Here is a 144,179-nt window from a genome sequence, read left to right as displayed (position 1 = left end):
TTTCTGCAAAAAATCAATTGTTCTTTTCCGGAAGCGTTTTTACAGATCCTGAGAGCAACATCTGAAACATGATGGGCATGTAGATGGTACTAAATTTTCATTCCCATTCCCTGAGGGAGCATTTGGCATCTCTAGCTAAGGTCTAGATCAAAAGTCTTGTGGAGTGGCATTCATAGACTGTAAGATGCCAGCATACCTTTCCACCTTGAACAGCTTTTCAAGTTCCCTACTTCTTGAGCTCTTCTTATTTATGATGGTGGGCATGAGATTTGGAAAAGAAATAGTGGAGGAACTCCAGAAGTGCTTCTGCGGTGACTACTGAAGTGGAGAAAATGATACATTTGTGGCCATAGTGATGGCTATATAGCACATATGCGAAGTGTGCAAAGGTTTACAAGTGTCTCACTATTCTACTCATAACTGAAGCACCATTGATGAGCTATGTATGGTTTTAGCCCATGCTTTCAAATTGCTTCTCTGTGCTGTCTGAGTATTAAATGCTTGGAGCTTGCAGAAAGTATGAAGAGCCTTCGACCATTTCTATCTTTTTAATGATAGAAATTGCTCTTGAAGTAAAAACACGTGTGCTTTGAAGTTTTTTGTTTGTTTGTTTTTTGAAAGGTAAGCTACCTGTTATGAAGGTTTGCATGCTAGCAGAAAAGGTTCAAAATTCTTAGTAACTTGCCAGCTGGGACAATTGTTGTCCTGTGTCCTGGTCTTTCTCATTTTTATTGCCATTTTGTTTCTGCTTTGTTATCATCCTTAAATAAATAAAAAAATAAATTTTTTATTTATTGTAAGACTCATTGCCAGCATGTGCTAGTCTTCTGGGTCACAATCAGTCTAACAAATCCTTTGTTAGACTGCTTAATAGTTCAATCACACTAGAGTAAAAGTTGAATGTCAACCTTCCTGTGGCTACAAAAAAGGGGGGGAAATGGTTGCTTGCCCAGATTTTTTTTTCCTGATTGCAAGTAGTTGCTGCAAAGCCTTTCAATTGCATAGAGACCACTAAGCACTTTGAGGTGAATACTGTCATGTGCTTCTGTATAAATAAAACTGAATTTTAATGAACTGAATTGGGTATAAACTGATTGTATTCTGGTTATTTTCCTGTATAGTAACATCTGCTGCAGACAGTAGCAAATTTGCGATTTTTGCAGATTTATCACAGTTAATCACCATATCATTGCTTTATCATACACAAGACTTAGTCATTGTAAAGCTGTCCAGAGCTTTGGTTGCAAGGTGGTTGGTATGTGTCATTATAGTAATCTCCAAACCAGATGGTAGACACCTGCGGTGAAGGGGATCATCAAGCTGGAGTCCCACGGACTTGGTTGCCCATAAGACTGGCAGCTCACGAGTACCAGGTGGCCAACTGGAATGTAGCTCTTACTGTAGCAGAAGCAAAATGTTGGGATTGGGGGAGTTTAGTGAAGCCATTAACAAAACAAGACGTTTGGTCAGCCACAAAGCGACTCTGGCAAAGATGACTCAGGAGGGGAAAGCAGTGCTCTACTCACAGGTTATATAGTGATGCTGATTTCAATGATGATATAGACCAGGGGTGGTGGTGGGTTCAGGTCACTGAGGATCTCCTCAATTCCACTGCCATGTCAACATGCCACAAGCAGATGAGGTAGACAACTCGCCAATCACTAGGAGAGAAATGCTGGAGTATTGTTCACTGGGGTAAATAACTTACTGCAAAATCACTTAAATAAGTGGCAAGACCCCTGGAGTGGCTAAGATTCATCCTGAGTTCCTTAAGGCTCTTGATGTTATGAGGTTGTCTTGGTTGACCCACCAACACTGCATGAATATCAGGGACTGGACTGTGCTTCTGGATTGGCAGTCTGGGATTGTGGTTCCCATCTTCAACTATAGGGTTTCCTGTCCAACCACAGCGAGAGGTTGATCAGTATTCCCAGCAATTAGACATGTTCCCAGTGCATGTTGGACTCTGCCAGGGGTGCCCTGTGTCACTGATTCTATTCATCTCTTTTTTTTTCTTTTTTCTTTTTTTTTGGAGATGATGTAGTTCTGTTGGCTTCATCAGGTGATAACCTCCATCTCTCTTGTTGTGGTTAAGAGAGGGCTGATTGTAAAAGTAAAGCTGTTTATTTAACAGCTGATCTACATCCATATCCTCACCTATGGTCACGAGCTCTGAGTAGTGACCCAGAAAATTAGACACAAGCAACGAGGTTTCTCCAGAGGGTAGCTTAAGTCATGCAAGAAGGACTCTTGGGTGCCTCCTGGATAAGGTGTCCTACTGGAGGGAAGCCACAGAGTAGATCATGCAAACATTAAGTTAGTCTGTTTGTGACCATAGCAATCAGAAGGAGGTTTTCAGTGCAGCATCTTCTTTTTCATCAGTTTTACCTGTTGATGGCCAGCAACTTCCAGAAACCACTCACCAACAGGTTTTGAGTACATATTTTTTTACTAATGACCTGAGGTTGCCAGGGTTGGCCAACCAGTCTCTAGTCTACAGGCCATCACTGAATATTAAGGAACAACGCGTTGCTGAAACTGCTCCAACACAGTATTCACTGTGTTTTGTATTTAAAGAGGATATCACAGCGACTTTAAATATAAAAAAAAAAACATTTAAAAGAATTTTCATTATGCAAAATAATACATGTTAAGTGACTATAGCATGATATAAGGAACAATGTAAAGTTAGCTAAAATATTCTCACACTTCACTCTTTTGTCATTTTGAATTGTTACGGCAGCCTTGGAAGAGAATCTGCCTTCCCCCATTGACTGGCACTGCAGTCATTTTAAATTGAGCAATTCTGAATCATCCATGGCCCAGTGGAGTGTTAAACATGTATTTTGCAATTAAGCGATGATAACAAATGCGGCATTAAAACTCTGGGGCATATTCTGTCAGTCCCTGATAAATAATATATTTAGATTGACTGAAGGGGATGCTTAGTGACTGTGTTTTCAACAAAAGCATAAACAGGCAATTTCAACAAGAAAAATGCCACTGCCTGTGACTGACAGAGCCATGTGTTAATGTGATTCTAATGCACTGCAGAGACATAGAAAAAATAACTAGATGGAATGAATTCATTTCAGGGAATGCTAAAAGAAAAATATCTACATCACAAATGTCAAACATGATATTGAAAGAAGATGGGGTGTCAAAAGCAGCCTGACTCGTTCAACTACATCAAGGTACCTTGAGTGTGGTGGCCGTTAATGTATTCCAAACACCAAGACAGTTTCTTAGAGACCAGCTGTCCCTGGCTGGAGCCCAACCGCCAATCATCTCGCAGAGACAGACTCATTCCAAAGTTGAGCCCAAGGCGGGGTTGAAGCAGAGTACAAACAGGAACCCATATGGGAAAGAAACGAAGGGCATAAAAACAGAGAAATAAAATGTTGATTCCGGGAAATGAAATACAGCCCCTGGTGAAGTTAAAGCTGTGTGTAAAATACCTCTGGCTTTCACCGTCTTTGATTTATTTGTTGACCTTAAAAACATAGTAGGAACAAATGAGTACATGAAGGATGCTCCAAGAATGTCAAGGCACGTGTGAAATCACCATTTTTTTCTTACAAGGTTCAGCACAATAAAAATGAATTAATCGAGTTAAAATCTTTCAAGTAGAATCAAATTTACGCACACACACACACTCTGTTAGCACTGCATTTGAAAAACTACACAAATGCTTTGGCATTGGCACTGACACTTGAAACACTTGAAAAGAAATTGGCTTATGCCACATTCATATCATGTGGCAGAGAAGGTAATCATGCCTTTGGTTTACAGCTACAGACAATATAAAAAGATAAAGGAAGTGCGAAAGCAACTTAAACCTGCATTCTTTCTACCTCATCTGCCTATCCATCCATCCATCCATCCATCCATCCATCCATCCTCTTAGGCTTAACCAATATCTCTGGTTTAAAAACAGACGGTGGAGCTACCATGATGTCACCCATTGTTTTGTGGGGGGTTTTTGAAGTCCCATTTTAAAGTTTCAATATGAGGAAAATTGAATCTGCTTTGTTGAATGTTTCTCACTCGTGAAAAATGATGGACTTCATATTATTTGGAAATATCCTTATAACCCTCAGATGAACAGCAACTATTGCATCTCTAAGATAACTGCTAATGTCTTTCCTCCTTGACATAAATGCTCCAGAACAGCAAACTGCCAAAGCTTCAGCATTTATAGAGGTGCTTACATTTGCTGATGATCATTTAATCAAATGCATTTTATTAGCAGCAGCTGGCTGCTACTTAGCCTCTTAATTCCTGTGGAAGCAGTAAAGGTGTACGTAGTTTTCCACAGGACTGAAGAGACGTGTGAAAACTTTTTTTTTCTTCACACGACTGGATCATTTAATCCAGTTTTTTTCCTTACTTTGGAAAGCTAAGAAAGCAGGACACAAACCTCCCGGGTTTTTTTAGTATAGAGAGCATTATATCCTACGCGGCCCTCTTTGGGATGTGTAGTTCTGCAGCACCTTGTCACAATAACTCAGCTATGAATGGGCAACCAGCATTACGAGAAGGTGTTTAGTAATGTGTCATTTAATAATAAAGAATATAAGAGTAGTTAGCAGAACATCTGGTAAAGGTCTTAACTGCATTTTATACAATTAGAGAAGGCGTAGTGACAGAACGGTGTCACAGTGTTTACTGCTCCTTCTCCTATGGGATCCACTCTAGCGTTTGTGTTCTGAGACTTCTGTTTAAATGATAGTGACCCCCCCCCCCCCCCCCCCCCCCCCCCCCCCCCCCACCACCACCACCACCACCACAGGAACAGCAGAAGAGTGAAGGAGGGGTGGCATCGATGGGGGTGGGTGAACTGTCCTTGAAACAAGAAACAATGGCTTCAAGTGGAATGTGACATGTATCTCCAGGGTCTGACAGTATTAATCTATCTGCCAATCACCACAGGCACCCAGTCCAGTCCAACACCCCCAGAGTGTGTATTAATTAAGATGCTGTCACACTAAACGAAGAAGTATTTCGTGCACAACAAGACAGTATCTCTAAAGTCATTATCCAGGCACTATGTGCACAGCTGACTGCTTTCATGACATTATTCAAGTGACATTTTTTTCGCATAATTCTTCGGTGACATTTATATGCAGGATAGTTTTAAGAAATGATGCACTGCAAGTGTACCTGTCAACACTAGTCTGTGTGCTGTTGTATATGTACAAGGCTGTAGTAAAATCATTTTCTTTTATATAAATTTGTCGTTGTGTAGCATACTTTTTTACTTTGTCAAAGAGTTTGTAGGGAACAATTAGTATTCAACATTTTTATCAAACCAAGTCTTTAATCTTTAGGGAGATGGAATTGAGGGACATTGTGAGCCAGCTGACCGTGTTTCCACAGCTCAGCTATATAAAGAATGTGGTAATGTGACTCAATGACAGCGACTTGGCAAAAATGAGGCTACCTTCCTCAAGGGTCCCTGTCCATTTCAGATGATAATTGAAATAATGTAAAAATAGTCCTGTGCTGCGGACATGGGTTAACTCTCACAGGACAAGGTCGAACCCTCTCCTTTTACTTTAATTTCCACATGATTAATTACACACCCTGAGTTATTTTTGTGCAACGTGTTTTACAAGTCATTTCAGATGTTCTACGTTTATTCCTTGAGCTAATTTGATGAAATAACACAGGGGAACTGGTTTAAATAATAAACGTAATGAGACGTCCATGTGTTACACAAGATAAATGCGAACACAGATGCCTTGTTCACATAATGCGGCGTGGCTGTTTCATTTCTCCCTTTCCGACCTCCGTCTTGACAAATCGACATGATGGCTCTAAATCTGATCATCTCTAAGCTGATTGTTCTCCAGAGATGCATAATAGACAGACATTCTCAGACTGTGAAATCAAAATGTTCACACCAATCAGCTGTCAGAGTTCAAGTATATCACATGTACGGTTTTGTTGCTATGGACACAGCTTCTATAAAGAGCACTGGTGTCATAAATCCTGACACAGGCCTACGGCTTGATTTCAGATAACTGCTCTGACTCTTGACTCCGAGACATTTTTCACCCAGCAAAGTACATTTTTATCAAAAATCAATCAGGAAATGAATTATTCTTCGATTAGAATGACTGTTTCAGCCCCTAATCTTCTTAGAAATCCATGATACGGCTAAAGGAATCCCACTTTGATTTTTTGACTGATCAGAGGAACATGATTCTAATCTTGTGGTCCAATAGGATTACTTAAATAATGAGCATGATTACACATCAACACTAAACTCTTACTGTTACTTAATTGAATCATTACATGTAAAACCTGACATATTTGCCCTCAGTAAAGATTTTAATTCAACATTGTGAAGAGTTTTGCATAAAATGATACTACTATGCCTAAAATTGTGATGCTTTTATTGTTTCAGGCTACGTAATTAAACCACAGAGCCAGATAACGGCACTCATGTTGTACTGATGACATAATTTGTCTGTAATATTACCAAGCTCTTGCAGAGTTCCCACTATGAATGAAGAAACTGCACATTTAAAAAAAGATTTGCAAAAGACATCATATAAAGCTGGGCAAAAGTCTTGAGCCACCCCTTGTTTCTTCACATTTTCTTCCAAGGAGCCAGACTTTCTCGCTGTTTTTAAAGTGGTCTTGAGCAATAGTTCTCCAGGCTCTCAGAAGCTCTTTCAAATTTTTTTGTTTGACAGTGGCTGCTTTATCATGATGAATCTAAAATTGAATCCTTTGTTTAATTGCCATGAATACATATAGAGGAGGTCAGAAGAGAGGACAGAGAAACACACAGTGAAACACTGTCAGTCATGGATTGGTCTCCCCGAAGCACAGATCTCAACATTACTGAACTATTTTGGGATTGTCTTGACAGAAAACAAAACAGTCACTGTGAACCCCGGTTGGAGATGATACTAACCCCAAGTTGCTCTCTCTGATGCATTCATAAGAGTATGAATATGTGTGAATGTAGTTAGAAAGCACTACATATAGAGAAAGTGCTTGTGAGAATGGTGAATGTGGCATGTTGTATACAGCACTTTGAGTACTCCAGGAGAGTAGAAAAGCACTATATAAGAATCAGTCCATTTACCATTTATATATCAAAAGCCTCATAAGTCATGTTTTCATAAAAAAAATTAAAATTAACAAACACTAAAACTAGGGATAACTCCTCTTTATTTTGTATTTCAAAATCATTGTTTAGTTTTAGTTAACTAAAGGAGAAATCTTGCTGAGCCAATCCTGCTACTACTGTTACTACTACTACAGCTACAAGCATTTCACCCCCATGTCATACTGTGTATGGTTGTGTGTGTGTGACAAATAAAATTTGAATTTGAATTTGAATTTGAAATTTGAATTTACTACTACTACTACTACTACTACTACGGCTACCATTAAAGAAATTACAAGAAAGGTTGCTTATGAGAGTTCAGGCTGTGTTGAAGAATAAAGGAGGTCATAGCAAATATTTACTTGCAAGCTTGTTAGAGTTGTAGAACCTCTATTCTCATTTTATATACTGTATTTTAGTCATAGTACATATGAACTTCAGTAAATCGCTGCACCTATTTCTGATTTTTGAGGCAAAATTTAAAGAAATGAGTGATGACTTGGAACTTTTGTATTTGTAAAAGAGTACAAAATATTTCAAAGATCAGTTCAATTTAAAGTCAAATTTATCTTTTTATCTGGCCTGTGATGCTGTTATTCTAGTGAGCTCCTCAGTCTCTAAACTTCTGGCTGTAGATGTTTGCTTCTCTTGAATGCAAATTCAAATTCAAATTTTTATTTGTCACGTACACAGTCATACACAGTACGATATGTAGTGAAATGCTTGGACAACTGCTCGTGACCTAAAGAAAACAAAAAAGGAAAAGGCTATGAATAAGATAGGAAATAAATATGAAAAATTAAAAAGGGTAAATTTAACTAGGAAGGAATAAAATATAAATTAAGGTTAAAAATGAAATAACTGTACAACACAAATTAGAATGAAGGGTAAATTTAACTGGGAAGAATAAGATAAAATATATAAATTAAAGTTGAAAATAAAATAACTGTACAACAAAATACACAATATAGAACTATATAAGAATGTATGAAGAAATCTAAATATAAATAAATATATACACAATAACAGCAGCTGTACAAGTATTAACCGGAAATGAAGAATATAGTGACGGAAATGAAGAATATAGTGACTTTCTATAGAATATAGTGAGTTTCTCTAATGTGCAACGGCACATTAGAGAAACTCAGTAATGTCTTGTTCTGTAAATCATGGCCCAGTTACTCCAAACAAACAAAAAAATGAAATCCGTAAACCTGTTTGTCAGCAGTTTCATATAGGAAGTATGTTCTTTCCACTAAGCTGCACTGTATAGCAGGTTAGCTCACATTACCGCTAACCCAGGTAGGATGCCATTAATGTTTACATCCACTCACAAGCATGATTTTGGGGCGAAATCCCCTTTAATACAAAGTAAAACTATCTATAAGTATGGATTTAGCCTATGATTGACATGAGGTGGTATTCATGCCCTTTCCAGATCTCCTAAGCATTTATTCAGCAACACTTCAAAGCTTCCACAACACACTGAGTGGGTGCATGATTAATGTAATTTACTGCTAACCACCCTTACTTACTAATGTACGCACTGTAATGCACTCTAACGCTCATCTCTCTTGGGCTTTAAAAGGCTTTCAAGTTGCTGTATTTGATTTCAACAGAACTTTTAATGTGTCTTCTTTCCAGTGGCAACTCGCAAATGCCTTTAGCCCCCGCTGCCTCGCATTAATGTTCGCTCTAAAGCTGATGTGATTGAGCAGTCCATCTTGTTACAACTTCTTCAGCATATTCCAGGCTTAGTTCATGCCGGCAAGGGATATTCAGATGAGCACAGCTCGTGATTTTTCATGCAGTCATATGTTAAAACCCCAGTATACTGGAAGCTGCCATATGTACTGCGCGTGTGTGGACAGAGGTAAAGGGAAGATGGGGGAGGGGGAAAGAAAGTAATAATAAAAGTTTTAAGTGGCTCAGTCCCTTACTGCAAGCAAGATCAGTCAAACTTTGAAGTTGGAAAAGAAACATCCGAAAATCAACAGCCCCTGTAATCTACAAACACAACAGAGACAGAGAGTTGCTAGCGGGAGCCAGTGCCAAGGGGAGATCCAAGGCAACTTCAGATTGTCGGTTCACACACAAATAGGCACAGGCACTCACTCCTACTCTCCCAATCCTCCTAAGAAACATTCTCACAAACAGTGAGGCGCTCACACACACACACACACACACAAAGACATCACTTTTCAGGCACAAATGTGTGCCTTCACATATACGCAGGCAAACTACAGAGTACAGACCAGTGGGGTTTGTTGTCAAAATATCATAAAGACAAAGAGCCAGCTCCCACCGGGAAGACTGAATTTGATCAAAGCAAAGCTTTGTTCCAAGTCAGGATCACTTTTCAACTTCTTAAGCTAATGAACAGTTTATACTTGCTAATGAAGCCATCAGTGGCTAATAAGGATGACAGTGTTTTTGTGTTGTTCACAGCACATTCTAAGAATAACATTGTTAAAGCGCTGCTGTACAAACCTGAAGCAGCAAGAAGTAAAAAAAAAAAAAAAAACAGGAAGATGATTTTACAGTCTATTTCCCATCCCACTACAAGAACAAGCATGTCGAGGATAATCAATGCTCGCATATTTTTGGATCATTTTATTTCTCCCATATGCCTATTAGTTGTGAGATACGTCAGCTGTAGAACTGTACAGAAAATCTGTCGCCCACATGCTGCGGCTGAGCATCGAAACTGCCAACCTACCACCCCCAGCAGTCCACTTGGCCATATTGTTGATGTGCTATAAAAATACAACTGTAATTGTCCATTAATCTAACATTGATCAGCATTCATTACAGTGCATGTAAGAGGGGCCATTGAATCACTGCATGCATTATATTACATCATTTTACACAGAAGCTTGATTGCTTGGTTTATAAGAATCCTGCATCTATAATGTTGGTGTAATTCTTGTTCAGGGAGAGTGAATAATTTTCCAGTCTGTTTGAAAATTAGCTTCAAGACTAAGAAAATATGGTACGTATGAGAAAGCTGTTATATGCTGCACATGAATAAAATCAGAAATCTATTTAAATATTAGAAGTGCATTTTGTGGCTTTCATTCAGTGGACTCTGTTCATTTTCAGGGTCTACAATATGTGTTAGGATGCCTATCAAGAAAGTCTAAATTAAGGTTGCCTTTCAGTGTTTAGGTCACATGATCAGACTATGTTCTTTTACATTTCAATTTAAGTTCTCAGTAAATGTAGGAAGCAACACTCACCGCTTGCACAAGGAAAAACAAATACACTGGCACACTTTCACTGCATCTGTGAGCTTGCAAGCTTTTTTCAGTAAGGTCTCAGTGTAGCATACTTTTACTTTGTCAAAAAATCATGGTCCGACTCTGACGACAATCATTCTCAGGCAGGTTGGCAAAGCTTCGCAAATAATTGTCATCTAATTTATAAATGCAGACAGATTGCCAACATGTTGGCAATCAATCTGAGCCAGTTTGCCAACTGGTTGTATACTGATCATATTCCCAGATAAAAGCAAGGTTGCTGAGAGCCTGTGTCATTTTGTGGTTTGATCGTAGTCCTACAATAACTACGTATGTCACTGTTTCAATAAGCAGAGATCATTAGAAGGAACTGAACATGATTTATTGATAGACAGAATACAGTTAAGTTATCTGGCGAGTCTGGAGACTCTCATAGCCCATCAGAGCAAAACCCAACCCCAGCAGTGATAGAAATTATGGTAGCACCTCGCAGAGTCTAGATGCTGGTAGTGAAGATAAAGATGGAGGCTTGGGTGGAGCTTGAGTAACATGGGAGAAGCAACAATGTGGAGGACCTGGTAAAAAAATAAAATAAAAAATACAAATATTCCAAAGGCAACAAGTACACAAAGGTCGGTTTTTTTGATCATGCTGTCGTCTCCAACCACAGTTTTTCTAGTCTTTCTAGTGTGATTGTACCATAAGAATGTTGGGGTGATGAGAATTTCTTCACAATGTGTATTACTGTAATATATATACTGTAATATGGGCAGGAAAAAATATTGGGGATTCATCATAATATAGTATTATATTGCAGGGCCACCAGTTTGGACATGGCACTGCTCAGAGGAAAAAGAGGGCTACAATGTAATTAATGTAATGCAGATCCTTGTTGTGCTTATTTTCTTTCATATATGCTGAGCTTTCTTGTGGGTTTTATTACTTTACTGAGATACTTTTCATTAATTTGCTTTAATTTTATCAAACTGATTATTATCTTGTCTGCTTATGTGATATTTAACTGCCATCAGCTTCAAAGTTGAGATAGTTCAGGCCGACCAAAGGACAGCTGCAAATGACTCCAAATAATATTTCTGGTTTGTAACTTACAACTTACTCATGCAAACTGATGAGAGGAAAATGTGGATATTAGACAACAACATAACAGGATGTGAATGTAAATATGCACAGCTCGGGGGGGATTTTGTGGTGATATAACACCCCTGTAAACTGCTCAACTTACATTCATTCTGGAAAAAGAAAAAATATATACATACAGAAAATACAGAGTTTCTTGGAATGCATTAAACAAGTTTTTTTCAGAGTGAGTGAGAACTGCACTGTCCTTTGGATAAGCACGGTTATACTGTAAGTTAGATCCTGCACCACCTGCCAATCTCTTCTCGGTAATAAAAGTGTGTTTGCTCAAACAAAAGACGGCGCGTGCCTTTCCTCTACGTCGACATAGCAAAAGAGAGGGAAGTCACAAATCACTTATGGCCGAGAGACAGTTTTACTGCGGCAGTAACTCTCCTTCTCCACGGAAAACACACACACTAACACTGCGGACCGATCGCAGCGGCATGGTTGCTAGGAAACACCTTGGGGCCAGCTCCCTTAGTATCTGACCTGATTAGTTAATTGCAAAAAGTGAGCAAGTTGCAAAATTGCTCCGACTGTCATTGACTCACTCAGGCTGTAGCTCTCCAGTGTTTAGTAGGAGATTGCCCTATAAAATCACCTGCTTTGTTTGCATGTTTTAACCCATTAAGACAGGTAAATAAATTGTCTGCCGTTGCACAGTACCTTCAACGTACCAAGCTGACAGCAGTCAAGATAAAATGGAAAAGTTCTCGTAATATACCTGCTCTAAATACCTGATCTAAATGGGACAGGATAGTGTCACTTTGATCAGACACCAAAGTTTAGATTTGATAACATATATTACAAATAGAAAAGGAAGTGCACTAATGTAGAGTTATCTAACTAGTGTATTCTCTAATCTCAGCATCCATCAGGTGGTTGAAGTTGCCTTGAACCAGAAAATGACCTTCGCCTCAGAAAGGAGTCATTGGTAAACCAATTAAAAGGAAATGTCATGCTGGTAATTGCATCTTACAATGTGAATCATCCACACATGGTGCATTGCACTGAATCCAATGACGGGGTGATACAGCATGTGGCATTGAAGTCTCTGTCCTTTCATGTCCTCCTTCTCACGCACTCTTTTGATCTACGCATTTCTATTTTTTTCCCATCCTATTTGAAGTTATTGGTTGTTTAACATCGTAGCGAGGAATCTTTCTTTTACATTTTTCTCCATTCCATCCATTTTCTGCCATTTACTCGGGTCCAGGTTGAGGGAGAAGCAGTCGAAAGACAGATGCCTAGACTCACCTCTCGCTTCCTGTACACTGCCTCCCGCTTTCTAGAGGGAAACCGTGGCATTCACCAGAAAGCTGTGAAACACGATCAAGTTATAGAACTGCTTTTATCTGCGTTTAGGCAATTAGTACTACTGCACCCATCTGCAAAAACTATCTCCATACCTTTTGAAATGTTTGCTTCAAAGATGGGGACCACGTCTGAGACAACTCACAGTCAGTTGTTGTCTTCATAGCGATTTTGGTACATAAAGACAATGATAAAAATAGGGAAAAACAGTTGGTCTTGTTGAAGTCAGCATATATGTACAATCTGTTTACAATATTAAAAAAATGAACTATGATAAATCTCCAGTATCTTGACATCTACATCAAACGTGTATTGTTGTACCAGAGCCAGGGATGAGCTTGCCATAGGCTAACTGTGTGGAATTTTATGTCTGTGAAGGTTCTCAGTCATCCAGGTCATCGTAGTCAAAGGAGCTTGCAAAGAAAAGCGTCTGTCTTCTTTAAGTTGCTTGAAGACGTTTCACCTCTCATCCGAGAAGCTTCTTCAGTTCTAAAGTCAAATGGTGGAGAGTCCCAGATATAAACCTAGTGGGAGTTTCCCCCCACAGAGGGACAAAAGGACCCCCTGATGATCCTCTAATCGCCTGAGCCAAGGTGTGAAACTGGGCGTGGGTCTCAATCAGCCAGAGTTTCGGGTGAGTTCATTGTGAAACCTGGCCCCACCTTATCATGCGAATTCCTGAGATCAGATGGCCCAGGATGTGAGTGGGCGTTAAGGCGTCTGGGAAGGGATCTCAAAACTGGATTATAGATGGCAGAGAGTTGGTGTCGTAAACCCCCGCCTCTGTTCAAAGATGGTCGCTCACAGTGGACATAGATGGCTTCTTTCACTCCTCTTTCAAACCATCTGTCCTCTCTGTCCAAAATGTGAACATTGGCATCCTCGAAAGAGTGTCCTTTATCCTTAAGATGCAGATGGACTGCTGAGTCTTGTCCTGTGGAGGTGGCTCTTCTGTGTTGTGCCATGCGCTTGTGAAGTGGCTGTTTGGTCTCTCCAATGTAGAGGTCTGAGCATTCCTCGCTGCACTGTACAGCATACACCACATTGTTAAGTTTGTGTTTAGTGCAGCGAGGAATGCGAGTCTCCACTGGCCTGTAGGTGTAAATAGACTGCAAAGTCCTGGCCTGACCAGGTAGCTCTTCTGTGTTGTGCCACACAAAATAATATTCCACACACACAACCAAAAAACATCTAGTGTATCTCTTTTACCATCTGCCTATTCTGCAATATTTGTGCATTTTCTCACACTTTACACGAAAGGTTAGATTCCCTTTATTAAATATTTACTCAGTACGCTTATAAGGGATCAAAGAAAAACCAAAATAGAACTTTTCTGTTAAACTTTTCTATCTGTCTTATCCATCTGCCTCAGTGCTTCTTTGTCCTTATGAAATTCAAGACAGAATCTAAGAGTGATGTCTGGCAGGTGTTCAAATATGAGACATTTGTCATAGAGCCAAGGTCCAGTGGAGGAGACTGAAAAGACGTGATTAGATTTTCTTTTTTTTAAGCAGCATCCTGACATTTGATTCTCAGGAAATGATTTCAAATCTGAAATGGCACTGACTTTTGCAAATAAAAAAGGCTAATAATGTTAATATTTGAAATAAATGGGCTGGTATTGTGAACATGGTCATCATGGTGAAATAGCCTGCACTACATTTATTGTGAAATAATGTCACATAGAGAGTAAGTTGAGCACTGAGAATGAAAAATGAAATTACTTCTTCCCTCTGACAGGTTTTCCCATGCCTAGAGTATGTACTGTAAGTTGTGTATTAAGTTATAGTATGCCTGTGATAGCAGATTGTATAATCTTCGGCTTGTTATCTAGATTGTCTATTTTTCCCCACTAAATGTAAAATTTAAAACAGATTTCAGCACAGATGGCTGCTCTGCCTCTGTCCTACAGCACAGCAGATGGGAGGTCTCAGCTTCACAGCCTCACATTCATTTTGCTCTCCATTCCAGTTGTAAATCAAAGTTAAAAAAAAAATTTTGTCTTCCTATCTTTTTCTCTACAACTCGTTTGTTAAACCTCGCTTCTTTTATCGTTAGTTGGCGCTGCACAATCAGCAGCTTCATAAATTACGTGAAAAACACAATGCAATCCCATACTGCACGCTTAGTTGATATTTTATTGTCTTCGCATTACACAGTGTTGATAGAAAACTGAAAATGGATTGTGAGTGAGTTTGGCCTGAGCACTGCGCTGAGACAATAGACTGTATGTAAAAGATGAATGTAGCCTCAGGTCTGAAAAGTGAAGCCCGTGCAGAAAACAATCTAGTCTATTCACTATTGCTTGCTCTTACAACTTGAATGGATATCTGCTACCTACACTGAAAACTTGAAAAGTTTTTTTTTTTTGAAGGTAGCAGATACTGGAGGAAATGTCCTGTTCTGTCCAGCAGTCACTGTTTAGAAAGGCAGATCATTATTTTTTAGAAATTAGTAAAATGGTATTTTCTCTTCCTTGGTGCCAGGCTGAGTAGAAGCTAGTTACATCAGCTCAATAACGTCAATAACTATATTTTTTTTCTGCAGTGAAACCTGTAATTTTAGATGAGGTAGGGAGAAGAGGACAAAGTTTTAGTGCTGAAGCTAAGAGGAAAGCTAAGGGGAGCCAATATAAATCTTCTGTTCCATCTATCATCGTGTGGAATGTAAAATTCTTGGACAATAAGACGAGTGAGCCTGGAGTGTTAATTATGACCCAGAGGGAATACTGTGAGTTGTGTTGGATGTGTTTCTTGGAGACTTTGCCACTTCCAACCAGAAAACATGGTGATTGTACCTGACTTTTTGGGCAGATGGCTATTAATCTGAGCAATAAGTGAAAATGAGGAGGGATTGCATTCATTATAAAATAAAACAATACTGTAATGGAACATATCTGTGGCCCAGATATTGAATTGCTAGCTTAACAATGCATCCGAGCAAATTCTCATCCGTCATTTCTGTTGCTTGAGAAAACCTCAGTTTAGATTCCTCCATCAGCTGACACGCAATAATTTGGATGATCTCTGCGTCAGCTGATGAAGGACTCCAGACTCTAATCCATCAGATGACCAAACGGCTGTGTATATGGGGAATGGCTAGGAATAGTAAATTGCTCTGGACCACCCCCGCACTACCTAATGAACAGGTACCAGAGAAAGTTTCTCTAAAATTTGTTTCAGCTTCACTTGCGCAGAAATCTTTCCTGCCTTATACCACAATAAATGTATGCATTTATTAGAAATGAATTAATCGAGGATCTTCTTTAATGTGTTTTATGCCTTTGTGAGCTATTTTGTTCAGTGATATTTACTTAATTTTTTGAACTCTGTTGTTTTTCATGTTTTTCAATCGATTGGGTTTAACTATAATACATCTTATCTTTATCTTAATTGTCATAAAAACAATAACCAATGGTTATAAGACGGACCTCAAACATTAGTCAACAGCATTCATATTAAAGGTGAACTACAGATGGAAACCTGAAAGCTTCTAGTACCACAAATCTTGTCCCATGCCCACAGATTCTGCATATTTATGCACAGACTGTTTATACCCTAAACCTCCATTCATTCTCATTTAAAGGATTTCAATTGTCAGCTTTAAAACAGAACTTTACAAATCAATTGGTGGCCTCATTAGATAGTGGCTACGCTTTGTATATAGTCTGTGGCTGAGATGAGGTTGTCAAAGAAATGTCAACAGAAGATATCAAGAGCTTCAAACTAAACATCTCTGGCTAAAGCAACTGCATTGATTTAACAACTGCAAATTCATTTAGAGATAATAAAAATGCATGGCTGGTACTTGACTTAACATGTCTTCTGTCTGCCGTGAATGCAGCAGAGAAAAGGCAGTTTGCTTGTTGCCAGTTTGAGGGCATGACCTCAGAAATGTTAGAGCGTTTCACTTTTGATAGGATTATCGCCTCCATTATTGAGAAAGAAGCGAGTCTCGCAATGTGGCAATGGCCCTCATTCATGTATTGTTCCAAACTATAATTGCTTCTTTTCATGAATTTTGTAGCGAAAGGTTAGCTTGCTAAATCTTGCAGTTGCTTCACTCTGTGCTAAATTATCAGCTAAACCGAGAAGAAGGCATTAGATTGATAGTGGACGTTTGAACAAATTTGTTGAAGCGTTCTCTGCTCGTCTGGTGTTCTGCTGCTTTCATTCAGAAAGTGATTGCACTTTCAGAACATAACTTTTTCAAAACAACATTTTGTGCCATGATGTGTTTAATGAAAAACACTTGGCATTAAAAGTAACACTTGGTTGACTGATTAGTACAAAATGATTCGGCACCCTGGGCAACAATTATTCACTAGATTTACTTTTTAGAGCCGAAGCATGTTTAAAATAATGAATTCAATAATTTAGAAAGCTTGACTGTTTCGGTTGGGAGGAGATTATAAAGTAGGCAAGCATAGTTTTACTGGTGAATTTAATGACATGTTGTCATATGCAATGCTGGCAGATGTTTGTTAAAATTGATTAGAATGCAGGATATCTCAAGCCCCTCTCTGTTTTAATTAACCAATACCTCTGATAAATATTTAAAACCTTGGCAATGACATTGCCACAGAAGGAGGCACCCCAGGGTAGATTAAGCTGAGTATTCAGGGGGTTGTACTTTTTGACTACTCAATGGCTTGGCAAAACACTGGATCAGAGTGTGAGACTTTGGGCTTATGTGCATAAAACTTACTTGAACTTGAGTGTGAGAATGAGTTTGGAGTGATGATCACAATACAATGTGACTACAGAGTGTAGCGATAGATGAAAATTTGGAATACACAACATATCCCAATAAGTGCAGCTAGTGTCCACTATAATACACTGGCTGAAAATAGTGCTTAATATCAGTGTGTATCAGGCAGACTTTGTTTAAAGTTGTTTAAAATGCCATATAGCCAATGATGGTAGCATCCTGTGGATCTGCTAATGTCTCGTTTGAAAGCTAATTTACTGATTAGCCCAGTTTGAAGTGAGAAATGAGTCTTGTCGTGTCACGCTTGCCTGGCTGCCAACTGTCATCTCTTCACTGTGCAAGCAATGAAGGGAAACAGGGATGATACATTTCATTTACATTATTTAACAGTATGGAGGGTGAATAACCACTTTCTTCCCCAGTAGGCTTTGATACCAGCTAACAGTCCAATTATTCTATGTGGCGTCGATACTAATAAATCTTTAACTTTATCAACGAGCAGGATTAAAAGGTATCCTTCAAACAATTAAATCGTGAAGGACCTCAGCCATCCCAACAACAGACTGTTCTCTCTGTTGAGGTCAGGAAAGCGATTCCGCTCCCTGAAGACCAACACAGAGAGACTGAGGAGGAGCTTCTTCCCGCAGGCGATACGGTCTCTCAATCACACCACCGCATAGTACTGACCCACACATATGGTTCTTACACACACACTGAACATTCTGGACATTGTTTTCACTTCATCACTTATATCACTTTAAGCATATTTGCACTGCACAAGTCACTTACAAACGTGGATTGCACAACACTGGACATTATATTTCTTCATTTCCATTTAATACTTGTACAGCTGCTGTTATTGTGTGTGTATATATATATATATATATATATATATATATATATATATATAGTTCCCTTGCCACTGAGAGTACACCTTCGCTGGTTCTGTGGAGAACAGCTGGTTTATTCTCCTGCCTTCTATCTCTCTGGTGTACCTCCTCAAGCGGCTGGCCAAGGCTGTGAGTCTTTGCTTGGCAGTTTCCAAGGCCTCAGGTATGGACAGCTTGCTGTATTTCTTATGCGCCTTCTTTGTCACACCTTTCTGCAACTCCGTTAGTTGGCTAACCTCCCTCCGTGCTACTTTGATCTTGCCCTCTAGCCTCCTTCTCCATGGAGGGTACTGCCCCTTGTGGCTGTTCAACTTGTAGCCAAGCATCTCACTGATCACTGCTGCCGTATTGTAGATCAGATTGTTAGTGTCGGTAATCGTGGTTGTAGGTATTGTCCGTAATGCTGCATTAACATCATCTAGCAGACCTTCTGAGGGTACTTCACGTAATCTTGGTAACCGGCTACGGGGGATCCAGGTTTCAAGCTTGGCCATGATCCTATTTTTCAGGTCAGTTCCTCTCGCACTCAACGATCCTTCTCCTATCGCACTTGGGGCTATGTACCCAATCTCGGGTGGGGGTGATGATATCTCCCCCCTGACCTGGCGTCCTGACTCCTCCTTGCCGTAGCATTTGTGTTGTACCTCGTCAATCTCTAGCTGTGAGAGCAGTCCCTTCTTTCGAATGTTGGAACACTGAGCTACTAGTTGTTTCGCCGTCATTGTGGATGTTGGGTATCGAAGAATCCATAGGTCCGTCATCCTATTCATGTAGCCCCTTCCGCCGGGGTTACTTGCATAGTAGCATTCCAACAACGCCCTGTTTTCATCTCTCAGAAAACAGCACCACCAAGGCTGGAGAAAACAGCACCACCAAGGCTGGAGACGGAGCAATACTGGAAGAGCATATGGGAGAAGGACGCAACCCATAACGGCAATGCTCAGTGGCTAGTGGATCTGAGGGCAGACCACAGCGACCTCCCTGAACAGGGTCCAGTAACCATCACAGTGGCAGATATCCAAGAAAGGGTCTCCAGTATGAAGAGTTGGACAGCACCAGGGCCCGACATGGTTCACGCCTACTGGCTAAAGAAGCTGACTGCACTCCACGAGCGTCTGGCAGCACAAATGAACCAGCTGCTAGTTAACGAGAGACACCCAGAATGGCTAACCGAAGGTCGGACGGTCCTGATCCCCAAGGACCCCAAGAAGGGACCGGTTCCCTCCAACTACCGACCAATAACCTGCCTCAGTACTACATGGAAGCTCCTGTCAGGCATCATATCGGCTAAGATGAACAGGCACATGGGTCAATACATGAGCGGGACACAGAAAGGAATTGGCAAAAATACCAGAGGCGCAAAACACCAGCTACTGGTAGACAGAACAGTCAGCCGAGACTGCAAGACCAGACTGACCAACCTGTGCACTGCCTGGATTGATTACAAGAAGGCCTATGACTCAATGCCCCACAGCTGGATACTGGAATGCCTAGAATTGTACAAGATCAATGGGACCCTAAGAGCCTTCATCAGGAACTCAATGGGGATGTGGTGTACAACACTAGAGGCCAACTCCAAGCCCATAGCACAAGTCACCATCAAGTGCGGGATCTACCAAGGAGATGCTCTGTCCCCACTGCTGTTCTGCATAGGCCTGAACCCCCTCAGTGAGATCATTAACAAGACTGGCTACGGATACCGACTACGGAACGGAGCAGTTGTCAGCCACCTCCTGTACATGGATGACATCAAGCTGTATGCCAAGAGTGAACGAGACATCGATTCACTGATCCACACTACCAGGCTATACAGCAATGACGTTCGGACTGGAGAAGTGTAGTCGGATGGTAACAAAGAGAGGGAAGGTAGTCAGAACTGAGGGGATTGAACTACCAGAAGGCAACATTGCAGACATAGAGGACAGTTACAAGTACCAGGCAAATGGGAACCATGAAGAGGCCGCTAGAAAGGCTGCAACCACCAAGTACCTGCAGAGGGTCAGGCAAGTCCTGAGGAGTCAGCTGAATGGTAAGAACAAGATCCGGGCCATCAACACGTACGCCCTGCCCGTGATCAGGTACCCTGCTGGGGTAATAGGCTGGCCAAAGGAGGAGATAGAAGCCACTGACATAAAGACAAGAAAGCTCCTTACCATGCATGGAGGGTTTCACCCCAAGTCCAGCACCCTGAGGCTGTACGCTAAGCGGAAGGAAGGGGGCCGGGGACTGGTGAGTGTCAGCACCACAGTCCAGGATGAGACAACGAACATCCCAGAATACATTGGGAAGATGGCCCCAACTGACCGAGTGCTCAGTGAATACCTCAGGCAGCAGAAACCCAAGAAAGAGGAGGGAGACGAGGAACCATCATGGAAGGACAGGCCCCTGCACGGTATGTACCACCGGCAGATAGAGGAGGTGGCTGATATCCAGAAATCCTACCAGTGGCTGGACAAAGCTGGACTGAAAGACAGCACAGAGGCACTAATCATGGCAGCACAAGAACAAGCTCTGAGTACAAGATCCATAGAGGCTGGGGTCTATCACACCAGGCAAGACCCCAGGTGCAGGCTGTGTAAAGATGCCCCAGAGACAATCCAGCATATAACAGCAGGGTGCAAGATGCTAGCAGGCAAGGCATACATCGAACGCCATAACCAGGTGGCTGGCATAGTGTACAGGAACATCTGTGCCGAGTATAACCTGGAAGTCCCGAGGTCAAAATGGGAGATGCCCCAAGGGTGGTGGAGAATGACCGAGCTAAGATCCTGTGGGACTTCCAGATACAGACGGACAAAATGGTGGTGGCTAACCAACCGGACATAGTGGTGGTAGACAAACAGAAGAAGACGGCCGTAGTGATCGATGTAGCGGTTCCGAATGACAGCAATATCAGGAAGAAGGAACACGAGAAGCTGGAGAAATACCAAGGGCTCAGAGAAGAGCTCGAGAGGATGTGGAGGGTGAAGGTAACGGTGGTCCCCGTGGTAATCGGAGCACTAGGTGCGGTGACTCCCAAGCTAGGCGAGTGGCTCCAGCAGATCCCGGGAATAACATCGGAGATCTCTGTCCAGAAGAGCGCAGTCCTGGGAACAGCTAAGATACTGCGCAGGACCCTCAAGCTCCCAGGCCTCTGGTAGAGGACCCGAGCTTGAAGGATAAACCGCCCGCAGGGGCGTGCTGGGTGTTATTATTATTATATATATATATATTAGGGGTGCAACGATACACAAAATTCACGGTTCGGTTCGGTTCGATACTTTGGTGTCACGGTTCGATATTTTTTCGATACAAAAAAAATGTTCATGCCTTTTTAATTTGTCATTTATTAAAATTATAAATATATATTTTAACTCAAAAGTACAGTTTTTAAATTTAACCCTAACCCTTGTGCGCGTTTTTTATTTTGACAGCGAATGCGCACCTGCGGACCACTTATGTGCAGCCCTGGTTATTTAGCTCGTCATATTGCAGCCACAGAAATTCTTTTGTCCATGAAACCATGAAGCTGCACTTTCTTTTTGCCTTATAGTCTGATTTGTCATAACTTCTCCGTTTTGTGGTAAGCTTTTCTTTGGCTGTCACTTCTTCACCCTGACCTGTCTTATTTGGCTCAGAAGAAATGAAATATATATCCTCCTGCTTTTACACACGCACTCACATAAGCTCAGCGATTCTCTGCGCGATCAACCTCTCACATGTTTAAGCTTGCTGCGGGAGATTTCACTTGTCATGTTTGCATAGTGAGCTAACGATTAATAAGACGATGTCAGAGGAATTGGTGCACAAATTTTCATCACTCACAGATCAGTGCTGTCGCTCTCTATACACAGTTCGCGCGATTGCAAAGTGAAAGCAAAAAAACAAGCGCAAATTCAAACGCGATTTCAATATGTCACATATTGACAGTGGCTCACCGATGCCAATGACATAATTACCCAGCTACATTTCTGAAAGAATGCAAAAGCATTGACATATATTTTTCTTCCTACAATAGCCCGACGGGCAGGGAAGAGATAGATTTTGGTATCCCGACTGAAAAAAATCGCTAGCCCCAGGACGTCGGGCTAGCGATATTGCAAGCCCTGTATCTGATTGAGGAATCACTCATCTTTGGAAAAGAGAGTTTATTACAGAGAAATGTCTCTTTCCAAAATAAAAGCTATACTATCCGCTTCTTCTGGGCTATATTCTCAGCAGCATAAGGAGAATCATGTGCTAACAGCTGTCTAAATGACTCAGCTAAAGTTAGTAGCATGCTTGTTGTTTTTGTCTTTGCACTAGGATGATGTCGGCGTAAATGTGCAGTCATATTCGTTGTGTTCCCACTAGTGATTTCAGGTTAATCTCGTTGAAATGACCTTAACGCCACAACACGGCAAATCTCCGTTAACGAGCTACCGCCGATCGCCCCGTGCATGGGGCTAGACGGCCAACACGTTAACGAGCTAACTGCGCTAACACACTAGCTCCCACCCATGTAATTGAGCATTGCACGGCACATCCAACATACTGTTTTACTTTAGTCCATGACTCGCTTACCTTCAGGGTCATACGTCACATGAAAACCAAAATAATTCCAAACGCCAGATCTGGAGAGCTTAACTTCTGTCTTGCTAGCTTGCCCTGCGCTCTTCCTTCTGACTATGCTGTCTGTGTTGAGCACTCAGTGGATCTGCGCTCGACAGTGCAGCCTAGGCGGAGTAGTCGAACGCAGATCCACTGAGCGCTCAACACAGACAGCATCGTCAGAAGGAAAGTTGATAAAATAAATTACAAATGTTGTATTGTTCGATACATATGCGTACCGAACCGAAAGCACTGTATCGAACGGTTCAATATCGATACGAATATCGTTGCACCCCTAATATATATATATATATATATATATATATATATATATATATATATATATATATATATTCTTCATACATTCTTATATATTTCTATACTGTGTATTGTGTATTTTGTTGTACAGTTATTTTATTTTCAACTTTAATTTATATATTTTATCTTATTCTTTCCCAGTTAAATTTACCCTTCATTCTAATTTGTGTTGTACAGTTATTTCATTTTTAATTTTAATTTTTATATTTTATTTTATTTTATTCCTTCCTAGTTAATTTTACCCTTTTTAATTTTCATATTTATTTCCTATCTTATTCATAGCCTTTTCTTTTTTTCTTTAGGTCGCGAGCAGTTGTGTAAGCATTTCACTGCATATCGTACTGTGTATGACTGTGTATGTGACAAATAACATTTGAATTTGAATTTGAAATGTGCTACGGTCACAGACGTTTCTGACTTGTTACTTCTACTAGCAGCGTTTGGCTGTGTATAACAACACAATATGTTTTTGGTTTCAATTAATAATATAGATGTAAATACTGATGGCACAGCATAGTCCTTACATGATAATGACACCCATAATTTTTGTTGCTTATAAGTCTTGTTTTCACTATGTATTGCTGTCGGGCACTAGGTGCAAAATCACCCAGGAAAATAACTGCACAGCCCAGAAGCTTCTAATATATACAGTAGCTGAAATGGACAGCAGTGAAGCTTTTGGTTTGGGGTTAAGCTTAAAAACATAAACACAATTTAAAGCAGATAATGTTGGATATTATTATAAAATTCTACAAAGCCAACTGATTTTTAATGACTTGGTCACACTAGAATAAAAGTAAAGAGGCAACTTTTTTTTGACCATGCAACAACCTCAACTGCTTGGCAACCACTTTGATCACAAGGTTGCCTGGTGGGAGGCAACCTTTCTCCAAACAGACGTGACCCAACACAAACTGCGCTTACCAATAAGTGCTATCGAAATCTATTTTATAAATGTAAATAGACTGATTGCCAACTAGGTGCAGTCTGAGTTAGTCTGCACCAGTGATTGCAATCCAACGACAACGTCTCTCTTTGGGGATTAGGGGATGCAACTCACCTGTTTGCCAGCTGTGTGTATTCTTATAATATTCATATATGAAATCAAGGTTACTGAGAAGCTTCATCATTTTGCATTACAATCAGCAACTAAATCAGTATTTGTAGACAAATTTCTAAATTTCATTTCAGTTCAGTTTTATTTACATAGAGCCAGTCAGCAACAACAGTCTTTACAATGCTGTAATCTACAACAGTCTGCATGGACTGAATGTAAGCAGTTATTGTGAATTTGTATGGATGTAGACGGCAACAGGTTTGTAATTTTCACCAATTCATCTCAGTGGATTGCTGAATTATCACAAAAAAAATTCATGTAATTGACAACTTTACCTCAATCGCAAACCAATAGACTCATTATCATTTTATCACCATCTTGATCCACCAAAGCTGTTCTGAACACGGGAACTGACTGTAAATGGTTGCAGGATGGTCCCTGTCATCGAAGTAACCAAAGGCCAAGAGGTTGCACAAGATTGCAGTGGTCGTCCTGTAGTCTCCAACCACTGTTTTCCCTAGAGTGACTTTGGTTCAGGCAACTGCTTAAAGTCAGTGAAGGTTTAAATGATGGAGCTGATTATCTGCGCTCCTTTGAGGTGTTTTGTTCCAGGCTTTCTTGATACAAGCTCAGAGTTCATTCAAGTTCATTAATTCAAGATATTTTCAAGTGTACAAGTGTACCAGGTACTGCTGATACTAGTTTCAATTGTTTTTCAGTTTTTCAATGAGCTTCCTGCTAAGGGCAAAGACAAGATTTATGGGGTGTTGAGGTTGAATATGTGGACCATAAACCAAAACAATGAGCTTAAGGACACAAAAAAACTAGAAAACGTCCACATTAAGCAAGAACTGTCTGTGGGTTTGTTTCTAAGTGTGTAACCTTTCAAATTGAACAGGCATCTAAGCCTCTGTTAATAGCAAAACATCAATTATTGCAGCCTCAAGTGAGAACAAGTTTAGTTATCTGGAAAAAAATAAATATGAAATAAAGGGAGAAAGCATATACAACAGTCTGCCACAACATATGACCACTCACATGTGAGGTGAATAATATTGATCATCTCATTACAATGCAATATTCCGGGAAATCTTGGTTCCCTACTTGCGCGTGGAGGTTGCTGTGAAATGCACCACTCGACTAACCATTCCTGCAGACCAATTACACTCCCTAATAGCAGAGGCCATAATGTTCTCTACCACAAAAATGGCTCAGAAACAAGATAAGGAGACAGAGACCTTAACTGGACCTCCAAATTCCCTAAATTGCCAATCTGAGCACGCATCCATGTGAGCCACAGAGGCCCTATCCCGCATCCAAAGCATCCCCTTGCCAGTCTCCCAATACCACAAGGCACCCCCAGAGGCACCATGTCCAGTTGGTTTAGAACCATTTTGCTGGCAGGGAGATTTTAATGTTGTGGCTGATTGGTGTGCCAAATTAAACTTTAGACATTACAGAAAATGTTGTTCAGTGATAAAAGCTGGTTTTATATGAGTCGGTTTATTATAATTTAATGGTCTGAAATGGAACATAGTACAATTGCTCAATTAAACATATATTGTTTTAAAAACAAAAGATATGGGGGTTTTTTAATCTTCTTGTCTTGTTGCTTTAAACAAGTGTGTACACCATGAGTGGGACACTAACATTAACCAGCTATCTATGTTCACTTGACTCAGTTCTTTAGTCACAGTTACTCACCTTCTACGGGTCACAGAGGAGATGAAGCAGCAGATACAGGCTCTTAATTTATCCGAGAAATTAAACGCTATTTATTCTGGCTTAGACTCGAACAGAATATTTGTCCTGTGCTGCTCATTAGCATTGGCAATTTCCTCTGTACAGATGAGTAAAGCAAGCTGATTGAAATCTAAATTAAAAATTAAAAGACCATAAGTGTTAAGGAAATAAACAGTCACTTTTGCCTCCTCTGATAAGGTGTGAAGTTATGAATAACGAAAGGGAGGAGGCGTTTGTGAATTGGGGGGGGGGGGGGGGGATGAGAAGGGAAAAACAATCGCCTCTCTCCGCTGCACAATGTGAAACATCACAACAGCAGGGGAGGGCAGAAGCTGAAGTTTTATTTTTTGCTTGCCACTGTTATCAAGATTTAGTGTTGGTTCACTTCCTTACATTAAGGCAATGATAATCTTTCTGACAACTCCGGCATTAGTCAGAGCTTCTGGCAAGGAAACACTCTGCAAAATGAAGTGGTTGCTGTGAGAGAAAAGCTATCTTCAGAATGGCTTTGAAAGGTGTAAATCCATCAACCAGACCCATGCCATTCTCTCATCTAATCCCTTATCATGCTGAAAAATGAGAAGGCTGCGTATCAGTTTGGGAATACGCAAGACATTTATCAGTTTAAGTGCGGATGATTCTGATTAGTTTCTCGGAAAGAAGCAGAATTTGACTTTATCAGAGAGCGGTATGGCCACTTTACCGTTTAGTAATCTGGAGGAAGTCAGTCAAACTCATGTCCTTCGGTGTTTAAACTACCGCACAGTATTTCATATTATGCAGCAGCTATAATTTCAAGTAGACAGAAAAATATTTCAAATACACATCTTTTCTGCTTAATGTAAATGTACCGAGTGTACACTCTTTTACTGAGCTACACACTCTTTTACCTCCTGTGAGCTGGTGCCGACCACAGATCCACTGCCGGGACTCATAAGGTTTCTTTAAAATCCGGGTTTGCAACTACAAGAGCCCAGGCCACCAATATATTGATGCTTCTTTACAGCAATTTACGTACAAGCTTCAATATTTGGTTTATGTAACATTTACACTGCCTATTTTTGGAATGTGCTTTCTTGAGATTGCTAACAATGCATCAAGAGAACCCCTTTTTATGTATGAAAATGTACATTTTTCACAATAATTCACACAGGATCTTGTTATGGCGCTTTCTGTGTCAGAACAGAAGGACCGGCATTGTTAAACAAGAATCTGCGCTCATTATGACAAGAAACTTGTTTTAAAGAGATTTGCCGATCCGTTCATCATGAGACTTTATTTATAATGAAACCCAGCAAACTAGACTTACTGCCGGAAATTACACAGAAAACTATAATAACTGAGCAAGATGTTCCATCAGAACCAAAAATGTCTGCATGTAATCAGCAGTTCATTTGGAGAGACGAGTGAAGTCTGAGTTTTACTTTGTGATAAAGCACAAACCTCAAAATGTCAAATCTTTTCACATTCAAACTGTTCCTCCTCATCACATCAAAGAGCTGCCAATGATGTATTTGTGTTTCTTTGCAACATTCTGAGGAAATATTTGTAACCAAAAAACATTCAAGACTTGTTACATTGTGTCATGACTTTGTAAGAAATTATAACCTGCATTTTATAGGTTGGCTCACTGTAATTCAGTGGAAACAGTCAGAGCTAAAAATTCAAGCCAATGCTGAAGTCCTCAGCCTTAAGTGGCCTGCAGAAGTGAGTCAGTCCCCACAGACACCCATATTAAAATGCCCCCAACTTTACAGCAATAAAAAGCCCATGCACAGCCTGGTACAAAAAGGTTTTTGTCTTTTTTAAATTATCCATCTGGTGGCAGGTTTATGACAATAGGGGCCTTCAGATACTTAAAACATCTCCTTGGCACCACATTTACATGCAGTGAATATCATTTGTCAGCATGCAGGGTCAAACTAATTTTTATCTAGACCATAATCTTTTCTCAGCAGCCTAAAAATTAAAGCGACGTGAGTAAAATGTACAGCAACGCAGCTCTGGGTGTCTAAGACTCTGCTAATATTGCCCGAGTCACTTTATCATGTCACCTTGAGCATATCCCTGCAGTAACAGCAGAATCTGAAAAAAACGGTATCTTCTGATTCCTATTGGTGACAACAGTGGCTGCTGTTCATTATGTTTTCAGAAAGCCACATACGCATGATGCTAAAAATTAATTTAGCTTCTTAACACAAAATGAAGTAGACCAAATCTGAGTGTGCTAATTGTTTTACCTGAGCTTCTGTTTTTACTGGTTTTGCAGAGAAAGGTCGTTAGCGTGACCTGAAACTCAAACCACTGTCGACTCCTCAAGTGTCACAGCAAGTGCTTTAGTGATGGCACTGAGAGGGGAAGGCCAATTACATACTGGAAAGCAGAAGACTCATTACCTTCAGGTAAATTTACATGTGATGAAAAGGAAATACTCTCTCTATAAGTCACACATGCATAACACTGCTGTGGACTCGGAATTAATAATTACATTTTGAAGAGAAAAATGTGAAGATATTCAGGGGGACTGTGTGCTTTGTCGTTGGTAGCTGCAGTGCAAATGATTAATGTGAGTCATGTCTGTCCACACTGTATGAGTTATGTGTTTGCATAGTGCTAATCACTCTTAGTTCAGAGAAAGGTCAAACACCATGTTCAAAGGCGAAAGTGAACCACACGTCAAACACCAACTCTCATTTTACCTCTGCTGCACAGCTTGATGAAGATATATTGGAGATGTGGTTAATTCGTTTTTAGCATAGCCGCCAGTCCTTTGAATTCAATCAGAATAGGTCCTAAAGATAACGCACAAATCCAGGCAGATCTAGAGGCTCAAGTACAGGAGAGGAGGAATTTAGAGGTGGATGTTTTATTTCCAAATTCAAAGTGGCAGCACCCGCACTCCACTGCCTGGCACACCTATCATAGGAAATTGTATAATAGGTATCCATTTGTCAAATTAGATCAGAAGCTGATATTGAGCTAAGACTGTTCATATCTCCGATGGGATTTCATCCTGCAGCACAGATATTTTCAATAGGCATTAATGCGTTTTGCAGTCTCTCACTGCACAGATTTGATAGCAGGCAGGCAAATACGCTGTGCTGGAACTAGTAGGCTGTCTCTTCCTCTATCTTGCTCCTTTCTTCTACTTTTGACATCTGTCATTTGCCTTCCCCCATTAAAAAAAGAAAAGCTTTGCTCTTTGTCCGCATACTAATCCCGGACCATCAGAAATTAGGTTCTTAAACAGGAGCTTTCAGTGCATACAAGTCCTTTATTGTCACATATAAAAGAAATATTACAATTCCCATCACCTAGAGCTTCTTTCAAAGTGTGGAAACTGTTTGCTTTGTGATACATTATCATTTATACCAAACACCACAACATCGTGAATGCTACAGCAGACACAGACGCAGATTTTCAAGTCTAATGCCTCTCATTTGATGGTCGTTCAGTAGCAAGTTGTTTAATTTATCTAGATATACAGCAGTCAGTGTGATGCTGAGAAACTAGTTCATGCTTTTATTACTTCTAAGCTGGACTGTTGTAATTCATTATTATCATATTAGCTTTTATGATCTACAAGCTCCCTGAAAATCCAACGGTTGATCCAGAACATTGCAGCCAGAGTACTGATGGGGACTCGAAAGAGAGCATACAGTATTTCTCCCACATTACCTTCTCCTCATTGGCTCCCTGTTAAAGTCAGAATCAAATTTAAAATGTTTCTCCTCACATACAAAGTCATCATCCAAATGGAGCACTTTGCCCAGACTGCTTACTTGTGGTATCTGAAAAGTAGAATGGGAGGCCAAGCCTTCAGCTTTCCAGTCTGGATTTGAGAGACTCTCTACTTTTTTTTTAGGCTTAACACTTTCCTTTTGGAAGGCTATGGTTAGGGCTGGATCATGTGACCCTGCCTTAGTTATGCTCCACGCTCTTGTCCAATCTCCTTCCCCTTACCCCCAACATGCTGGCCCTCCCTGAACCCCCTGGTTCTGTTGGTGGTTTCTTTCTGTTAAGAGGGAGCTTTTCCTTCCCACTGTTGCCAAAGTGACTGTTTTTCTTTCTATTATTGTAGGGTCTTTACCTTACAATAGTGATTCCCAAAATATGGATCAGGGCCCACTGGTGAAAGTGAAGGTACTGCAGGTGGGCCGCAGTAATAACAGAAATTCAGTTTGAAATTACTCACTCAAGTATCTACAGTTACATATTTGTTCAAATATATTTATAGAAAAAGTAAACTGAAACTGTGATTTCAGTTTATGGCAGATGGTTAGTTTTTTAATAATACTCATTACTCTGATGTAAATCTACTGCTATCTTATTGAAGTTTGTGTCCCAGTGGCAGGTGGGTCACATATTGGCTTCAAGACTTTGCATATGACTGGGTAACATTAGGAATTTACAGCCAACAGTCTGTGAGGCTTATGGGTTTTTAAAATATAGGTTTTGAAGGAAATACATCACTTTCTTTTGTTTTTGATTAGAGTGAAGATTTAAGATTGGGTAGACCCCATGGGGTTTTCTGGTTTTAAGGAGGCCGCGTCACTCTTGACCTTTGGATTGTACTGAGTGTTTAGGAGTGCAAAGTCTGAGTCTGAGTCCAGGTGGCTTCTATAGGGAATCGAATTGCCAATGCTGTTTCCTGTGTGAGCATTACAACATACCCTACAGCTACTGATATGGGGTGCCTAAGCAAACAAATAAAACTTTGCAGACTCTGTCTTTGGGCTGTTTGGGGTTTTTAGAGCAGTTCATTTCAAACACACTGGCACATTTTACTTACCTCGGGTTGATTTGTTTTGGCAGGGATATATAATGCCATTCAAACCACAGTGGCAACAAATAGCTTCAGTGAAAGGCCTGGTCCTGGTCCCATTCCAAGTGAACAATTCCTTCACATACCCGCAGGGTCTAGCATGAGGTATTTTTCACCACCAGCACCAAAGTCACTAAAATCTTTAAACTTGTAGTAATTTAGTAACTGATCATTGTCTAATAGTAATTACTACATGAGATAAATGTTCTGTTTCTAGCTTTTTCATGTTTATTTGTTTTGTTTTGTGTGAACATACATAAAGTAACCCTTCACTGGTTCTTTTGGCTTTCTCTAACAGCATGCACACTCACCATCCACTTTATTAGGTGCACCTGTTCAACTCAGCCAATCACATGGCAGCAACTCAGTACATTTAGGCATGTATTAGAATGGGGAAGAAAGGTGATATAAGTGACTTTAAGCATTGCATCATTGTTGGTACCAGACTAAGTGGTCTGAGTATCTCATAAACTGCTGATCGGCTGAGGTTTTCCACAGAACCACCTCTAGGGTTTACAGAGCATGGTCCAAAAAAAAGAGAAAATATCCAGTGAGCGGTGAAAATGCCTTTTTGATGGCAGAGGTCAGAAGAGAATGGCCATGTCCCTTCCTTTATGACCATGGAGTAGCCACCCTCTGACTGCTGCTTCCAGCAATATTATGCTGGAACTGTTTTTGTTTTGTTTTTTTCAATACAGCTGTGCTCAAATGGCCTCAACACTCACCATATCTCAATTCAACAGGGTACCTTTGGAATAAGGTGAAACGGGAGATTCACGTCATGGATGTCCAACTACATGAAACTATCATGTTAATATGGACCAAAATCTCCCATGGTTTCCATGACCTTGCTGAATCTGTGCCATTAAGAATCAAGGCAGTTGTGAAGGCAAAGGAGTGTCCACCCTGGTAATATTAAGATATTCCGTATAAAAAGGCTGGTGAGAAATGCAACAATATTGCAATATAACAGTGCATGACAATCTCATTAACTTTTTGGCCAGTGCTAGCTTTTGAGCTAAAAGATGTTGGCTGCATTGTACGTATTCATAACAACACTGTTCTGGATGCTGTACAGGTGATATTAAAATGTTTGATAGATTTCATTACGGTTAGTCTGTTTGGGTCTAATAAAACCTTTATTGTGGCTTTAGTATGCCACATAGTTTTTGTTTATTTGAGTTTTATGCAATAATCATAACAGTATATTATCATGTAAAGTGAAGGTCCATGTGTCACTGGGTGGATTTATTTGTTTGCTGTCCCCTGAGCACTCTCCCCACTGGATATGTATATCTTAGCACTGACTTTTATAACCTGTGGCAAGCAACCTTTGTTGAATTGTTTCATTTCACCTAAATGGCTTTAATTGGCTTTCATTTAATTGGCAGTGGAAGCTGAAGCCTTGGGCAAGGTTCTTTCATCCCAGAGTTGAACAACTTTCTATCAATTAACAAATTAGACTGAGGCATAGCTCTGATGAAGGCCATGTAACAGTCTGCACACCAGAAGCTGAGCAAAACCGGCACCCGGTGGTGAAAGGAGATGTGCTGAGGGTGGGTAAAACGTACATTTTCATTGTTGACAGTTTCATGGAGACAAGTCATTTGTGAGCATTTTTATCAGGAGCTGTCACATCTGACACACAGCTCAGTTTATCTGCATGCAATCACATATCACACAGAGACCTAAGTGTGATAAGGGAGTGGGCTGTTTCAGCTCTCATCTTTACTAACATCATCTCAAAGTGCCGAACAGACTTTCTAGAAGACTTACCCATGCTTATTATCAGCATAAAGTAAAAAATAAAAATGTGCAGAGCCACCATCAATGTTTACACACAGATGCCATTCTAATGACAGAGGGGGAAAATTCCACACAGTCTGACCTCTCTGCAGTGCCACCGGTCCTCTGTGCAGCCATTACCAAGCAGACTTAGAAAATTGAACTAATCATCTTTAATTAAGTAAAGACTTCAGGCTTGTGAAGCAGCAATGACAAAGGTCATTCTTCATAATGTGATATGACATTGCAGCCCGAGTCGCCGAGGCAGTGTGCTGTCGCAGAGCCCGTGCACGCACATAGCACGGGGTTACGGGGCCAGGCCCAGTAATTGCACATCGTTCATGTGGACAGATCAGAATGCGACATGACTGTAATGTGAGCGCTTACTGGAAAGTTACCCCCATATTATCAGGGTAAACGTGCTTAGATATTTGGGAGGTTGTTTTTTTTTTTGTTTTTTGTTTTTTGTTTTTTGTTTTTTGTTTTTTTTAGGCCAGAGCACGACAGTTGTGTACTTTGGGCCTGAGTGAGCCATTATCTGGGTGAATGGATTTATTGTATGAGGATATGAAACATTGGGGGTTCAGCTAAAGTTAGCATCTGTGGGAAAAAAAAACACAATGAATCATGCATAAAACTTTATCTTTATTTTGGTTGCAAAAACAGGTGAAAATCCTCAAAAGACTCCTGTGATTTCTCGGCACCATTAATATTCAATGGGTTTGTTTTTGTCTTTAAAACAGGGAGGGGGAACTCCACCTCATTAAAGCAATTCCTGTCTCTCAGGTGTGCTGAGGTGATGTGGCATTTCATTTTCATCACCAGCCAGCATGAAAATGAAATGCCTGGAAATAATATCTTTCGACCTGAGGAAGTGAGACAGATACGTGGCTGACAGTGAGAATGTTTTGCAGCCCCATATTGTGGGCCAGCATCTTACTACTATGGACTGTGTTTGCAGCGAGGTGTCAGGGCTTTGTAGCTTCATCATCAGGTGTAGTTTTGCATGAATATGCAAAGCGTCGGGACTGCCAAGCTGCCAAAAAAAAAAGCTGGAGAGGAGGAGAATTGGTACAGCGCAGCCCTTTGCTATTGTGGAGATCTAAGCTTCTTTCAGGCAAAGTACACGTGATTTATTTTTTATAGAGAGGCGAGTGCTCAGCAGCCTACAAATGGAGCAATCAAAGAAAGTCTTCTATTTACTGCTCCTACACTGCTGTGATTTTCATCTGTCTTCAACTTTGACAACCCATTTGCTAACGAGGACCATATTCTGTTTGTTTGTTTTTTGTTTGTTTGTTTTTTAGCAAAAATGGTTTAACACGTTAACATTTTTTTTTAAAACCATGTTTAGAAATGATCAAAGCAGATTTGACAGAATAAATTTTATGGTCGATCACAGATTCAGGAGGAATTTCTTTCCCTTTCTCTAACAATAACGAAGCAGTTTACTCGAGTTAATTTCAGATTACAAAAACAATTACCACATTTGTTTTCCACAATATTGTTAAACGACTTAATATCCATTTATGTCTTTGGGTATTCATTTCACAAACAAGAAGTAGCTCATTCAAGCTTCAATTTGTGCGCTTCTAGACCCAAATGTTTGCAAAGCTACTTACCAGCACTTCTCTGCAGGGAATGCAAAGCTTGCCTTGTTTATAAGAGAGGGAGAAATATAATTTGAATAAGCTTTTAATCTGCGGAGAGATGATCCAAAAGACTCAGCTGCCGCTGCTTCCCATTTCAGGACACAATCTCCTTACAATGATGGCACTCTATTATCATTCTGTGGCGCATACACCAGCGAACAAGAGCAAAGACATCTAACAAGAAGAATGAAGACAGCAGGAGAGATGACGAACCTACTGTAATGCTCACTTTTTGTAGCGTTTCACCGAGATGGGATGTTACAGAGCTTTCAAAATGAGAAAACAATAAATATCTCAGTTTTAGCGCTTGTCCCACATCATCTAACAGATCTCAAAGACACCAATAGGTGGAAATAACCAATTAACATTGGGTTTTTTTTCACATAAAGTGAGGTGTGATGAGTAAGTTCCATAACTCCATGCATAAAAAGGAAGAGATTTACCTAATCACCCCTGCTGCTTGTTTTTCTCTTTTTCTTTATTTCTGCACCACTTCTACCACTCCTGCTACTCTCTTGCTTTCTTGGTGCAGAGATGCCCAAGAAGATGACTTTAAGAATAACACGTTGACCAAATTCAGATGAGGTAAATGGGTTAGGGCAATGTGATTGCACTTTGTATAATGAAAATTTATTTGCATCCATTCATTAGTGACAAAAGGCATGGTCCAACACTCACCTGAAATGAGTCTGACTTACTGCCAGCAATTCAGACCAAGTCCGCAGCGTGGTTGCACAAAGACTGAGTGGTAGGGATGGGTATCGTTCAGGTTTTATCCGATACCAGTACCAAACCGGTACTTTTGAAACGGTGTCTGTGCTTAAACGGTGCTCAAACTGGTGCTCAAACTGGTGCTTAAAGAATGGAGAACACAAAGTTGGTCCAAAAACCTCTCATGTTCAGCTGTTTTTTGTAAAAAGATAACAATGTTAGCCTTTTCTGCAGCTATAGGGCATATATGGTATCACTCTTGGCTGGAAGCAGTGCTTAAACAATGGGAAAAACACAAACTTTGTCCAAAAACCTCTCACATTTAACTATTTTCCACTTTTTCTTTGGTCATTTTAGCCTTTTTGGCCAGGGTGAAGGGAGTATCTGCCATCAAACAACAAGACAGCCGCATGTAACTACAACGGTGTTTGCTAGTTCACCTTATGTGCATTAATTTAATAACGTGGTTAACGTACTCAACGTAAATTACACACAAACGGCTGCTGCTGCCATCATCATCCTCATCATTTCTGCTACACTGGCAGGGCTAGGGGCCAGGACGCTCCTCTTCGGGTTTTTGGGGGATGTTGCTAACTCCAGGTCCGATAACAGGCACCGGTGTGGTGCTGGTGCCTGTTATCTAACACGTTATCGTGCACATCTACTGCGGGTGTCGCAGTAGATGTGTACGGTGTGAGGTCTCGCAGCAAGCTATCAAATACGGTGCATTTCTCGGCTTTTAACAAAATGCTATGCGTCGCCAGGTGTTTCATCAGATTCGAGGTGTTACTTCCTTTGCACAGTATCACCTTAAAGCACTTGTTGCAGGCTGCTGAGTTTGTATATTTTGCTATGAAGTACAGCCAGACTTTTGACCGCTTCGCCTTGGGCATTTTTAATCTGTAACTCTGCACTAAAAGAACATACGTACCTGGGCCTGCCTACTATCCTCGGAAACGTAAAATTTAAAAAAGCACCGAAATAAATGTGCACTGTTTTTAGGTCTGGTTACTACCATTTATAATAATGGATTGGATTTATATAGTGCTTTTCAAGGCACCCAAAGCGCTTTACAATGCCACTATCCATATACTCTCACATTCACACACTGGTGGAGGCAAGCTACAGTTGTAGCCACAGCTGCCCTGGGGCAGACTGACAGAAGCGAGGCTGCCATATCGTGCTATTGGCCCCTCTGGCCAACACCAGTAGGCGGTAGGGTAAAGTGTCTTGCCCAAGGACACAACGACCAGGACAGAGAGGCCGGGGATCAAACCGGCGACCTTCCGGTTACAGATGCGCTTCCCAACCCCCTGAGCCACGGTCGCCCACCGTGTCAGAACCGGTGCCATCATGGCATCGGATACCGGTACACATCCCTGCTGAGTGGTCCATAACAATGTGCCAGACACCCCTGCAGGATACCCCAAGGGATGCACTCAAATGACTTCTCCCAGTCCACAAAATACACACCTTCAAATATCTTCGAGAGGAGGTCCAATGTTCCACAACTGGTCAGTTGCAATGTTGATCCTGGACAAAGACTCTTGTTATGAACAGGGGAACCACCAGAGCAGTCTGCCAATCCAGAGGCACAACCACAGATCGTGTGCCACACAGTTTTACCAACAAGTGTAAACTAGGACAGCCCCACAACATCCAGAGCCTTTTTTGAGTAACAACCCTAACACTGGCTACATCAAAGAGGAGAAATATCTTCAATATGCACACATATTTGACCATATAGCATGCTGTCAGTTTGTACATATGTCTTTAAAATTATGGTGACTCTCACAGCAGTGCCAGTGAGATAAGATAAAAGAATCAATAAGGAATCTGTGATGGATTTGGAATCACTACAGTAAATTCTTATCAATTCGGGGTTTTGTTTTGTTTTTTTTTTGCTTGTGTCAAGCAAACGATGCTGTGGAAGCAACACAGATTTACATGTGCTCTATGCAATAAAAGCATGCACTCACTGTAATATCATTAATTTGCTGGCTGCTGATTATTATGCAACCCCGCTGTTAATTTGCCCACATACAGAGTAAGCCTCTGTATTAACCGGGCTACTTATTTTTCATGTATGCATGTGGGATTACACTAACCAGGATCCAAATTATATGTGTGCAGGTACATGCTCAACTCCAGCTATGTAGCTGTTAACAAACAAAATTCCATAATGACAAATAATTATCTATGACGCACCATGGGGGGGGGAGTAATTACTGTTTCAAGCCATGCCAAATCCAGGCATTTTGATTAATGGGTATCTGCCGTAAATCCATATGCGCAGTGAATGGCAGCTGTAAAAAGCATCCTGCTGTACTCCATTACAGCTGTCTACACAGCACTGAGTGAGCTACCCTCACAGCCACAAAATATATAAAAGCAGTGGATCAGCTTAAGTTAATTATGACAGCAGCAGCAGCGAACAATGCAACAAGCAGCTGTTTTGAGTCTGTCGATATGAAACCATACCTCAGTAGTGCTGCTCTTGTTAACTGTTGTGTTCATGCTGAGGTTAACAACTGCCTTTATAAATCCTGACCAAATTGTCCAGCTATTCAACCTGACATAGCTTTTGAATTTTAGCGGAAAAAATACAGGATGCTACTGCAGCTATTAAAGGAAACAAGCATGTGCATTTTCTTGGTGTAGCGCTATTCAGTTGTAAAACCTGTTCCTTTTGATGCAGGCCCACAGTTTTCATTGAATATTGTATAATGAAGGGGAAAAAATTCAAATAATTAAAATTCAGATGCTCAGCAAAGAAATGACAGAGTCTGTCTGTGATGTTGAGGAGTCAGCACCCCTGAACAGATTATCAAAAATGTGGATAATATTAAACTCAGACGTTGCTATCAATTGATCATTAAAACCCTGTATTGGCTCTTTGGTTTTTTTACTAATACATCAAAGTAAGATCAGCCCTCCCATGGTAACAATGGATGACTTGCACACTCCCATTTTGCATTTTCCATTTTGTGCAGCAAAGGATAGCTACATCTTGAGTTGCTACATTTAAACAGGAAGGGATCCCTTTGTCAGGTTTGTCACTGGGGAAGCACAACAATTTTTGTTCTGTGCAGCAGGAATGACAGCACTGATAATGTTAAGCCTTGCGTAGGGTCACTAAGGTCACAGAGCAACTGAGCAAAGAGTCATCTTCCCATAGACTTTAATGCAAAAGCCTTTTTCTTTTCAACCAGAATCACTGCCCCACACTTTGCTATCAAACATAATCCAAATTTAAAGCACTTCTGCATTGACTATTCTTTTTAGAACCGTAACCTACATCAATGTTTTATACACGTTTGTTAAAATGAAAACATTTAAGAAACAGCTACAAATGTAAAATGCTGCCTACAAAAGGATATAGGGGGCTTGTGGTATCTCAGACAATACATGAAAGATAGTCAAAAGAGTTACAGTGAAGCTAAAGAAAGCTGTCATAAAGTACAGTTTGCACAGCTGTATCAAAGGGTTAGAAGCATTGTGGGGTTTTAAAAGGGATGTTTGAGATGCCCGTTTTTGTCATTAGCTTGGATTTGTTGTGACAATCTGAAGATAAAGTGGCTGAAATAGCTGAGTCATATAGATATGGTGTTTGAGGGCAGACTGCACTTGGCTAATTACTGTTCTGAGAGACAACAAAATAACTCTCAGAGCTTGACAAATTTAGACAATAGACCATTAAGTGCACTCAAAATCACTGAGTTATCATCAAGGCTTTTTATCCAGCTGTAATTATTTTTTTATTGCAAATGTTTGTGGGGAGGGAAAAAAATACTATTCATAAGCAGCCAGTGTGCAGCTGAGATTTCAGAGGACAGAATTAAACTTGCAAATTTCTATCATCTGTGATTAATGCCGATACGTATTCACTACAAAAAAAAAATAAAAATGTTGAACCCACTCAGGGAGAAAAGATGGAAATCAGGGCAGCTCTAAAGATACTGATTGCAATGGAGAAAAGCGCTATACAAATACAGGCCGTTTACCAATGGAGGGAGAGAAAAGGTTGAAACTGAAGCTTTTCAAAGCCCTTTTGAGTGCTGTGATCCCTCAGCTCTGTTTGGAGTTAGATGATGGCAACAATTACATGGACAAAGAAACACGAGTATGAGATAACACTTTATTGGTATTCCTGATCAGCACAGTGTTATGCTTCAATGTAACTTTCGCATTAAGTTCCAACTGGGGTGATAAGAAATCCAGCGAATGAGAATGTGTCCTAAATTCATCCTTCCTTAGGGATTAGAAAGCTGGTTCTGCTACGATCTGGAGGAGGAGGGAGAAAAGGCTCCCAGTGGAGTCAGGAGAAAAACCTACAGAGAAAAACTGTAACAGGATCTAATACCAAATCTGCAAGAGCCTAAATCAGAGGAAAACCAGCATGTGGTGGAAACAGGTACGTCAGTGGAAGATACAGTAGTCACTGCATTAGGTCAGGATTATTGACCACGGTGATTTACTTCAACCCGTTTAGTTTCTGGCAAGGCTGAAATCCTCTTCATTTGCACAATTTCACAGTGAGATAGTTAATGCTGAGAGGCATCCGGCCCCTCGCTCTCTCTTTTTCTCTGCTGCTGCTGCTCCTTCGTAGCGACCATTCAGCTAAGCAGCTGAGTGGAAGTGTAATTACTGTTCAGGCAGTATTCCCAATCTCAGAAAAATACCCAAACAGATAAGACTGGCCATGAATAATATGATACTGTTCGCCCTGTTAAATGGCATGTACAGTATAAATAAGGCCCAGTATACCAAAACACACAAACTACCACTGAACAAAGTACTGCAATATTCTGCAGCATGATGTCCTTGCAGTAATGAAACTACTATTAGAATAGATTCCTGAACAAAACAAGTTTATTTTTTCTTCGTTACCATCCAATTTCCGGTATATGAGCCCATTTGCTTTTGGTGCACTGACTAATGCTTGTAAGCAATCCCCGTGCACCTCATGTATCAACTGTGTCTGCTTTATATGCTGATAATTGCCTTTACAGTATGTCCCACGCTGATGGTGAATCATCCCTTTTTACCGACATGTCTCGGAGTCGCGTTTACCTCGGAGATTGCATCAAAACAGTCGCGAGCCCCTCCTCAAGCGTTCTCTCTGATACGTGAAGAGGCTTTGGGGGTATTAAATCGCGAGCTGTACCATAATTCTGTAATCGTGTTTCATTTTGCGCCTCATTCAAACACGCCTTACCTTATATTTGGGGCAAGGTTTTATGTATCCAAATCTCACTTGTGGACTCAGAATATAAAGTGCAAGGAAAATATTGTGGAAACCCATATTGCTTTTGCATTTGCATGTGTGTTTTTGAATGTATGCAACATTAAAATGGCAACAAAAAAAATGTAGTCTAAATAACTCTTATATGCAGGCTGCAGAGAATAAATGTGGAAATAAAACTGACAGCGCCTGTGATGGTCTTCTTGTACTTTATTTAAGAGTGTATTGAGACCCTGTATAATAAAGGCACGTTTAATAGGCTCTTCTGTCAAAGCAGAGCTGAGGGATGAAAAGGGTTCCTGACACCAGCTAAGCCCCTGAGAACTCCCGGCAGCAAAGGATTGTGGGCCAGGGAGCAAAAGTCTGCGCATAGTGACGATGATTAGCCTGTTCCAGGCAAGCCACATGGCATGAGTAGCGTAGAGCTGCTACCTCTCAATTAATATCATCACAACCACACTCAGGGGCTTTGCAAGTGCACACCACTAATGTGTGTGTGTGCACGTGTGTGTGTATGAAGGGGATAACAATGGCTAAGGGTTGTCAAACTGATTTTCCCCCCATAAAGCCATCATGCTGTGCCTGTGGCGGCCACATCACCTCAGCAAATTAAAAATCAATTAATCAGCTCAAAGTCTTTGCGCCTGCTAATGGACTATGGGTGCTTGGATTGATAAGGCTCATCGTTAGTATCGATGCTCTTATACCAATAACACCATTATGGAGTTGTTTTTTTTTGGGGGGGGGGGGGGGGGGGTTTCAACAAAACTGCTTTTTAATCTGGTGGATCTGGAGCAGACAGAAAGCAATTTATTCAGGGTTATAAGTTAATTAGCTCACACCTCGTGCCTTGTTCCCCAATGACACTTTGTGGTAATTTCAAATATGTATTTTGCATCGGCACAGTTTCCAAACAGACGTATGCTTAAAGGAATACTGCTTATTTCATTTAATGCCACTGACAATAGAAGAAGAGATTGAAAGAGCTCTTACACCTGAACAGTAAGCAGTTTGAGTTAGCTTAAAGTAAGTTCTATAAAAGATATTTAATAGCTAATTTAGCCAGTAATAAGGTTTGATAAATTTAATGAATGAATATCTTGTATGATGTGTACTGTGTAAAAATAGTATTTTGCTGCTTTTTTTTCTTGTGGTCTTGTCCCATGCTGCAGATCGCAAACTAGCTTAGCTTAGTCGAAAACCATAACCAGTTAGTGAGGTCACTGAGGTTCAGAGTGTGGTAAAAAAAAAAAAAATTCCCAAAACAACTCACTATTATTGTGAATCAATGTGACTCTGCAGAAAAGTCTGCAGGAATTTTTAGAAGTTACAGGTTGTTTGGGGGTTTCAGGCTGACTCACAAACCCCCAAACCGCTGGTTGGCTCTTTTTCCCTTGTGCTGTTCTTAAAAGTTCTTTACAGTTTTAATGATTTCTGGTTTTGGAGCGTAGTGACTAAATCATAAATGTACTCTAATAAGAGAAAAAATTCATTTTATCGCTCGCTTCTGGTTATGAGCAGTAATTACTAACTAATTACTGATTACTTCTCCAAAAAAGTAATGCCATTACTTTACTGGTTACTTATTTTCAAAAGTAATTATTTACTTTTTAGATACACGATACACAACCTGAATAATAAAGCAATAGACCTTTCAGCCCAATTCTATTTTTTATGCATAATCCATCATATAAAATTGAATCAAAGCCTTTTTTTAAAAATTGTTTTAGGACTTTTAATCTTTTAATTTTATGCACATTGCATTAAGCAAAAATTAAATGAATACAAATGTCTTTGACTTGAAGAAATTCTTTAACATTTAAACCTATTTTCTGCATATTCCAGCATATAAAATAAAATGTTTTGTGTTTCGCTCTTTCAAATAGATGCAAGTAAAACACAGTAAAGTCAGAAAAGGAAGGAAAAACCAGAATTTATTTTGCTTCTTAGCAAGATAGAGCACTTTGTGCATCAGTAGCAACATAGAAACACTTGTTTTCTTGCACTTAAAAATATTGCTGCAGCACATTCATGGCTAGAGCCTGGTCAGTGGTCTGTGTGTGGCTTATTAAGCAAGTCATAAATACGCAGCAGTGGCAGTGCAGATAAAAGCTTTCAATTTTACATTCACTCCTGCCATCCTGGATTGTTAACTCAGAGTTGGTGAGGCTGCTGTGACTTTCCGAGTTGGAAATTCAGAAGTTGAGGGGATGTTCCAGATGAAAATTCCAAAGATGAAAATGTTCCAAATGTCCAACCCCCTGTTGTTCAGTCTATCACTGTCTGAGTGGTAGACTGAAAGCCCTTCTGCATAGAAACTTATGTGTGTTCAGATAGAGTAGAAAATCTCTATACAAGAACCAGTCCATTTACTATTAGACCAGAGTAAACAAAATATAGGCGTGATAATGCAGCAAACCTGACTAATTGCTCTATAAAGAAGTGTTGTGACCTTTGTTGAACTAGTTCTAATTTACAAAGGTTTCAGTTTTTGCCTTGAGCTAAGCTGCACTGAGCTAACCAGCTCCTAGTTCCACCTACAAACAAATTACAGCAAGGTCAGTCAACACTCCTAACTCTTAGCAAGAATAGGAATATTCATGTAGTGTTTGAAGTATTTAACAAAATGTTCTTGTTTATCAGGACCACATTTTCTTAAAGCGTCTTGAGCTCTATTACACAGTGTGTCATTTGTCCCATCATCATCCCATCACCCTCAACCAGTCACGGTAGATGACTACCGCTCACTGAGCCTATTTCTGCCGAAGGTTTCTTTCTGTTAAAAGAGAGTTTTTCCTTCCCACTGTTCCCAAGTACTTGGTCAAAGTATCATATGAAGAAGCTCTTCAAAATGGTCGTAGCTTAAGATGACCCCCTCCTAGGCTGCAGAGAGCATTATAAGATGACCGACCGCTTTTAATTCACGTTGTCATCATCTATACATTATAAGGACTGTACCTTCATGAACACAGATCTTGGGAACCATAGAACACAGGTCATTTGTTTGAAAGCACCAATCCTTTTCAAAAAGTCAATTTCATGCTTGATTTTAATGACTTTCAGCTTTGTACACCAGAAACAGCAGGGGACAGCGCTTATCAGCGTAGCATCTCGAACAAAGTTCACTTTCTTTAGCTGGCTTCCACTCAGCAGCATTAATCATTAAGAGCGAGCTGGTAGATGTAGACTTCTAAAACTATTAGGGTGTCGTTTTAGAGTATAAAAAGCATAAAATCATTCATCTGCGTTGCTTGCAACACCTCCGGTTTGTGATTTATGGATTTCTAATATACACCACAGACAGTTAGTTCTTCCTTTAAAGTGTATACATCTTTTTCAGACACCCAACCTTTAAAAAACTCTCAGTATGCTGTTTTTGTTGGAATTTAAGCATTCAGAAAGATCCTTTGAGAAAACCTTTGTAACTTCTAATGAGCCCCTTTCATACTTACTGTTTGTCAGTATGCTCCATCTTCCACAATGGGCATGACTCTGAAGCTTTCTGTCTCAATATTTCATATATACACTCATTCCTCTGTGCCCTCCTGCCTCCACTCCATCATCCAGGGTCCATAAGACCTTTCTCCTCCTTATGATGCCATATAGAATTATCTTCTTTGATCCAATACATCCTTTTCCCTCGCTGCCCATCTTAGCTCCATCTCTTTTCACCTACTTTCACTATTTCTTCATGCAGGTTCCCTAGACCCTCTCAGATCCCTCTCTCTTTCTCATTGTCCTCAACTCATCCTTCCTTGCTTTTTCCTCCAGCCATCCACGTGCTTTTCCATCCACTATCTCCTCATCTCTTGCCTCGAGGCAGTCTGTATGCATGCTTTATATATCTTTGTGTAGGTTCCCTGCAAAAAGGAGCCACAACAGAGAGACGGGGGTTCTCCACAGGTCAGAAGACCCTTGATGGCTATCCTAGCTGACACTGAGAGTGACCTCCCTCGGTGCTTCGAGGCAGCCATCAGCAACCTCTACCCGAGATCGCCTCCCTTCAATGCCTTTGACAGTATACACACGATCTTATCAGAACAGAGAACAAGAGAAGAAAAGAGGAAAAAAGAAGAGAAGACTCACTTCTGAACTGTCCCTCTGCAGGTAACGCAGACGGTGTGGATGCCAACACTCTGTCACCTGAAGAAAGGCAAATCCACCTCCATCGCCAAGCCCTTGTCACCTCCCAGACACCGTCACCCACGCGCTCAAGTTGATCAGATGTGTCGCTGCCACTCTGGCTCACATTGGCACACACAGGCTTACAAAGCATGCACACACAAACACACACTGTCCCAAAACGAACACCTGGCAGGTCTGAGCGACAGCAGCATACACTGTACGAACACGGCTGAGTGACAGTGATGTCACTTTCCACAACAACGCAATTAAAAGCTAGAATAATTGCCTGCATGGAGAGAATGAGGCTATTATGTTGTCAGGGTGGTTGAAGGATTTAAGACAGCGGCATTGTAAATGCTCCCAGGTGACGATGTAAAAATCAAAATTTTCACCTCTCCTATAGTTAAAAGAACTCCTTCTGCTTCCTTTGCATATTGGACAATGGATACACTGTAGGGTGCACTGTGGCACCCCTCCTCCATTTTCATTATAATCTTAACAACTGTCTGTGGCATGTTTACAAGGCCGCTCATTTGAAATCATGGCATCGGTTTTCCTCTTCTCCCTGCAGTGCCTGCGGAGCCCCTCATAACAGAGGACCTCTACCCCCTAGTGGCTAGGAAGAGCAATGCAGCTGAGAGATTACTGTAACTGGAAAAAAAACTTGGTTGTGCACCACTGAGTGCTTTGAATCCTATTTATATGAATGACATGGCTTTGGAGTTCCCTATTTCTCAACTTTGTTGAGCACACGCTGAGCAACGGCAATCCGAAAATATCAAAACATCCGAAAAGGCACCTTAATTGCAAAGCATAGCGAAATTGGGTTTGAGGGTTTAAGTCACTGGTGTGTAGTGAATCCAGGCGTGTGTCGGTAAGATTACTTATTGTGCAGCTCGATCATACATATGCAAATTCTCCTTCATGATCCCAGAGCATTGAAAGAATTGCGGTGAGCATCCATCACGCTGAAAGACTCCATACTGCCCCATATAATCACTCAGCTGAATTGAGGGCAAGTGGGAAAGAAAGGAAGCGTTTTTCCTGCTCTTCCTATCATCATTCGGAGACCAGAGAGGAGAGAAAGATCTCCGATGTACTGCAGCGCAGATGCTTTTGAGTCTTTTTCAAAGACCTTTTCTTACCAAACACACCCCCTCTCCACAGTGATCAGGTACAGCTTTTTGGTAAATATTTGATAGTCTGGCCGTGTGTCTTTGAGACATGGAGAACGTCCGTAAGGAGTTGTTTTTTTAGGTCATCTCCAGGACTGCTCCTCTTCTTCTTCGTCTTCTTCTTCTCCCTCCTTGTTCAATCGTGGTGAACGCTGCAAAGGACAGGATGTGATAGGCGGAGGAGATTTGTTTGAAATTTGCCCCAGTTCAGAGAAAAAGGCATCTGTGTTTTGTGTGTGTGTGTGTGTCTGTGTGTCTGTGTGTCAAAAGATAGCGGAGGAGGCCCCCTGCCTCTCGCTTTCCTCCCGCAGGGTACACAACCGATTCAGGGCTTTCATCCGTGTTAAACAATGAGCCACCTTCTGAGATAGAGCAGGAGAGTGGAGATAACCCTGAGATGACTCAAGTTTGTGATTTGGATTTAAGAGAAAACAAATGAAAACACTGACCAAAGATCCTGAAACCCTGTAAAGAATCCTTTAAAAATATTTCTGCATCCAGACCCAGATTAACTTAACTAACAGAAGTCAGTCACTTCGAAGTTAGGCCAAGCCCCAACTGGTAAAATGTTTATGCAAATCCACTTGAACTTTCTGAAAACTGAAGTAATCACTAAACCTCCTTGCCGGAGGTAATAATTTTCCAGGAAAATATGCAAATGTAGCCACTGACTGCACCTTTAAAACACAGCTTTATTTTGAAGGAGCCACCACACAGAACGAAATCTTCAAAGAAAAAAAAAAAAGCAACAACAAAAAAACTTATAACATGGGCATTAAAATTTATACATGCAGCTTTTGCTCTGAACAGTCATCTCCACTTGATGACTTAACACTTCCTGACAAGGTGTTTTGTTTTTTCTTCTTCTTCGTTTTTGTACACAGAGATATTATCAGACTTGTTCTGCATGTAAATGGCACGGTCATGGCATCGCTAAGTAGTCGCACCACCCACAGACTTTTAAGTAATGGCGTGAAAGATGAAAGTGTGTGTGTGTATGTGTGTGTGTGTGAGCGTGTTTTCGTGGGGGTAGGGTAACCAGTTGGCGCCATCAGTGAGAGGTCACCGGGGAGCCGGTTAATGGGAAATCGTTATGTAAATCCAATCAAATTAAAATTAAGGTATGGATGGGGAGAAGGGGTGTTAAATAATATTATTACTGTGCCTCATTTCCATAACCTAATTCATGCCACGTTTTCTTCTCCGAGTAAGTCCAAACAAATAACCGAGCTGTGTTACTCTGCTCAGTTACATGTGCGCCCAACTCAAATTTAGAGTTTCTAAAATAAACTCACACTTCTTGCCTCTCCGCTGCTTCATCCGTGAGCATTCACTGATGATGTGCGGCAACACACACATTGACTGAAGCCATGGGGAGATCATTGATGCTCTTTCACTCTACTAAAAAATCATTGCAGAGGCAAGCTGGGAGGCCTTAAAGTGCCATCACACCTGAGGACACGTCAGACTTCCCATCAAACGCACCACATAGTCAGGATTTGTTTAATAGCACGTATGTACGGGATCAAAGATGCAGGCCTCAAGGTTTACCACAGAGATTGCAGCGACTCTGTCATCTGATTAGGAGGCTTAACACCTTCCCTCGGATACATGGACAGCAAGCCTGTGTAGGTGGAAGGTACGGTATATACAGTCAGTATATGTGTGGAGACTTGAAGCAGGCTTTTAATTTAACCTGTCATGTATTCATGCGTCGGCAGCCCACTTAATGTATGCACATATAATCCTGCAGTTTGCTCTGGAACCATGAAATTACTTTTATGTTTTTTCTTTTCATTTGTAATTAAACATTTTCATGTTTCTTGGAAAGGAAACATGGACTCCCACAAACTAACTGATGTGCTAGAAAATACAGGGAGAACAAACATATGGAGCTAAAAACATCTGATTCATTTGGTGATAAATGCAATAAGAGTGTTGTGGTGGTAAAAAAAAAAAACATAACAATTTGTGTTACACTGTGATTAAAAAAAAATTAATAACATGCTTATATAGAGCTATTGAAATAAAACACGTTTACAGATTATGTCACTGTTAAACCTTTACTTCACTTTACTTTGGTATGTACTTCCTAGCAGTTTTTTGTTTTATTTAGCTACCACATTTAAAGCCAGAGCACTGACTAGCACTCAAGCACAGAGACCAGCTGGCAACCACCTGGCCGGTTGCTAAGGAAAAATACGTATTCCACCAAGCAGCTGAGTTGCTAGAGGGTTACTAGCACTCATTGTGAAAGTGTTCGCTAAAGCCTCAGTCACATACACTTAGAGACTGCTTAGTGACCCCTCTGATAACCAACCAGTCGTTAGGAAAAATTAGTATTCCTCAAGTGGTTGGCAAGTGGTTACTGGAGGTTGTTTTCTGTCTCTAGGTAAAACTAGTCACAAAGAAAATATGCAAACACCAAATGCTAGGCAGCAGTGAGATCATAAAGAATGCAATGCAAGCTAGAAACTGGGATCACTCGTCTTTTTTAAACATAGCTGCTCCTCTGTTGTTGGTTAGAGAATGTTTGCAGACAAGTCAGTGTCTTCTACACAAGCTATCGCGACCACGGTATTCTTCTAGCACAGCACTGTCTTCGCATCCTATTTCTTTTTTTTTTTCTTCTTCTTCTTTTGTGGCCTCATGTCACAAACATGTTTTATGAGGAATACCTGGAATATGAAAATATTACAACTCTTTATTTTATTTTATTTTATTTTACTTTATTTTATTTTATTTTCAGTTGTTACAGACGGGACAGACATGACTGAGGGATAGGAAAGGGAGAAAGAAAGATGAAGGAAAAGAAAAACAGAAGGGCAGAGGGACAGTGAGAAAGAGCACTTAAAAAGAAACAAATCTCCTGGATGCTCCTGTTGAGAGAAAAAGAAGAGAAAACAAGCAAAAAAAAACAGAGCAACATACTAAACACAACACCATCACGTTAATCTAGCTAAGTGTAAACAGCAGTAAATACTAAATATTGAATGTTGTTGTGTAGCAAGCAGGACCGACAGCGCACAATGTGCTTGGAAATAGCAGCCAATAAAGGTGTAGTTTATGTCTATGAACAGTGAACACCTGTGTGGATCAACGCGCTTGTATTCAAAAGGTTTCCCCATGTAATGGTCTGCTAGAGGATGTAGAGAGCCATAGCCCTGTCCCCCAGGGCATGAAGCAGGCATGGAGGAGATCCAGGCCCCGGACATCAAGAGGCCCAAGAGTGCGAGAGCCCAAGGAGGACCACCGGAGGGGCATCCGTGCCACCCTTCTGGGAAGAGCTGAGGAGAGCCCCAGATGAGGGGTCACCCAGTAGCCACGGAGCAGAAGCCAGAGGGGGCTGCAGTGGCGTGCCCGCCGGCTCTGGACCAGCGGGCACGCTGGCAGCACAGCTGGCTCTTCAGCTGTGCAGCCCGAGGGCCCCCTTTGCCTCGGAAGAGGCTTGACCGAGCAACAGGCACCAGGCCCCACCAAGTAGTCACCGGGAGTGAGCTGGTACATACCTGAGCGCCCAGCCCCGGACACCAAGAACAACCAATGCACTGACCCCTGAGGGCATCAGTTACCGGCAGGGAGCTTCGCATCCTATTTCACCCGGCAAAAGCCAACTGCACGCTAACCAGGCCGAGAATACACCCTTTCCCTAAGAACTGGCGTTCTCCAACCAGACTCCAGGCTTGTGTGACTGAGCCCTAAATTAGCAAAATATTGGAATATAAGGAAGCTTATCTTGTGCTGTGTCACTCAAAGATTGTTTTTCTTTTCTTTTCTGTAAAAGGCAGTTAAGCAGAAACCAACATAAAAAGCACACCTTTGACAATTTCACTAAGTGGCTCAATCAGTACACGCATTGGGTAGAGTTTTAGCATCTGAAATGATAGAAAAGTTTGCGAAGTACTCAGTACAGTCACAGTCTGTAGATTAGTGAATTCATTCTAAAGAGGTCATTGAGGATATTAAGCAAAAGAAACAGAATTTATGAATATTTATTAGAGGTTTCACAAAAGAATACTCTGATGAGTGACTCTTTGATGCATATTTAAATGTGTGCTTCAGTGCATATTTAGATTTCTCATCTAGTAAATAAAGAAAGTGATGTTGGGAAACTGATTGATGTCAGTACATCTAAATCTTTAAAGTGGTGTAAGAGCCTTCTGAGGAGTGTTACCATTTCATTTTCCTTTGAACTCCCGAACACCTGCAGCATAATCTGAAGTGATGGTTAAAGGCTATTTGTAGTGCTCGAAAATACGTGTGGTTACATACATCATACAGGCTTCCACTTTGATTGAACATTTAATCAGCATGTTCAGAGTGGATGTGGAAGAGACTGAATGCTCGCTTTTGATAGTGTAAAAAATGTAAAGAAAGCAGTCTGGTGCAGTATTTAGGGTGATCACCTGAAAACCGCACACCTTTAAAGGCCCTTCTTTTAGCATTCCACCAACAGGAGAATGCTAAAAGAGTTAACTTTAATAATCACTCCCTCCAAACCATCAACGTGTCTTTTAGACCCCATTCCTACAAAACTGCTCAAAGAAGTCCTGCCATTAATTAATTCTTCGATCTTAAATATGATCAACCTATCTCTAATAATCGGCTATGTACCACAGGCCTTCAAGCTGGCTGTAGTTAAACCTTTACTCAAAAAGCCATCTCTAGACCCAGCAGTCTTAGCTAATTACAGGCCAATCTCCAACCTTCATTTCATATCAAAAATCCTTGAAAGAGTAGTTGTCACACAGCTAACAGATCATCTGCAGAGGAATGGTTTATTGGAAGAGTTTCAGTCAGGTTTCAGAGCTCATCACAGCACAGAAACAGCTTTAGTGAAGGTTATAAGTGATCTTGATATGTAATTTGTATAGTATTTTTTTTCTCTCTTATTTCTTTTCTAAATGTACTTGTATATTGTTCACATGTTGAAATAAATTACCAATCAATCAATCTTCTTATGGCCTCTGACAGTGGACTCATCTCTGTGCTTGTCCTGCTAGACCTCAGTGCAGCGTTCGATACTGTCGACCATAATATCCTATTAGAGCGACTAGAAGATGCTGTAGGTATTACAGGTACTGTGCTGCATCGCCTTCACACACTAAGGTTAATTATGGAGTTCCACAGGGTTCAGTGCTAGGACCAATTCTGTTTACATTATACATGCTTCCCTTAGGCAGCATCATTAGAAGACATAGCATACATTTACACTGCTATGCAGATGACACCCAGCTCTATCTGTCCATGAAGCCAGATAACACAAACCAATGAGTTAAACTGCAGGAATGTCTTAAAGACATAAAGACCTGGATGGCTGCTAACTTTCTGCTTCTTAATTCAGATCAAACTGAGGTTATTGTACTCGGCCCTGAAAATCTTAGAAATATGGTGTCTAACCAGATTCTTACTCTGGATGGCATTACCTTGGCCTCCAGTAACACTGTGAGGAACCTTGGAGTCATTTTTCACCAGGACATGTCCTTCAACACACATATTAAACAAATATGTAAGACTGCGTTCTTCCATTTGCGCAACATCTCTAAAATTAGAAATATCCTCAGAGTGACGCTGAAAAACTAGTTCATGTATTTATTACTTTGAGGCTGGACGACTGTAATTCATTATTATCAGGAAGTCCTAAAAACTCCCTGAAAAGCCTTCAGCTAATCCAAAATGCTACAGCAAGAGTCCTGACAGGGACTAGAAAGAGAGAGCAGATTTCTCCTGTTTTGGCTTCCCTTCATTGGCTTCCTGTTAAATCCAGAATTCAAAATCCTGCTCCTCACATACAAGGTCTTAAATAATCAGGCCCCATCTTATCTTAATGACCTTGTAGTACCATATCACCCTATTAGAGCACTTCGCTCTCGCACTGCAGGCCTACTTGTTGTTCCTAGAGTATTTAAAAGTAGAATGGGAGGCAGAGCCTTCAGTTATCAGGCCCCTCTTCTGTGGAACCAGCTTCCAGTTTGGATTCGGGAGACAGACACTTTCTCTACCTTCAAGATTAGGCTTAAAACTTTCCTTTTTGCTAAAGCATATAGTTAGGGCTGAACCAGGTGACCCTGAAACCTCCCTTAGTTATGCTGCAATAGACGTAGGCTGCCGGGGATTCCCATGATGCATTGAGTTTTTCCTTTCCAGTCACCTTTCTCACTCAATATGTGTTAATAGACCTCTCTGCATTGAATCATATCTGTTATTAATCTCTGTCTCTCTTCCACAGCATGTCTTTCATCCTGTTTTCCTTCTCTCACCCCAACTGGTCGCAGCAGATGGCCGCCCCTCCCTGAGCCTGGTTCTGCTGGAGGTTTCTTCCTGTTAAAAGGGAGTTTTTCCTTCCCACTGTCGCCAAAGTGCTTGCTCATAGGGGGTCATATGATTGTTGGGTTTTTCTCTGTACCTATGAAGCGCCTTGAGGTGACTTTTGTTGTGATTTGGCGCTATATAAATAAAATTGAATTGAACTGAAAGTAGCATATCAGCAAGTAGGCTACAACCAGCACACTAAGCTGGAGGATGCTAGGATCAGAAAAAAGATGTAGTGTTAGAAGCACCCATATTTTACTCTTTAAAGTCATATTACGTAAAACTATAAGTGATCCTTTTCTTTAATGTAGTTTAGAATACAAGGAGCCACAAACCTTAGAGAGAGGCTTCCTCTGGCAGACTGGGAGCTGCCAGTCTGCCAGAGGAAAGCTTTTGAAGGCTATCGCTAACGATAGCCTTCAAAAGCTATTGAATCCTTTGTACCCACACAACCACCAATTGCAGGTCTGTACTAAGGTTTTTGTGGCCTTTTATTTTCTTTTAATACAATTTCATCGTCATCATTTTCTCTCTCTGCAGTGCTTCCCATTGTGTGGATGCTGGAAGCAAAATGAGCAGAAATTCTTCACACACCTAACTGTGACGTGTCAAAATTTGCTACTAGTGTTAAAGACCTGCTGTAATGTCTCTGCTCACGTTTCACTCGTTTTCTCTAATATGCTGCTGCTTACGTCTAGGCTTGACTTCCAGGTGGCTGCCACCATTTGTTATACAGTCTGTGAGAGTGCCTAACCTGAGGTAGGGGTTAAAAACGACCTCTGAAAAAAGGATTCAAAGAACTTTGAACGTTTGAAGAAACTTCCTATTTCCAGTAGGGTGAACATGCAAAAAACGGGGGTACTTCTTTCAAAAGTTATGAGAACTTTCCTCTCCGAAAACACCTTTGTATGCATATTGGTGTGGAAATGTATTACTTTTTTCACTGCTTATGGGTTTGTGTGGGTGTGGGTGTGTGTGGGTGTGTACACAAGTGTGTATGCAGTCCTTCATTTTATGTAGTGATGTGTCTGTGTATGTGTTACTTGGCATGCGTTATGGGGACAGTCTACAGGGGCCTGTTCAGCTCGTGCGGAACAGCACTGTGGGACAGTATCAGGTTACCCTGCATCACTGCACTCAGACAGCTGTGGAACAGTTATTTTTGATCACGGAACAAAGCTTGTGGATTCCTACCTCAGCAAATCTTTTGTGTGTGTGTGTTTGCACGTTACATTTCAGTGTCTCGGTGTGCACGCACAAAAAGGTGTGGGTTTTCAGGCGCTCGTGAGCCGCTGTGTGCTGTATTTGCAGGGGAACAGCGTGTCCCCATCTTCTCTGATGTCTGTTTGTGCTCAGACGGCAAGGTCGGCCTGGCTTAGACAGACAGGCAGAAAGCTTTAGATGCACCTCTTCCCCCAAGGCTGCACACACTTTGAGCAGCTGTGCAAAGCCCACAGTGAACTAATATCCACCTGTGATTAACCTTGCATTACCTAACCCAACGTGTTATCATCTGGAATTCGGGGCCCTCAGGCTGCACTGACTCACAGTGTGGCCTCATAAAACGCACCATTAAACAATTATGAGACTTTACGACTGAACCACCTGACTGTAAGCACTTTGACAGTGAGTGTTTGTCTTTGGCGGTAGGTATAAAGGGGGTACGTTTTGGATTGGGGTTGTGGCATTGGCTGATTACGCCCAAAATTATTGACTTTTAATCTCCCTGGTTCTCTGGCTTTTTTTTTATGCAGTAACGGCAAGACACTGAAGGTGCTGGATATTATCCAAATAAGAGGAGCTTGCAGAGTTATGAGACATGGAACATGTTCCAATTAATTCATCCTTTTTATTGAGTTCTCTGCAGGACTGGAAGCCATTTTTATACAAAAAAAAATAGCACTATATCACTTTAAGTTGCATTAAGAGGTGAGCAGTGGTTGCAATAAACATTACAGGTGATAGATATAAGACATACCATAAAACAGGAGTGCCAACAATGTTGTACAAAAACATTTTTAGCCTCCTCTCCTATTGTGAATGAAGTAGTTTTTCACATGCTGCAAGAGTTTGCCCCCCACAGACAAACAGAGAAAGTTCAAATGTTTGGAGCTCTGGCCCTGTTGCATCGACCTTTTAGAGAATTACTTAGGGCTTCTGTTGAGGTGAAAGATGATGTTGATTGTGTCAGAACTCTTGACTGGGCCATTATTGAACTGTAATGTGATTAATCCTTTCGCATGCAAAGTATAGTATAACCTGCCGGTTATGAAAAAAAGATTTTTAAGCCCTAATTTCTGGCAAGTTCGTTCAACTTTTATGTGTTTTTAATTAGATGACATACAGCGAATAGTGAAATCACAGTTAGTGTATGAATTAAATTTACAAAATGTTCATGTTTTATTCAGCATGGCCTGAAACAAATGCTTGAGCCCAGAAAGTCGACAAGAAAGTTTTTACTCAGGTCACAGACCAAGAGAGCCTGAGGGTCATTTTTCCTCTATATCAGCTCAGCCTTTCAGAGGTCTGTGAAAAAGCTATGAGAACTGAATCGATTATTTTTGTGTTTATAAACACAAATTGTAATGTTATTTTGTGTCACTGAGCACAAATTTATAAATTTGGAATATTTGCACTTTATCTGATGTGTGAAAAACTGGTGTCTATGACATGGGTCCCTGATAGGAACACTACTTATGCCTCCGTTACACTTCTGACCTCCAAATGCAGACGTTTTTTGTCTTTTAATCAGTAAATATGAGAGCAGACTGATGAAAAGTTGGAATAAAAAGTTGTAATATTGAGCCAAGGAACACAAAAATGAGAAGCAACAGCTAGGGGTATGTGCTACTGGGGGTTTGGAGAGAGCATGGTAAAGCAACATGTGGCGTTATAACCCTAACCATAAAGAAATGTCGGCCAATTAATAGACATTCAACAATAACAAGGCACACAGTCTGACATCAAAAAAGAAGTCAAAGATTCCCTGTTTTCTAAAACTCCTACAAATACCAAAGTACGTGTGGACTGGTGATTATTTCCCATTCACTCCCAAGCAGGTGTGGTGGGTGGCTGCCCCTCCATGAGCCTGATTTAGCTGGCAGTTTCTTCCTGTTAAAATTGAGTTTTTCTTTCCCACTGTCACCAAGTGCATGTTCATAGGGGATTTGAGATCATTGTGGTTTCTTTGTAATACATTACCATATGTAGTGCCTTGAGGCGACTGTTGGTATTGGCGCTAGATATATAAAAGTGTACATTTGAATAGAATATATCACAAAGTGTCATGAGACGGCTGTCTTTACAGGCGTGTGGGCCAATAAAATAATTAAAATAATTCAGGTTTAAAACACTTTTGAGTTTCATCCACATTTCAGACCTATTTCTATGGCTAATGCTTGATCAGCACAAATCACCATGTTGATGTGATGCCACTGAACAGGCTTTTTCTGTGCACTTAAGTCATCAGGCCACGTCCGCATGCCTTCATATTTATCTGTCACGCTCATGTCTGCGGTAGGCTTGTTTAGCATAGGGGGTCTAGCCTTAGGACCCTTACTGGATACAGACGCCCCAGGCAGGAATCGAACTTGCGATCCTCTGTTCCAAAGGCGTGTAGTCTAACCACTATGCTATTGGAGGCCGGTATGGGGATAAATGGGAGATGCCCCCAAGGGTGGTGGAGAATGATCGAGCTAAGATCCTGTGGGACTTCCAGATACAGACGGACAAAATGGTGGTGGCTAACCAACCGGACATAGTGGTGGTAGACAAACAGAAGAAGACGGCCGTAGTGATCGATGTAGCGGTTCCGAATGACAGCAATATCAGGAAGAAGGAACACGAGAAGCTGGAGAAATACCAAGGGCTCAGAGAAGAGCTCGAGAGGATGTGGAGGGTGAAGGTAACGGTGGTCCCCGTGGTAATCGGAGCACTAGGTGCGGTGACTCCCAAGCTAGGCGAGTGGCTCCAGCAGATCCCGGGAATAACATCGGAGATCTCTGTCCAGAAGAGCGCAGTCCTGGGAACAGCTAAGATACTGCGCAGGACCCTCAAGCTCCCAGGCCTCTGGTAGAGGACCCAAGCTTGAAGGATAAACCGCCCGCAGGGGCGTGCTGGGTTTATATTAGGGGTGCAACGATACACAAAATTCACGGTTCGGTTCGGTTCGATACTTTGGTGTCACGGTTCGATATTTTTTCGATACAAAATAAATGTTCATGCCTTTTTAATTTGTCATTTATTAAAATTATAAATATATATTTTAACTCAAAAGTACAGTTTTTAAATTTAACCCTAACCCTTGTGCGTGTTTTTTATTTTGACAGCGAATGCGCACCTGCGGACCACTTATGTGCAGCCCTGGTTATTTAGCTCGTCATATTGCAGCCACAGAAATTCTTTTGTCCATGAAACCATGAAGCTGCACTTTCTTTTTGCCTTATAGTCTGATTTGTCATAACTTCTCCGTTTTGTGGTAAGCTTTTCTTTGGCTGTCACTTCTTCACCCTGACCTGTCTTATTTGGCTCAGAAGAAATGAAATATATATCCTCCTGCTTTTACACACTCACATAAGCTCAGTGATTTTCTGCGCGATCAACCTCTCACATGTTTAAGCTTGCTGCGGGAGATTTCACTTGTCATGTTTGCATAGTGAGCTAACGATTAATAAGACGATGTCAGAGGAATTGGTGCGCAAATTATCATCACTCACAGATCAGTGCTGTTGCTCTCTATACACAGTTCGCGCGATTGCAAAGTGAAAGCAAAAAAACAAGCGCAAATTCAAACGCGATTTCAATATGTGACATATTGACAGTGGCTCACCGATGCCAATGACATAATTACCCAGCTACATTTCTGAAAGAATGCAAAAGCATTGACATATATTTTTCCTTCCTACAATAGCCCGACGGGCAGGGAAGAGATAGATTTTGGTAGCCCGACTGAAAAAAATCGCTAGCCCCAGGACGTCGGGCTAGCGATATTGCAAGCCCTGTATCTGATTGAGGAATCACTCATCTTTGGAAAAGAGAGTTTATTACAGAGAAATGTCTCTTTCCAAAATAAAAGCTATACTATCCGCTTCTTCTGGGCTATATTCTCAGCAGCATAAGGAGAATCATGTGCTAACAGCTGTCTAAATGACTCGGCTAAAGTTAGTAGCATGCTTGTTGTTTTTGTCTTTGCACTAGGATGATGTCGGCGTAAATGTGCAGTCATATTCGTTGTGTTCCCACTAGTGCTTTCAGGTTAATCTCGTTGAAATGACCTTAACGCCACAACACGGCAAATCTCCGTTAACGAGCTACCGCCGATCGCCCCGTGCATGGGGCTAGACGGCCAACACGTTAACGAGCTAACTGTGCTAACACACTAGCTCCCACCCATGTAATTGAGCATTGCACGGCACATCCAACATACTGTTTTACTTTAGTCCATGACTCACTTACCTTCAGGGTCATACGTCACATGAAAACCAAAATAATTCCAAACGCCAGATCTGGAGAGCTTAACTTCTGTCTTGCTAACTTGCCCTGCGCTCTTCCTTCTGACTATGCTGTCTGTGTTGAGCGCTCAGTGGATCTGCGCTCGACAGTGCAGCCTAGGCGGAGTAGTCGAACGCAGATTCACTGAGCGCTCAACACAGACAGCATCGTCAGAAGGAAAGTTGATAAAATAAATTACAAATGTTGTATTGTTCGATACATATGCGTACCGAACTGAAAGCACTGTATCGAACGGTTCAATATCGATACGAATATCGTTGCACCCCTAGTTTATATATATATATATATATATATATATATATATATATATATATATATATATATATATATATATATATATATATATATATATTAGCATTCCGTTGTATTGTTAAACACCTGTTCCATGATAAAGACTTATTAAAGTGGAAACAGTTGCTGAAACTTGGTTTTGTGTCGGTTGGTTTTGTATTAATCAAAGCAGAATACAGTTTGGTTGATATTGTTCAGAGTTAATTGTCGGGTGGGTATCTCTCCCAACGAGATGAGTGATGATGAATACAAATAGGTCAAGTCTTTTTTTCATCTTTTTTTTTTTGTACTTGCCAGATTGCTTTTGTATGTGTGGGTGTTTGTCTGAGTGCCAGTTGCACATTGCTGGTGCAGCACCTCTCTCGATCTTTCTGGAGGTCACAGCTCATATCCTCCTTTATATTTTAAGCGTGTAATTCTCCTCATAAAGCTGTATTTTATTGGTGTCAGATCACTTGCCTGTAAAATGGTGTATTGACTTCATCCCCCTCCCCTTCTTCTGATTGTTATTCGTGTGCGAGCAGAGATGCCTCTGAGTGTTTCATGTGTTCTGTGTGAGAAAAATGAGCTCAAGTCATGAGTCTCCATGTAATGTATTGAAACCTTCATACAAAGGTTGACCATGTCCTGGTTGGTGACATTGTGATACAAAGTATCCAGGCAGCGTGTGCTTTGTGTAGTGTGTGTTCTTGCTCAGGTGAGCTAATAAGGTCACTAGAACCAGCAGAATGATGTGTCACAACGAAGGTCACAAGTTCAGTCCCTGTGTGTAATGTCACACTGGTGACATTAAAGCAGTTGGCCTCTTAACTCAGCTGCCTTGTGCCAGTCTTTGGTACAGCAGACACCATGGCCGAAACACAATTACCCTTCCTAAGCCTCAATTGCAGCATGAAATCTTATCTCCTACAAGTTAACATTCTCCTTCAAAACAACTGAAGGGCAATCGGCCACAGAAGTAGGAGGGATGGAGAGAAAATCAAAGAGTGTTGGAAATCAAAGGTTGTTGTTTTTTTTTTTTAATTCTTTTCACCTTTACCTTTTTTTTCTTTTTTTTTGTATCATACACACAATTTCATCCAAGGACCCTATTAACCCACAGGATGAACTTTTGTCCCCTGCTCAGGTACCCTCATCTCTGCGTGTGATGAGGGAGATGGGGTCAGCTGTTTTTATCCCAAGCTGAGACCGCAAAGACCTTGTCGATCTGGTCCCCAGAGAGATGGCTCTAATAGCATTTTTCTGTAGAAATCATAGGACAAGACACAGCCCGAGCTGGGATCAGCAGGTATGAGAGGATATCTCTATGGCTATGGGAAGCTAGTACCATTTTTCCCTGAACGTCAGTGCCGCTAAACAGTGAGATAAATGTTAAATTAGAACTGCTCATAGCCATTTATGAGTAGAATATGTAATGGTATTGACTGTGCATGTGTTAAGACCAGCGCTCGAGGTGGTAATGAAAAGAAAATTATGTTACACACTCCTATCAGGTTTATTTCACATTATATTATAATAACACTAATATTCGGTCTAATACACCCTTTTGCATAAATTATGTCACACAAGTTTGATCATTTGTCACAATTTAAGTAAAATGCAATCTAATAACACATGATCAAATCTCATGTTCTTGTAATGCATGCCATATGGTGCCGGCTTGACATGCCACAGCTGTGAATGTAGGCCAGTCAATTGCTTATTGCACCACGTTGGAAATCTAAGCGAGGACAACCACAAGGGGTGGTTGTCTGCCTGTCACACTGTCTTGCATTTCAATCAGTGATCTCCTTAGTAATGTCCTTGTTATTGATCGTAGTTGGGAAATGATTCGCTTGCTCCTGATGTTATTGTTTGCTTTCCTCTGCCTTGACGCCATGAATGTAAGAACAATTGTTAAGTCTTGATTTGTTATTTTTGCCCCCGGTAGTGCTTCTTTGGCCAAACGTCTTGTCTGGGCCATTAAATCCCAAACCACTTCCTTCTGCTCTTATTTAAAATCCATTGCTTGTAATAATCTGATATATACCTTCTCTAAAACAACTAGCAAAAATCCACCCTACGGGCAGTTTTTCCAGGCCTGAGGTGCTTTTTCGCTTCACTCATGTATCACATCGACGTGTGTGGTTAATTTATCTTATCCTGAATATCTTTGTTACACAACTGTATTGTTAGATGACAAAAACTTGGTATTTGTTTTAAACTCAACAACAGAATATTAAATTGATGCATAGTGAATCTATATGAATATATATTTCTGTGTTTCTAAATTATGGCAAGATCCACCCCAAACCATAATAGAGCCTCCACCAGTCCTATGTACCTGTTGAAGACAATGTGAATTAAAATTTCACATTAGGAGTTATCACTCAATAAGACCTGTTGACATTGATTTTTAGGCCAGTTCTCTTGCAATTTGCTTTTCTCCCCATTTCCCTTCCTTGACAGCAGAGATGGTAACGCGTTACTGTAATCCGATTACTTTTTTCAAGTAACGAGTAAAGTAAGGGATTACTATTGCAAAAACGGTAATTAGATTACCGTTACTTTCCCGTAGGAACGCTGCGTTACTGCGTTACTAAAACCGTGATTTTTTTTGCGAGAATGTCTCATGACAGTGACGTAAGCGAGTGCGACGTTTGTGACAACAGCTGTGTGCAGATCAACAATGGATAATATATCGAGTGCGGGAGAGAGTTTGAGCGTGCAGCGTTTAAAGCGTGGAAGTACTGACCTTACTTTGAGTTTGGTTCCATAAAAAGTGACAAAAACATTAGTGTCCGTTGTGCGTGGGAAGAAAACCCCTAAACTTCCAAGCAAGCACCGAGTGCGCAACGACGTAATGGGAAATTCACAGAGAAACTCGCGGATTCTTCCACTGACCGCCGCGGCTCACCTGCACCAGGGTAAACCTCCGCCTACCCAACTCCTGCTTTACAGATGAAAATAGAGCAACAGGACCGCTAGTCTGTGACTTTATTTATTTTCTGCTGTGTTTTACTTGCATCTATTTGAAAGACTGTAAACACACACAAAAAAATATTTTATGTGCTGGAATGTGCAGAAAATGGGTTTAAATATTAAACAAATTTATTCAAGTCAGAGAATGTTGCTTATAATTATTTTTTTGCTTGATGCATAAAGTTAAAAGATTAAAACTAATAAAACAAGTTTTAAAAAGAGACTTTTCCATTTGATTACATTTTGTATGATGGATTATGTAGAAAAAGTAGAATTGGGCTGAAAGATCTATCGCTTTATCACCTCTTCAAGTTGTAAATCGTGTTTTTAAAAAGTAACTAAGTAACTAAGTAATTAATTACTTTTGAAAATAAGTAACCAGTAAAGTAACGGGATTACTTTTTGGGGGAAGTAATCAGTAATTAGTTACTGATTACTTTTTTCAAGTAACTTGACCAACACTGCTTGACAGTATCTTCTTCTGCTGAGAAGAAGTCATGCTTCTGCTGAGATCATTTCTCATGAGGGTTCAGCAAACAAAAGATGGATCAATTCAAGGCCCAAATCATCTCTTGGGGTCTGTTTCTTAAGAGTTTTCAGGCCTTCTTGTGCCCTATACTTGTCTAGTTTCCTCAAATTCTTTAAAGAAACACTGCACATCATGTTGAGATATACAAAGTTGTCAGCTAATCTATCTGTGGGAATCACTTTGTGTAAGTAGAAACACTATTTAATGCCTGGCAAACTGTGTTATCTTGCACATTTTTCAAGACCAATTAAGACTTACAAGAAAGAGTTTTTGGAATCAACCTAAAAAAGAAATGAGGAATGGCTTAAGACTTTTTCACCCTATTTTACATAACTTTGCCATTTAATTTTTATCAAGTTGTATTATTAATGGCATGGCCATCTGATATTCTGAATTGACTCCTTAATCCTGCTTGTGGTGTTTCTTGAAGTACTTTTATTGCAGACAAATCTGTGGTAAATATTATTGACAACCCATTCAAAAATTCTGTTATCCAGTTATATTTATTGAAATGCTTCTTTGCAATGATGAGAAATGGACCTCTCATGTAATCTTTCACATGAAGCAGTTTTCAGCAAAGAGTTCAGCGTCTACACAGTGTTTTCAGCAGATAGTTCTCCTTCTTCTGCTGTTTTCAGATTCCACTACACGGCATTCACACTGCATTTTCACAGGTGTTACGAACTTGTATGTCCGTGTGTTTGTTTGTGCAGGTGCTGTGTTTTTGTCTATGTTAATTTAGCTGTGCCAGGGCCCTGTTCCGATTGGTGCATGGACTTACTGCCCCGGCGTGATTGGATCCAGCTGGAGGACCCGCCCAATAAAAGGAGGCTGGAGCGCTACAGCGGGAGAGGTCCTCGCGTCTCTCCTCATCACCCAGCTTTAGTCCTGTGGTAGCCGCTGGCTGCAGTATACGTGCGAGAATTGTGGAAGTGGAGTGGGTAGGGTTGAGCTGCCGTTTATTTTGATCACCCGTTTTCTCCTGTTTTTGAGTTGGTTAAGGAGGTCAGACTCTGTTTTTATTTTGACTTTATTTTGGTGAGGTCAGGGGTGCGGGATTTGTGTAGGTTTGTTTTGTTTATTGTTTTGGCCTTGGCTCACCCTGAAGTGTTGACACTCCCGTTTTGGTTCTCTTTATTCACATTGTAAATAAATCACTTCACATCTAACGGATTTGTTGCGTGTGACTGCTTGGGTCTTGGGGGGGGGAAGCGAGTGCCTCGCTCATGTTATGGCCTGGCCCTAGACGGGTCGTAACATGAATTGGGGGCTCGTCCTCTGCCTTTTTCTGTGGGTTTTTGCGTGTGTTTGGTCTGTTGGCGGTTTTCTTGGGTGTGGGGGTGGTAGGTGTGTGGAATTATGGAGTTTTCTTTGGATGATTTTGTTACTTCGCCTTCGTGGGATAGAATTGTGAAGTGCAGGAAAGCGGATTTGCTTATCATTGCTAGTTGTTATGACGTTCAAGTGTCCTATGGTGCCCGCAAAGCGGTGGTTAGGGACGCTTTGTGTGCAGAGTTGGTGGAGCGAGGCGTTCTTCCTGCCCCGCAGGCAGCTGTAGAGCAGCCTGATGGCGGGGGTGTGAAGGTGGCTCCGGAGGCTGAGCCGGGGTCGGATGCCAAAGGGCCTGTTAACGTGCTACCAGCCGAGGCGGACTCTGATGCGGCTGAGGCGGGCTCTGACACAGCCGAGGCGGACCCTGATGCTGCTGGGGCGAAGCCTGAAGCAGCTGAGTCTGGTACGGCCGGGGAACCCCTGGCGGGGCGGTCTACGGAAGATCTCCGTTTGACCCTCCGTATTAGGGAGGTGGAAGCCCGTGCTAAAGAGCTTGAGGTACAAGCAATGCACCTCCGTGTCAGAGCTTTGGAGCTGGAGCGAAAGCCCTCCACATCTGCCTCTAGTCATCCTAGTACGTCCACCGCGGTCCCGACAGGTTTTGACATCACCAAACACGTTAAACTGGTTCCCCCGTTTCGTGAGGCCGAAGTGGATTCCTATTTTAACGCTTTTGAGCGTATAGCGGCCGCGTTAAGTTGGCCGAAGGAATTTTGGCCGCTGCTGTTACAATGCAAATTGGTTGGCAAAGCCCAGGAGGTGTGTACCAGTTTATCAATTGAAGATAGCCTGGATTATGACGTCATGAAGAAGACTGTGTTGCAGGCATATGAGCTCGTCCCAGAAGCCTACCGTCAAAAATTTAGGAAGTGTGAAAAAACCGCCAATCAGACATTTGTGGAGTTTGCCCGTGAGAAAAGTCGCCTGTTTGAACGATGGTTGCAGGCCAGTAAAGCACAGGATTTCGAGGGGCTGAAAGAGCTTCTTTTGTTAGAGGAATTCAAAAAATGTTTGCCGGACCAAGTAGTTATTTATCTGAATGAGCAAAAGGTGCCCTCACTTGCTAAAGCGGCAGTGATGGCTGATGAGTTTACTCTCACCCACAACTATATTTTCAGCCGCTGTCTCACAGAATATTAGGGTGGGACAGGAAAGGAGGATAAAGTCACCAAAGATAGGACTGAAAGATAGACAGGAGGATGGTGTTAATCGCGACTGTTTTTATTGTCGCGGACCCGGACATCTAATCGCTGCCTGTCCTGCGCTCCGGAGGAAAGAGCAGCGCAAAGGCTCTAGAAATCCAGCGGGCGTAGGTCTCATTAAAGTTGTCCCTTTGCCTAAATCGCATTCCACTCTCACCCGTGATTTGCACCATGTGGATGCAGAAATAGAGCCACGTTTTAAACCGTTCATCACGAAAGGCTTTGTTTCTGTGAGGGGAGAAGGGGGGGACAAAGTGCCTGTTACTATTCTTCGGGACACAGGTGCGCATCAGTCGTTTATGTTGGATAGTGTACTACCATTGTCAGATAAAACTGCTTGTGATTCGGATGTGTTGGTTTGGGGAATTAAGATGAGCGTTCTTCGGGCGCCGTTACACAAAGTCCATTTACATTCGCCCGTGAAAACGGGGCATGTCAAAGTTGCGGTGAGTTCCCAGTTGCCGATTAAAGGGGTTTCGTTTATTTTAGGAAATGACTTGGCTGGTGGGACAGTTTTCCCACCGCCTGAAGTGGTGGAAACGCCTATTTCTTCTGTCACTGAGGTTGCCGCCCCTTTGTTAAATGTGTTTCCTGTTTGTGCAATCACTCGTGCGCAGTCACGCAAATTTGATGACGTTATGGATGTTGCTGACACGTTTATGGCGACGCCAGACGAGAGAATATCTCCCAGCCGTGAGAGTGACAGAACAAAAAGCGATGTGATGAAACTGATGCCAGAGCTGGATGAGAAATTGAATAGGGATGCATTGATAACCGCTCAGCAGAATGACTCATCACTGGCTCCCTGTTTTCTATCTGCAGCTAAGAGTGCAGGAAGTGAATCACCCACTTCTTATTTTTTGCAAGATGGAGTTCTTATGAGGAGGTGGTCCTCTGACCGGTGTGGTTTGCCTGGTGCTACGCAGGTGGTGGTGCCGAAGCCACATCGAGGGCAGGTGCTTAGCCTAGCGCATGATGCCAGCATGGCTGGACATCTTGGGGTGAACAAAACATATCATCGGGTGTTGCGCAACTTCTTTTGGCCAGGGTTGAAAGCTGATGTGGTGGCATATTGCCGTACCTGTACCACATGTCAGATGGCGGGGAAACCTAACAGACCTATTCCACTTGCTCCGTTACATCCTATTCCAGTAATAGGTGAGCCGTTTGAAAAAGTAATATTGGATTGTGTGGGTCCCCTGCCAAAAACCAAATCCGGACACCAATACATACTTACAATAATGTGTTCAGCAACAAGGTACCCAGAGGCAATTCCACTACGCACGCTGAAAGCAAAACCGGTGCTAAAAGCACTACTTAAATTTTTCTCTACTTTCGGGCTTCCAAAGGTTGTTCAAACAGACCAAGGAACGAATTTCACCTCAAATGTTTGCACAGGTTGTGGAGGAGTTGCACATAAAACATGTAAAATCCAGTCCATACCACCCGGAAAGTCAAAGTGCTCTGGAAAGATTCCATCAAACCCTCAAAGCTATGCTGCGCAAGTTCTGCGCGGGGTCGGATAGAGAATGGGATGAGGGTCTGCCGTTATTGTTGTTTGCAGTCAGAGAAACCACTCAGGAATCCTTGGGATTCAGTCCGATGGATCTGGTGTTTGGACACGTGGTCCGCGGTCCCCTCCGCCTTCTGAAGGAGAGGTGGTTGTCAGAAACTTCTGAAACTCAGCATAATGTTCTGGATTATGTTAGCGGACTTCGGGAAAAGCTTCACCTTGCATGTCAGTTAGCTCGAGAGAATCTGTCACATACGCAAGCTAAAATGAAAACTCGCTATGATAAAAAAGCTGTTTGCAGAAGTTTTCAGCCGGGAGAGAAAGTGTTGGTGTTGTTGCCTGTGGTAGGGTCCAGCTTATCAGCTCAGTTCGCTGGCCCATATGTGGTGGAACAAAAACTCAGTGACAACAACTATGTGATCCAGACCCCAGACCGCCGGAGAAAGTCTAGGGTTTGTCATATTAATCTGTTAAAATCGTTTCACTCGAGGAGTCCTTCGGGTGCGCCGTCTCCAGTGTGCGCCGCTAGTACTGTTTCTCCCTATGAACCCTCTGATGACGGGCTACTCCAGAAAAGTGAAGCGCTGGGTAGCGGCCGGTTGAAAAATTCGGAGATCTTAAATGGTTTAGACACATATTTAGTCCACCTGTCTGAACCCGCTCGAGCTGACATCACTGATCTGATAGAAAAGAACTTATCACTTTTTTCTGATCACCCTCGTCAAACTGCGGTCCTGTGCCACGATATTGATGTGGAAGGACATAAACCGATTAAGCAACATGCTTACCGAGTGAACCCAGTGAAAAGGGCGATAATGCAGAAGGAAGTTGACTATCTCTTAGAACACGGTTTAGCCTTTCCGAGCGCCAGCGCATGGAGTTCGCAGTGTGTGCTAGTACCAAAATCCGACAACACTCCTCGGTTTTGTAATGATTACAGGAAAGTTAACGCTGTTTCCAAACCTGATTCATTTCCTCTTCCTAGAATGGAGGATTGTATTGATAGAGTGGGATCGGCATCGTTTGTAACCAAACTTGATTTGTTAAAAGGTTACTGGCAAGTACCTTTAACTCCCCGAGCCTCTGAAATATCTGCTTTTGTTACACCGGACCATTTTCTCCAGTATACGGTTATGCCGTTTGGGTTGCGTAATGCACCCGCTACTTTCCAGCGCCTTATGGCCAAAGTACTGGCGGGCGTGAATAACTGCGATGCCTACCTGGACGATGTTGTCATTTACTCATCCACCTGGTCTGACCACTTACAAACACTCTCTCTTGTTTTCAGCCGTTTTCAGGAGGCCTCGCTTACGTTGAACCTAGCCAAATGTGAATTTGGCAGAGCCACCATCACATATCTGGGAAAACAGGTGGGTCAGGGACAGATACTGCCGGTGACCGCGAAAATACAGGCGATCGTTGAGTTTCCAGTCCCACAAACGAGAAGGGCGCTGCGCCGATTTCTGGGAATGTGTGGTTATTATAGAGGGTTTTGTAAGAACTTTGCCACTGTCGTCGTTCCTCTCACCGATTTGATCAGTCCGAAGAAGCCTTTTGTGTGGACGCCTGTTTGTCAGACTGCTTTCGAGTCTGCGAAAGCATTACTGTGCAGTTCCCCTGTTCTTACGGCCCCGAATTTCATGTCCCCTTTCAAGCTCGAGGTTGACGCTAGTGCGGTTGGTGCAGGAGCTGTCCTTATGCAGGAAGACCATTGCGGCGTGGATCGCCCAATTTGTTACTTCTCAAAAAAATTCAACAAACATCAGATGAACTACAGTACCATTGAAAAGGAAGCCCTTGCCTTGTTGTTAGCCCTACAACATTTCGAGGTGTATATCGGATCCAGCTCTATCCCTGTTGAAGTGTTCACTGACCATAACCCATTGGTTTTTCTCTCCCAGATGCAGAACTCAAATCAGAGACTTATGCGTTGGTCCCTTCTCTTGCAAGACTTCAACCTGCAGATTAGGCATAAGAAAGGGACGGAAAATGTAATCGCGGACGCCCTGTCGAGAGCAATTTTGTAGTCTAGGATTAAACACTAGAAGGATTGTTTAATTCTTATGGAAGGGGGTGTTACGAACTTGTATGTCCGTGTGTTTGTTTGTGCAGGTGCTGTGTTTTTGTCTATGTTAATTTAGCTGTGCCAGGGCCCTGTTCCGATTGGTGCATGGACTTACTGCCCCGGCGTGATTGGATCCAGCTGGAGGACCCGCCCAATAAAAGGAGGCTGGAGTGCTACAGCGGGAGAGGTCCTCGCGTCTCTCCTCATCACCCAGCAGTAGTCCTGTGGTAGCCGCTGGCTGCAGTATACGTGCGAGAATTGTGGAAGTGGAGTGGGTAGGGGTGAGCTGCCGTTTATTTTGATCACCCGTTTTCTCCTGTTTTTGAGTTGGTTAAGGAGGTCAGACTCTGTTTTTATTTTGACTTTATTTTGGTGAGGTCAGGGGTGCGGGATTTGTGTAGGTTTGTTTTGTTTATTGTTTTGGCCTTGGCTCACCCTGAAGTGTTGACACTCCCGTTTTGGTTCTCTTTATTCACATTGTAAATAAATCACTTCACATCTAACGGATTTGTTGCGTGTGACTGCTTGGGTCTTGGGGGGGGAAGCGAGTGCCTCGCTCATGTTATGGCCTGGCCCTAGACGGGTCGTAACACAGGAAATGCAGCTTTTTCTAGTTTCACTTTAAGAACTGTTTGGTGTCTTTATTTTACTGGAAAGGTTTTTGGGGTCTTCTTCCTGTCTGTGTTTGTTTACCTGTGTACACATCACACTGCTTACTATTTTAGAGGTTTGTGGATTTTTTTCCAAAGTGTTCTCACAGCAGCTTTAGTTTGGGAGGAATCTGGCTTACAGCAATGGTGTGGCAGGTCTGCACTGTGAAAAAATGAAAAATGTATTACTACTACATTTAAGATGCCTCTTCAAATGCATTATCTTTTTACATCCAAATAACCTGTGCTGGGTTCACTCAAGGGTAATCCACTCTGCAGCCTCTGGTAACATGAGTCTAATGACTGTTTGTGCAATGGGATCAAGGTGCCAAGGCTTGTGTGCTGAATGAATAGTGTTCACTGTCTCCACTATGCACTGTAAAGTAAATACCTGGTTAATCGTCATGACAAGCTGTTAAGAGGGACCGAGGCTTCCCTGGTTGCCTAGACTGCAGAGATGGTAGCACAGGGGAGTGTAAAAGCTTCCAAAGTCAAAGAGAGTGCAGCTAGAGAACAGCTGCAGTGTGGGTATAAGGAAAAGATTATTGTCTTCACAATTGACAATTTCAAACTTCGAGAACTCATAGAAAGAAAGGTGCAGACCAGCGTGAGGTTCAGTGGAAGTCCATCAAAAATACATAAGATAAATAATACAGCTGTTTGGCAAGGTGAAACACTGTGATAAAGTCTCCAAAAGTTGATTCTGTTCATCTGGATGTACGGTTTTGTGGGAGAAACGTTTCGTCACTCATCCAAGTGACTTCTTGAAGAAGTCACTTGGATGAGTGACGAAACGTTTCTCCCACAAAATGCTACGTCCAGATGAACAGAATCAACTTTTGGAGATTTACTTTGCTGGATGATTGAGAATGCATCAAGACATTCTGATAAAGACACAATAGCTGAAAAAGCCAACTGGATAAAGCAAGGTAGACTAGTAGAAATCTGATTATTGAAAAGAAAACAAAGACTTTACATGATGGATTATAACAACATTGCCCTTTCATTCAACCAATACTAGTGTATTACATACACTCAATGGACACTTTATTGGCTACATCTTGCTAGTACTGCCTTCAGAACTGTTTCTTTTCTACATGCTATATATTCAAAAAGATGCTGGAAACAATCCTCAGAGATTTTGGACTATGTTGTCATGACAGCATCAACAGTTGCTACAGCTTTGTCGAACTCACGTCCACAACGTGAATCTCCCATTCCACCATATCCCAAAGGTGCTCTATTGGACTGAGGTGTGGTGATTTTGAATACAGTGAAGTCATTGTCATGTTCAAGAAGCCTGTGTGAGATGAGCTTTGTGACAAGTTATCTTACTTAAAACAGCCAACAGAATGAACTTTGGTCATAAAGGGATGGACATAGTCCAGAGCATAGTTGGGTAGGCTGCGCTGTTTAAATGACGCTCACTTGTTACTATAGCTCCCATACAATTACACCACCAGCAGCAGCCTGAACCTATTACACAAGGTAGGATGGATCCATACTTTATAGAGATTCCTACCCTACCATCCAAATGCTGCAGCAGAAATTAAAAGTCAACAGACCAGGCAATATTTTGACATTTTTCCAGTTTTGGTGAAATTGTATGAATTATAGCCTAAATTTCCTGTTCTTTGAGGACAGGCGTGGCACACAGTGAGGTCTTCTGCGTTAATTCATCTGCCCTCAAGGTTTGACATGTTGTGTGTTCGGAGCTGATCTTCTGCATTCCTTGGGTGTAATAAGTGGCTGTTTTAGATATTGTTCTCTTTTCTCTGTAAACCCTAGAGATGGTTGCATGGGAGGATCCCAGCAGATTAGCACCTGCTGAAATACTTAGATCAGCCCTTCTGGCACCATCCCGCATTCAAAATTACCTTTCTTCCACATCCTGATTCCTAGTTTGAACTTCAGCAGGTCATTTTGCCTGTGTCTACATGTCTAAATGGACTGACTCGTTGACTCTTGTCTCCTTTTCCATTAACATTATCACAGGAAGTAAGAGCTTCATGGCTTCCATACATGATCTGATACTTTTATCTTGGCATTGTTCCTACATCATCATAACAATGTTGGCCAAGGATAAACATTGCAACTGAACAGCACTCAGTTAGCATTAGCCAAGAATTTAGCTAATGCTTTCAAAGACTGTCATAGCAAACCAGCATGAGTAAGCAAAATTTGGCTAGTAAAACTAACTTGATAATATATTTATTAAATGATATAGATTCATAACAAACGATTAAAATGCTTCCAGAAGAGACTTTTATTTCCCCTAAATTGCAATGCTGTGACTGCACAACGCAGTTTTGATCCTGGACCAACATTTTTATGGTAATCATTGAACAGCACCGACACAGAGATATCAGATACACCAGGCTTCCATTGTCAAACAGCTTCTGTTGCTGGTCCAGTGCTTTTGTACATATTGTGTATTTGGTCAGAAGTTGGTGAAAGCCAGAAATGCTCTTCATTCACTGCAAATGCACAACTTCTTTGTCAAATGTAGACTTGCATAGTAGGTTTGGATCATAGTCTTAGAAATAGAACTCGTCCATCTTGTGTCTTTGCCATCGCTGTCACTCAACTGTAATTTCACAATACCAACAGCCATTGCCACAGTCTGAATAGCCAAACAGTTTACTCCTCTGCAAACGGTCCCTGGCTCTGTTGTATTCCCCAGCCCTCATGTCTTTATGTCCAGAATGGTTTACATTCTGGATAGGCTTATCTATGTGTGGATAAACTTTGCTTTTTTTTTTAAACTGCAGCTGCTCCCATGTGTTTCTCCGACAAACAGCATCTTTCACTGTGTATACTTTACTTTCTATAAAAGGACTTTTAAAAAAAACCTGCCACCTGTCTAGTTGACAGCTGAGTGAAATTTAAAAGCCGTGGCTTTTACATGCCGTTTGATGATGAATCATTCCTTTCTTTCTTTTTATTTCCTTTTTTCCACCCTCCCATAGTGCTTTAAAGAAGCCCAAGTCTTCACAAGAGCTCTGTAAGGATTTACACTGAAAGATTGACACAGTGGATGATGAGCGCTACGATATCGAGGTGAAGGTGGCCAAGAATGAGAAAGAGCTGCTTGTCTTTGTAATGGAAATGAACAGAAGTTTAACTCTGTGTCAGAATTTTTTATAGTTGCTAACCACACCTGTATTTTACCCTGGGTAACCTCCAGCTCTTTGAAGATCAAATGCTACACTCTCATCTTAATCCTCCTTCCAAGATTATATCTATTTACATCTCTAGCCACACCAAAGTGAAATTATGATATTGCATGCACTGCCTCATGGGGCATTGCAGAGATTGGTATGAAAAACCATGCATAGTTGAATGTCAAATTGTATTCTGCAGGCTTTGTGATCTGCTCTAATCCACAAAGGATGCAGAAGAAAGATGTTCTGTGTTAGTGCATATCTAAGATTGCAGAGCGAATATAGGAGAAATGGAGAAATGCTTCGCCCGCTTTCTTTTACTGACCCAGAGTCCCAGCTCGTGATTTTAGAAGATGCTGGAAAAGAAAGTTCATAAGAGGCCAAACCTGATGCACCAAAAGAGGCCTGGAAACCAAACTGAAAAAACAGCATGAAGAAGAAGAAAGTGAAAGTCAGGCTGCAGGCAGCAGCTTGCTCAGGTTTACACAGATTTTTTTCCCATAGAAGCTATTGTGTGTACACACACACACACACACACACACACACACACACACACACACACACACACACACACACACACACAGCCACACACTTTTTTATTTTTTACTGCAAGGCTTCTTGTTTGACATTACCAATATCTGCAATATCTTAAAGTCATAATTTAAATAATACTCAAGTGCTCTTGTATTTCTGCTTTTATTTGGCTAAATTTACTCTAACTTTTAGTTAGACGCAAACTGAAGTGTGGAAATACCTCAGGATTTTCTTTCGACTTGATATTTTGTAATAGAGTTTTGCAGGTCACAGATTACCCCAGCCCACCCCCCAAATGTCCAACCTCAACCCCACCAAGACACAACAGTATTTCAAATACAAGCTTGTTACCAAACGCAAGTGCATTTTGCATTTCTTTGGATCTACTTTGCATTCTGAACTGTTGGTGGCAGCATAGGTCAGGATGCTGACACCATGACCAATAAGGGATCTGACTCATACTTCCAGTGTTCACTTTATCATAATCTCCACCAGGGGCTGTCCAAGCATCACCCTCCACTCATCCATTCATTTTTATTTATTTATTTTTACTGATGCTTGAAAGAGGGCTGCAGAAGGTTGAAGGATGAAGGACTGATGGCACATTAAATTTTAACCCACAACTTGAGTAAACCTGGTCCTACATGGTTTGATTCTGTAATATAAGTTAGTATGGTCATGAATATCTTTACTGTTGCAGCTTATGATGATTGTGAAAGTACAGTTTGAGTGGTAGATTGTTGAATAATAGGTCATGATTGTAGGTGGCCAAACTACATACACAGTATCTATAAAACAATGCATTAAAAATACTGTTTCCTTACCTTCAATGCTCCATGTCATTTTGTGTTTTTCTTCTATTTTGAACAGATGGTCTTGTTATTATTGACCTCAGATGGGTTTCTGTAGTAATATCAAACATCCCACACAATGTTATATTTGCCCTAGCTTTGACTCTCAAGTCGAAATTATATCAAGGCTTTACTGTCTGCTGCTGTCTTATGTGTGTCCGTGCTGCTTACACTGGAACAAGCTAGAAATAAGACATAGGAACGTCCAGAGATTGCTTGGATCCATCCAGATATAGCTGCATGTAGCTTTATATTTGTTGATGGGAATCAGAGGAGCCTCACTGAGGTGTCATGGGAGTGATTTAGTTAAACATCTGCGATGGGAGGTGCCCACTTAATAACTGGTCACATCCTCTTCCTTACTCACCCATCTCTCTCTACTGTTTGCCAATGCTGGGTTTCTAAAGTTCTCTTTTTTTGCTTTTTTCACACAGTGTAGATTTATGGCATCCTATGTAAAAATAAACAATTCCAGTGGAAGATCAGTAGCCATCAGTGTCGTTACTATGAAATGGAGTTGAATAAAACACCTCTAGCGCAATAAGTGTAAATGATCTACACCGTAAAAAAAAAATCCTAAAAAAACAGTAATATTCCGGCAGCTGGGGCACCAAAATAATACCAGAAAATAACAGAAAATAACTTTCTCATGAAAATACGGTTATTTTCAGTAATGACAATACAGTTTGTTGCCCTAATTTTACATGGGATTTTGCCTTTTTCAAGTGCTTTTAAACATTAAATTAGGAACATTTTAATGTGATTAAACAATGAAATTACCTATAAACAAGGTCAATGAATGCTGCAATATGAATAATAATACTTAAATGTACAGAAATATACAGTTAACAGTTGGTTTAAATAATAATGGATTGCATTCATATAGCACTTTTTGAGACCCTCAAAGTGCTTTACAATTCCACTTTATAATTCCCCTGTGGCCATCACCAGTAGGTGGTAAGGTAGGTGAAGTGTCTTGCCCAAGGACACAACAAGTGTCCGAGCCGGGGCTCGAACTGGCAACCTTCTGATTATAAGGCGAACTGCTAACTCTTGAGCCAAGATCGCCCTAAATAGCAATAATAATTATTATTATTTGATGTAAAAAAAAAGTTCATAAGAATCATTTTATATATTTTTCCATAGCATTACATTTGAATTTAACAGTTCAATCTTTCAAATAACGGACAAATATTTGTGAAATTATGATACATTTGTGAATGTATTTTGGCAATCTAAATATGCATATGTACAGACAAATACATTTAAAAAACAAGAAAATTGTGTTTTATTACATTTACAGTGATTTTACGTTAATTTACATTTGGAATGTAAAATCAGTCTATTTATGTGAATTTAATGATATTCTGGAAGAACAGTACAAAACTGTAAAATACACAGTAAAATACTTTTATATTACAATTTTTTTTACAGTGTAGCCATAGATAAGGTGGCAAAAATTCCTTTTTTTGAAATCTGGTTGATGATGGTGGTAGATTGTTGGTCATGGGAGATTTTGGCATTGCGTTAGGCCTGATGAAAGCAGGAACCAGATGGACTAGAAAAGGTAATCAGCTTTGACAGTTCAAGTGTGAGAACATGTTTTGTTTTGGAGGGGGGGGGGGGGGGGGGGGGGGTGTTCCTTTTATTGTTATTTAAAGATTTGATTTCTTGGCACCTGGAGTGTTTGAAAAAGCTCTTCCACAGTGGGTTGATATCTTTTTGCACATTTTATTTTATATATTTTCACAATGCACATATATCGCTCTATAATGTGTGGATCCTTATGTTTCAAATATACTGGCTGAGGGCTACTTTACTGTTACAAAATCAACAAGAACAAATTATTACATGTAACTACTTAAGCTTCACATAAATGCACTGAGTCAGACTTTTGATAAGAGACAACATTTTGCAAAGAAGAGACACACTGGATTTCTGTCTTTGCTTTTGTTAGACTTTTGTTAGAACAGTCGGGTCAGGGCAAGGCTTGTGGTAGTGGTGTGTGGTCAAGTGGTTACACCCGTAGACCTGACCGAGCAGGGATCCATATATATACTCCACTGCAGTCTAATGTTTCGCACATTATTAGTTAAGCAAAGCCATTCTGAAATAAAAATGAAAAAAAAATGAAATATCTCAAAAACTTTTATGGCTCATTGTGAAATCTGGTTTCTCTTTGACACGCATTAGATATTTTTTGTTCTTGATGAAGGATTGTGACATATATGAATATTATCTGACAATTATGTAGTAGTGATATTTGGTGTACTTTAGATTTTATGCCAAATGGCACATTAATAATATATCAGATCAACTGGTTTATGAATTTACTCTTAGAAATCAAGATATCAGATAACATGTATGTATGTATGTATTTATGTATGTATGTATGTATGTATATTGCAGTATACTACAAGGTGTGTCGAAATATTTGACTTTCTGTACCTTCTTAAAATAAGAATCTATTGGAGAAAAATGTCCCAATAGATAAGTACCTTATTTCAATCTTATGAAAACCTTTCTGTTTATCCTCAGAATATTGCAGTCCAAAGGTAGTATTAATGCAAATAAGAGCCACGCACAAGGGAAATAATCCAGCTGTTTGCTTCTGCAGGGGTCCGTCTTTTGTTGGTATTTTTGTCTTTGATATTACACAGCAGAGACACAAGAAGGAACAGGAAAATGATTGGATTGATAAAAGTGCTGGGTTTTACTCAAGATACTGCAGGTATTTGATATGCACATCGACCAGCTGAGCCTCCAAGACATCTCAGATACCAATCATCCATCATACATACATAGTCGGAGCAAGGGCTGCTGTATGAATTAATCCATATGAAGTTGATGTCTGACACTAATGGTATTACTTTCTTCTCAAACAGCGTGATGACATCATTAACAATTGCGCTTTTCCACGACTTCTACCTTCACCTCTGGAACGTCAGTTTCACACAAGATGGCAACGCACTCTTTCATCTAATTTAAAACAATATGATGAAATGGGGGAAATGTCAGGGGTTTGTTGAAAGCAATGCAGTGTTAGAACCTTTATAATTGCTTCTGAGGTGTTTTAGCTGATGTAACATTTTGAAGGTATACATGTCAGATTTTTGGCAACGTGAACCTCTCTGGCCTGAGGCGCCAAAGATCTATGAATCCTTGACAGCAGCTGCAAACGGCTTGCAGAAAGCAAAACAGCCTAGAGTCGCAATGTTTTCTTCCCAGGTTTGTCTCTACATGCTCAGTGCTGCCTCTTCTGGCATACACAAGACTTATTGAGCGATGATTTCATTAGGTCGTAGTAGGGAAACTCAGTTAGGACGCACAAAGCCAAAAGGTCCTGAGGAATAGTGCACAGGTATTACTGCAAATTTTGGGTTTGATCTGATACAAGTGAATACAGGGACAGTATTGCAATACCGATACTTTTAACCTATAAAGGCAGCATATCGAGCAGAGATTTGTGTGTCATGACTTATGAAATGAATTGTCATCAATTTGCAAATTCTGAACACATTGATGAGCACTAACACAGTAAAATACACATTTCAGCTTTTTATATAACTTGGTTTTTTTTGAAGAGCTGTGCCTGTCTCTAAAGCGCTTCTGTTGTTTAAATGTGCTACAGGCTACAAATCAAAAAGACGTGACAGTCAACACAAAAACGTTTTTTCAAAGTGTGTGAGGTATATTTTTTTTCATTTCCAAGAAGTTATTCATTCAACACAAATCATTGGGCTACATACTGAACTTAGAGTATAGAAACAAAGTCTGAATCTTATCGCGCTGCTTTCAGTCTGATACCAGTACCAGCGTTGGTATCAATACTAAAGATCATTCTGTCTACCTCCACTGAGGAGGCACAGCTCAAACTGAAGTGTGTGGCTGAGGTAAACAGGTGAGCTCATAATGTAAATATAGCAAAGGCATCACAGGCCCTGAGTATGTGGGCATTGCGCTAACTATAAACGTGCCCAAACCACAGCATCATTTTTGGCAATCAAATTATGCCGTGACGTGATTCAACTCAGGGTAGTGGAGGTTTCTGAGGCAGCTGTTGTTTGCAAACTGGATGAGGAATAAAAGTCGAAAAAAGAAACACGCAAGATGAAGAATGACAGGTTTATCTTTAAATACATCATTTTTCAAAGAAATTAACATAAACACATTTTCAGATTTGGTGAGCGGAATGGCCTTCTAACACTCCTCTCTCTCCTCGTTATGTCAGCACACACGCACACTTACTCACAACTGCGTTTGCACGTGTACACAATCAGCAGAGCGTATTTATTTCACTTTATCTTTAAAGAGCACATGCAAAAGAGCACCGGCGCATATGGTGCTCATTTCTGCACCAGTTGCCTAATGCTCTTAAGTTCACTCTTTGTTCTGAGCATCATTGTTTTAAGGGAGGGGGGGGGGACAAAGCCGAGCAGTGTCTGCGTGCTGCTGTTTCACAGTAGAAAGTAGAACACTGCTGCTATTGTGTTTGTCATCTCCTAACTCTCTGTATCCTGAAATTGCTGACAGACACGTGGTCAGAAATAGCTGTGGTGCTTTTGGTGGAGGGAATCAAACGAGAAACTTCACTTCTGCAATTCTCTTGATCCGTTAATCATCTCGTGTAAGGGCTGACACAGAGAGTAATGTAAGAGCTGTAGTTTCTATTGAAGATAAAGGTCAAGTGTTTTGGGGTTTGTTTGTTTTTTGTTGTTCTCTTTCTGGGAATTTTGTGGTTTCCACACAAAATTAAGAGATTATGTTATAAAAACCTCTTCCACGGTGATCCCAAAAAGTTGATTCTGTTCAATTGACCTCTGTGTACTGTAGATTTTACCCAAGAATTAGCATGCTTGCAATCTAAGAGATGCTGACATACTGAACGTAGCCTACTTGTGAATCTGTTTCTGTATTTTTCTGTCTGAGCATTTCACAGAAGAGACCTGATCATATATCCTCCATCATTTGAACACACCCTGCTGAATATACACATTTAGCTTTCACTTTATTAGGTACACCTATACATCTGCTCATTATATAATACAGTAGCTTAGGTCATTTAGGTATGTAAACATGGTCAAGACCATCTCAAGCAGCTGAGATTCAAAGTGAGTATCAGAATTGGGAAGAAAGGTGATTTAAGTTGTTGTTAGTGCCAGAGGTCTGAGTGTTTCAGAAACTGTTCTTCCACTGGGATTGGTTCCAAAAAGATAAAATATCCAGTGAGGTGCAGTTCTCTGGGTGGAAATGCCAGAGAAGTCAAATAACCACTCATTACAGTGAAGGTTTGCAGAAGAGCATCATGCACTAAAAACAATGGGCTTCAGAAACAGAGGACCACATCAGGTGCCACTAGTTCACCATAAAGAACAAGAAAGCAGGGCTCCACCCTGCCTTGTATCAACAGTTCAGGTTAGTTGGGGTTGAATGATGTGGGGGATATTTTCTTGGCCCCTTAGTACCAACATAGCAGCGCATCTGAATATTGTTGCTGACCATGTCTCTTTATGACCACAGTGCACACACTTTCTGATGGCTGCTTCCAGCAGGATAGCGTACCGTTTCACTAAGATCAAATCATGCTAAAGTGGTTTCTTGAACATGACAATGAATTCACTATATTGAAATGGCCTCCAAAGTCACCAGTTCTCAGCTTGTTAGAGTACCTTTGGGATGTCTTAGAATGAGAAATCTGCAGGAACTGTGTAAAACTGTTGCGTCAATATGGACCAAAATATGTGAGGAATATTTCTAGCATCTTTCTGAAACTGAAGGCAAAAGAGGTCCAACCTGTTACTATTAAAGTGTACCTAATAAACTGTCTGATGAGTGTATATACATATAGACAGTATAGAGAACTCATTATCAGTGCAAATGACAAAATCTTGCTAAATTATAGCCAAGAGTTTGCTTAAACTGGTAGGAAAAAACTTCATTCTAATGGACAGGGACATTTTTATATCTGTAAAAAAAATAATTCTTGCTAGAGTGAGTAAGTATCAAAGGAAAATTGGATTCCCACTAAGACTCATATGCATGTCAATAGCTTGGCAACATTAGCTAATGAGATATTCATTTTACTTAGCACACATGCCTTTTCAGAGTCACTGCATAAATGAATGTCTTGAGCAGTTATATAATTTGATAACTGTGGTTATTTGTCATGTTATGATGGCTCACATAATGGTGAGCAGTTAAAGGAACTCTGTAACTCAGTTGCCAACACATTATGCAGTCTTTGGGGCCTGCTGGTCTGCACCGTGAGCCCCTTTTTTTGTCCAAGATAAACATCTCATGCGATCTCTGTTGACACTTTATTTATCCCAGAAGGCTTTCTCCCCCCAAAAGTGTGCATTTTCTGCCCAGAGTCACTCTAGATGTTGGGAGTTTTGCACGAGCTCTTAGGAGAGCTGAGTTTTTCACTTTGGACTCGGTCTCGGCGTTACAAGAACAGACCGAAGCGTACAATGCAGCCAAGGGTAGATGTGTACTGTATGTCTTAAAAATGTGGGAGGGGCTTGAGCGGGCTTTGAGTTTGGTTTTATCATTGAGTGTAGTGGAGGACCCGACTGCAGACTAGGCTCCCTCCTCTCCTCTCCACTCCTCTCACTCGACTCTAGAGCTCTACTTTGTCCCGTCGTGATCCACAGGTAAGCGCAAAAAGACAACAACTTTAAACTTTTACAGACGATATCAGACCTTTTGTGGGTGGAAAGTTAAAGATGACGTAAAAAACAAACAAAAACAATGATGCAATAGGCCGCGTTACGATGGCAGATTATCATACTTGGATGTCTGCTGTGCGCATGGGCTGCTGATTTTACTTTTCGGAATTTCTTGGCTGGGAGCCGCTCCCTCTTTTGTGCGCGTTTCACGCTGCTGGTTCACTAAAGGCATGGTGACGTCATGATTCCCAGCTGCAGGCCCAGAGAGCTTTTTTAAAAATGTGTTTTTATTGTGGGGATGCATAAAGAAAAGCATACCGTATGCACGCTCTTGCAATGCGCGCTCACGCCTTCTGATTCTTTAGCGAACAAAGTATGAAGGGGCAGTAGGAAGAAAGAGGGGTGGGCAAGTTTCTCATCGCCAAAGTAGCCACTCAGTGCAGCCTGGTGGAAGTTTTTTTTTTTTTTTTTTGGTTTGAAGAAAAAGTTGCTCTACTTTTTGGCCTGTTGATGTTGACTCTCTGTCAACAGCATCCTCCAGACACTAAAGGAAGGTTGTGGTTTTCACCCTTAGTTTAGAAAGGCATTCGTAAAGTGTGCAGAGCTAGGATAAGGGCAGTTATCCTAACTTTGTATAGATGCCAGCTCAACAAATGCCCTTCAAAAGATCAAATCTGAACATAAGATTTTAAATTTCTTTTTTTTAAATTAATGCTTGAGTCTTAAAGACGTCCAGCATCTCCTGCAGACAAAGCCACAGGGCAGTCTTTCAGAGGGCAGGCCTTCTTAGTCAAAAATGAATTCTCTTCTCAAGGTATGACATTCTCTGCAATCCTACCACGCCGGAGGCAAAAAAAACCTCTCTTCGGCTCTCATTGTACTTCAGTTTGGGCATAAAGTCTTTTGATCTCAGCTTTATTACGTAGTAGTATCTGTGAAATAGAAGCATGGTAAGTGTAAGAGGGTGGAGGGAACTGCAAAAGGTTGATCTGTAAGGTTTTGGGTTTTTTTTCCATTTTAAATACTTTCAGGAAACAGACAGCACAGTAATTGTCCATGAAACTGTATCCGATAAGTTGCGCAGTGTTTGGAAAACAAGTGGAGAATGCCCTCCTGCTCCTTATAAGGTGCAGGAGCAACCTGATGACAGATGACTGGAATAGCCTCAGGAATGCAATGAATAACACACTTCTAATACAGTAGTTCCAACCTTATGCACCCCACAGCCATCTCATGGTATCTGTAGCAGCCATTCATTTAATGTTCCCTTTGTGTCCATTTAAATTTTTCATCTGTGGAATACAGTTAACACCTTTGATCACCATACCACAGTCTAGCCATTACTTTTGTAATTAACAATTTCTTTTAGGTAACTGTATCTCTATTTATCCATTACTTATCCATTCCTTATAGCTATTTATTTATTTCAAATACTACTTCTTAGAAACTATGTAACTATATATTTCTTTTAGCTAACCATTTAACAATTCATTCTTTCCTTTTTGGTAACTGTTCAACCTGTGTCTATTACTTTTAGTTATATATTTGTACTATTTATCTGTTACTTTTTGTTGTGTCATGATTACTGGTGTGTTGGACCCAAGAAGCAGACATACAGAACAGACCCTGACAAACTGTGCAACTATTTACTTATATAGTCAGTTGTATCATTATTTGCCTGTTACTTCAATTCAGTTTAATTAAATTTAATTTAATTCACTTTGTATAGCACTAAATCACAGAAACAGACATCTCTAGGCATTTTATACTTAAGGTAAAAACCCTACATTAATACAGAAAAAACCCTGACAATGCCCTATGAGCAAGCACTTGGCAACAGTGGAAAGAAAAAACTTCCTTTTAACAGGAAGAAGCCGATCTTTTTTTTATTCAGTATGATTCAAAATGAGAGACTCAGCTCATAGAACTCAACAGAAAACTGTTTACAGAGATTAAGACAGATATTTTATTTGGTTAGACTTTTATAGGACCAGAGGGTTTTTTGCAACCACAGATATCGCCATCTGGTGACCTGGAGATAAAATGCCGTTTTAAGGCACTTCCATATCAGCGTAATTTTTCTGACCTTGAGGCTATGTCCATGTTTTATGCTGCCTTTGCTTTTATCCTACTATGTAAATATTTATCCGCAATTTCTAGCTTGCTAAAAAGCTTGTTAAACTATCGATCTGATCGAACAATGTGTATCTATTTAAATGTTTACATAATTACATCTACTGTCTTTTTTTATTATGCATAAATTACTTACAGCCTTACAATCTCTGACATAGGTTTAAGATTGTGATACCTCCGCTGGCTTTGAAGGCCATTTTTATACTCATTAAACAAAGCTTGTGTTGTTTTTAATAAAGCTCCTTTGTGCCTTGTGATTGGCTTGTTGTCATCACAGTAGAGAGTATTCTTATCAAGTTAGAAAGGTTTAATTACTGGATGAAGATGATCACTCAAACCACTCAGATGTGTTAATTTGCAATGAGCCCACACAGCCCACATCATACTATTTCCAACACATCATAACATACAGCCCTCAACTCCTCACTGTTAAGATCAAATGTTTAGGGTTTTTTTTTTTGTTTGTCTCTATGCGTCTCTGTTTATATACGTGTCGCCGAATCATGCTTTTAAAATTTTTTGTTTGATTAGTTGAGCCACTTTGTTTTTAAAGTGCTTCCTGACAACTGCCAAAGTAAGGTTTTTGCATGCATGTTCACACTGTCACACACATATTTAAACAGAGCACACATCAGACTGCAAGCCATACACTGGAAATGTGGTGCTCTGTATGGATTTATAATTGGAACGATATGATATGGGTGCAGAAGAATGTGGAGGTAATTGCACAGAGTGATAACATGGGTTTGGCAGTGTGGGCGAGGGCCAGGGTTAGGGCTGGGCAGGCAGGATGTAGGGAACACTGCCATGCATTTCCGGAGTCTGGCTCTGAGCTGCACAGTGCGGTGAAAGGCTTCTAGTTACTGTATCCTGGCTCCCGCTCACTCTCTCCATCTCATTTTTCATCCCATTTTTCTTTTCTTGCTGATTTAACTCAAGACGTTTGCTGATTATTGTGCCTTATTCTCACTAAAATCAAGAAATGCTAATTATTTGTTTACATGAATGTAATATATGTGGCTGCTTTGTTGAAGTCTAATGCTAGATACTCATAATCCACCACAGCATCATATTCCAAAGCAAGAATCCAGAGTTTCCCTTGCAAGGCAGTAGTTTCTTAGCACTGCTGAGCCAAGGCATTCAACCAAGTGTCTCAACTGAAATTTGAATAGAGTGGAAAACTGACAGAGGCAAATTTCAAACACAAATGATCAGACGATTCTTTTCTCTTTTTCTTTTATTTTTACCCAAACTCCCCATGTGGTACACTTTCCAAACATGAAGACACGTCAGTCCAAACATACATTGTTTCTGCACAGCAGGTGCCAGAGCTATTTTCTGGTTTCTTCTCATAACGGACCAGTGAAACTATGTCAAGCATGTTTCCTGTGCTCGAGTGTTTTTGCCCGCTGGCTTAATTTCATGCAGATTTGTTTGTTGTAAGAATATGGCATGAGATAGAAAGGCAGCCCCGCTATGCTGGGGAACCGCAAGCGAAATGAGCACTTCCTGTTTTATCAGTGTTGTCCTTGTCATTAGTGTGAGCACCACTTGCTTTGGGGGAAAAAACGTCAGTGAAGGTTTTAAGTTTGTCTTCTGGACAACAGCAGGAGTAGGATGGGGTTCACCTCATTTTGAAGTGATTGTGATTGACGTGTAGCTAACACTCAGGGGACTCTTGGTCCTGGACTCGAGCCCTACAGTGTACTCTGTGCTGTTCCCCCCCCCCCCCCTCCTTTTGCCTTTTGAATTTGATAGCATGTAATTTAGATGTGCTGCATCCAGAACCGCATACTAAGTTGTATAATATTGGTGAGCTTGGACAGACGGGCAGATGTCGGGTTGGGGAAGAATTCTTAACTATTTCACTGGGTAATGGCGGTCAGCAAGTGGTAGGTAAAAACTGGTAGGGATGGTTAACTGCTTGTGAAGGAAACCTTAGAAGATGTTTATTTATGCTTTAAGAGCTTGGAAGATGTTTGCGATATATAAATTCCTGTTATTTTCCATGTTAGGAGGAAAATCTCTTATGCCATGACACATTTCCGTGTGTAATTTAGGCTCATATGCTGTTTGTTGTTCTTCGCTTTGCAGCCAAACTGACATGGAACAGTTGTGCAGTGGGAGCAAAGTGTTCTTGGATGTTCTGGCATTTGTTCACTCTACAATTAGGCTCTGGTTGTCTCTTGGGTGATGGAGATTTCTTCTGCTCCTCTTCTTTTTTCCTTGGCCTATAAGAGATTTGCCACTATATTCAGTCCTATTTAACCAAACCACAATTTCATAGCTATTTCCAAGCTGCAGTTCTTTAACACACTTTAGGATCGAGCTGTCTTTTGCTTCCTTTCCTTTTCAGACTCACTCTCAACTAACTTTCAGTCGCCCCGTCTGAAGCAGTCATGTGGGCACAAAAGACCTGCGTTTGAATTCCTCTGAGCTTTAGTCACACTCGGATGGAGAGGGTTTGTTAGATCAACCTCTCACTCGTATCGTTTTCTGACTTGAAAGTGTGATTACTCAAGGCCAGATTGAATAATAGGCAGCACGGCATGTCAGTGTTGGTAATTGGCATATTGGTTCACCATCTGCTAGTTGCCAGATGCCAAGCTCTGCCAGAAGTTTCATAGCTATAGAAAAAAACACAAAAAAGGAATATTATGATCCTTTAGCTCTTACTAAATCTTTAGATTTTTGAGTGGGAGATGATTAAATTCATGAGGCAGCCTTGCTTTATATCTTAAAAGGTAAAAAATCTTCTCTTTTCCCCACGTGGTCTGCATTTCATTGTTTTTTTTTGTCGATGGTTGATAGTGTGAGAGTGAGGTCAGCAATCCTAAGCAGCATTTCTGATGTCATGCTAAAAAGTTGCATGTTCTCCTCTTGGTTTCCCAAAGCAGGTTATTCTGAGAAGTGTACAACCTTGTTGAGAGGGGACATTTAGCCTTTGGGCTTCTTCTCCTCTGATAAAACAAGCACAGGAAATGTCTATGTTAGCTTGTTAGCTGATTGGCCTTGTGTTTTCTTTCACCGTCCTCCCGCTGGGACTCCAGAGATGCACAGTGTGTCCCTGTGGCAGAGAAGCCACCTTGTGTGCCCCTCTCTCATAGCAGTTACGTTACTTTTCCTTCAGCACCAATATATCCTTCCTAAGCTTTTATTTTTCTTTAAATTTATCTCAAGAATAAATGATTGATAAAACTTTCATTTACCCAGCTTCATCTCTTTGCCAACTTTCCATTCCTATGTCCTCTCTTCACCTCCCCTCCTCCTCCCTGCTCCTCTCAGCTTTTCGTCTTCCTCCCGAAAGAGTCCACAAAACTAAACAAACAGGGCTAATCAAGAGCCTGTTAAATCGCACTTTAAAAGTCCCATATTTTTTGTTAATGTGGAATTAAGGGAACGTGGAGGTAATAAGGTGATGTAAATCCCAGAGGAGTGTGTGAAAAATACCATTCAGTGTGAACATATGACTAGTGAGGTCATATATTTACACGGTTAGCAAGGTTAACCGGCCTATGAATTGTACACGGGGGGTGGGACAGACAGACAGACAGAGCATTGTGCAGGTCAGTTATAGGCCTGCTGGATTTATGCTTGTGGCTGTAGAAACGCTAAACGTGCCGAAAGGCGAATTTAAAGGACAGCTTGGAGAGGCCGTGCTGGACGTCTGCCATCCTGGGAGTGAGAACTGGCAAGAGCGAGATCAAGCTTGCATGTTGTAATGATGGTAGAGGAGTTAGCTCATACATATAAAACAATCACTGTGTCCTTACATGGATATTCACATGAGTCAGACTTCTACTGTAATTCAGTTTCAGCTTTTGGATGAGCTTCATAGTTGTGTTATTTTTCCAACCAAGTTCTAAGCGTTTAAAAATTCATTGATGTAAAATCTCAGGAGAGGGTCTCACACTTGCTGAGGTATTTAGGGATGCAACCAGCAATTATTTTTAACAAGAAATCTGCCAGTCATTTGCTTGATTAAACTCTTGATTCCTCCTAGAGTCGAGATAAATCAGTTTATGGAGTAAGCCAAATAACAGACAAATAGAGGAAGTTATCATATTTAAAATGCCTGTAAAAGTTCCAGTTCTAACTTTTGCTTTCTTTTGACTACTCTGACTCAGTGAAAACAAGCCTCAAAGGCAACACTACAAAACCATTTTCAGCTAAAATATCCAGACATTTAGTCCCATGTAATTTTTCCACAGAACTAAAAGGTCCCTAAAGAACATTGGTTGTCTGTGTTTAGATTGCAGTTTAAAGCACTGTTTGCAAAGTGGAATTTATCTTTTCTTGTGCTTTGGCTAAACATGGCAAAAGGCTGTGTATTTTAAATTGGGCAGAGCAGATCTCTGTGGCAAAAATGCTCTTACGCTCGATTAAGCTAGTTTCATTCATTATAGTGGAAGGGTGATTTATGCTACATGTTCAGCGTAGCCAAAAGACAGAATAAAATTAAGCAAGCCCACTGAGATATTAAAAAGCAAATACTGTCCTTACATATAGTTTTGTGAAATAACTTCATTCATAATGGGATCTTTGGGATCTCTCTCAACTTAAAGTTAGTGGCTAATGCAGAGACTGACTGTACTGCAAGCCCCACCCTTAAACTTCCTGAACTTTCAGAAAGTGCTACCCCCTAAGGACTTGAAGGATAAATTAATTTCTCTGGAATTTCACCCATCCCTTCAAAAGTTCTTAGTAGATGTATTGGAAACAAAACTTTAGTTAATTATTGTATGTGTTGCCAAAAGTTACAAATATACAACTTCGACAGCATCATCATTAATTTAACATTTCATTTCTGAAAACCTAACTTAATGTCTTTTCTAGAGCCCGACTAATTTATTAGCCGATTGCTATCAGCTATTTGCCGATCTGTCGTATCAGCATTTATGATGCCTGATAAATAAATATTTGAAAAGGAATGAAAAGATGGGAGAAACACCCTTCAACAATATGGTAAGTGGTGACGTTACATAGTTTGGCCACCAGAGGGCACTCTGCAACATTAGTGTTAGCAATGCAGTTGGAACTACAACCAGCTGCTCTGAGTAGTCACAAGTAAATACATAACAACAAATGTTAGAGAAATCTATGTATGCTTCATATGTCTGAAAGAATATAATATTATAATAATATCTGATTTTAAAATTACCGTACCAGTATCCACATAAAAATGCTAAGGTGGTGAAAGATCGAATCTGTTTATTAGATAGTGGTCTGCTTTGGCTCTCAGGTTTGGTTGTACCTATCCAGAACCAAATGGGCTCCTTGGTTCTGGATAGGTAGTATGCACTGTGTTTATTATAGGCCATTCAGTGGTGGAAGCTCAGAGAGTGAATCAAAAAAGTGCAAGCAAGTTGAAGGATTATAATTTTCTGTAGGATAACGGCTATGCATTAAATTCTGTGACAGAACTTTAAACCAGTCCTTAATAATTGAAAGTATAGTTGAGCATTTGTTGAGCATTTGCATTCATAATACTTGTCAAACCTTTTTCAATCTGATTTTCAAAGTAAGACAAGGCACATTGTTGTAAATGGTCCACATCCAACTTTATCACCTGAATAGGCTGCAGCACAGTCTGAGGCCTGTGTCGGAGCTGCAGTTGGGAGCAGTGGTAATTGTTTAAGAGTGCATTTATAGAGTGTACTCTTTGTGCCTCCTAATCAGAAGCATACTCAGGCGTTTACATATGGGCCTCCGAGGATTGCTCAGGAATGTATTACAAGCAAGGCGAGAGGACGGGTGAATACAAAAGCTAGTAGGCCACTCCGCTGTTACCACTTCTTTCCACTTCACATGTCACTGCCCTGTTCGGCTGAGGAGTTCGGTGGACAGGGGTCGAAAAGATAAGTGTGGGGAGGGGAGGGGTGTGAAAGTGATTAAGGGTGAAGATCAAATCACAGAATGGCTGATGCAAAGTCTTTCCTCCATCACTACCAGTAACAAATGTACAGTATGTTCAGGTATACACTCAACATTCTCTTTTCCAGTGACTTTGAGATATGGATACCACCAATTTCACCCCCCCAAAAAAACATTGCTCCCATCTGTCCACCTATCGGAGGCCTTTAAATAGATTAGATCTGTTTTTGTGGATTCGTTTCAGTGAGCATTAGGTAATTTGTCAGTTTTTCTCTCTGTACTCAAACTCGGGTCTGGCAAGGGGACAAGGAGAACAAAAATATGGCCTCAGAAAACCATTTTAATCAGACACTGCTCCGCAGGGACATAGGCTGGCATAGAAGAGCTTTTTACCTCATCAGAGCTCTGCCAGTGGTGATTGGGAGAAACACTCAGTCAGGTTTTTATTGAATAACCCCAGCTCTGTACTGGAGGGGCTTTACTGTAAAAGAGCAGCTCTACAGCCGCCGAGGTGACAGCCAAATGGTACTTATTAAAGTAAGGGCTGATTCATACTATATGCCCTACTGCAGCTTAACCTTGTTGGAGGCTTATAGTTTGGCTACAGTGCTAAAGTCCAGTCACTTTTTTTATGACTAAATACATATGCATACGATTAGCCTCTGATCAGACATCAGAGTTCACAAATTTCCTATAAAAGCACCACATGATCGCAATTATCTAATACGGGCAAGGATTCATTTCATTTTACTTACAATTTGAGCTGTATTATCCACTTGAACTATGCAGCAAGTAAGTTTAGCTTTCTTGGGGGTACAGCACTAGGACATGTCCTGAGGTGCCATGCTATTCAGGAGTAATAGCTGTGGGTCCCATCGTCTCTGCTTGTTTACACAGTACACAGCTCTCCAGCACAAATTGAGCATGACATCTAATGGAGTGTGAGCGCGGATTAATTACCCCCGCTTCTAGACTAATGTCTCCTTCTCTTCTGATTAATGATGACACATGTCACATTGGAGCTGAGCACGGTTAAAACATGAAAATGTTAATGTTAAAATAAGATATCTGCAAACAGAGTAGTAAGGTGTTTTCTATAGATTTAGCTCTGCTAGATATCATTGACTTGTTGTTTTTATTGGTTTGATTCCATTTTGTTCAGGGTTCCAGAAGGATAATGGACGGTTCATTTGTTCAGATGTTGAGAAAGGTTCAAATGTAATATAGTGCATGTTAAGGATGGGGTAGGGTTCCTATTATGACCGGCCTCATTAAACGTGCCTTAATGAGAAACAAAACACCCAGATGACCCCCCCCCCACCACCCCCAGAACAATGGGTGCTTGTTATCAAAGAGACTGCATCGCATATATGACGGTGTCTGGCTTGCATCCCAACGACGGCTTTTTCACAAGATTCTGGATTCCTAAGTTGAGCCTTGAGCTGCGCGGTGCCATTCACTCCTGTAACAGCCACCTGGGAGACCACCTTGGAAAATAGGCCCCTATTAGTTCAGGTTAGACTTAATGACCAGTAATGGTACACCGGCCAAGCCAAACTGTGCAAAAGGGCTCGGGGCAGGCCGAAATGAAATACCAGTCACTCAAGCTCTGAACATAAACACAAGGTGGGTGGTGAGTGCATAGGTATTTCTGTAGGTGCATGTGTATGAGGGGATTCAGGCAGGCTGGCATCTATCCATTTGAAAAAAAGAGTTGACCCAGATGCATAGCACAAATTTCCAACTGGAGGACATGGGTGAACCCCTTTGGACAGATTAGTGGTAATGGTGGTGGTGGTGGGGTTGTTGGATGTGGTTTTGGATTTATTCCCATCAAGCGCTGCTGCTTTGTGAACCAAATCTCATTTCCAGTTTTGCCATGAGCTACAAAAAGCTTGCAGCAATCTCAACGGAGCAACAAGAGAAGCCTCCTAAAAGCACTGCTCAATTATTTACAATTTCATGCCTGTCTTAGATATGTGTTACTCCAATAAATTTAGGAATTAAGAAGCTTAAATACTGCACATATATTAACCTCTGAAGCTGAATTTTATCCTTCATTTAGTGGTAAATGCCACATCATGCTAATGGCGTTCAACAAGGATTTTGCCTTCCATGGTCCAAAGAGTCTTTGGTGTAGAATTAGCATAGGCATTAATAGTAAGGAAAGCCAGCATTTATAGCGATATGATATGAGTCAATCAGTCACTGAATTAAATTACTTTTCGTCCCAGGGAGATTGAGCTGCAGAGCTTCCAGGCCTGCTGGGGCAGACAGAGGAACATAGTGTAATGAGACAAATACTGAGGAAGAGAGAGAGCTTTGTTATGTCTCGTGAAGCTCTAGAGTTTCCTGGAATTTCTGGCAGTGGATCCCAAAGTCACATAACCACAGAAAGAGAGAAGACAGACGTGGGGTAGCTCTCCTGAACAGCAGAGTTCAAGTCTAAAGAAAGCTGCTCTGTTGTTATGTACTCTGGGTATTAGAGCTAGGGCTCACTTTGGAATCTAAACAGTCATGCTTTATACAGATTATGGATCATTTTTAATGCAAGTATGTGAAATGCCAATGTCTGGTCCAAAAGGAGAAAATTAATATCTTTAACATTCACAAAGATGAGTCTCTGTCCTCAGGGAGGCTGTTTCCTTTGAAGCGCTCATGAAGGAAGTATTCAAGTACGTGCAGAGATCTCCTGCGGTTTCATGCTATAGTCACCTCGGCTTCATCGCTCAGACTTCATCTTATGCTTGAGCTGTGTTAAGAATTGTGTGACGATGTGTCTTAGTCTCGCATAGCTCGACGTGTCTGCGTTTGCAAACTTACATGGATCATGTTTTAGTCCTTAAGACCCTCGTTTGGGCCTTTAACCTTGACGGGGATTTAGAGGAGCCAAAGACATACCCATCCTAGCTGGCTGGCTGCCACACTAATAAGGCAACATTCAGCACAGCCATGCACGAAAGTGAGATCGGGTAAAGCTAGTGAACCTCAGCCCTGCAGAGCCCTGAAAGGATTTGAGGTACGAAAAGGCTGGAATGTATCTTTTGGATGGCGAGGTGAGCTCCCTCACTTAGAGAATGTGCTTCTGCTGTTTCAAAAACAGTGCTCTGATATCTTGAAAAATGTTACTGCAAACCCACTGAAACACATGTGCTTTACCGGATTACTGTATTTACTGGTCTGTATTTGTAGCTCCCTTCATAACATGCGACAGTTGGTGGAGGTGGACTGGGATTAGGATTGGTGTATTTGGCTGAGTTTTGTGCTGACCTCTGCAGCCCTTTGTCAAGAGCTATGATTTGGCCTTTTCATCAAAGTCCTTCTTATTCTAACTTTTTCCTCAGTGTACTCTTTAAATGTTCAGTTTGTGACGCTTGCATTTGATAGAAGTATTACTGTAAAATGATATACAATTTACAAATTCCCGCTGACTAGGATGGCAGATACATTAAAATACACAAAATTCACACTCTGACTATGAAGCCAAACCAAGCCCACAATCATAATACATCAGCATATAACAGCTGATTTTATGCTCATGTGATTAGATGGCTTAGCTGATACTATTCTGCAAATCTCGTGCAATTTTAAGTATCTTTAGCATGCCTACAGTTACTAGAGCAAGCTGCTCCAAGCTGCTTTGCAACCCACCTTTACCACAGCTTTTTACTTTAATTTGTGTTGCACTTTTTCAAGTTTCACTACAACTTGGACAGTTGTCTACAGACAGTAGCACAGCCTTCAAATCAAATCAAATCAAATCAAATCAAATCACTTTTATTGTCACATCACATGTGCAGGTACATTGGTACAGTACATGTGAGTGAAATTCTTGTGTGCGAGCTTCACAAGCAACAGAGTTGTGCAAAATACAATAATGTAAACAAGCAAAATACAAGAATGGCTACATCTGAAACTAATAAATATATGTACAATATATAATAGTATATGCATTTCTGGATGTGTATACTAAATATTTTTCTACGTGTGTGTGTGTGTGTGTGTGTGTGTGTGTGTGTGTGTGTGTGTGTGTGTGTGTACACATATTTTACAAATTAAATAGAGTAAACAATAAATAAAATATATAAAATAAATAAAATAAAATATACAGAGTGAGACATGTGCAAAACAGTGGTTACCAGATGGTTGTATAATAGTTTCTAGGCCTGTGTGATTGCAACCTGTCACTGATACCTGCTCTGTTCTGTGCTGTGGGTCTTGTTGCTGCTTTCCCTGCCTTAAAAGACTTCTATGCATGTGCACTGAAGGCTAGGGGGGTCCCAAAACGGAGGCACACTGACAAATATTAATACAAGTCTTTCACAGTGCGGCATTTAGTAGCTTAAAAGTCACGTGTTGTTTTTACAGTTTCCTCTCAAGTGGCCAAAAACATTAGTGGTGCAAGCATACTCAGCAGACTTGTATGGAGAGTAACTTAAACCTGCTGAATGCTGTCTCTGTCATTGTCATGGCCACTGAAGCCCATTTATCAAACGTCTTCTGAGTATTCCACTTAAAGGCATATTCTCATCTCCACACCTGGAAGAGGAGTCCCAGCGCATCCACCATTAAGCAGTTTGGTCCTGCATCAATTCACTGAGAGCACGTCTGCATGAATACCCAGAGACAGAGTCAAAGAATTAAAGCAAAACATCCTCGATCTCTGCTGAGAGACTCTCTATTATCATACCTTCTTTACTGACTTGTGTAGATGCACCTTCCCCAAAGAAGCCTTCAGATTTTTCTTTTTTTCTTCCAACAAAGGCTGAACTGAAAGCAGCGTCAGGGGATCACTCCACATCCAGTGTGAGTAATAGGCCTACTCAGTCAGGTCATCTTGCTCTCCCACCACCCCACCCACCCACCCACTCACTCCTTAATCTCCTCCTATCTCTCTCCAGGAATGCAGCCCCTTATTTTGAAAAATACCTTGTCATGCAATACCCTTGAAAAGCCTTGCAGCACTCTTCAAAAAAATTGGCATCACACCGCATGATTTACTGACTTGTATGCAAAAACAAGGCAGGAAAGATAAAGATTTATGATATTTAGGAGTGATTTAAATAAATATGTCCTCTGTTAAAGCCATTTTCCCTTTTGTTTTCCTGATAGGGCTGTGATGCCTGCTCGAACAAATAAAACGGCCCAAACTCGTGGCAGGATTTTCACTTAGCTGTCATGTTTTCAACAGGCTCTCAGTGTGCAGGGGCATTGCATCATGCCTTTCAGCCTCACTCTCCCCTCATGCATGTTTCCATGTAAGGCATGATGGGAAGACATTCTCTCGTGGCACAGTTTGAGTCAGCCACATAAATCACTCAGCCTTCTTTTTTATTCTTTTTTTTTGGGGGTTGGTCATCTTTCCAATTTTCTCCCCTTCTCTCACCGAAGTGTAATTTCTCCCTGGCCACGGAGAGAGCCACACATCCAACGCGCCAGAAGCATGTCACAAATGTTAGCAGATCCATTTTATTTCCAGTTTTTGCCTTAGAGAAACGCATCAGGAACCTCTCAAATTTAACGAGAAATACATTTTTATGCTTCCCTTAATGCTTCCAACATGTCATGTTATTGCCTGTGTACCAGAGGCAGTGGGGTGCTGTGGCTCTTGCTAATCACCTATACTTTTTCAGTCACTGAGCTTTGGTGTGTATATAGGATGACTTTACTCTTATTAAAGTTCAGTATCCTGCTCAAAGGCCTTTAAGCCAGGCTTAATTTTTTTTGTTAACTGGAACTGTGATCTTTTAGCTGCTTACTGTAGAAAAAGGAACTAAACCAATTTATCCTTACTTGAGATCTTTTCAGTTTAATTCTATCCTGCTTTTATATTCTCTCTTCCGTTCTCTAGCTGTGGTGTCAGCAGTAGCAGTGCTTAGACTCACAATACATCAGCACTCTGGTTCCACAAGTCTCCCCGGTCAGCTCACTAGTAGCAGATTAATGTCCTGTTGAGGAGACACAGACTCCTGCCCGGGCCTCATTTACTCTGACAGAAGGCAGGTGTCAAGACAGGCTGTCCTGAAGGAACGAGAGCAGGCTGCAAATGGACATGAGAGAAGGGCGAGGAAGGGATTCGTGACAGGTCTCATGTTCATGTGTGAAAGAAAAACTCCTCCATTGCTGCTAGAGGTATCCTCGAACCTTAAAGACACTTTTTTTTTTAGAATTACCATTTGTATTTAACAAAAACTTTGGCCACCAGGGGCATTATTTTAGCGTGATGTTTAACTGCTTTTTTAAATGCTATCCCCATAAAATGCTTCTAAAAAAGTTATATCTAGCTACACCTTCTTGTGGTACAAAAATAGAATTAGATAAAAGTATAGCCAAGCCATAGTTCAACTTAAGTTGAAATTTCTTCAACACAATACATAGATTGTTTGGGCATTAGGTTACACCATTTGTTTCTTCACATTCTTTTAAGAGCCTTATTTATTGGCAGGCTTTACCTGATATCGCCCAATATTGTTTTTCTTTCAGATACAAAAAACATAAACAGATTTTTCTAGCATTTCTAGCTATTTATTTACTCGTTTACCTACTGTGTGATCAGATAAACTGGCTGTTGTGTTTGTGGCAGTATTCCAAACATGTGAGTTCCAGAGTGCCCTCTGGTGGAGGAACTATGCAACGTCAACACTCATGACATGACTAAAGGGTGTTTCTCCCATCTCTCCTTACATTTTTAAATTTACATTTTATTTTCATTCATTGGCCATTATAAATGCTGATACCATTTGACACATAGCTAATGTTGGGATGATAATGAATATGTCAGGCTATTATAGGTACCCGGGAATCTTATTTGTCTGTGTGGTTTGTTTTTTTATTGTATTGAGCTCCTCTTCTTTGTCTTTGACTTCACTGAGCATCTGTCTGTCATTATTTATTTAACCTCCCATTTAATACACTTGAAAATGTCAGAGTGCACCCTGAGGTACTGGATGATTCGATGATGACGTCCTTCTATATTCCTCAGAGCTCTGCTTTGTTTTGACAGGAAAATGATGTGGAGAAATTACATATATATATTCATTTTATTCCTGTCTTTTCTGATGCTATTACAGTCTTTTTTTTAATACTGTATTGCCTCTTCACAACATGTTTGTTGTGACATTGCAGTTGATTCTGAATGACAAAAAGATGAGGGCTTGACTATAATGTCCTTGTGGAATTCCACAACAGACTGTTAATGTTGCATGTCAAGTGCAGGGGTGCATATTTATTGAGATTATTTGACATTCTGGATATTTGCACCAGAATATCTGATGTATATTTTTTTTTCCAAGGAGACGCTTACATAAGAGGGGTGCTGCGCTGAAAACCAAGGCTGCCTGGATCTTGAGCAAACAGAGGAGGAAAGTGCCAGATTGGCTTATTTATCGCCTTTCACTCCCCTCTTCATTGCTTGGCAGCAAAGCAAAGAACATTCATTGTCAAAAGTATCATGGTAATAAAACATTTAATTTCATGTGACCTAACCCGCATAAAAGTGTATTTTCCGAATTCTTTTACATTTGGGTTTTTTGAGTTGTCAAAATTCCCATCTTAAGACTGATTGGGTTTATAGAGGAGGAACCTCAAATTAAATATGCTAGGATTACCATAACCCGCCAGGTCTACCCAGGTGTCACTCATTGCAACTTAAGTAGCTGCACAAAAGGCTCTGTAGTAGGCGCTCAGAAACCTTACTTTTAAATAGGAAGATAACCAGAATGCAACCAGTTGGCAACCAGTTGAGTTGAGTCCCCTATTGCAAACAGACATATCTCAGACAAGTTACACTTAGCACAGAATGGCTCACCTTGATTGCAAAGTGTTAGCAATCTGTCTGCATTTAGAAATTAGATTCTTTGCAAACTTTTTCCAATGTGCTTGACAGAGATTTTAGTCCGTTCAAGTCTGGACTGCAGCTTGCATGGTCAGAGGCTACAGGTGTTGCAACTACTTGCAGTTGGTCACCAAAAGGGAAACAAATCAATGCGATTACCGGGCAATCACCAATTTTTGCTGGTCACAAGGAGGTTGCCGTCCCATTTAGTGTGACTGCGGCATTTGTGATGTCAAGTGGGCAGGCAACAAGCTAAACTACTTTTAAGTTTGAGGCAAGCTACTGAAGCAACAACCATGAAGCAACAACCATGACAGAATAGGGAATCTGTTGGAGCGTTATCAGGTATCTGGAGCCTGGAATGTCCGCTGTAGAGCTGCTGACAAGATGTAGGTAGGTCCAGTGCTAAAAATTTCTCAATTTCTCAAGTTGAGCAACTGAAGCGACTACCAGTGTGGGAAAAAGATTATGTTGGCATCCTAGTCACCTAGAGCCTGAAATATCCACTGGTGACCAACCATGAGCAACAAACTGATGCACAGCAAGCAGTTTTTCCGTGGATGCCCTCCTTACATATCTGGATGCAGCCATTCTTCTTATTAAAGATGCACAATTAGCCAATGTAGAACTATTTGGGTGTGCTTGGGAAAAGGAGGATTACTTTATTGCATAAAATATTGCTGACTTCATCTTGCGGACATCTGCTATGCCAGCTAATTGTGGCGCTTTGTACACTCAACCCGATGAGCAAAGATCAAACAGTGTCTGACTCCAGCATGTCTGTCTGGTGAACCACCATTGCAACTGGCTCAAACAAGTTTTCCTCCACACTGTTGTCATTTCTAAAATGTTCTGCAAATGCTAACATTAAGGCCAACAGTTGGCTGTTTCAGCAAAGCTAGCCAACAGTGAAAAAACACTTACTGCTTTAACAGCCAGAGAGTGAAAGTGGACAGTATGTCCTTGGTTTTTTAACATAAACCCATTTTTGCAGCCAGGGGCAGCACAAAAGTGACCTACTGCTTTTTAGTTTTAGTGTCCTTGTTTTCCACTCAGTTGTAGTTCTGTCCTTAGTTAGCTAACATAAACTAATGTAAAGCTATTAGCAGTGACCAACCAAGTAATGACACATGCTTAACATGCTCTAAAAACTATAACCATAAACTGTTTTCTTAAATCTAGCTTCACAGACACTGTTAAACCGATGACAAGTTTTTAGCGTAGGGTTCCATGGTGGAAATTAACCTTAGTACATGTAGTGTTTCATGTTAATCTCTCTAATCACTCTAATCACTTTAAAAGAGCCATAGTAGCATTTTTAGGCTAACCTACAGTCACATTCTGGGTTTAGTTGAATGTTTAGCAAAGGGATATGAGATATTCTTATCTAACACAAGGCCAGAAACCAAATTAATGTATTTCTCAAATTCCAAACTCTTCGAAACTCCTTTCAGATTGTGAAAAATACTTTCCTTTGCTATTTTTTTACATTTGGCCTAGCAGACCTACTGAGTCAAGCTAGCTGCATCCCTGTTTAAAATCTGTAAAAGATGTTAAATCAGTCATTTATCACACAATCATGAGAGTGATATCCATGTTCTCATATACACCTTAGAAGGTAAGCCATTAAGCTTATTTCAGATGTCAGAGTGTTACTTCAGGTTTGATACAAAGGTTGAGTAACTTAGTAAGCAGTTTTGGAAAAACACAAGCTCATTATTTATTGTTCTTTTCAGGGGGGTTTTCGCCCTCCTGATGGAAGGAGGAGGAAAACAAAAAATAAATCTCAGATTTTTCGATAAGTTTCTTGTGAAATTTCTTAGGCAGTGGCAGGAGAGTGTCAGAGCCACTCTGTATATTGGGGGCAGATAAACAAACTGTTTCTAACTGAAGTAGAGAACTGTGGCGTTGGAGATGGCGGATTTTTCACAGAGAGGAATGTTCCCTTCCAGGGGGCTCAGATTCAGAGTGCATTGCTGAGAATGGTATAGAGCTCATATGCGAGAGCGAAGAAAGCTTTTTGTGTGTTTAAAAATGAAACGTCACCGCAGCCAAAAGATTGGTGTGCCTTTCTTTCATGACTCCTGAGTCGTGCAGGTGTTTGCGTATTTGTGTGCGCTTGCCCGACAGTGTTGGCTGAGATGTCACGGCAGGTCCGACATCACCATCAGTCATGCTGCTTTGGGAAGGAGCCAGCTCTGTGGCCACTGCGGAGTGAGTGTAAGAGCTCTATCTCGCTGTGCACACAGCATGCAAGAAAACCTTCCCTTTTTTTCCCTCTTCCCAGTTTGGTTACGGGAAAAGGCAGCATTTTTTCCTTCCATATTTGGTCATATGGAGCACTGCCAGTGAGCAGTAGCCTTTTGATGCCGTCCAAACATCCCTATTTTGTGTGGGATTTGTACTTTTTGGAATGCTTTTTCTCCCAGTTCTGCATGATTGTGGGTGTAGCATCTGAAAGTGCACTTTTAAAAGGGACACAGCCTTTAAAAAGTCAAAGACTGAAGCGGAATTATATTGGCTCTCGACCGCTGCTGCTTCACAGAGACGTTGCAGGATTATTTATGATTTGGGCAGAAAGAATCCAACTCTTAATGCAAATGTACCCCTTAAAACCAACATTTAAAAGCAAGACAGTGTTTTATAGCCTTTCCTTTTTTCAGCCAACTGCTACATCGACTCCATTTGAGCAGTGATTTCATTTGGTAAATTGGATCAACAGCTGACAAATCAGAATTTATCATCTCTTTTCAGTGGTAAACTTTTAAGAGCTTCAAGTAAGATTTTGAGGCCGGATATAGTTAGATCTCCTCATAAATGGGAATAAAAGAGACCCGTTTGCAGTTTAAGGTGGAACATCTGTGCAATCAAACCTGAAAGTCAAAAAAGCTTAGATTCAGATGATGGATGGCGTGTTCTGGTGTTATTTTTATTGCAAATTAAGTGTGACTTAGCTTCAGGCATGGTGTTTAAGGACACGTAAACACACCCTCAGCCTGCAGGGGAATGTTAGCCGGTGAAGCTTGTCGGTGTCTTAAGCTGTCTCTCAGCAAAAAGAAAAAACAAGGGCAAAATATCTTTGGATCTTGCGCAGCCTAAAGTGTGATGAACAGTACAAAACTCCCATGCATGTGCTCTGGAGGAAGAGGAGAAAATATTAAAAGAACAGTGAGTCACAGTCAAAATATATAACCAATAACAGCCTGCAGAATTCAGCTGTGTTATCGCCGCTGACAGTGGAAAATAAAACACGGGACTGAAGTATGCTGCATTGAGAATCATTTGTTTTTAAAAAACGCAGCGCAAGAATGCAGAAAGTATCAAGCTGCAGCTTCCTGTCCAAAAAAGATTTGTCATTTTGAGAGATAATTGAAACTGTTTTATTTATTATCTCTGCTTTATCACAACACATGCGGTTTGAGAAAGTAAGGTGGAAGTTACACAACATTTTTTGCTGATAAATGCTAGAGACTGCAGGGGCGCTTGCCTTTTGTAGTTTGGATCATCATTTTTGTTGCTATGTGGGGACATGGACACAATGACCTGATCAGTTATAAACACAAAAATATGTTTTTGATATTGTGTGCAGTTTACTGTTTATTTATTACAATTACATTTTTATTTATATAGCACTGTATCACAATATATATTCCTAGGGTAAAGACCCTACAGTAACACAGAGAAAACTTAAATAATCAGATGACCAACTGTAAGCAAATACTTGTTGACAATGGGAAGGAAAAACTCCCTTTTAACAGGAAAAAACCTGGTAGAACAGGCTCAGGGAGGGGCGGCCATCTGCAACCGGTTGGGGGGTATTTAAGTGAAAAGATTCAAAGTAAGGTCAAATATCTTATTATATTTTAAGTTAAAAGGCATATCATGAGTAAAACAAACAGTCTTTGCAATCACTAAGCTTTCCCACCTGAGCTGTTGTGGAAATCACAGTCACTCAAACACAAATTCATCAACTTGCAGACTAACCTTGTAGATGGTGACTGGAGCAAGGGTTACCTGAGAGTAACAGCACAGTATTAGCTGTTTGGACAGTCAAATAATCATCGTGTCCCCTCCCAAAACTGACATGCAAAGTAATGGAGAGACGCTTGAAGTGAGGATAACGATAACTGTGGTGAAAGCAATTTGTAAGACTATGGTAGGTAAAGAAAACACCTCCAAACACGTGTTAATCTATGTAAAAGTGTTGTTTTTAAAGACATTTTTCTTTAGCTATGAAAGCTAGGACTTGTCTAAAGTGCTTCAGGCGCTTTGAATTTATTGATGCGCTCGGTTACTTTTTCTTTCCCCTAACATAACAGAACAGCACACTCTCTGTGTTGTGATTTACAAATTAACCACTGGGGTTTCCCCTCTTACTCAGCCAAACACACACTACAGCAGTGTAAACCAGAACCATCCTTTCCTTGATGTAGCAGGAGGACTTGTGAGTGAGATCACAGATAGAGAGGAAGAGTGGGGGCAGGCTGTAGGCGAGTGGTGGGAAACGGAGGCTTATTTGCATTTATAGATCTGCACAAACTAAATGAGGCAAAGGTCTAATGTTACATTTAAGACTTTTTTAGATTTAAAGGGATTTGGAATAAAAATAATCTATTTTTGTGATTCTGATGACATTATATGTCGCAGGCCTTTATGAGTGCTTCCTGGTTTGTGGGTCCACAGAAGGGCCAGCTCATTCAGGGCTGACTCTAGGGTGGAGCCCTGCTAACCTTGAACTGGACAAGCTAACATAGTCTCTTGATGTTTCCAATGCAAACTGGTCCCTCACCCTGAACTAGATTGCATTGGGTGACACTTCCAAGACCCTACCAAAGGCAAATAATATTAATAACATTATGACTGGCAGCAATGCTCATGCTGCAGAAATAAGATCTAATTTGTAATGATCCCAAGCTATCACTGAAAAATAATTTTCTTTCATTAGAGTCGCACTTTATGTAACATGTACATGACTCACAGTGATCGTTTTAACATCATAAATGCTTACTTTAACCTGCTAACCCTATAATGCATTTAAGGTATTCCATTGAGCTTTTCTTCAAGTGTGTGAACACATACCTTCAGTTGGTCTGTCTCAGTGTGTATGATTCACAGTGCACAGAGAAGTGTTATGGAATGTGAACCATTGTCTGGGAATGCAAGAGTCTCCTTTTTTTCACCAAGTGGAAACTTAACATCTTTAAACTTCAGGTCTCTTTCTTACGCTGATGCGAAATATTTCCTTGCTGGTTTGTCTTCCATCTGACAGCCAAAGTCAGCACAGAGGAGATTGTAGCACGATTTGAGGGAGGATTTTGTCTGATCAGTAGATCTTAAGTCAACAGTGACGGTATATCCAAAGCATTCGTGGTCCTGTTCTTATTTCATGCCCTAATCTTCAAAAACGTCGTCACATTATCACATTGCATTTCACTTTGCGCTGGCTTTAGATACTCAGTTTCGCCTTAGAATATCGTCGGCTCACGCTTAGTGAAATTTTTCCTCAGTCGAACCGAAGCTAAACTTTCAAAAATGTATTTTGGAGGAGATAGAGTGTGAGCGGAAAGCAGATGGTATTGAGATTGAGCTGCACTCTGATGCAGTTGGCCGCTTAATATGTTCCCTTGAATATATAGTCGCGGCTGACGGCCTCAGCTTTGACAGCAGAGCCTATTGTGGTTGATATTCACACTGTGGCATGTCGATGCGCACACAGACAAATAAGGAAAAAAAGCTTGGCTGCATGACACGCTTGAATACTCTGAACCAAGTACTCAACTTAATTCATAGCCGACCAACCAGCCGTCTGTCTCTTTATATTATAGCTGAACACGGTCTGCACTTGTTGGCTGCACTGTTGAATTGTGTTCCAAGCAGGAGTCAACACACACTAGCTGTTTAATATTTGAGATTTTAAACATATACGAATTATTGATGCTTTTGATGTGAGTATTTTAGAGATATGTGATAAGTTAAAAGGCTTAACTGGAAACTACATTACAGAGATAAATTAAGGTTTTGGTTAAGGAGCCAATAGTGCCATATATTTGGCATTTCTTTTATATTGGAGGTTTCCAGTCATGTGATTACTAACCACTTGATATTAACTATTAACTTGTTATGCTGTAGGGTCAACTGAATAAGGCCCACTTGGGCCCTGTGACTGTTCTGGGACTGTCTGGTAGCCACCAGTTGCAGGGGAATAGGAGTATTCCCTGGTGTTTTAATTAAATTGAATGAATTCAGACATTTAACTTTGTCATTGAATTTTAGGCCAGGTTTCACAATGAGCTCACCCGAAACCCTGGCTGATTGGGACCCACACCCAGTTTCACACCTTGGCTCAGGCGATTCGAGGATCATCAGGGGGTCCTTTTGTCCCTCTGTGGGCGGATACTCCCACTAGGTTTAAATCTGGGATTCCCCACCATTTGACCTTAGAACTGAAGAAGCTTCTCGGATGAGAGGTGAACGTGAAGTCCAGACGCTTTTCTTTGCAAGATGACCTGGATGACTGAGAACCTTCACAGACACATTGAATTTTATTCTTTAACAGTGTCTTGCTTTCCTCACTGATAAGCTAATGTGAACTTAGCATGTTAACTTTATTGGCTGCTAACAAAAGCTAACAAGCTATGACATTGCAGTTATTAGGGCTGTTCGATATAATGATTTATATCGTTTGTTGTTTTCGTGGTGTCGCAAATTAAACAGTTTACAGCAATATTTTTTTATCGTTTTGATGGTCACTGTAGTGGCTATATTAAATTCTTAAAGTTCTCTCTTTCTCTTACATTTAAAATAACCACACTATGGATGGACAAGCGACTGTTCTTACATGTTGTCGTTAGCAACAATGATGGTAAACCCAGCGTGTGGCTCTGCTGTTCGCTTGTTTATTTTCCACATAAACCTTTCACAATAAAGCTGAAGATCCTTTCGAGATCTTTCAAAATAAACTGAAATGATGAAAAACAGAAAGACCAGTCAAAACAAATTGAGGTCCTTATTTCGAAACGTAGCATGTACATGGTTTGGATATTAAAAGTCTGACATGGATCAGAAAACTGCACTATGCAAATTATGCGGGAAACCGGCCCCCGCCTCAGACTCAAACACGACAAACCTCTTCTACCACCTACGCAAGAGTCACGTGAAAGAGTATGGAGAGAGTTTACGGATAAGAAGCAAAAAAGAGCTCAGGTGCTCAAAATAAACATTAGACTCAACTGTTAGAACAGGCTTTTCCCTGCAGCACGCCGTGTAATAAATACTCACAAAGAAAATGGCGGCCGTTACAACTTATGTCTAAAAATGTATAGTTTCATGCATCGGTCAAAACACTCAACTCCAGGTACAGGACGCCCAGCTGGAAACACTTCACGCAAGTCGAGTTGCCCGAGATTCACAGAATTTAAAGAAAATGTAAAATTTTGGGGATATATATCAATATATATCCCCAATATAATATAATGTAATATATAATATATCGGATATGAGATTTTCGTCATATCGCACAGCCCTAACTAATATCCAGAATTTTTTTTATCTATAGTTCCGACTCAAAAATGTTTCCTTATCTTAATTTCCTGATTGTTCTGGGCCATCTTTGTTCAGGAGTTTTCATTATGGCTTGTTAGTTTTTGCTTTTTGGTATTAGCAAAAAAAAACAAAAACCCAAAAAGCGGCAATAGGAGAAATTTCCAGCTAGATTGAATTTTTAACAGTTTAGTCATAACGAAACTCTACAGGCTTTAAAAAAAATAACTGGTAAAATACACTAGATTATAGACAAAACTGAGACGAACATGTAAGCATTGAAAAATTCTTGACCTTGTTGTGACAAAACGCGTCCACGAATTTATGAATGCTCAGCCACAGCAGCTCTGCATCCTGGGACTGTACGTGTTAATGTTGCTTTGGCCTGGACGTGTGAGAGGAGCCACATAGTGCAGAAACCCACAACCACCGGGCCAGCTTTCCAAACTCTACAACTGCGCTGTAGGTGTTGATGGATATCGCACATGTACACACATTTATTGTACCATAAACACAAACTGCACTTGCTTTGGTTTCTCATGTTTGCAGTGTTAAACAGTTTATTCAGTTTTTAGTTGAAGTCAGCACTAAGAAAGCCTCATCTGTACACATCTGCAGACATTTCCCCCCACACAAGCCCATTCACAAATGTAAATTTTACTTTTTAAGTACTGTTTATCATAATGCACACACCCTTACACACAGGCTGAGCATATTTTAACAGCCTTGTCAGACTGCTCTCAGGAGACTCCTTACCCCTGCAGAAAACGTTAGGTTTACCCAACTCAAACTGTCCCCAGAGCCTCAGCCAAAACAGCTGTTAGTGTGCACTACCTACAGGAAAACAGTATCTCGTTCTCCTTTTTTATTTCCCTCCTCCTTCTTGCTTTATTGAAGAAGCTTTATCTGTGCGATAAAATAACCATAAAATGATCTTTCCCACTTCAGTAAAACACACTATCATCATATCTTAGTTTAGATTGAACTGTCTCTACCCCTTTTTCCTCCTCCAACTTTTATTGCTCCTATACCGTCAAAGGACAGCACGTGACCTACAGTTTCAAGTGGAGTAATGGTTAGATTCCCACTGTGTCAGTTACCGCCTCCATGTATTTGAAAAGTGCATCTTTTGGATTGTTGATTTTAATAATGTATTGTAGTGCAATATAATGTCTTTAGTGGCAAAAAGATATGAATCGTGTGAAATGGGAGCCACGTGTCCAGCCGAATTGCATTAGCACCTTTCTTGCTCCTTCTAATAAAAATAGCATTGAAAAAAATTGATGTTTCTACACTGATAACAAATTTCCCGTTTTGACAATTTATGTTCCAAAAAGGAAGAAATTTCCTTATTTGCAAGACAATTAATATTTTTATTAGTGCTGTCAGCGTTAATCTCGTTAAAACGACGTTAACGCCATAACTGCATTAACGAGATTAACGCTAACAGCACTAATTTTTTTGATATTTCATATTTGTCCATGTTGCCAGCTATAAGCCAGCAGAAGATTTACATTTTAACATGCTCAACTGGCTCACTGTAAAAATAAATAAATAAATAAATAAGACTGTAACCTGAAAACTCAAAGCCCATGAAAAACAGGAAGAGTTAGGATTTTACAGATACATTAAAGATACTTTTTAGAATTACTGGTGCTATTTTCTTTCTATATTTTGAAGTTAAATAAGTAGTCCTACAAAATAGCAGCTCAACTCAAGCAACTCAATCTCAACTTCTTGCCAAGCAAGTATGAGGGCATTCGATAAGTGCTATGGTAATCTCCCCCCATAGCTGAAAATACCACAAAGAACCATGAGCAAAACAAAATTTGTTTGTTCTGGTTGTCAGGACAGCGCAAACACAAGTTCAAACTTGGGTTGATAGCCCTTTGCAGAGGCATACAAAAACACAGTTATATACTGTAACCACAAACAACTAGTTGTTATGAGTTTTTCAAGTCCACTACAGGTCCTTCTGATGGATGTTTGTATACTTGGTGCATTATATTGTAGTACTGGTAAGGCCACTTACTCTAATGACTAAATTTGCATCATTCCAACCCAAGTGGACCAGTGTATACTTACAGACACTAAAATACTGGTGTTTGGCTGAATATGCAGCACTAAGCAACTGTTGCTGTGCTAGCTATTGATTACAAAGTATCCAGTATCTTGACTAACTCGACTCTACTGTAATCTTGCCTATTGAAGTTATTAGTAAGACTATGATAATGTTTTTACCTGTCTCTTTTTTCCTTCGTATAGGAATTGAGAATAGTTTTGTGTCATGGTTTGGTGCTTTTTGTTGTTTATTTTTCAAGTTATTTCTGATTTTATGTCATAGTCTTTGGTTCCTGTCTATTCCTGTCAGCTTTACTTCCTCCTATTGTTAGATTTCCCTCCTTTGTAATTGTCTGCCCCACCCTCATTAGTATCACCAATCAGTCAATCAGTGTCCTCGGCACTCCAGCTGTCCATTTCCTGCTTGTCAGACTGATTTCCATCATGTCCTGAGAATTTTCTGATGAAAAAGCAAGCTCTGTTAGAATGAATTAATACTGTCGACATACCAAGAGCAGCACTTTTTATAGAGACAGTTACCAATACTTTCAGACAGATTAGTCTGAAACTTATACCAGTTCAATGTCTGTCCTCTGTACTCATCTCTTAAAGTCAGCTAAGGCTGTCTTTGGCATACTTTCTCAAGCCTTTAAGTCTAACGTATCTGTTATGCGTTTTGGTAAAAAACGAAAAGAAAAATCTTAATCCATAGAGCTTTGCAAAAGAGATCCACTGTCTACCATCAAGCTAAAGTGACTATTAGCAGAGACTCTTTCAGTCATTTCAGAATCAGAATCAGAATACTTTATTGATCCCTGGGGGAAATTATTTCCACTATAAAGGCGGGGTGAATAACATACGTCAAGCTAGTCTGGTAGACCTATGACAGTATTTAATAAGAGAGGCTCCTGATGTCATAAAGGTTTGTCAGAATATAGAGACAAAGTATTTACATCCTTGAGAAGCCCTAAAATTTGAGTCTAGCTAAGTCAATATTGATGGGAGACAGCTGATGTCAAAATACATGAAATCCTGCTTCTTATAAAACTTTTCTCATAGTTAGGAAGTGATGCTTTCTACAGTCCTTCGTTTGTAATATACAGTATCTTGTCAACTACTTGAAAATGACTTTGTATTGTATACATTTGAATGCACCTTGTGTATCATCAGGCCTTCTACAGTAGAACTTCTGTGAAAGATCAAATATCATGTGGCTGGTTAAAAAGAAAGAAAGAAAGTAGCTCATGAACTCTGCTGCATACCAAGTACTGTGGCAGGTGGACAAAATATTTTCTTCCACTGACGCAGAGACTAGAAAGCCTTGGGGTTGTGCCAGTGTTTCTTTTACATTTCTGTTTACTGCAGTACTTCTCTTTACCTGAACACCTGCACAGTTGTGACTGTTGTAACTCTTCTCATAACTCTCCTCTTCAGTGTTGTAGAGCTACAGCATTTGTGGCAGTTTTCACTTCTAATGCCAGGTTGGACACCCTTTGACTTTCAGAACTGCCTTAATTCTTTGTGACATAGATTTACGACGGAAGTGGAAATATTCCTCAGAGATGCCTATTGACATGATAGCATCACGCAGTTGTTGCAGATGATTTATTGAATTGAGGTCTAGATGCCATTTGAGAACAGTGAACTCGTTGTCATGTTCAAAAAAGCAGTTTGCGATGATTTGAGCTTTCTGACATGTCACATGCCCTGCTGAAAGCAAACATCAGAGGATGGGTACACTCAGGGTACAGGATGGTCATAAAGGAGCGGACATGGTCAGCGATACTACTCTGGTAGCCTGTGGCAATTAGTGATGTGCGATACCACTGATTTCCTTTCTGATCCGATACCAAGTAAAATTCAGGGTGGTATCGACGATACTGATCCGATACTTTGTACAAAAACGTATTTCAGTTACTGTATCTCAAATTATAGCGTCATAATGATTACAGGACATCGGATTACTTGTTCTTATCGTTTAATAATGCACAGTTAACATATAGAAATAAGAAAACTGAAGTTGTGCGCTATTTGAACATGTTGCCTGCCTGCAGCACTAAAGGACTCTATGAGAGGCGTCTGTCTCGCCCTAGCAGCACCTGTCCCTGTCCACTCCTCCTCTTCAGTTCGCCTCAACATAAGCTCGTCATATTCTGTGATATGATTTACTCTGAAGTGCTTGATGAGGTTAGTAGTGTTGCCACAACACCTCACTTTCTTGCCACAAGTATTGCAAACTACGTCTCAACCGTTTGTGGAAGTAAAATACGTCTGCACATGACTCCATTTACGCTCAGCCATTGTTGTGAGTGTGCACACCAAGGGGCTGGACACATTTATACAGACGTACTTTGCACATGACTATGGCAGGCGGAAGACTAAGTAGTTCCTTCCAATGTAGACAATCCAAATGATATAGTTTCTTTCCACTCTGTTCCTGTTAATGATAACCTACAAATTTACACTAAATTACTAAAATATCGATATTTTGATATGAGTATCGATTCTAGAACATAAATGACTGGTATCGGAGGAATCGATATTTCTGTATCGATCCGCGCATCACTCAGTTGTTACTAAGGGGCCCCAAGTGTACCAAGAAAATATCCCCCACACTGTTATACCACCAGCGACCTGAACCATTGATATAAGGCATAACTGATCCATGGTTTGATGGAAATGCTGACCCTGTCTTCGAATGTCATAGAAGTCAAGACTCATCAAATCAGGAAAGGTTTTTCCAATCTTCTATTGTTTAACTTTGGTAAACCTCAGTTTCCTTTTTCCTGTGCTGATACAGCAAACTGTGGCAAATCAGTTTCCACGTGTTGTGTTCAGAGATGCTCTTCTGCTTTCAGTAGTTTCTCATAAAATCAGGCTAGCCCATTTTTTAGCAACCATGTTGTGTTCAAAGTTACTTAAATAACTTTTCTTCTACATTCTGATGCTCAGTTTGAACTACAGCAAGTCATCTTGACCATGTGTGTGTGCCTAAATGCACTGCATTGCTGTCGTGTGTCTGGCTTATCAGTTATGGATTTGCTTGTACAGGTATGCTATAATAAAATGATCATGTGCAAAACTTGTATATTAGCGAGCATGGTCGTATGTTAACAACTCACTATATATCATCAGTACACTTTTTTGTAGTACACCACTTACACTATAAGTGGTGTACTTTATAAGTTAGGAAGCTAAATTCTTCTAGTGCAAATGATAATTAAATACACTTGTACCAAGTCACCAAAACATCAGATCAGAATCTGATCAGATTCTGCTATTGCTAGTTAGCTAGCTAACAGTAGCAACACAATTAGCATGGTCAAAGGAGCTTGCAAAGAAAAGCGTCTGGACTTCTTTAAGTTGCTTGAAGCAACTTAAAGAAGTCCAGACGCTTTTCTTTGCAAGCTCCTTTGACTACGATGACCTGGATGACTGAGAACCTTCACAGACACAATTAGCATGGATGACATAGCTATATTATCTCCTTTCTTTACTCTAACAAAAATTTAGGATAGGAATTCCACAGAGGTCCACTTGACTGTTATAAGTTATATGTTGGAGCTGCATGTAGCTATACTTAACAGTGTGAATTTACTCTTTTAGGCACTGTGAATGGGAAGTGTAAGTACAGAAATACACCATCTGAGAGTTATTTTTGCTTAATTACAGAATTAGCTTTGTCTTTATTATAAAATAGCTACTGTTTAATTTGTGTATAAAACAGATTACATCATAATTTTTTTAACTAATGATCTTTTTAAAAAAAACAATCTTGGGAATAGCAAGCTACCTTTGTTCCCTCATTTGCAAATCTTGAAGCTGGCAAGCACATAACTCTTGCAAAGCTGGTTTTTACTTGTTTATCTTCACATTAATTCCCCTTATTCAGCAACCAAAATAGGGTTAAGGTTAGGAGCTGAGCTGAGTATAACTGCCATGTGAATGAGTAATTTAGAGACTCTTTCAAGTCCCCTCTGCTAAAATCAGAGGCTGAATCGGAGCATTCCTCACATAGCTCCATAACCATAATGTGGAGATTAATGTGCTTGTCTAAAGGTTATGAGGGGACAGTTGCTCCGAGTATCAGAGTTACAAATCTGACCAAAAAGTTGCACTCTTCTTTTCTCACAGAATGCTAAAACAGACTTAGGAACATTTTGGCAGAGCCAAAAATAGATGCTGCACTGCTGGCCTGTTATTCTTCAGGCCAGCTCCCAGACTTTTGCTCGATCTACTCTTTGCCTCATTTGGCCGATAGGAGTCCATTGTTTGGGGGCTTTTACCTGGAGACCCCACGAGTCGATAGAGGCATTACAACGTGGTGTAAAACTAGTGGCTGTCAGGATAAAATCAACTTGGATTTCAAGGTTTTTCAAGAGGTTGGCACTTAGACACTGGGTCTCTGCCAGGGTCTGGCAGTCTCGACAGGTAGTAATTTAACTGGTAAATGTGTCATTATAGCCATTGTAGAAGGTTGGGGCAGACAGGGAAAGAAAAAAGAGGGGGAGGAGAGAAGGAAAAAGACAAACAGAAGGGAGGTGGAAAGATGGAGATAAACGATGGAATAAATGGTCTGATGCAGCAAAGGTTGAAGACGTCTTACGGCGGACCGGCTCAGGCAGTCTGAACTTATACAAAAGGTCTAAAAATGTCGCAAACTTGTGACTTCAGGTTGCTCAATTTTATGGAATGCCGTCTTTGTCTTCTGCCTCTGTTAGCTTTTGCAAAGTGTGGGTGGTCCTCTCAGTGATTTTCAGTACACAACAGTTCCTCTCTGACGTCTTGCTGTGGGCCCTTTTTGTCAGTGTACAACGCAGCCCCCCATGTTGCTGCTGCTTCATTCAGAAAGCAGCCCCATCCGCACATCATAAATCAGTTTAAAACACTATTATCTCAAGTTTGTTATTCAATTAAATCTTGGGTACGTAATCCGCTTATCTTTTGGAAAACTAAGTCTTAATTTTAATTTACCTACAGATCATTGCGTAAGAGTAAATAACATGTCTTTAAAAAGGAGCTCATTTTTTTGTCTAATCCAAACACCAAGAATGAATAAGTAATTTGTTATTTGCATCTATAACTCCAAATTCATTCGCAGCCGTGCTTGTGTTACTAATAAGTTTGTCTCCCTTGGCGTCGCTACTTCTAGGAAGTATGTGATTACACTGGTGATGTTTGGAGGCCTTGTCGCTTTTAGTTATTGCTCTCATTTCGTCTTAATTACAGTTGTACGAATAGCCCCACGTCCAAATGCAGCTTGCCTCCCCACGGTTTCACAAATGACACTAAGCGTGCATCTAAACATAGACGGTGAATTCTTGCGGTGTTTAGAACATCTCCTTCTCGTCACAAAAGCAAAAGCTCTCACAGTGCAGAGGCAGGGCCGTGTTTACTATACGGGCTCAGAAAGGGGGGAGGACACTGGGTGAGAAGATGCAGTGGGGAGGTTGAGTATTAGCGGGACCTCTTGTCCTCGTGGTTTCTTTGAGAATGTCGCTCCTGTGCATTTCCCATGCATGTGCTCGTTGCTGTAGTGTTATCACGCTTGTGTGCGCGTGTACCTGATGTGCAGTAAGCTGTGGGGACAGAAGAAAAAGCAGACAGAAGGCACAGGAAATCGAAAACAGTTCAGCCAAGCTCTGACATGGCGGTAAACAACACAGGAAAAGTTAGCTGTAGAGATAGGGAGAGATAGAGAGAGGGCTCAGGAAGGGGTGGGGGTCACTGAGGGATGGAGGGAGGGACGACTAGCAGGGAGGGGAAAGAAGAAGAAACATTCGCCTTTTCTGTCAGCTGAAGCCGGACTGTGGGAGACTATCACTGAAAGTTTGTGCCTCTGTGTCTTTGCTTGGAGAAGGCATCGTGAGGAGCTGGTATGGTGTGAAGGGAAAATACATTGTTTGAAGTCTAAACTAAGGTATGACATGCATGATTCTTTCTTTTTGGCTTTCCAAAAGCATTTTAAAGCGGTGTCTCTTTCCCCACATTCTTGGTCTTTAGATATCACTTTATTCTCACCTTTTTCAATCAAATGCTCGGTTAGCATTTGTTTGCTATGCCTCCCGGTGTATAGTGGATGTTTTTGTTGATTTAGTACAGAGATGTGTGATGGGAAGCTCAGCAGCTCCTGGGTGGTCTCAGGCCTCACAAGCACAGCCTGTCACGTACCCTTCCAGAGTATTTTTAGTGAGGGTTTCTCGTAAGGGATGGAGTTAACATCCTGCCTTGGCTTCTCCTTTCCTCCTTTATACAGCTTTCTCTATCATTTTCTCTCTGGTTCTGCAGTTTGTTAACTTTGATTCCATCAAATTTGTGTCACTAAACAGAAGGACAAGGCCTCACACTTGTTGTTGTCATTGCTTGCAGAAAGAGATTGTGTTTAAAGTTCTAATTCTTATAAATTTTCGCCTTGGTTGATTTGGCACCACCTGCGGCTGATATAGTAACAGCAGCAGTAACAAAAGTTAGAAGTAATCACAGAGTCACACGCATTGCCTTATCTATCAATTCCATGGTGGGAATGACACATATGACAAATATAACAATAAATTTACAGGCGTAATTAGAGTATGTAAAAATATTCATATAGAGGTTGACTATAGCTTTAAAAAAAAAATTCTGGCTGCTGACTGAGTGAATTAATGTCTATTTTTTATGATGTCTCCGCGTAGGGCACAGCCATGGAGGAAATGGACTTTGAGCGGCGCAGGGAGTTGAGGAGACAGAAGCGGGAAGAGATGCGCCTGGAGGCAGAGAGGTGAGACATGTTGGTGTTTGCAGATTTCTCAAAAGGTGTTTAAGAAATCTATCCTCTGCAGTGGCCTAAAGAACACATACAGACCAGCTGCTTAGATTGTTTGAATAGCCTCTACTATTTCAAGGCTCTGGTAGTTTCAGTGCACAACGCACTTACTTTGATGCGCACACCAAGCAGAAAGAGCAAGGATTCAGGAGCTAGGTCTTTTACAAAACATCAATCAGCAAATGTCGACTTCCTTAAACCAGGCTGGAAGGAGAAAAAAAGAGCTGATAAGAAATCTGATAGGAGACGTGATGACCTTTAATGTTCAATCGTGCCCTCCCTCTCTCTTTCCAATTTTCTCTCCCAGATACCATAGTCTTCTGAACCGCCTTTGATTCACTGGGAAAAAAAAAACGGATTAAACTAAAGTTCATTTCAGCAAATTGATTGAGTGGTAACCGGCCAAGTGCAGTAATCAAAAAGAGTAAAAAGGGGTTTTTATTGTGAGGATTTGATACATAGTCTGCCAAGGAGGTATTTTCACAAAAGTCTCTTCATCTGTGCTGCAGCCCTCGCAATTAGAGATGAGGTCGATGTGGATGCAGATACTGGCCAAGGTCACTTGCCTCTTAGAAGCATTTTATTACAGCTACTTGCTCCATCACTCATGGAAAACAAGCTGACATAGTCCTGACCACTGCTGAATACATAGATGGTTCTCTCTGATAAGTCATCTATATGACACAAAGAATGTGTAAGGGCATTAACTGTAGTAAAGAACAAGGCCCTTTGCTCAAGGTAAAGTAGCTTTTCTTGTTTTAAGGAAAATGTCCGTGATAGTGGGTATACTTGGTAATAAAAATTCAGGGTCAAGTCATTCATCCAGTTCTAGGAAGTGTGTCATTCATCTAGTAAATGCATGCCTGGATACGTTAAGTGTATTTCCAAGTTATTTTCAGAATGAGAACTTACGGGACTATTTTTGCTCAGTCATTTAACTAAACCTACCTGAATAGAAAGCTTAGAACGAAGAAAGATGGTGAACAAAGCCTGACTACATTTCTGCTTCATAAATGTTGGCAAGTATGAGAATAGATGCAACAAACTGCAGTACAGGAATGTTTAATATTTACTTGTGCTAAAAAAAAAGAAATAAATTACCTGTAAATTAAAAATGGCTTTGTATTGTTTTTCTGTCACTTGGGGTCAGCAAAGCAAGCTGTGCGCATTAGCATACAGTATTCTTACTTTAGTTTATCTGATATGGCCTAACAGTTGACAACTGACTTTGTGAAACTGACTCCTGCTAATGCTTAATGGATTAGCATTAGCAGGATTTTCTGGCATTCTGCTAAAATTAATGTGTTTTTATCTCTAGCTAGACATTAAGGAAACATATATTTTTTTAGCTGCTAAAAGCTACATAGCATTTGTAACCTTCGACAACATTATCTGTCTGTCATTTGGTTAGTACAACAGGTTTATGTGAGCTCTTTTGCTGAACACACCAGCTTACTTACAGATAAAATAAGACAAGCTAGCCAAAATGCTACACGCTCTGAACCAGAGAATTTATAAATATGGTGGTATCTATCATGTTATACGTAGTCACGCATGTCATTGTATTTTTATAACATGTTTTTGGAATGTTTTCATGCTAGTTGTTGTTTCTAATGTCTCTGTAAAGCACTTTGAATCACCTTGTTGTTGATTTGTGCTATACAAATAAACTTGCCTTGCCTTGCCTAGTAGCAAGAAGTAGGAATCATCAGACGCCTCAGAAAGCTAAAACCTTTATCTTTTGCCTTTTAAGACGTATATTCCTTATTTCCCCAGCTGTACCCTAAATAGCTGATTGGAGTGAAGGTCAATGCCTCTGTTAGCTTTCACAGCCTAAAACCCCCCACTGCTGGAATTATTTATGCATTTTTGGAATGTTTATGTTACATGGAGAAGATGGAATTTGGCAGAAAGTGTAGACTAAAAAAAAAAAAAAGGCGACCGAGAAGAGTTGTGGGCCGACTGGAAGAGCAATGGAGCGAGAGTGAAAAAGGGCCAGAGTCGTAAGCGCCCTCAACATTTACATTTTCAGCTCGGCGGGAGTTTCTCCGTGACTGTTTATTTGGCCCGAGCAGCAATAATTTCAGCTGGCAGGCGACGCGCCGCTCCTGTTATTGATAAAAGATTACATCTCTAAATTGTTTCCATTTCTGCCAATATATTGAAACAATCAATATTTACATGCCCCCTCTTGGTCGGACTAGTCAAAACCACATGTTGTCTCGTTGGCTTGCTTCCATTCAACCATCATTGAGTGTGCTGTGAGAAAAAGGAGACTTTGGGGCAATATAATAACGGCTGAAGCAATGCCAAATTCCTGGCTATTATAAGTGTTTACTGGCCAGGTCTCCATGAGCTGTTTCCTACATGCTGGGATGCTGCGATTGTGGGCTTCCTCACGCCAGCTCTGTGCATGTCACTGTACTTGAGAGCGCATGTGCACGAATGTTAGGACGCTTCCACGCAGCGAGTGTTGGTGTGTTTCGTATCAGCATCGGGCGATGAAGGCTTGACAAGCTCCATTCACTTTTTAAAAATACAACCAAGTATACAAGTGTGCGTGTTTGTCGGGATGACAGCCAAGCCTTCCCTTGTTCTGCCTTGCATCAACGTCAGTTATAGCTCTAAGAAAAGGGTCATTGACGCTGTGGCTCACATCGTGCTTTTGATTTCAGTTTTATTAAGCAAAGCCACACACATACACCCCGTTTTTCTGCTCAAAGGTTTCTCACACTCTCTCGCGCTCTATAATTCCCTGCAATCCACGCCGTTCGTCGGCGCTATAGCAATCAGACAAGGAATGTCTCTGCCTTTTTTCCCCCGCTTCTTAGCCAATGAACGCACATAGATGTGGAATTTTCCCAGTCAATTCACTGACCAGAGGGTATCTGCCTTGGTTAAAAATGTTTTTTTCTCATGGAGCCTACAGAAATGTTGCTGCCACTCCCTTCCCAAATGAAACTCGTGTACTTGAGCAGTTAATCCTCCTGGATTTGGCTATTAGAAAGCATTTGATCATACGCAGCAGTTTAATCTAACATAGGTGACTGTCTGTGTGAAGGCTACTCTGAGTGATCACTGTTTCAAAGAAATACTATGACTTGTGTGCTGAGAGCAAGGTAGTCTCACTATTCCTTCAATTTTAAACTATGAGGTAATGTTTATTCTCTGAGGCCTTTACTTAGCATTTCTTCTTTTATTTCCTTTTTTGGGAAGTGTTTATTTTTGATTTTTGCCATTCCCCACCTCCCGATCACCCTCCTCTGTCTCCTCCCTTCATTCTTTATGCATCCCATCCTCCTCCCGCTCCTCCTCCTCTGGGTCTCACTGTCTTTCTTCTTCTCCCACCCCTCCAAAAACCCACTTTCATTTTCTGATTATTCTCCTGATTGTTTCCCTCTCCTCCTCTCTTAAACTGTCACCTCTGCCTTTCCTCTCATCTTCTCCCCGCTTCTTCTTCCTTTTGATCCCGCTCCTCCACTTAAATTGTCAACCCCTCATTCTCCACTTCCTTCTCGCTCGCTCACGGTCCGTTTCTCCGTCGCTTCTTTCACGTCTTTTCACCGTCCTCCCTTTCCTCCTCATTCTTACATCTGCGCTGGCCCTCTGCCTCAGAGACTAGGAAGGGTTGAGGAAATAACACCCATCCTCCGTGAATGAGCCATGCCAAACGGTCCCCCGCCCTGGTTGAACGGACCATTCGCAACGTGACCCGGTCCTGCATCGTAAATCTTTGCCAGCTTCTAAGCTGCTTTGCCACATCAGCATTGAAGGGAGTTAAGGCTACCCTTCCTCTCTTAGTTATTTTCAGATGCATGCCATATTACCTCATTCATCTTCGAGTAGAAGAATAAATGCAGTCTAGAAGGACTGTACCACAGCTAGCAATATGAATTCTTGGAGCTGGCCCAGCAGAGCGCAGGGTGGGGGGAGGGACAGACGGGGGATGTTGTGGTTCTGTGGGCCGGCAGTAGGAAGGGAAACAGTCCAGAGAGACCAGCGTGGGAATGGGTCAGCATTTCTGACAGCTCAAGCCAAGCCCCCACCCTCTCTCCCTCGCCCTAACCATCCCTTCCTTAACTCCCCTCTCCCCCATCTGCTCACAGCAGCCTTTTTCCCTCCCTCCGCTGTTTTCGAGCTTCCTCTTCACTTTTCTCCCTTCCTTCCCTCTGTCCCTCCTCTTGCCAAGGAGGGGTGAAGAAGTCTTTTCTCATGAGCTTTTCCCAAATTGTTTTCGCTGACATTTCTGAGATATTTTGCTGTAAAGAAAATATTTGGACATACTTCTCCCTAATAGGTTCACTGATGGCGATGTTTAGTGTGCTTTCCATGCAGGCGGTTTAAATCAGCGAAAACACACTACTCAGGGTGTGAAACACACGTTATTCATATGCTTCACTGTAGCTGCCACGGTGAAGTCCACGGCATTCGTAGTAAAGCACCAATAATGGGCAGGTTTCCTTTATTTACATGCTGTACTCGGCCACTCAAGAAATAGGCGTCTGGTGGAGACGCCTATGTGTCCTGGTAACCTGCAATTTATTGCTGTGGCTTCACATCATTTCGTACAGGAAAAGTTGTCGACTATGATAAAATCTGCAGATTACTCCTTTTTCCATTATTGTGCACACCCCTTCCTTTCCCGTTTCTCATTTCCCACCTCTCCACTTTATCCTCACTCTATCCCATTTCACTTGCCTGTTCTCTTCTTCTCCTATTTTTTCTTTCTTCCATTATCCACCATTCCACCTCTCACCGTATTTCTGTCAGTATGCTGATAGACTTTGGGGGCCTCGCTATGGAAAGGGATATTAAATCAGGGCTTTGGTTGTGTATGTGTCTCCAGCCAAGGCTGTGATTGACAGGAATGCTAATTCAGCTTTCAGGAGTTTTTTCTGTCTTTCTTTCTTCCTTTTTTTTTCCTACTGAGGAATCTTTAACCCTGAGATTGTCGTCGTCACCGCCACCAAGGACTCCTTTGTTCCATTTTTAGCTGTTTTCGTTTTCTCATGACATTCGGTGCTGTTTCTGGGACGGTTCAGTCCTTCGGGAATTACAGCAGTTGTTGTTTCACTACTTTTTTTTTAGGTCTCACAAAAACATCACTCTGCTCTGATATTTTAAATAAGGGTTAATGTACTTTTTTTTGCAGTGGAGCTCAATTGACCTTAATAATGAATGGAAAAGAAAAAAAAACTCTTTCTTGTATTTTTTTTGTTTGCTAAAATGTAAATATTGTGCTAGCGCTCTCAGTGTACAATGTATATCACTGGCCCGCAGGGCTGGAATTCAGGATAGACCCTCCTCTGGATAAAGCTGATTTTCTACACTCGGAGATGCTGAATAGTTTAAACTAAGCAGACACACATGCACATGTGTAAAGCATTGCCTGACGTCACTGATGTCACCGTCCCACAGGTCTAACTTGGGCGTTAGCAGATTCATCTGTTCTGTTATGACTAACCCTAACATGCCTCATATGAGAGGGAGAGGGGGTTGGGGGAACAGCATAGTGGGTGGGGGAGGGGGGGGTGTTGTTCACAAGCTGTAAAACCTCACATAAACCCTGGCGGCTTTAGCTCGCCTCACCACACGTGTTGCAATTAACATGCAACGGCATGCTTCGCTGGCCGGCCTCAAAGGCTGCGCTGCGATGTTAGGTAGCTGGGCATGTGGTGAGCAGTGGAAGTGTAAAGGTCAGTCGGGGCAACACAGATCAAGCATGGAGCTGAGTTCATAGATGTCAGGTGGCCAGAAACACTGCACTGCACAATTTGATACCTTAAAAAAAAGGAATAGTTTCAGTGTTGGGTAGTATTGCATTGTTTGATATATGATATATAATTTTACTTTTGGGTGTAGTCTCTTTTCCTTAAAACTGTCTATTGTACTTCACTTGAGTTTCCTGCATTCCCCAGACTGACTTTGGACAGACCCGAGAGAAAGGCCTGAACTTGTTGCTTTCAATCAAATTTAAGAACATAAATATACAGTAGCTTGCAAGCCAGTTAGATTTTTGGACAGTGGAGTCTTGTTTATGATAGCATGCAGCCGCACCCTGTACTTAAACCTTTGCGTTAAATAAATAATTTTATAACTCGCAGCATGTCTCTGAATGATTGTGTGAGGTATAATGCAAAAAACAGATGTTTGCCCATGTTTTAGACATGACCTGCAATGACCATGCATCATCTGCTGTGTGCTTAAGTGCAGCAGGAGTTACGACCCATGTAGCAGTGCTGAATGAATTTAATGCAAGAAATAATTTGTACAGATATTTGAGCTTGCTTTTGAGGAGTAAACTTTTATTCTGCTGTCTAAAGTTCTCCACAGTTAAAACAATGGCACAGATTAACCAATTGCAATGCAGCAGCTTCATTTGTGATCTCGCCCCAACCGGTCACAGCAGATGGCTGCCCCTCCCTGACCCTGGTTCTGCCTGAGGTTTCTTCTTCTTATGAGCCAAAGTGATGCTCATAAGGGGTCGTTTGATTGTTGAGGTTTTCTCTGTATTATTTTAGGGTCTTTATATTATAATATAAAGTGACTAGAAATGACTGTTGTTGTGATTTGGTGCTATATAAGTAAAAGTTAACGGAAACTTAATTATCTGAAAGCCAACAGGTAGTGATAGCTCTGGTTGCAAAAGGACTTCCAGGCCTATAGAAGTCTATGGCAGAACGGCTTTGTTTCACACTCCACACACACACTCCTGTCGAGTGTATTATTTCGAGTCATGTTAAAGAAAGAGAAATCTATTTTGAAAATTTAGTTCATACCAAGTGACATCACGATAGCTACATCATCTTTATCACCTGCTAGCATCCTGTATTTTACAAGCCTTTGAGCACATCTTGTTTAATCCTCCTTTATGACTCTTAGAATGATGATAAGACGAGTGTTTACCGAGGTCAGAGAGCGAGGCAATCAAGGGTCATTTGCCCAGACTTCTATGAAATCATTAGTCTTTTTGAGAGCAGATCAGTCGTCCCCTGCTGCCTATTAAGAAGAATGCAGGTAGCGTTTTGTCTTTAGTTGTAAGCTGTGTTTGTCTTTTATACTATATACAGTGGCCAGTTAATTTGATTGCGTCATATGTTGCATATATATAACTGTAAGAGTAGTATCAGTGTTGTCATCTAGCCCCGGGCGTTTCAGCAAAAGCTGAGCTTGTCTATCATTTAATTGATGCGTGCTTCAGCTATGCACGCACCAAATACAGCTAAGAGAAGTTTTTATTGTAGTATATCAACTGATTCGCACTACAACCTGGTTTTCCTTCTTATCTGTAGTTATTTTTATTTAATTTAATAACTGTACAGTACTCTGTATATAGTAACCATTGTCCATATGTAAATATGTAAGAAAAATGTGTATGTTTCTGTCCTGTGTACTGTTTGTTTGTCTATGTGTCTTTCTGGCTGCTGTTACAACCAAATTTCCCCTTGTGGGACAATTAAAGGATTATTCTATTCTATTCAACTCTGGAAAAATACGATTGCTAAATTTAATGCTGTATTAAATTCTTTGGAAGAATTATGAACTTTTAAGATTACACTGGTTATTGGCCAGTGTACACACACACACACACACACACACACACACAGCTCTCCTGCTTCCTCCGTTCCTGCACTGACCGGACTAGTACAAGCTGCTGGCCAGAAACACTGTTTCACTGCTCTCTTATCCTTAGCCAAGCCATGTCTCCAGACAGAGTTTTTATCAGCTCGTGAAAACTGCAGCCACGATAAGAAGTATTGGTGGTTACACAGCTGACAGCTCCACTTGATAGAAGAGAAGGGGTGGGTGGGGGGGGACTTGGGGTAAATCCACCAGATTTGGTCACTGCGAAGATTACAGTCCAATTTAAAGAACCGCTCACTTTGAAGTTTCTAACTGCTAAGCTAAATTGAGGATAGGGAGAAAGGAGATGAGGGGTTGAAAGTTGAAAATAGATAATGCATGCCTTTGTCTTCTCACTCTCTCTTTCTTCTTTCGTCTTCCCGCAGGATGGCAAAGAATGATGATGATGAAGAGGAGGCGGCCCGTGAGAGGAGGCGCAGGGCACGCCAGGAGAGGATGAAGAGCAAGGAGAGCGAGGAGCCCAGCAGCCAGTCAGACAGCCTGGTTATGACCAACAGCCACAGGTATAGCAAAACAAGCTCTCGTACGTAGTCCAGCAGACGACTGATTGGCTCCCTCTTTTTTTTTTGGATCGGCTGCAAAAGCGAGAGAGCACCAGTAAAGTCCAACTAATAAACTCTCAACATAATGTCATTTTCTGGGTTTAGGGTGTCGGAGTGGAGCTGCATGGTTAGATAGTCTACCGCCAGACGTTTTTGAGAAAGCTTTAGTAATTTAAGTGAACTAGCCCATGAAAACTCCCAAAAGGAGAGGTGCCAGAGTGTATATGAGGAGTAAAAAAATCACTTCTCTAAAACCTAAAGTCTCCAAACACAATAAGACTGCGGATAATTTATAAGTGCAGGTTTGAGATAAATTGTGTTGGCTACAGTGGAAGTGGTGGGTCGCTCTGACATCTAGTCACACAGACACTGCTTTGTGGTGATGAATGTTTCCTCTCTGTAAGCGCTTAGATACATCCTGGGGTGGTCAAACAACAAGGGGATTGTGCAGAAGGATGCTGAGATAGGACCTAGTTCTTGCTAGCCATTGTTGATTGTGCAGATGCAAGGATAATGTTTGGCAGACTTTTAGGTCACAGTATTGTGAGTCATGCTGTAGTCATGCCTCAAGGTGGAAGGATAGTCACTGAATATTTTAGTTAGAAAATATAAATACACTTACTCCACACTTTATTAGGTACATCTTGGTAGTACCAGGTTGGGCTCTCTTGTGCCTTCAAAACTGCATTAATTCCTCATAACAGAGATTTAACAAGTTGCTGGAAACATTCCTCAGAGATTTTGGTCCACTGCAGATTTCTTGGCTGCTTATCTCCCATTCTACCACATCTCTAACAGGAGATCTGGTGACTGTGGATTGAGGCCTGGTGATTCTGGAGGCCATTTGAGTACAATAACCTCATTGTCAGTTTGAGATGATTTGTGCTGTGTTATATGGTGCATTATCATGCTGCATGTAGAAATCAGAATGTGGGTACACTGATCTTAAAGGGATGGACATGGTCAGTAACAATACTTGGGTAGGCTGGAAGTGTGCCAGGAAAATATCCCCAACACCATTACACCACCACCATCAGCCTGACCTGTTGATTCAAGGCCGGATGGCTCCATGCTGTCGTGTTGTTTATGCCAAATTCTGACCTCCCGTCTGAGTATTGCAGCAGAAATAAAGGCTCGTCAGATCAGGAAAGATTTTTCCAGAAAAAAACAGATCTTCCAATTTTGGTGAGCCTATATGAATTGTAGCCTCAGCTCCCTGCCCTCACCTCACAGGAGTAACACCTGGTGTGGTCCATCAGCTATAGGCCATCTGCTTTTGATTTGATTTGAGGTTTGATATGTTGGGCATTCAGAGTTGTTCTTCTGTGTCCCTTGGTTTTAAAGCGTTGCCTTCATATCAGCTCGAAGAAGTCGGGCCATTTCTTCTGACATGAACAAGTTGTTTTCGCCCAGAAAACTGTGGCTTCCTGGTAGGGCTGGGTCATATCATACCGGTATAATGTTGGGCAACGATAGAAAAATGAAATACCGCGATAGAATATGCTTGATGGATTGTCGGAGCATTACGGCTATCGTAGGCAGGAGCCTCGCGGAGTGATACGTACTGTGCGTCAACATAATATTACCGTATTGTGTGTGCATAACCTATAAAGTTTTGTAGATATTATACATGGTTATGCTGAGGATATGTTGGCCAATTTCCACTGGAAATGCCTTTTGGTTAAACTGTCAGCAAGGAATTTGTATCTGGACTGCCAAATTTTTATATAACTTTAATGCACATAAAACATCTGCTTGTTTAAGAGAAAATACATTGATGGGGGGGGGTTTGCACTAATAAAGTTGTGGAGTTGTAAAGTATTTTGTCTAGTGTCAATTATATCATCAGTTATATCGTTATCGCAAATTTTCAAATGTATATCGTGATAAATATTTTTGGTCATATCGCCCTGCTCTACCTCCTGGATATTTTCTCTTCTTCGAACCATTCTCAGTAAACTCGAGCGATGGCTCTGTGGGAAAATCCCTGCAGATCAGCAGTTTCTGAAACACTCAGAAAAGCCCCTCTGCCACCAGCAATCATGCCACGTTCAAAGACAAATCCCCCTTCTGATTCTCAGTTTGAACAGCAGCTGGTCTTGATCCTCTCTACATGCCTAAAAGCACAGAGACACAGTGATTGGCTGATTAGATATGTGCACGAGTGAGAAGGTGACCAGGTGTACCACATGAAGTAGCCAGTAAGTGTGTATTTTAGTCACGCTGAAGCAAAGCTTTATAAAAGATTATCTTGGTTTGTTTGGAGGTCCTTTAGCGCAGACAAAACTAAACAAAATTTTTTTACACATTTGTGCTCTGCTGAAACTCTTAATCCTCATGTATTTGGTAATGTTACACATTGTGGGTTAAATTTTATGCCACAGCAACTATTGACTCGGCATCCAAAAACATGCTAACTATGATAGCATGTTAGCATGCTATCGTAGTTAGCATTCAGTCCAAAGTTTTAGCAGGTGTTAGCATGGCTGTAAACTGTAGGCTATGGCTGTATCTGAGCACATACAAAAGTTCCCACCTAAAATCAAAATTTCCATTCATTATAAGGCCTCACCTGAGTTTATTTGAAGAGCTGTGGTGAAGACCAGTCAGTAAAGCCATGGGTCTACATTTTCTGCTGTTCTTGGCTATAAAGCTGTCAGTAATAATGCAACCTCTTTCTGGAAATTATGATTACACAGGGGTTGCGGCCTTCCACCAGGGGCAGCTCAGAGGTAACAGAAGATAATGTCATGGATTATCTTTCCATGCCCACATTTTTATAACGGCTGACGTCTGCTGTGACCTCACCCCTTCCTCCTCTTTGACACGAATACACACAATGTGACATTTGTGCCGTCTCTCTCTTTCTCTCTCTCTCCTCGTAGTGTCACAGAGACGGTGTCTGTGAGCAGCTCTTATGGAGGCGGTGGAGATGACGAGGACCAAGCCCTACTGGACCGCATGGCCAAACGTGAGGAGAGACGGCAGAGGCGCATGAAGGAGGCGCTGGAGAGACAGAAACAGCTGGACCCCACTGTGACGGAGGGCAACGACAGCACCGCCACGGAGAAAAACAGCGCAGAAGAGGAGAGGCCCTCCTCCTGGCGTAGGGGACGTTACCGTGACAATGACGACGAGGCTGAGAAGATGGAAACCTATAGCTCGAGAAGAGAGGAGGAGAAGGAGCGAGAGGAGCCGAGGGAGGAAGAGCAGGCTGCCCCTGAAGGGGGAGAGGAAGAAGCGGAGGGGGTAGATGAAGAGGAGGAGCAGCCAGTTGCAGTTGTGGAGGACAAACCAAGAAGGTCTTACTTGAGAGACCAGGTCAGTTATCAGGTCACCATTCTTCTTTCATGTCAGACATTAAGTTAAGCTGGTGTAACCGACAGCCTTGGCACATTTGATCCTTGTTTCTATAGGCTTCAGCTGAAGAGCCTAAAATTCAAAACAAGGTATGGTTAGTGATTTGTTGTCTTTTTTGTTACCTTTGATTTGATCGCTGAGCTTACTTTCAAAGAACTGCTATAATCCTTTTTCATAGGACTTCGCCGAAGAAGACAGACATTCGGTAGTCAGTGAAAGTTCAAATCAGACCAAGTCGTCAAATTCAGAGGCTGGGGAGGATACAGTAGCATCAGGGGAAGCTGAAGAGGTACCAGAGGATGATAATGTAGATAATTCACAGGGGAACAAGCCTATGTTACTAAGAAATGACAGTGAAGAGGACTTTGAGGTATCTGAATCAGAAGATAATGAGGTATCATACATGCGGTAAGAACTTCAGTAGAGGTGTGATGCACAGCACGTGAAATTTCTTTGGATAACTTCAGTGTCTAACTAGACAGAAATGTTTACATGTTAAACCTCTCAATAAGACATCTTGTTGACGTGTTGATTTATGACACTGAAATTACCCGGACACCTCGTGCCGTCTAGCATGGTTTGCAACATTTGCAAACTGGTAATGACAGGTCTGTGTTTGATGAGGTGCGGTTTACAGCCGTGTGGTCAGACTTTTCAAAAGGTTAATGCTATGCTCCACAGAGTGGTCACATTTTTTTTCTGCATGTCTTCCATCTCAGCCATGAGTGCAACAACACATCACATTACACTGGCTCCACTTCAGCAACTCAGTGAGGCATCAGGTCATCTTTCGATATCTGTCAAAAGTTTAAGATTGCAATAAACCCTTTTGTACAGGGCACTAGTGTTGTCCCTTAGTTGATCCAATGTCTGGAACAAGCTCCTTTAGGCCGTATTCCATCACTACCAGCAGATTGCTTCACTCACCAGTAGTTTTAGTGTAAGACACCAGCTTGTCTGCAAACCGTCACCAGTTTTTGCAGTTGAAATTCAAATGTTCGACTGTCCTTCTTAAAAGTAAAAATTATGCCTTGACACTGAAAAAAAAAACACATTTCAAAAGCACAGTGTTTAGTATTTATTTATTTCTGTTTGTGGTTTAGGCTGCACTTGTCGCTGCTTCAGTACAAAAGTTGGCGAGGGTGTGCAACAAGTTGGTGTCTTCCATGCAAACTGCGGGTGACCACTGCAGTTGCCTTTCAGTTTTTGCTGCTGCATCATATAGTTCTTTACAACCACTTTCATCAAGCGACAGCAAGCAACCTCCCATAACCACTCGTTAACTGGTGGACGAATGTACATTTTCCCTAGTATCTGGCAGTTGCCAACCAGTTGCCAACCAGTTGCCAACCAGCCTGTGTAACTGGGGCCAGTTCCTTCTGGTTGAAAAAAGAGGGTTTGAACTTGCCTATTAGGGGTTACCTGGACATATGGCTGTGTTTTAATGTGGATTCACCACTTCAACATAGACAGATAGATAGCTATGACAAAAATAGGGAAAAGCATATTTAACTGATGACGTCAGCATTTTATATTGAAATGGTGTCAGTGCAAGAATAAGAAAGTTTATAGCGCTTTCTTGGTAAAGATTCATAATTTGCATTACATTCATAATATATCCCATGGTCTTCAAAATTTGACTGGATATGTACTTCACAGAAATAGTAATTATCACATATAAGACTTTAATTATGTTTCTGATTATGGACAGCAAATGGATGTAGGAAATACCCAGCTGGAGACACTCCCAGTGTGATCACATGTTAGATAATCCTTTGTCAACAGTAATCCTGGAGTGGACGTAGTGTGATGTGATGTTCTGTGTTATTTTATTTGGGCGTGCTCTCTTTCTCTTATGGGATATCATGTGATGTCACATGATTGAATCCAATCACACTTCACTCTATGCACCTTTCTGCCTACCTTTGTTGTTCAGTATCACTCTATCTTGCTTTCTGTGTGTGTGTGGGGGGGGTGGCTTTAGGTGAATGAGCCCAGAGAGGAGAGGGAGGATCAGAGGAAGCACAACGGAGGGCTGCATGAGGAGGCGCCTCCCAAACAGCACAGGAAACCTGAGAGGACCACCAGGTACACAACAGCAACAAAAGCACACACTGTCTCATTGTCACCCTGAGGCCAAACTGGGGATAGCCCAGTCCTGTGAATTATTCAAGCGCCTGAGCTGTCAGCAGTATCGCTCAGATTCGTGTGACAGTTTGACGCTCTCTAATTTGTGAAAAATCATAAAGACCAGAATGCAATTTGTATTTACACTGTTGCAAAAATGTGAAGATTGCCAGTAGTTTGTGTCATCTAACTCGATAAATGTTCTGTTTTTTACTGCAGACAAACAGAAATTAGGCTAATATTTTCTCATTTTCAGTTCAATATTTTGTCACCTATCTGATAATGGTTATTTAAGTCCTACTAAAAAAGATAATGATGCCTTTATTCTGAAGCAACAGGTGACTAATTCGTTAATGAAACCTGTATGCATGAATAAAACACACAGACTCAATGAATGTGACTAATAGCAGCTGCGCTTATCTAATCTTTCTTGCAAAAAAAGGCTAGATATAAAAAACCACTTAGCTACAGTGCTGTGCATAAGTCCTGAGCCGCCACTCATTTCTCATTTCTTCATTTACTTGTATTATTTGAGCAGCAATTCTTCAGGCATTTATAAAGGTCTTTCAGACTTTTTCTTTGGACATTGGCTGTTTTTCACACTTTTCAGTCCTTGCACCCGACCATTTTCAGAGAAATGTTTTTGTTATGCTACTTAATGCTGACCTGTGACTCATTCAAGCATAAAAAAGACACCTAACTCCAGAGATGAGTCAGTGTTCTGTCTACACATAACCAATAAATTTATCTTAAGGTACTTTATTGCTAACAAGCAACATTTGTTCCCAGATCTTTAGTTGAATCTGCAAAAAAAAAGCAAAGAACACAGTCTAACAGACATGAAATAGCTTTTTTAATCTAAACGACTATTTTAAGTCTCAAAAACTTGGTATAGCTCAATGTAAAGTGTGTTCTTTTCAAAATAGAGGGAATTGTAAACTCAGAAAGTACATCAGATCCAGCATGGAATACTAACCGGAAACATGTGATTGGCAACTGCTTCGGTGTTTAATGTGACAATAATCAGCAAACACATTGTCAGTGTAGTAAAACACAAACACAGTGGAACACCATCAGTCATGGATTGGCATCCCCAGAGCCTTGACCACAACATTACTGAAGCAGTGTGGATCAAATCAGCAGAAAATGGAACAAAAGGCAGTAAACATCCAAAAAAGAGCTTTGGGTGTCCTTCAAACAGGCTGGAGAACTATTTCTGAAGACTACTTAAAGAAATGAGAAGAGAGTTCAGGCTGTGTTAAAGAATTAAGGTGGTCATACCGAATATTGATTTTCAAGTTCATTAGAATTCCACAAACTCTGATTGTGCCTTATATATTGTATTTTCATTTGTGTTTGCACATTTCAGCAAATTGCTGGACTTATTTCTGCACAAGTTTGATTTTTATGAAGAAGCTCAAGACCTTTGCTGATATATCAGTGACTCTACTCTTGTCCACTTGTGGAAAAGTACTGCAGTAACTTAATATACCAGACCCAAAGGTCAGCTGAAAAGATCAAACTACAAATAACCAAAGCTCATTGTGACCGAGTGCGAGGAGAGGACAACAGTCTGTTGATAAACAACATTATGTACTGCATTTTAAAGGAAATTAGTTTTATCAGACAGGAAGTTATGTATGAGGCTGACATTTATCATTTATTGCACAGGCTGGTGTGAAAGTATAAACATGTAGCCCGAGGCTTCTGAAACATAATTGAAAAGCAAATCTCATTCAGACTTTCAAGAAAAACACGTTGTTTTTGTTCAGCTGGCAGAGTGGCCGTGTTTTTCTGTCACAGGTCACCTGCAGTGAGTTCTCAGGTTGAAACACTGGAACGAAACTTGATACCGCCTGTAACTTTAGCTTTGCAAACGTGATTGCATTTGTTTGTTGTGTGAATTCCATGAAGGCAACATCTTCTTCTGGTGTGCATTTGAATACCTGGATCAAAAGGCAACCAGCTTTCCACTCCGACCCGTGTGCTGACCTGTGTTTTTATGTGTCCTTCCCAGCCGCGGCAGCGTGCGCTCCCCCGAGCCTTCTGCGGGTGATGACCCGGACGAGGACGCCCGCCTGGAGGCGGAGCGCAAGCTGGAGGAGCTGAAGCGTCGTCGCGATGATGCGGAGAGCGGGGAGTTTGAGAGGATGAGGCAGAAGCAGCAGGATGCCGAAGCTGAGCTGGAGGAGCTGAAAAGGAAGAGGGAGGAGAGGAGAAAGGTGCTGGAGGAGGAGGAGAGGCAGAGGAAGGAGGAAGAGGCAGAAAGGAAAGCCAAAGAGGAGGTGGATGTTTTGTTTTGTTTTACTTAACTTTTAAGCTGTTTTTACTCTGTTTTATCCCATCTCTATGTAAATGTTTTGTTTAAAAAAAAATCATGATGTTATAAAAGTCTGAGTTTCAGGCAAGTGGCCGATGGACGCAAATCTGAGTGTCATCTTACAATCGGTGGGAGACTGGAATCAGCAAAATTATTGTGCATGTGCAATGAAGTTCTGAACTGGTTGCCTTCGAAGTGGATGTTTCAAAGATGGGGACCAGTTCTCTGACCACCTGCAGTCAGTTGTTGTCTTCAAAGCAAATTTGATACATCAATAAGAGCAATAAGTTGCTATGAGTCTCTTCTTGTGATAATTGGGAACTGTGATAAATGTAAAAAAAATTCAAATCAATCTCTGGGCTACCACCAACTGTTCTTAGACGCTAAGAGGTTGCTGTCCTGTTTTCTCTCTATTATGACTGAATTATCACACAATTCTGGTTTTCAGTCATCTTTTCCTTTTTTAATATTGTTCTTTTGTTTGTTTGTTTTTGCCCTTTCATCTTTGGATTAAGCCACATTTCTATGCAAATGGCTTATCGGAGTCTCCGATATATCCATGAAGCTGTCCCTTTAAACTTGAAAAAGCATGAAAAAGCTACACATCCCTGAACTATATGTTTACGTAGTTACAGGAAAAATTGCAGTTATTCAGTTTTGTAGCCCAAGAAAAGAAGCTTGCTTTCTAATTTGGATCTTGTTGAGTCCAGATGAAACACCTGCTGAGATATTTGTAAGCTCCTGCACACGCAGTGTTGTGTCTGTTCCCATTATTGTTATAATAAAAAAAAGGAGGGGCTGTAGTTGGGGATAGCAAGTCTCGAGAACGGCCCATCTCTTACAAATGAGTCATTCTGCAACAATAACACACCGTGTGTGCTTAAACCTCTGACTGGGCCAACAGCGAAAGATCGAAACCAAAAAACCCCAAAACAATCGAAAGAAGAATGGACTTGAATGGTTTTTATTGCCTGCCCACACAGCTGTTGCAACAATCAAATTTCAAATGCAGACATCAGTGAGAATGAAGTCAACAACCGTCACTGCAGTCTTTTACATTTTCTCATGCTCTGCACCATGTTGATTCATCCCTTTGCACCTGTATGAGCAGAAACCCATGCATCACTCTCTCTCACACTTGCACCGCTGTGACGTTATCTCGCCATACGTCTCCGTTATCATGACTCAACCTATTTGGGTCCCCGCTTGTAACTCACATATGTCATTCCTCTGTCTCCTCTTCTTACAACATCCTCGTCCTTGCGTATCTCAGACGCGATAACCTCTGCTTTCCTTCGTGTTCCCCCGCTGTACCGAAACGCGTCGCTCATTTTCGCTTGCAGTCAGCTTGCGCCGAGGCCCCTACATTCTCGCTATTACCCTGACTGGTCTTCTTTGTTGCTCTTGGCTCCGAACGTGGCGGCCCATCTCTAGCTATCTGCCCCTGTTCTTCTCCTCTTGTGTGATGTTAATGAGGCCTTTTGGTTTGTAATTAAAAGATAGCCCAGAGATACAGAGAGACTAATTAACCAAGACAAGGCTGCCGGAGAGGGCTGATATACTGCCAAGCACCAGCCCTCTTCTGAATACTGTACAAATGATTCATACTTTTTTTCCTTTCTTTTTTTTTAACTCTTGATAGTCTGCTGTATCAGGCTTTTCAAAATGCCTTTTTTCTCCCGAGGCAGCCGATGGCTGTAAATAAGAATTTACTCAGAGTAATTGAATTCGAGACTGACCTGCTTCATTTGATAAAATAAGTAAATCAGTTAGAAAGTGTCTGGGTCGGCTGCATTTTTGATTGTCAACTGCCAGTGACATTTTCTTTATCATGTGATAGCCTGTGGCAGCATAAGTATGTTTCCATTTAGTTAGAGTCGATACAAGCAGCTAGCAGACACAAGCTACCATTACCTGGCAGGACTGCTGTAATTAAATTGACCAACGCGTTCCCTGTCAGAGACACTCAGAAATGCCTGCCATCTCTTTCTCAGGAGGAGAAGAGGAAGATGAAAGAGGAGATCGAAAGGAGGAGAGCAGAGGCGGCTGAGAAGAGACAGAAGGTGGATGACACTATGGATGGAGAGGGCAAACCGTTTAAGTGTCTCAGCCCACGAGGATCCTCTCTGAAGGTCAGTCCAACTATCTTTGACTTCTCACCTCAGGTTTTCCATTCTGGTACTGCGCATATGGGTTAGGATAGAAATAGAAGCAGCAATAGAAATCAAAATACAAAGATCATTCGGCGGCCTGAACAGGCATATGTCACTGGCAGATTTTTTTCAGCGGGGGCTAACAAGCCGATTAGGCAGAGATGAACTCTGTTTGTTGTATGAAAATGCAGTTCCTGACTGACTTTTATTCCAGTAAAGCCTGAACCATGAAATATTTGCCAGATTTTTTTTCGCTGGATTATTAACTGAACCTTCAAATTTAAAAAAAAAACATAAATTTGCAATTGAGTTTTAATTTCTGTAATTTTTCCAAAAACTGATATTTTTGTGCAATGTATTGCTCACGGTAGTCATGCTTACGTCTTATTGGATACTGCAGGGTTTTTTTTTTAAAAATGGGTTAAATCCATCTGAGCTGTTTTTAAAATCAGCATCTTAAAATGGGACTAAAACATTTGCACTTAATGGCTGAATACATGATTTATTGTTGACCTGTAAGGATAAGCTGAAATGCAGTGAAGCTCTTAATAGTTTGATGAAGTATGATGATGTAAACTCTAATCATTCAAGGTAAATTAGTTTCAAACTGCATATTTTTCATCCTTAACTCAAATAAAACATGCAAAAATGTTTGGAAAATTAAGTGTTGTAATGCTAAGCTAATCTTTACATCCCTGACAGGCCCCCACACTATGTATGAACACACTATAATGACCACGCTAACACTTGTAGCTTTGGTTAAGCAGACAGTCAAACTATTAATACATATTTGTGCTTGTGTTTTTGAATTGGACAAGAGAGTAAAAGCACGCACTTCATCTAAAACTATCAGGCTAAATTGTTGCGACCATGAAAAATCAACTTGTGATCCTGCTGCCTTTAAAATGACTGCTTTAAAGACAGGGACCAGGTCAACAACCACTTAGTCAGCTGTCGTCTTCTAAGAAACTTTACTGATCAAAAGCCAATAAGACATTGTCAGTCTCCTATCAGTCTGCTATTAGTTTGTTATTCAGTGGGGTTAAGTTGCCAATTACATGTGATTCACAACCAGTTAGCAACCAGTCGAGCAAAGTATTGCTAAGAGACATGTCACAGACGAGTTGTGCTCATCAGTAAAAACTGGCTCAAATTTATTTCAACATGCTGGCTGCCTGCCTCCATTTATAAAATAGATGGCAATTATTTGCAAACCTTCACCATTTTGTCTTAAAGTGATTGCAGTCAGGTTGAGTCAGAATTGAGTCAAAAATTAATTCACTGGGCAACCACTGATATTTTACTACATTGCAAGTGGCATCAAAGCTAACAATCAAACCAGCATTTGCATCCAAAGCTATTTGACAATGTAGTGTAGTGAACAGCGGGTGAACACTTAAATAAGTTTAAGGCTTAAAACAACTTTATAGCATTTGCGTGCTGTACTAAACTCCATTTGCACTGGTTCCTTTGCAGTCGTCAGCAGAACTCTGTAAAAGCTTTCCTGCAAGCCTGCAAACACCATCTATCCTTCAGTGCAGCAAAGCCTACTCTGAACATTCAAATATTTGGAGAGATTAACCGCCAGGTGACTGGCATCTGCACAAGTGTTATCTAACTGAGATAAAGGAGTGGATTTCATAAAACCAGAGAGAGAGATGCAATAATCAAACTGTAACTTGTTTTTTTTAAAACTGTCTAAATCTAAACCCTTCTCGAGAAATGCACGAAGAAAAGTTTCCCCCCAACCCTCCCCACCGCCTTATCTAAAGATAAATGTTTGTCACTGCAAAGGAACGTTTAATCAACTCAAATGTGAATAAATGTTTTCAGTTTTGCCAAAAGCCAACTCCCACGCACACAAAATCTAGGGGGATTTTTTAGCCAGTGGAGAAAATCTAATTAGTGACAGTTAGCTGTAATATCCATCTGGCCCATCCCAGTGAGACTCTAGACTAGAGGTTTGGCTCTAATGGTGTGTGAGCTCTGATTGTACTAGACCCAGGCACTTCTTTTAATTGTGGTCACTTTGTGAACAGTAATTCTCATGCCCCCTTCACTCCCTTCACAGACAAAGCTTTACTTTGTCGTCATGTTCACTGTACGTACAAGTGTTTCTTCGTGACTGTGTTTGTTTGAGTGCATATCTATCTGTTGTGTTCTTCACGTACACGGAACATATGAACAGTTATGGTGCTGTGTTTTGCTTTGAGTTAATTTGTGTGTTTTTGCAACAGATGAAATAATCCAAAAAAGGAGGGGTCTGGAAACTCCATAAATTAAATTAAAATCATATAGCTAATATGAATGTTGCCTTAACAAACATTTGCAGACACATTGCGTCTTTAGCATTTATTAAATGCCACATATTTCGATGTTTAGTGATTGTAATATCTGATATGAATTTCGGTTCAGTTATTCAGCTATTGCAAGGCATCTGAATAGTACTGACTAGCTAGCTAATTTTTGCTAGCAGGAAACACGCTTAAAACAAAAGGTACTCACTGTCTCGTAAGTACCTGAAAAGCTAGTTCCTTAATGCGGTTAGTACAAAAGGATATCAATAAAGACAAAACGGCATCTACCTGTCGCTCAAAACTGAAAATGGCTTGTTTGTGTGTAGTTTTTATTAAGATGAGTTTGAGAGCAAGCAGATCTGTCATGAATGTGAAAATGTTTTTGGATTGTAAGCAGGTTATAATATAGGGGTCATTTTAACAAGCAGCGATTTTTGGTACTTAAATGGGGGCTAAATTTAAACTCAGAAGGCTCATATGCTTGGGAGGTAGCTGATGCATTTCACAAAAAACGAAGTAACTCATTGTTAATTTAAGAAAATGGACAACCCAAAAGCCCAGTAGGTCGGGTATATACCATATAAGCACTAAATCCCTGGACTGTCTCCACTATCCCTGACTATAAAGGAACATAAAACCACAGAAATTTAAGTTTGAACCTTTTGTTATTATAGGAGCACAAAATACGGGCGTAATAATCCCATAACTGTGAAGAAGATAGAGCATGAAAAGCAACTCTAATCTATTTCATGCTGAAATACCTTTTGCTACATAAAGACAACAGACAACAACAGATCTGTTTTTCTCTATATTGGCTCACGTGAATTGGAGCATATTCTTGCTTGATTTATGTGCAGAGTGAATTTCATGCCCCTTTGGTTTTTGTTGAACCTGTCCAAAGGCTACTTCCTATATCAAAATGACATGCATGCCATTGAAGACACACACTTTACTCCCCTCATTTCTTTTTGCTATTAGGTGCTTTTTGTTTGACAGCTGCCATTTGGTGCCTCCTGTTACACTAAAACGTTAAAAAAAAAAGACTGTCTTACTATCAGGAATCAGCTCCCAGTGAAACTCTCAGTCCCGAGAGCTCGCCTTCATGTTATCAGCAGTAAACCACCATAACCCCGCTCTGTATTGTAGATAAAGCTCAGTGTTCTGTGGCAGAAAAGGACAGAGGGACGAGATGAAGGACAGGCAGCAGGGATATGCAGGAAAGCGATTAGGGTTAACAGGATTACTGTAACTGCATTCGGATGGCTACGGCTCTTTAAAATGCGTCTGAGAATGGGGAATTTCCTGTCAGGGAGTATTTTTGGGAACTCCCACATTCGGTAGCAGTCGAGTGCAATGGCCTTCTTCATAAAGAGAGGGGAAGAGGGCCTTTTTTTCTGCTGTTTCTTCTTTTGTCCCTATTATAGGGTTTTGTGTTTTGTGTGTGTATGTGTGCATCTAAGGAACGCATGTGCTGCCCTCTCTTTTAGCCTTTTGTGCCGTTGATCATAAACAATCCTCAGAGATTCCCACAGACTAAAGGCAGAGAGAGCAAAGCGTTTGCTGTGGGGTGGGGGTCAGTTTCTGACTGTGTGTGCATGTCTTTCAGAGCATTTTGCACATAGAGGGAACAGTATCTTGGTGCTGCTCAAGTGAAGCCAAATTATATTACGTATGAAGGAAAATAATAATGAGATATTTACTATTTAAAAACACACCCTGCAAAGAGATTGCGGGAAATAAAGTTAAGTGCATGAAGGGGACCTATTTCTTGTCTGTGGTATATACTCTTACGATGATGGATGTTCATAAACATGGTCAAAGTTTAAAATATTGAGCAGAAGTAACCCCTGTATGGCAGAAGCTCAGGGCTCACACTGCTTTATTCTTGGATCTGTAAGCTGTCAATGAGAACAGATATCTATAATATGATCGTCTCAGGCACACAGCTCTGGCTGCAAGCATAGCAGCTCCACCCACCTTCTGTTCAAATTATCTGTTTGCCGGGTAAGGCAAAGGGAAGTCAGCTTGAAGTGGAGGGAAAGCGAGCTGAGATGGCCTTAGGTGTCACAGCAAGCCTCAGTTTAAAACAAATGAGGATTATTATGAACTATGTCTTTGGTGGAGTCAAGAAAAACAAAATCTGAAGCTGCACACAGGTTAACAGATCCCCTTTATGTTATTAATCATCAAAGCTTAGTGACTGTTTAGAACTAGGCGTGTCTACATGTTAAAGTTAGAAATGAGTTCATATTAACGGTAATAAAAGGATTGATGCACTTGAATCAGCAGCAGGGATGCTGTAATAAATATCTGAAGTGTGGTAGAGATGTACTGCATGCAGCGGAGCAATTCTGATGCAATATTTATAACTCACAGATTTCTAACCTTTCTTTACAGATTGAGGAGAGAGCCGAGTTTCTAAACAAGTCAGCACAGAAAAGGTAAGCGTCATCTTTTTTAGTCATGTTGACCTCTACTAACAACGCTTTTTAAGCAATCCTGTTTTTGCTGAATATGAACAATACAATCGAGAGCTAGACCCGAGGGTCTGTAGTGTAGGACGTAAAGCCCAAACTGTATGTAATGTGTATATCATTTTCAGGGCATTTAGATTTTTCATGCACTGTATGTTAATTTCTTGCTTTTGCCCAGCAGCACAATGAAGGCGTCTCATTGTCCTGTGGTGTCCAAGATAGACAACAGGCTGGAGCAGTACACCTCAGCTGCTCAGGTTAGCTCTGCATCAGCTTTGAAAACACTGATGGATGGATGGATGGATGGATGGATGGATGGATGGATGGATGGATGGATGGATGGATGGATGGATGGATGGATGGATGGATGGAGTTGTTTGTCATTTTCAACAAGTTTCACGTACGTCTCCTGTGCAATCCCAGCCCATTCTTCTTTGGCGAATCTCTCAAGCTCCTCCAGATTTGATGGTCTTCTGACACAGATTTTTTGAATGGGATTCAAGTCCGGGCCTTAAGCTGCCCAGTCAGTAATGTTCACTTTAGTCTTCTGGAGGAGTGATGTGTGTTTTGTGTTGTTGTTTCTTCAGTCCTTCCACCTTGATAAGATTCCCAGTTCCAGACACACTGAAGCATCCCCAAAGCATAATACTCCCACCACCGTGTTTTTAATGTGGGGATCGTGTTCTTTGGGTTGTGCACGTCTCTCGTCTTTCTCCAAACATAACCAGAATCTCTATAACCAAAGAGCTCCAGTTTCATTTCAGGTGACGGACTTCTAGTATACCTAATCATTCTCGAGGTTTTCCTTAGGATACTTCAGTCTGGTTTGAAGGTCTACAGGCTCACAGTTCATTCCCTGTGCGAGGTTCTAGTGATTGTCTTCTTTGACATCACAATTCCCAACTTGGTTAAGTCATTCTCTTGTGTCTCTAGTGTCTTGGCAGTTGTCCTGGGGTCTTTAGACACATTTCTCACTAGTTTTCTTTTCAGAGTCTTTGAAATCTTTCACTGCCTACCTCTGCCAGCCTTGCTCTGTGTGGCTCTGTTTGAATTTCTTGATGATACTTCTCACTCCAGTCCTCAACACTTGGAAACACTATGATAACTTTTTATATCCAGCATTTGCTTTGTGAGCATCAGCAATTGTTTTTCTCAAGATTTCTTTTGTTTTTGGCACGATGCTTTCTCAAGTGACAGCTCAAACCCTCACAAAGTTTTTATATTGTGTGTAAATTGGAAGATAACCCTCAGTTTTAACTTGACTAAATCTTACAAACCCTGAGCATCACAAAGTTAAAACACATCATTGCACAGCAATGGTTTGTGCTATGGGTCAATAATTTATCTGTACATAAATAGATATGTTGAAGCAATCAAAACATCATCATAGCTCCACCCACATTGCACATACCAGTCACTGATTGATCTGTGCATCTCTAGTGCAAATATCCAATATTTGTCAAAAAGCAACTATGCAGAAAAAGTAATATTTCATTCCGTAAGCGTTTTAATTTGCTTGACTAAAATGTGCCTGCACTGCCTATTTTTGGCTATCATTCTGGAAATATTATTATCATCAATCCAAAAGTGCCACTCCTGAGCACAACATTCTACTTTGACTCCCCAACTTAGCCAAAACATAACAAAGACGTTGCATTGAGTTGTTAGTATTTATGCTTTTTTCCTGAGCTTTTATCGTAGCTTAAAACCCAGATTTCTGTCTCCTCAGAGAGAGAACAAGGAGTCTCGATCCCCTCGCTCCGGAGCTGTGGATCTGCCCGTGGTCACTGACAGCATACGAAACATCAAGAGCATGTGGGAGAAAGGCAACGTGTTCAGCTCGCCTGGAAGCGGCGGGAGCACATTCAAGGTAAAAAAAAAAAGAAAAAAGTAAAGGTGGTGCAGGATGTTAGAAAGTTGTTGAAACTTTCTGTGTGTATGAGCGAGAGAAGGACAGACAGGAAAGAGCCCAGTTCACTGGTCCTTCCTGCTCTGCCCCGCTGCCAGTGATGACCAGGCTTGGCTGACCTTTGACATTGTCCAAACAGGAAGCAGCTGTGATAAAGACAGGCGTAGCGGGCCGCATCAACGACTGGCTGAATAAAACCCCAGAGAGCAGCAAGACACCAGGAGGAAGGCCAGCGGTAGGTCAACGCTGTATGAGCACAGTACACTTAGCACTCACCTCAGAGCAAAATCCAGAACCAGAGCACATGAAGGTAGTGGCCTGCATTAGGGTTAGGGTCATCTTTTAAATATCATAAAGTTGTCATGGAAAACACAAGTAGTCATTCTTCTGCCAAAGTTTGTTTTGTTTTTCTCTTTTGTATTTTGTTTTTCTTGGCTCTTATTTTGAAGTGGGTGGTGCTTGGTTGGCAGAGAGTGATGCCACTGGCCTCTGTCAGAGACCCACCCCCGATGAGCCTGGTTCTGCCTGCTTTCATCCTGTTAAAAAGGAGTTTTTCCTTCCCACTGTCACCAAGTGCTTGCTCATAAGCGGTCTTTTGATAGCTGAGGTTTTCTCTCTGTTATTGCAGACTCTTGAGATGACTGTTATTATGACTTCACGTTATATAAATCAAATTGAACTGAATTGTACACCAGTCACGATATAACAAGTTGACCAAGAATCCAATGACAGCTGGTGGGTTTTTCTTTAACTGACAACCAAGGCCAAATCCCACTGTGGCCTCTACACCCTCCCATTTCGCTGGGAGTGTGAAGTGCTGTTGAAGGTTCTCTGAGGCCATCCTTGTGAAATAAAACAGGTGTATGGGCAGTTATCCGACATCGCTGCTGCTCCCACGTTAGACCAGTTGGCTTGGAACGGCTCTTAATGTAGCGGACCCTCCACATAACAGTGAGAGTGACTAGTAATAATGTGCAGCATTCCCTCTCCTGCTCCAGTCCCGCTGTCTTTTTATGCCTGTGTCATATTTACTGCTGCTTATGTTCTGTGTAGGACATGTTTTATGATCACTTTCAAACGATGCAGTGAAGCAGGTCAGTTGGACGCAGGCTGTATCCTCTCTCTGACTCCACCTGGTGGCCTCAAATAAAAATGAATTATGACGTGTGTGAGCTTGCTGCTCTCGCAGCTGTAATTTCCAGCTATAGTGCGTGTGGACAGTGTAGACGTGGCATCATTTTCAAGCATTTGATGCTAAACCCGTTGCAGTGTTTGCTTGCAGACAATGATTGAGCTTTTTGTCCTGTCCTTCCCAAGTGTATAGAAACATTTAAAGCTGTGACTTTATCCAAATATTCATGCTGGAGCATTATGCTGTGTGCTAACATTGTTAAAACAGAGCAGGGGAAACTTTCACTGCACATAACTTTATGTCCAACGTGACAGCATTAAGACGTCTTTCTCGAGTTTTACTTGGATTGCCTCAGACTATTGATTATCGTGTGAGCGCTTTTTCCTCCACACAAACCCCTCTCCGCTTGATCGCATCGGTCATTCTCTGCGCTCGTTCCATCCTGCCTACATCTCAGGTACACCGCCACTGCTGCCACACGATGAACATTTTCAATCAGAGCTCCAAATGCAGAGCATGCACTGATAATGCGCTTGCTTTCTGACTCTCCCCCTGACAGGACCTGAAGCCTGTTGACGTCACCAACAAGAGGAGTCTATGGGAAAACAAAGGCGCCTCTCCGGCCAAGGTAGATGTCATTAATATCAGCCCATTTACTTGCTTAACATGAAGTGAGATTTGTATAGGAAAAGATCCAGATTAGTGCTCCACGTACTGGAAGAAGTCCAGAATGGAGTTTTGACTCTGCCAAAACAGTTTGCGGTCTTGGATGGCTCTCCATATATATTTTTTTGCTCCAGTTTCCTGTCGTTGTCAATCAAAGAGAACATTTTGTTAAAGAGATGAAGTAGAAATATTAGATTAATCTCATGATGTTTCGACCCTGTGTGGCATTACTGAGAGTAACAATCACGTTTATGTGTTTTTTTTGTTTTTAAAGAACTCTGATAGCTAGTTGACCTCACCGTTAAATCTGGAATAAGCCTGGAGAGGTAAAAGAGAAACTATTCTATGTCTTTTTTGTGTCTTTTTTTTTTTCAAAGCGCTTATGACTGAATGAGCCCACACTGCTTTGCACTGACTTTTTTGTATGTGTTTTGTTTTGTTTTTTTGGCTGTGGTTGGACATTTTTGAGTTTCAGTCCAAAGTTAGAGATTTGTGATCTAACGTGTATGTCACTTTTTGTGCCTCCTTGACTCGCAGTGTTTTTAGAGGCTTTTATTTTGACGAGCAGTACACTTTGAGCCACTTTCTGCAAAAAGAGAAAAGAAAAAAACTAGAAAGAAATAGAAATCTTTTCAATTGTTGTAAAATAACACACACAAAGTGGACTTAGTCAGTTTAAAGAAAGGTTACACTGTTGCCTCCATTAACATCCATAGGTTATTAAAGCCGACGCAACAAAATCCAGAAGATTACATCAAATTTACATTGTAAATTTACAAAAAAAACAAAGAGTGTGCCCGTTGTCCAACTGCAGGCTTTAAACTTTTCACAAATGGCTGCATCACATCACTGCTGCTCCTTCTGACGGCCACAAATCACCGCTCTCGAGCCAGCTCAGCTTCACTTTACTTTTTATTGCCCTAATGGAGGAACTGTTTACAGCATTCTTTACAGGAGAGATGCCTCACTGGGGTGTGCAGCGGCAGCTCGACCGCTGTGAATCACTGTTATCGCCTCTGATTTTCAAACACGTTTGACTAAAAGCTGATGGGAATGATCTGTTTTATCGAATGTCTGTGTGTAAATTTAAACTCTGCTTAGCAGAAGTGGGGAAAAAGGCTGGATATCCACCATAACCACTCATTTTTCTACAAACTCTCTTTTCCTTCTTATCTGGCAGCCTTGTGTTGCCGCAGTAGCTACAGCGCAGGCCAGAGGCTGTGGTCTGCAAGTGAGTAGTGGGGCTGGAGGACACCAGGCGGTGGTCTGTGCTGATGTAAAAAAAGGGCCCTGTACAGGAAAAGTGGTGGTTAGAGTTTTCATTAGGTAGTGTGCTATGCTGTGACGTCAGGGAAGACAGCAGAAGCGGGTGGGATAGGCGCAAGAATCCGTGGGCGAGGTGCAAGTGGAAGTCTTTCTGCATCTTCGCTGGCTCATTAACTTCTTGTCTTCGTGTTTTCCAGGTGGCAGGCAGAGGGGAGACCAAATCAGTTGCTAATGGTGAGTTTTTCCACGCACAGGCATGCGTGCGGCCGCTCTGAAGAGTTCAACTTCACTGGCTCATTCTGAGCTGGGCCACTTTGTCTGCTTTCTTCATTTGTGTAATTGAAAAGACTGGGGGATTTCCTCAATCCACAGGGGTACACAATTAATCCTTTAGTTGAGGTGGAAATGTGGAAATGAAGTTAGACAATCGACTAAAGGACAAGGACATCGATTATCTCATTGTGTACAGGCAGGAGCTTCTTGTAACAAGCGAGGAGCGACAGAAATTCACGTGTTCGCTTGACTCCCCCAGCAGCAAACTTTTCCACTTGTGTTTGTTTGGACACATGTCTAAGCACTTAAGCATTTTAATTTTTGTCGGGATTAGAGGCATGACCTCACCTGCGCTTTGACTTACACAACACCGTGTGTTCCAAAGCGCATAACTGGTCCTCCCACAGGCAGCCGTGCAGTATTTCGGTTTGCGGTTTGGCCTTTTGTTTGGCTGCTGCTTTAGGATGCCACTTACCCATACATTGTTTGCTATTTTAAAATCAGATCCGAGCACAGCCTCCTCCTCCTCAGGCAGAAGAGAGCTTTTGGCCTTGAGAGATTCCACACATGTCAGCGTAATGCGGTGTTTGTTCAGAGCACACACACACGCGCACACATAACCAATTTCACCTTTATGAATGCTCTCAACAGCCTTCTTGACACCACTCAGACCTTTCAGCTTTTCCACTCTTGCACACGTCCACGTCTGTTGCTTAGATCCGGGCAGCGTTACAAGCAGCATTCCTGCCAAGCCGGTTTGTCACATTAATAACTGGTATGTTCGAGATTAGCACACCATAGCAGTCTGACTCAGAGGATGAGAAAGGATTTGTTTCTTCTTTTTTTTAATTAATTAATTAATTTATTTTTTATTTCTTACTAAGAGTTGGCTGTCACACCGTACAGACATCTGACACCAGAGTGGACAGCGTGGAAGTTTACAGCCCACCCGCTCTCCACATGCTTGGAGAGTTTCCAAAATTATGTAGACACTTGAAAATAGGTAGAATTCAATGCTTACTGAGTGTAGCAGTTTATGAATCAGGGTGCACAACTTATCTGCTGTCCTTCAACAATGCAGAAATATTCAAAAGAATTGCTTGTATTCGACTTTTTTAATAAATCAGAAGTAACCAAGGGTCTTGAATGGCATTAGGACCTCTGTTAATATTATTATGTGGCTTGTTTTAGATGTTGGATTGAACTATGAAACAGGGAACAAAAATAAGTACTTACTAAGTGCTTAAAAACAACAATGCTTTGAGCCAAACAGTCGTGTCAGTAAACCTGTTAGCATGATTGCTGGGCTGAGAGAAAAAAACATCTGCAATAATTTGGTGGTTAACTGGAGAAACTGAACGTTTTGACCTGATGATGGTGTTAAATGAAAAGTTGAATTGAAAATTAGTACGATAACAATCATGTTCCTAGAAATACAATACTATGCAAAAATCTCAAGCCACTCCTCATTTCTTTATAGTTTGATAGAAAAATGGAAAATAGGTGCAGTGTTTTATTGAAACATTGAAGTACAGCATATAAGGCAAAAACAGATTGTGTACAATCCTCATGAGTGTGAAAGTCACCATTATTCTTCAACACTTAGTTTTTGTCATCTCTTAAGGAGTAATTCTCCAGGCTTGTTGAGGGGACATTCAAAGCTCTTCTCTGGATGTTTACTGCCTTTTGCATCGTTTTCTGTCAGGACAATCCCACATTGTGTCAGTAATGTTGAGATCTGGGCTCTGGGGAGGACAATCCATGACTGATAGTTTTCTGGTGTGTGTTTTTCTATCCCGATATGTTTGTAGTGGACTGAGAGTGTGTTTGGCATCATTGTCACAGTGAAAAAAGAAGCTGTTGCCAATCAGACACTTTCCTCGTTCTGTTGCATGATGGAAGGTATTTTGCTGCATTCATAATTCCCTCAATTTTGACAAGACCCCAACACCACTGGCTGAAATGCATTCCCCAAATCATTACAGATGTGTGTGTACTCACTGCTGTTCATATATATTTTGATGACGACTTGAACCAAAAATATAATTTGTAATCATCGCTCCATAGGTTCACTTGCCACTGATTTTGACACCAGTTCTCATGTAATTTGAAGTACCTCTGTGTCATGACTTGACATGACTTCTTTCCACTGGGAGCATTTCTGATATTAGTGATCAGTAGATGGATTCAAAGAAAGGCCATCTTTCAGATCCTGCGTTAGGTCTTTGCTTGGATTGTTTCCTGTTTCTTAAGGGCACGACTTACTCTTTAAAATTGGTTCTTTGCTAAGCTGTCTGTTATTCCATTTAACTTAAATGATTCATAGGTCAGCGTTAGGTAGCTTAACAAACAAAAAAGTTAATTTCTCTGTTACAAGGGGTGGTCTTTTAAAAAATATAAAAGACCTTCGGGAAACTTGAAGAACTCTTGCTCAAAACCAACAATATTTCACCAAAGTCTTGCTCCTTGTAATCAAAATATAAAGACGAGTGGTGAGTCAAGACTTTTCCACAGTACCATATGGAAAATTAGCAAAACTATTTTGACTCCTTGTTTTGAAGTCGAAACAAGTCCAATAAACTCAGACTTCTGTGGAGCCAAATTTAAACACCTCACTGCTTGGTTTAACACAGACCTGTGTGGGAATATGGACTTGGAGTCAGGCCACTGATGTACTCGTTTTTGTGTCTTTCGATAGGTATGGGACACTAATGTCTTGAAGGAGCCACTAAAGCTGGGGACCACGACAATCCAAGAATCTTCTTTGACTTTTCCTTAAGAACCAAATGCCACACCCCCAGGAGGGACCCCCAAGAGCACGCAGGGACAGGACAGACACTGTCCGAGCACTGTACCGAAACAGCATCAGCATATTGTTATAGGCTTACCACGTATAGTGCCTTTGCACAATAATTTCTGCTTTCTAAAAAATTAAAAAAAATAAAGTATGATAACAACAAAATGCTGTGAAATTTGGACATTTAAAATCACTAATTACTTTATAAAATCCTGCCAGGAAGACAATAAAACTAATAGAATTAAGATTTATGTCTCGTACTCCGTGCTGAGTGGATGAGTTCAAAAGTTTCCACATTCCAAAGAGATGGGCGATATCACTTCTCTCCCTCAGAATATTTTCCATCTCTCTCTTTTTTTATTTATATTTAAAGCAAAAGCTTCACACAATGCTATATTATTCAACGTTCACCTGTTCAGGATAGAAATATAAGCACTTCTAGAGTTTAGCTTATTTCACTTTTATTGTCTTACCAATAGTGCAGCAATGGTCTGAGTAATATATGCTAGCACATGTGATGTTTTGACTATGACCTATCATACTGTATCATATATAACATCTGTATACTTATAACAAAAGGTATTTTTTGCTTTTTTTATTCATTCACCAACAGGCAGTTGATTTTGAAGGTGACAGGAGTGTTGGATATTCAGAAGGCCACTTTGACATTTATTGTCCTTTCATGTCATTTGTTTTTTTTAATTTATGTTTTAATGTTTTTTGGGGGGGGGGGTTTGAGTTCTTTCTAGCTTTCGAACACTTTAAAACATCTTCAGACATTCCTCTTAAAAGCAGTTGCACGTGGTGCCTTTGCTGCCTTAAAGTTTTATGATGTAGGACATGTTTTTTTAATCTGCCTTTAACTTCTTTTTTGCCTCTATGCACACTCTTATGCTCAGCAATACTTTTCATATTGAGGGCATACAAAGTAAAATCAGGGTGCCTAAACATATAGCAAGGTCATAGTAACAAGGATATTTACCACTATCTAAAACTTCTGGCCTTATGATTGCAATGACAGCATTTAGGACAGCCGAGGTACAGTACTTTAAAGCCTCCTAGCAGCTCAGCATGATTTTGACTTGTGATTTTTCACGTTTTCGCGCAGCACAAGCTTATAAGAATATGAACTGTTTGTCAGTGCATTAAATTGATCGGTGTTACTGCTCAACAATCTGACAATCACATTCCATGGCTCCTGAAAAGAGCAGGGGAGCTGGACCAAAATATTTTTAAGCATGATAAAATGTGACGTTTTTGTATTTTTTTTAATGTAATGGTTTCATAATGTTGTGTTTTGTTTTGTTTTCTACAGCCTTGTGTCCACTTTTTAAATTTCCATGTTTAACCAGACACTTGTTCCTTGTGTAGCGCTAAGCCTATGCAGAATACATTATCTGTAGTCTCTCTCCAAATGTCATACAAGCAGGCAGTTTCCAAGCGGAGGAATGTGTTGAACATTGTAACCTTGACTCAACAACAGCAATAAATACATTGAGGTATTCCACATTGTTGAGTTTCCTTTCACACCTTCACTTAATACACTCACCAGATGCTTCTCTATAGTAGTACCAGGCTGGACTGCCATTTGCCTTCACAACTGCCTTTGTTTCTTGTATTCTGAATCTCTTGTTCCACCACATCCTAAAGGTGCTCCACTGGGTTGAGAACTGAACACAGTGGAGGACATTTGAGTACAGTGAACTCATTATTATGTTCAAGAAACCAGTTTGAGATGATGTGAGCTTTGTGACATGGTGCAATGT

General features: G+C 41.0%; 1 protein-coding gene across 6 annotated transcripts; it reads left to right on the top strand.

The window, feature by feature from the left end:
* The first annotated feature begins 79,039 nt into the window (after window positions 1-79,039).
* On the top strand, window positions 79,040-143,920 carry cald1a (caldesmon 1a). 6 transcript variants are annotated; one of them, XR_013972343.1, is made up of 17 exons: window positions 79,040-79,192; window positions 111,323-111,408; window positions 119,463-119,600; window positions 122,525-122,960; window positions 123,056-123,088; window positions 123,178-123,288; window positions 124,984-125,087; window positions 127,144-127,411; window positions 129,441-129,578; window positions 134,294-134,337; window positions 134,552-134,627; window positions 136,100-136,240; window positions 136,419-136,514; window positions 137,971-138,039; window positions 138,352-138,403; window positions 139,541-139,577; window positions 142,315-143,920. XR_013972343.1 is itself a non-coding variant. In XM_080887907.1 (16 exons), exons 2-16 carry the CDS (start codon window positions 111,332-111,334, stop codon window positions 142,326-142,328), a joined length of 1,782 nt encoding a protein of 593 aa, XP_080744033.1. In that variant the 5' UTR covers window positions 79,041-79,192; window positions 111,323-111,331; the 3' UTR covers window positions 142,329-143,920. The 6 variants fall into 6 exon arrangements, 5 of the variants coding, with proteins under 5 accessions (XP_080744033.1, XP_080744036.1, XP_080744037.1 ...); XM_080887907.1 differs by lacking the exon at window positions 138,352-138,403 and having other exon boundaries at window positions 79,041-79,192; XM_080887908.1 differs by lacking the exons at window positions 79,040-79,192; window positions 138,352-138,403 and adding an exon at window positions 110,413-110,568.
* The last annotated feature ends 259 nt before the right edge of the window (window positions 143,921-144,179 follow it).

Source organism: Rhamphochromis sp. 'chilingali' (assembly GCF_963969265.1).
Source record: "Rhamphochromis sp. 'chilingali' genome assembly, chromosome: 7".
Lineage (NCBI taxonomy): Eukaryota > Metazoa > Chordata > Actinopteri > Cichliformes > Cichlidae > Rhamphochromis > Rhamphochromis sp. 'chilingali'.
Note: the sequence above shows the minus strand (reverse complement) of the source record. Positions and strands in the feature narration are given on the sequence as shown.

Excerpts from the sequence above, each read along its gene's own strand:
- cald1a (XM_080887907.1), top strand. The coding sequence starts at position 111,332 with ATGGAGGAAATGGACTTTGAGCGGCGCAGGGAGTTGAGGAGACAGAAG. Across the intron at positions 123,089-123,177 it reads AGCCTAAAATTCAAAACAAG|GACTTCGCCGAAGAAGACAG; the intron begins GTATGGTTAGTG and ends CCTTTTTCATAG. Across the intron at positions 136,241-136,418 it reads GCGGCGGGAGCACATTCAAG|GAAGCAGCTGTGATAAAGAC; the intron begins GTAAAAAAAAAA and ends TTGTCCAAACAG.